This window comes from Phyllostomus discolor, chromosome 3 (genome assembly GCF_004126475.2).
Source record: "Phyllostomus discolor isolate MPI-MPIP mPhyDis1 chromosome 3, mPhyDis1.pri.v3, whole genome shotgun sequence".
Lineage (NCBI taxonomy): Eukaryota > Metazoa > Chordata > Mammalia > Chiroptera > Phyllostomidae > Phyllostomus > Phyllostomus discolor.
The window spans coordinates 41,765,711-41,909,889 of NC_040905.2; the positions used below are offsets into that span (position 1 = coordinate 41,765,711).

Sequence of the window (144,179 nt, forward strand, 5' to 3'; positions counted from 1 at the left end):
ATTACCTTTTGCAGATAACAAAGGAAAGAATGTTGGTAATTACTTCAAAGGAAAGGATGTTTGCAAAGCAAGGGGAAAAGTGGTTGAACTGGTTACGCTCCATACTTGGGAGGTTTAGCACAGACTATAGGAAGTTACTTTAAAGATATCCAGTAAACATTTGCTACTTCAATTCAGGGTGAGGGAGTTTTAGCAAAAAGCAAACCTCAAAGCAGCCTAGGTACAATACAGGCCTGATTCCCCATGGGAAAACCAATCCGTGGGCTCAGTTCCTGTGTGCCGACTTGCTCCACGTTGGTTTTCCAAATCAGGAGTTGGGCTACATTCACCATTGTCATGCAGATAGGTTCCCTATAAGCACTTACTATGTGTCAGATGCTGGCCCTGGTTGTTTAATATCTTATGGAATCTCAACAGAAAACCCTTTGAGTAGTTACTATTACCACTGTAGATGCAGAAGCTGAGACTCAGAGAAGATAACTGACTTGGTCCATGTCATTGTTAAACATCAAGCAAGTTTTCCCTCTGGCTTCAATGCTCCTCCTTCCTTCTCCTCTCCTTTAACAGGTTCAAAGCACCTCTCATATTTTTCTTATCATCACCATCAAGCATAATTAACAGTGAGGATAAGGAAAGGAAGGTAAAAAAAAAACAATTCTGAGCATGGATATCTCTGGAAGGAGGGGACAAGATTTACTCTCAAACTCTACTAGTTGTACAGGCTGTCAAGTCTCATGGCCATATGTGTTCAACGTACAATCACTGAATGTTGGAGCAGTGAGAGAACCCTGTGTCATTTACTCTGATACTTCCCTTTGACATTCGATGGAAATAAAGCCAGAGAGCTGGAATGATCTGCCCTAAAGTCACACAACAAGAGGCATTGCTTGAGCCAGAACCAGAGTGTGTTTGGCTCTCTTCTCTGGCCCAGAGCACAGTGTTGTTTTAAAATTTTTATTTTGGAAACACCCTGCCTAGGTTCAGTAGCTTGGCCCTGCCACTTATTGAGTGGGTTGGGCAAGTTATTTAATGTTTCTTGGCCTCAATTTACTCACCTGTTAAATGGAGCATAATAACAGCACCTGTGTCTTGGACATAAATCACATAAAACGGTGTCGGGAACAAAGTGAGTGCTCTGCATTTCCTACATTGACCAGATCACAGCCCACTGCCTCAATTACACTGACATTTTCCCCATCCTGGCCCCATCTTAACCTCTTCTCAGAAGTCTTGTTAACCCCTGGTCATGTCCAGTGTGAACTAAATTACAATCTATCAATCATCTGCCTAAATCAGCTCTGGAAAAACACTTTTGATTACTACATTGTGAAGCAAGAAAGACAATAGGATAAGAACCCTAATTTTAGTCTTAATCTGACTAACCTTTGTTTTTTCCATTTTTACTTTTCCTAACTGTTGGTGGAAGTAAAAGAGGGAAGGTTCGGTGTTCTCCTTCTACCTTCTCATGATTGAAATCTCCCATCAGGAAAATATCTGATAAGCTCATTAATGGTAACCTACTGATAAGTCTTTTACCTGTGCTTTTAGAGGCATTTAGCAGTTTTACCAAAGATTAAAACCTAAAACAAAGTATCTCTAAGGTTAAGGTTTTGGTATCAGTCAAGAGTGGTGGTACAGGTTTGCATTTTGGCTTTGTTTTGCTAGTGGTGGAGAAAGTGGAGAAGGAAAGGAAGGGAACCCCTGTCTTATTTAGGTTTCACCCTTTGGGATAGGAGTGAACTAACCAGGTGGGAAAGATGTGTTGGATTTTTCCCAGGGTTTCCTGAAGCAGCCAGCTAAGGTGGAAAATCAGAACTGTATCATGGAACTAAGGGGCAGAGGTAGATGGCAGATCCACCAAGAAGCAAGGCCTTTGCTGAGGACCCAAAAAAAGCATACATCATATCTTGAAGCCAAAAAAGGACACAGTGGCTCATGAGTGACCTCAGGAGTGAGTCTAAACCCAGAGCTATACACCTTTTTTATTTGAAGTGGCTTGTTTTGTGGGGCAGGGACAGATTCAAGGCACCAAGACATAAGTACTCCTTAATGCCCATTCTTGCTGCTCTCAGGGATGATACACATTTCAAAGTGGTAGGGGTTAGGGGGAGGCATTGGCCAATGTGACCAAGAGTTGCTTCAACTCTAGAACACCAGAACTCCATCCAGGTCAATGTACCAGCCCACATGGGGTTGCCTCTACAGTTTCTTCTCTTAGAGTTCTCTGAAGATATGAAGAGGAATGGGATCCATAGCAACTGGAAGTCCAAGTAGAAAAGCTCCTCTACTAGAAGAGAAGACCTAGGTCAAGAGCCTAGGTATAGGCATGGGAAGTGAGTGGGGCCAAGGGAGCATAAGAAGTACATGCCTTCCTAATTAGGAGTCGCAAGAGTTATTCAAGACTTTATGCAGCAAGCTCTATCTATAGACTTAACAGATACATATTTTCACACATGGGTGCCACTGGATTTTCAAATGTATATGGAAGCTGTAGTGTGATTATGTGATTAATATCATCCCTAATTTATAATTCTTTATTTTCTCACTGAATAGATAATGAAATTCAACTACTCTCATATGGGGACCAATGAAAATATTTTGACTTTCAAAAGACATTCCCTTTCTTGAAAAGATTGCAAACACTGAGCTACATCATTGCCTATTCCTCACCACTGCCACATGCTTCAATCAGTTTTATGAATATGATCCCTGTGCCCACCATGACCTTCACCACCAGAGAATATCTATTTGGCATCCTCTTCTGAACACTGGATAAAATAAATCAAACAAATATGCCTATTAAAACCTTCCTTTAAAATATCCCTCAGTGTATTTTCATTTGAGCAGTACCCTTGGGACAAATTCACCTAATCCATCTTGCCAACCAGCTCTTTATATAGATTTGGGGATACATTCTTCTGGGGAAAATTGAACTCTGCTTTCTGGATCTTCCCACTCACCAAAATATTAGACAAATATGACTTACAGGCAAGATATACCTAAGTAATCTGGAACCTTGATAACATGTTAAAGAGTGTGCCACTCAGATTGCTAGTCAAATAGCAGTTCAAGGTCAAAGTCACACTGCTAACTTTGTTCAATTTTCTTTCCACTAAAGTAAGTTGACTATCAATCTTTATATTCCTAACATAATTTTAATTGTTTCAAATTTGTTTTAATTTATAAAAAATATATTGTAAAACGTTCACAGGGAATAGAAATGTATAAAGAAAAATTGCCCTCATTAATACATAGATAGAGGTGATTAAAATTTGAAATGTTTAGGAAGTAAGTTGCGCTTACATCTGACATTATTTTAGGGTTATTTTTTCTTTTCTCTTATAAATACTGCAGAGGTCCAAACAAATGCTTGTGTATATAATACTAAAGAAATGATACTGCCTCCATCTCAAACTTCTCTCCTCCTCTATCACCTTTATTTTACTCCTCCCCATCAAAGGATCAGCTGCCTTTGTGTTTTGTTGGGAAATCTGTGTTCATAGCAGATGTCTGTTCCTATCTGCAGCAAGCAGACTTTGTTTCCTTGGGTTGAGACACTACACTTGTAAACTGGAACAACTCACTTCACCTCTCCAACTCTTCTGTAAAAGCTGAGGGGTATTCAGAACTTTGATGCTGAAAACATTATTCCACTCTTTAATATTATTCAAAGTAAAAATAATACCAGCCTCTAAAATAAATGTCAGGACACACAACGAATCTCTATCGCATGATGACTTCTTCCTTGCTTTGGGGAAATATTAAATTTTATATATATATCTATATCTATATAGATATAGATATAGATATATATTTCTGCTTCATCTGGCTATCAGATAATCCAGTTCTAAAACAGCCAGGTGCACTTTACACTCTCTCCAAGCTCTGAAAGGCTATGATTTTATAGTTACAATTTGCAGAGTGGAAGTAGAGCTGAGGAGATTAATAAATATAAATGGTATCAAATCAGGCCAAACACAAAGGAATCACTTTGAGAGAAGGACAGAAATGAGTAAGACTATTTTACAAGTTGGCGAGCCCCCCTCTTAGGTGTGCGCTGTGCATAGTAGTGACTTCCAAAGAGCACAGTGTGGAAAGGGGGAGGGGAAGGGCCTCATAACTTTCCAGGGGAGAAACCTGACAAACACTACCCCAGCAGGTAATGAAGGTCAACATCAACAGTCATAGATCACGTTGCTCGTATATATCCTGGATGTTATGTAATGAAAAAGGCACTTTACATCTGAGATTCTCTACTCAAAAACCCATTACTCTCATCTAATGCATAAAACATCAGACACATTTCAAAAGAGGGGCACCCTCTTACCTCTTACAAAATCACAAGCACATCTCAAAACTGTCAAGCTCAACAAAATTAAGAAACTGTGAGAAACTATCACAGCAAAGAGATATCTAAGTGGAATTGTGTTATCCTAGATGGAATCCTGGAATGGAAAAGGGACATTAGTTAAAGAAAAACAAGGAAATCAGAATAAACTATTGACTTCAGTTTATGATAGATCTATATTAGCTCATTAATGATAACAAATGTGTATTATTAGATGATGATAATAGGAGAAACAAGGTATAGGGTGTATGGGAACTCTGTACTGTCTCCTTAAGTTTTTCTGTAAATCTTAAACTGTTCTAAACAATGAAGTCCATTTTTTAAAATTAAAAATCAATGAGCAATTATTTAAAAATAAAAACAATGTCCTAGTGGCATTCAAAAAATTTGTACAAGCTCACCAAGCCCAGACTGAGGGGTTTTCTTAAAGCACTGAGAAGGAACCCTTCTGCAGTCCTGCCTAATGATTCTACCTCATCTGAATTTTCCTGTAATTCTCTGCAATACAGAGTAGATATTGTTGTGTATACAAATTATTGGCTTACTCTGTACTCTGATGGCCAACTCACCTGTTTTAGGCCACAGCCACCTGGCACCTTGAATTTACAATGTACTGGGTATGAGCTATGTGTTTTCCTAAGAAAAAGTAAAAGTTATTTCATAGTCACACCAAGATTAGATTTCTGGCTATACTATTTATAAGCTGCATAATAACTGAACAAATTACTTAACCTTTCTGAAACTCAATTTTCTCTTTTGCTAGAGAGAGAGAGAGAGAGAGAAACAATAAAACCTTGCAGGTTTCAGGTGAGCGAGAAAATAAACATAAAGTATCTAATTCAGGACCTGACCCAGAAAAGTTCCCAGTAAATGATAGTTAATGACAAACAAGGTCATCAGTCCAAATCAAGAGAAGATAATGTCCTTTGGTAGTACCAAAATACAACTTAGAGCTGTTCCCTTCCCACTCTAATAGGTCACACTACATCAAACACGGAGGGCTCTTTGCCAAGAGCCGCGCTGGTCTGTTATCTCAGTGAGTCTTGGTCATTAAGCAAAGTCAGGGTCTTTGTTATTGTTCTCATCACCACTGGCCCAACAGAGAAAGACCAAACCACAGGGTACATCTCTGGCTGCCAACATCCCTGTTCCTGAAACAAAAACGCAATAAAAAGGGCAGTCAGTGTCTGACACTGGGCCTGGGCTTGGGAGCGGAAGGGGAGGGGCTCCTCCTTCTCCTTGTTCCTCAGCACCTGTCACTGAGCCTGGGGATGGCCCAGGCTGGGGCAGTCCTGCTTCCTCCCCCTCCCCCGCACCAGATCCTGGGCAGCTCCAGACCTTCAGCTCCCAGCAAGGCAGGGCAGCCCACTCTGGGACTAGAAAGCACCCATTGAGGGCTTGCAGCTGCCGGTGCCGCTTGCCCAAATACTAAATAAAGCCTCAACTTCAGTTCCAGGGAAGAAGTCAGTACTGTGTTCTTCCTAAGCCCCAGTCACGGCTATCAAATATTCAAATCAAACTGGCAATGGTTAAACACTGCATGTGTTTGCATCCCGAATCTTGGATCACAATGGGGTGACTTGAGTTGCCAAGGCCTGGCCAGGCTTGGCTTTATCCTGGACACTGGAGTCTGTTCTCGGACCCACCGGACAGGAGTAAAGTTGAGTAAATACCATATCGCTCTGCTTTTGATAGATGTTTGCTCTCAGGGACTTCAATAGGATTCGTTGGGGGGTGGGGTTGAAGGGCACACACTTGCAGAATCAAGATGCTGTCTCACATTGGTGGGTGTTCAGAAGCTTAAGGCTTTGTAAGCTTTCCAAGGAGACAAAAACCAAGCTATGTAAAGTAAACTATATCCAAACAAATTAAAGGACAACTGGGATCCTTTAAAAAAATACTTGTTTGAAGAAGAAGTGGGGAGGGAAAATGAGATGAAAGAATGGTGGCCGCGTGGTTAACGGGTTGAGTGATGGATCCCTGGGACCTTATTATACTATTCTGTACTCCTGAGAATTTAAAAGTTGTATTCATTGGAAAAGCACTACCATAAAAAAAAAACACTGTGTTCTCCCCTTTTCCCAGGCTACAGTATAAAAATTAGATTTTCTTATAAGTATCCAAGTTTATTCTGTCCTTTTAGCTTTTTCAGTTTTTTTTCTTTAAATGAACATGCCAGGATTCTGGGGGGGGGGGGGGTTCTAGTTATAAAAAAAGTACATTACCATCATGGTAAGTGGAGAAAAGCAGAAAAGAAGTATAGTGGAGAAAATGTAAGTCCTATGTCTTTGAATTAGCACTTGTTAATATTTTATGTCTTTCCTTTCAATCTGTATACACTCATACACACAGAGGAAGAAAGAGAAAAAAGAAATTTGTAGTGTACCTAAATGGAATCCAGTTCTACTTAGCTTTATACCATGCTCTGCCCCCGCACCCCCATCTCTGGTGACCATGGCTCATGCCATTCGATGTTATTAAAATGATAACTTGTGATGACTTTGAATATTTTCTTTCACTCTGTGTTTCTCAGTGCCAGAGAAAGTTCAGAATAGGGCTTTACTTATACCATGCATACTTTAAAAAAATAGAACAGGAATTTTACCGCTAGAGATTACAAAGAAATGTATTTTGCACTAGACGCATACCACTTTCTCCAGAATAATGTAAAAATTGCAGCTGGATTCAGCATAGTATTTGGCAAGGACAACCATAGCAGTAAGATGAAGTTTTCTCACCTTCACGTGTACTCCAAAAGGGAAATGAGAAGGAGGAATGAAAGTAGAGCACAAGGGTGGGGTGTGGATGCCAGGAGCAAAGCCAGCTATGGGCGACAGTGACTCAGCTGACTCACACACGCAGAAACTTCTGCAGGCCTGGCATTAGCAGATGTGATCTCTGTCTCTTCATTAAGAACCTCAAATCAAAACTCAAAAGGATGCAGTGGAAATCACAAACAGTAAGAGGAAAAGACATGTTACATATTAAAAGTGCAAAGGAAACAAAGGGATGGCCGACAGATCCCAGGAAAGGCCATCCAGCTTTGGCTGAGTACCTGCTACACACAGAGCTGTTCAGTGGATTTTGAAGATGAATGAATGAGCCACAGTCCTTGGCCCTATGGACCTCACAGTCTAATGGAGGAGACATGATGTAAACAAGCTATTTCAGCGCCACATTGGACTTGCATGTAGAGAGGAATGAATGAAGTCCAGTGGGAGCCCAGCTCAAGAGAAACCAGGATCCGCAGCTCAGCCAGTCTCAGAGAGGAAGCACCCTTGGAAGCAAGTGTAGAAGAATGAGACCCCACAAACACAGGGGGGAAGGAGAAATGATGGGTGAACATTTCATAGCTGGATTAGCAAAGAAAAACAGCTATATTTTAAAATGTCTTTTTCTCATGGCCTTGAGACCCAATGTTATTTGATAGACATTGGGTTATTTGCCCTTTTTTTCTGTAATAGAAATATTCCTGGAAAGTTATGCGTCAGACAAACTTTGATATTTTTTAAGCGTATTCCAAAAAAATAAATAAAGGGACTTGCCATTTAAAAGAACCCTACTGTGAATTTGTTTATCTAGATAATCCCTTATTCACCTGTTCATTTTTCTCACATGGGACTTTATGTACCACTTATAGTTAGTACAATCCTAAAAATAGATGTCTTCCCACTTGTTCCATTCATTAGTTCCAAACTCCAAAGGTTTTGGGTGAGTTTTATGTTTATTTACTGACACCCCTCCCCACCTCCATACACATTCACTACTCTACTTATAAAGCAACTATTAACATTCAGATGACAAAAGACAGGCAGAGATGGCCAGGGCAAACACAAATTAAAAAAAAAAACAAGTGTAGTTGATTTTGAAAACTACCATATTTGCAAAGCTGATGTATATTTTCTCGGGCTCTTTTAAAAAAAAAAAGCAAAAAACTGGTTCGCAGCTTCCCCCAATAGACACGGTGGCCATTAAGGTAGGTCAGGATTACCATCACAACTTTGCAAACAGAGAAACCAAAAGGAAGAGGCCTGGCTAGCTGCTCTTGCAGGTAGGCCCTTCAGCTGTCACCTGTCAGTAAAACGGAGGTATTTTCTGCAGTGACTGGGGGCTGCATCGTCTCACAAGCTCTCAGTCCATCGAGTCAAAAAGCCATCAGTCTTAGGAGATGGATCACACTCCACTCTCTGACTGAATTAGAGTACTTGAATCTTGATGATGTTGAAAATATCTATGAATTTAAGATGAGGAGGATCATGTGCCAGGCAATCCAGCTGAAGGAGTGGGAGGCAGGAGCTTACTCTTGCCTTCCCCTATGTTTCCCCTGATCACCAGGCCAGAATAGGTTTCACTATGGTTAGAGTAAATAAAGGCACAGGATGACTTTTTTTTTTTAAGTCAAAAACAAAAAATTCAGTTGTCCTGAAAGAGCGCTGATAATGGGAAATAGGTAACTGCAGTTGTTACTTAAAGGGTCATCTTGGTTTCATTTTTCTTAAAGTGAATTTTTGCTTTTCAGAATGTAGTATCTCATGGATATGTTTCTAGTTTAAGGAAATCTCAACTTTTCAAGGCCATGCTTTAAAAATCTAAGACATTTGAGAAAACCAACAAGGCTTTTAGGTCACTTATGCCAGTGTCACCTTCCTCTCCTTGAATGTGGACCGTATATTCACTGGAAAGATGCACTGTGATAGAAATGTTTTCATGATTTTGATTCTAGATCAGTTTAAGAATAATCTTGGTGGAGATATTGTTCTGGTTACTATTGCTGCATAACAAATTACCCCCAAACCAGCAGCTTAAAACCACCATTTCATTTTGTTCAGTTTTGTGGGTTGGGCACTCAGGAAGAGCTCAGCCCGGGCAAGTCTCCCTTGGGCTCTCTCACCCCCTACAGTCAGATGGCGGCTGGGGCTCCCCTCGGCAAAGGCTCCACTGTGCTCTCACAGGTCCACAGTTGAGGGGGTCCCCTGGGAGCTCACAGAGGCAGTTGACAGAGCCCCTACACAAGCATGAGGTCTGAGGTTAGTCACACTTCCTGCCTGGTGGATGGCTTCCCCCACACTGAGTGTCCCGAGAGAACCAGGCCCCAGCCTTTCCAGCCTAACCTCGGACATCCCACAGCATTGTTATCAAAGGACTCAGTTACAAGTGCGTGCCTGATATTGGCCTCCTCTTGCAAAGACGTTTAAAAACTGCCATATAAGTGTTTTTGTGTTTTTCTTTTTTTAAATTTTATTTATTTATTTTTAGAGAGGGAAGGGAGGGAGAAAGAGAGAGAGTGCGACATCACACCAGCCAGGTGTGTTTTTCTTTTAAAAGAACAACTTAATATACATTATCTGTGTGTGTGTGTGTGTGTGATCTTAAACTAGCAACCAGGATCCTCTTAAGACCCCACAGGTTTATGAGTTTACTTTGTACTTTGAGATCCTGGCACAGGGTCCAGAGTATAGCAAATGCTCCAAAATGTTTGCTAAAGTAAACAGAGGGCTGAGAAGCCAAGAACCCTGCCATCCAAATGAAGGAGAGGGGACTTACCTTTGGTAAGTTGAAAGGCTTATCATGCTGATAAAACCACTCTCTATAGAGATAACAAACAAGCTTGAGTTTTTTAAGGTAAAGGTATCTCAGAAATCCTGTGGCCCCAACCCCCTTCCCTTTCCATCTGTTCTGACCCCACCCCAGTGTTGCAGCTGAGGCCAAGAAGCTGAGTGACAAGACTGACAGGTAGTTTCTAGTCATGCATTCTTTTCCATTCCATTGTTGTGTCCGTCACTGTTTGGAGTTCTTTATCGAAAAATGCAGTGGCACTGAGTGTTTAGAGAGAGGCTCATTTCAGCTGGAGTCCTCTTCCTCATGGACCTTCTAAGCATTCCACCTGGCAGAAAAAGTTGCAGAAAGATCTCAGCAGGAGGCTACAGGACTCTAAGTTGCTTCTAAGATGTAGGTCAGAAAAACTAACTTCCTGACCCTCTCCTCACACCTTGCAAATAAAACCTTAAGTTTCTACTTCTGGGGCAGTACTGAGTCTGGAGGGCTTCCTGTGAGTTACAAAAAGCCTGTGAGGAAGTGGAGATGTCTCTGAGCCTGCCTAAACCTGTGACAGCGACCTATCCTATTTGCAGGGAGTGACCACACATCTAGTGTGAGACACCCCCCTCGCTGTTTTGGGTCGGAAGACAAAAAGTCAAACCACCTATTTTGCATCACAATAATGCAGTTTTGTCAGGAAGAATAGTGTGTTTAAAGTGACCACCCACTTAATTAACACAAGGAAAGTGATCACACCCTCTCCTTTGAAGTTTCTGCAGCTTTTCCCTCAGCAAGAGGAGGCCTTTGCCTTATATTAGCCCGTACCATGGCTAAATTGGAGGCTTTTTCAATTTAGTACACTCCGTATCAATTGGGAAAAGAAAATGATAGAAACTGGTGTCTGGGACTTGTTCTTAAACTAATTCTTTAGGTCAATATTCCTTTAACTCATTAAACTGATGTTTGTGAAAGTGACTGACTTCCAAGCGGGCACTCACTATACGTTAATCCCTCTTTTTTCCCCCCCCCCCCCCCCACAGCGCTGTCTAGTGAGTGAGTCATGTTCACTCAAGCCCAGTATTTCTCTAAAATCCTCTGAAACTTTGTTAGCAAGGAAAAAAATCAATAACATTTGGCCTCCTGAATTTACTAAGGCAGATAAATAAATCTCCTAAGTTTCCTGTATTAGTCAGTGTTCTCCAGAGAACCAATAGAATATATATGGAAAGAGATTTATTATAACAAATCAGCTCACATGACATGGAGCCTGACAAGTCCCAAGACCTACAGTCAACAAGCTGGAGACTCAGGAGAGGGATGGTTCAGTTCCGATCTGAGTCCACAAGCCCGAGAACCAGGAGAATCAGTGGTGTATTTCCAGTCTGAAAGCCTGTTGGCTTGAGATTTACAAAGAGCCGATGTTCAATTTCAGTCCAAAGGCAGGAGAAACGCTAATTTCCCAGCTCGAGGGGGTCAGACAGGAGGGTCTCCTAGGAGGGTCTGCCTTTTTGTTCTTCTTAGGTCCTCACCTGATTGGATGAGGCCTATAAGCATTGGGAAGTGTAATCTGCTTTATCCATTCTACCAAATGCAAATGTTTATCTCATCTAGAAGCACCCTCACAGACACACCCAGCATAATAGCTGACCAAATGTCTGGGCACCCCATGGCTCAGTCCAATCAGCACAGGAAATGAACCATCACGCTACTCTTCCAATGAGTGCTAGTCAAATTGAAATTTCAGATGGAATGTGCATGCTTGTAAGAGAAAGGACTTTCTGGTTAGAAGGGATATTTTACCAAGGATGTGACATGAATCCAATTCTCTGAGCCTCTAGGTGTTACTATGTGCTTGGAACACTTGGCTTCAGGGCATGTGAATAATTGGGATGCCCTCTTACTGCTGTCCCTGAAAGTGCATTTGCAGTGATAATGCAGGGCTGGAGTTCTCTGCTGCCTGGTTTCCTCTGCGGCCGTCCCAGGAAGGGATGCTGGTGCAAGCAAGCCCCCTCCTCTTTACTCCAGAAAGTGACGGACTTGCCCTTAGAGATGTGACAGGGCACGGAGATTGCAGCACCGCTTCCCAGATACTCTCAGGCAGTGGTGGCATTGTAGTGCACACTGTTAGAAGGGTCACCATCTGCACATTATGATCTATCTAAAATTTAGAAATCCTAAATGGGCTGCACTTTGCTCTTATTCTGAAGCCAGGAGCCTGTTCTCATTTCATGGTCGGAGCTCGGCTTGCTCAGTGGGGACCACATGCCGCCGTGGTTAAGACCATGCAACTACCAGCGCTCCAGCTGCAGTTCCACCAACACAGAAGCAAAAATGGGAAGTGTGTAGAGTTCTTGGAATAGGAATAAAGTAGTAAAAGAGTGGCTGAAGAAGGCTTCTGCCAGCCAGAACTCATTATATTTGTAGCTATTATGCTAAAGAGATTATACCTGTATAATCTTACATACCAGCTATGAAATAAGTACTGTTATCACCCCATGCTACAGTCAGGAAACAGAAGCATGGAGAAAATAAGTCACTTATCCTAAGGTCATAGAGCAAGTAAGTAGCAAGCTCCCTGGCGAGATTTGAAACCAGGGAGTCTAGCTCCACGCCTAACTAGATACCTCTTCTTTGCGTGAGTCTTCTCTCTGCCACCCAGACAAAGCCACAGTCTGCCCCAGTGATTCACAGGACTGCTGCCTTGCCCTGCCAAGTCCCATGGGGTTTACTGGGCAAAGGTTCTCTTTTTCTGCTTTCAGGCCATGCCACTCCAGCCACAGGTGGCAGTCTGGGGGAAGAAATAGAAGAGCAGACCTGCTGGGGTCAGAGACCTCTCCCCCAGATCTTCTTCACCTAGCCTGAGCTTTTTTACACCTGACTCCCCCATCCTACAACCCACCGTCAATCATATGCCTCTTAAAAAGAAGTACTATCCATTCCAATCAAGGTTTAGGTTCCCTTTCAAGTTTTGTTTCTTTTATAACAAGAATCTTGGGCCTAAATTTTAATTTGCACAGCCAGTGACTAGTGTTGCCCTCAGTAAATGTCATCTGTCTTCTCTCTTGGGTCTCATCATAGGTAAGGAGGGCTTCGTCTCCCAGGCGGAGGCTGGGGACGGCAGATGTGCTGCTGAGCAGAGCGGTTAAGGGCCCTGCCCACACGGAGTGTGTACTCTAGTGGGAAGACAAACATTCAAAGAGTCATACATAAAGGTAAAGCTGTCCTATGACAAGTGCTGTAAAGAGAGCAGAGTTCGATGAGCCCAGAATGGACATTTGACCTACTCGGGGAGGTCAAGGGAGCCTCCCCTAAGGAGGAGGTCCACAGTGCAGATCTGGAGAAAAAGGAGAGTGCGTCACAGGAAGAGCCTGCTCAGAGCCCTGCACCCGGGCAGGAAGGAGTGTGGTGTCTTTGAGGAACTGAGAAAGCCCAGTGTGGCTGGAGACCAGAAGATGGGGATGTGGTCGATGATGAGGGAAGAGGCAGCAGCAGGGACAAGAACTGTGTACAGCCCATGTTAAAGACTTTGGCCTACCTACCTACAGTAGTTCTTTCAACTCTGGCTGCTCACCAGAATCACCTGTGGGACATTTGGAAAAGACTGTTAAGAGGATCTCACTCCAGAACAATTATATTTACATTTCTGGAAATGAGACCCAAACACAGTTTTGTTTTGTTGTTAAGCTTCCAGGTGATTTTATTGTGAAACCAGGGGAGAGAATCATTGCCTTCCACCAACAGGAAACCCTGAATGTTTAAAAGATAATGTGTATGCTGTGTGTGTTTAGGGGTAAATGGATGCCATAGTCAGATTTACATTTCAAAAAGCATCCTTTGGAGTGAGGAATGAAGAGTTTTCAGAAAGGAGAAAACTCTGAAGGAGAAACTCTTGTTAATTGGCTGCTGAAGGATGCAAGGATAGATGGGGTAGCAGCCGTGGAGATGAAAGTAGAGGATAAATAGGAGGGAAACCGCTGGGCCTGGTGGGAGGACGAAATGATACGGACTAACTAACTCAGTATGGGGGTGAAAAGAGAGCATGGTTACCAGGGCTCTGCTTGCACAACAGGCTGGATAATTGTGCTATTTGTTGCAATAAGGACAAAGATTAGCCCCAGATATGGTTCGAGTGGCAGTGAGGCTTTACCTTGGACATGTGGAGTATGCTTTTGTTTCATCATGTGCTTTATGTCTCTTTTCTCGAGAACATCTACAGGTCCCTCACGAATCCTTGCTATTTCTTATTCATTAAAACCAACAACAACAACTATAACCACAAATGATTGAGCACTTGCTACATTCAAGAACTTGGCCTAATTAATCTGTCTTCAAATGTAACTTTTAGAAGCTTACTGATGAGTAAATAAAGTTTCCTAGTACATACCCATGTTTTCCTAGGAAAATTGTTACTGTTTCATCTTTTCCATAACTTTATTTATGTCGTATATTTCTTAAGACATTTAGTGCCCAGGGGGAGAAATTTCACTCCAACAAGCATAAACAAAAAAAGAATACTTTATTGTAAAGGTATCTCGTGGAATACAAAGATGAACATGCTGCTAGGTTTCAGGAAAAACTAAAATCATGGACTCATGACTTCACAGTCTCTCTCCTAAGTTCTTCCTCTCCACACATCTGCTTTGTTCTTTACACTCTCCTCACAAACCAACTTCCATCACTTTTCTTGCCATGATGAAAGAAATCATGGCAATTCATGCTTCTGAGGTGTAAACCTTACAGCTACAGTATCAGGGAGGTTATCCTGCCTCAGCACTCATTGGCTTCCTTGAGCCAGGTGTCCCTCTTCAGTGGACCAATCAACAGTGGCCAGGCAGTAAGAAGTGAGTTGATACCTATACCCCACAGAACCGTAGCTAAAATGGATACTTCTGTGACAGTCCACCAGGATTGCGCTGGGACTGGGATTGCAAATCTTGGAAAAACAAGAGTAGGCAAATTGTGCAAGTTTGCCATTCCATTTCAACTGAGCAAACCACTATCATCAGATCTAACTGAAACCAATTCCAAGAAGGTTGAGAATTTTACGAAATATTTCATTTCTCTGGACTGGTGCTATTATGGCATCTGAAGTTTTCAAAATTTCTAAAATTTCCTTTTAGACAGTGATGGATGCAAATAGATTTGCACTTGTCTATGATTTGGACTACGAAGTTTTGAATTGATTCGACAACACACGGTGCCAGTTCTGAAATGCTACTGATTCAAAATGTCATTTGCATTTGTGTAGATGGAAAATTATATAACAGAGTCTAGCTCTTTTGATCCTCACTAGTATTTGATTAACACTAAGACTTCCCAAAGCCCTAAAAGAAGTAGCAGAGGTTGAGATCTCTGTTACATTTGGGGAAATATGTACTTTGTTCCCTTAGAAATAAAGGCCCTGTTGGATGACAAGTCATGAAGGAGCTGGTTTTGACAGTGTATTCTTTTGAAACTCTAAGATAAAAGGAGGTCTTTGCGAATTACTGGCGATGAAAATGATCATAAATACAGATCTCTTTGAACTTTCTTATGAAAATACTGAGAAATATAATCAGGTCAATATTTCCACTCTGACTTCCCAGGGTGTGGCACCATCACAGACTCTATACCTCACGTATTTGTGACCTTTGGAATTTCCCTCAAGGAATTTACAATCCAGTTATGATTAAACAAATATGTAGTTAATAATATTTATAAAATAACTTATTCTTGAGTGTCCAGTCGACAATCTGCAGGAGTTTAAAGAGAAGTGAGGGGCTGGGAGTCCAAGTGGGTGCGAGTGGCCCAGCCGGGCTGGCCTTCGACAAAGCTGCGAAGCAGGTGCGGTTGGTCTCAGGGGCCTTGAACCTGTGTGAGCACAGACTGTGTTTGCTCCCTGTCATCCGCTCTGTACTTCCCCTCACCTCTCTTTTCCATCTGTTGGGTAGTACCTATAATTTGTTCCAGTCTTGTCCTCAACTCATTTCAACTAATCCTTGCTAAGTTGCTAATTGAAAATGGAGGTGTTAATTGCAAACACAGCAGAACTATGGGTTTAGGGCAAAGGTGTCAAACTCGTTTTCACTGGGGGCCACATCAGTCTCCTGGTTGTTTTCAAAGGGCTGAATGCCACTTTAGAACTGTATAAATGTAACTACTCCTTAACAGTTCAGCAAGAGCCCGGCACTGCCACCGGCTAGAAACAAGGTCCCAGGCCAGATAAAACAAGGTGGAGGGTTCAGTTTGGCCTGCGGGCCTTGTGTTTGCCACCTGTGGTTTAGGGATTTGGATTCTAGACCTGGCTTTGCTGTTATCTCTCAGGATGATTTAGGGGTAATTTTTTGTGTCCCCAGATCTCAGTTTCCTCATCTTTAAAATTACTGGAGGGCCATACAGTCCCTGTTGTGACTGCAGATGAGCTGTGGTAGCATGGAAACAGCCCCAGCCAACAAGAGTGATTTACAGAAACAGGGGGTGGGCCAGAGTGGGCCTGCAGGGAATCGTTTGCAGACTCCCTGGTTTAGAATGTGCTGTGTGGAACCAAGTTGCCTGGGTTCAAAGCTGAGTGCTAGCAGCTACCTACCCACTTTGTCTCACAGTTTTCTTTTCTGTAAAATAGGAGAAATTGTATTCTGCCTGCCTCACAGGGTGGCTGAGGGGACTAAACGAATTCACGTGTGGAAAGCACTTGGCTCATTGCTTGAATCATAGTAAGTGCTATTAATTACTGTTACTCTCCCTCTCTTCAGCTTCCTTTTGTGTTTTTGCACACTTTTTTTCTGTCAATGAGCTTGGCCCAACAACCTCCTCTGCAGCGAGGGGAATACTAGGGCAAGAGCCTGCCGATGAAGAGACACCTCCCCTGTAAGGTGAGCTTTCTCCTTGTGAGTGATCTTAGATACATTCAGAGCTTCACTCTAGAGCAAAAGCACATTCACTGGCACTGCCTCAAACTAATAATAGCTCTAACGTTCGTCTGTATGGCATTATTTTGAATCTAAACACAAATGGTCATGTAGCCTTCTGCAAGGTAGCCTGTTGATAAGCCAAGAAGTTTCTGAACTCCTTTCCCAGAAAGAATGAAGGAGGAAAAGCTTAGCAAAGCCACCTCTCCTGAGGAAGAATGCCAGGCTTTCAGTATCACTGAGGTATTGGTGAGAGAAGGCTCCCCAAAGGAGGGAGCTATTAGGGTATGGTTTTTGTGGGGTCCAATGTGGACTGTGGAAAAGAGACGGTGACTGTGGACTGGGGCCGTGCCAACCTTTGTGGTCAGGCAAATGGCTTGGGCACAAATGTGTATTCTTTTTTCCTCTTTGAATTCAGTGACTAAAAATTATAGAGGAATTGCCAACTACTTAGCCATGGGATTGTATGGTAGAATATTTTATGGCATTTCAGGTTTAGAGGAGTTGTGCCTTAGATTGCATCATCAGCCTGCATAGTTCCTCCTGTTTTTCATGTGGCACAGTGCCTATATTATGTACACGATTATTAATCTTTTACAAGGGTATTGTTGACAGACCTGTAATCATGTATGGGAGTCATAAATCTTTTCTTTAATAAGTCAACGGTGCCTGTTATATTTGGCAAGTATTTGCCAGGCACTAGCTAAACCGGAATGATAGCAGTGAGACTGCAGCCTAGAACAGGGAGCCCTGTGCCTGGATTTAGGAGACTTGGCTTCTTGTTATGATTCTGTCACTAATTAGCTATGTGACTTGAGCATCAACTGACTTTGTAACGTGAGGACAGTTACCTGACTTCTTTGGGACTCAGTTTCCTTATCTGAAAAACTAGAGCGTTAAGCTCTGAGCCTGAGGCACTTGCCAACTCTAATTCAAGATTCCCCCAAGAGAGAGATAAGGTGATCCCAGAGGCCTGAAATTCTGTGTTGATCAGCCCAGGTCCCTTTGGGCCCTTTCAGAGTTTCTCCTCGATGTACAGTGGTGGGAGACCAGTTCATAATCAGTGGTTAGACTGCAAGTTGCCCAGAAGTGGCTCGTTTTTATTGGTGCAAAATGAACAGCTCCTTCACCCCAAGGCAGGCGTCCCTGAACAGTGAGGCGGTATGTGCTGTAGTCTTACAGTCAAAGGCCCAAGTGGAGATTCGGTTCTGCTGCTTACCACCTGTGCCACCCAGGCCAAAGCACACAGCCTGACTGAGTCCACAACTTCCTCTGTAAGATGACAATCCCAATATGTGTTCCGCCAGCCACCCAGGGTGGGCACCTTAAGACAATTCATACAAGAGCCCTCTTCAAACATTAACACTCAGTACAAAAACCACCATAAGCATGGCTTCCTTCTTAGAAAAGAAAACATAAGATATGCTTTCCCAACATATTAGTGGTTAAAGAAACTAATAACCTACCAAACACCTTAAATTATTAGTAGCCATGCATTCCAAATGCATTTTATTCAAACCTGGAGAAAGGAAATCCTTGTGAATATTGTGATACAGCCACCCAACAAGGGTTTTTTGAGTGTTAAAATGAAAGGAAGATTCTAACCAATTTTAGAAAAATGGTTACTGTCACAACACAGCCTCACCTGATCTAAAGTGTTTTCTTTGCACGCATAGCTTGGCAAGACCCAGAGAAAAGGCTGTGTGATAGGGGCTCGATTGGAGAGGCTGATGGTAATGTGTTCCTTTATTCTGCAAAGCTGGCTGAATACTTGGGGTTAGGTTCTGTCAGAAGCACTGACAGTTCTGGATCCCCTCCAGTGGCGGAAACAAAGGCTGGTGTTTCTTTTGAAAAATTCTTTCTGAGCAGCGAGATTGTCCAACACAGTTTCCTTGATAAAGGGCTCATTATCTGTCGGTGTGACTTTGCCCTTAATTTTTATGCCGGCAGTGCCAACACGGGCATATTTGAGCCAATCCTTTTACCCAGACAGCTGTAACAGCACCCTAACAATTGGGCCAGTGCGCCAAGCTTGGGTGAGGTTTATAATCCCCTACCAGTGATTTCCAATTAGTTGAATCAGTGACAAATAGAGTTTATCAGTTTCCTTTTCATTGTATTTACAGTTTTTGTCATGTTTCAAATGCAAGCTCATTTTCAAATTAAAAAAAAAGATAGAATGTTTCAGAACCACTTCTTTAGTTCAAATGACAGATGCTCATGGACCTACAATCTGTGGCTGCTTTGTTAGAGTAAAGTGGCTTCACAACTTTGGGGACGGGTGACCCTCCAAGAAAGAAATCAATATAGCAACAACACACGATGAGTCCATGTAAGAGAGAGACTCTGTAAGTAGTGATGGAAAAAAGTCTTGCATGACTCCATCTAAACAAGGTGATTACGTTTTAGTCTCTAAGGCAGGATGGGAATGTGATGTTAACTCAGGAAGCTGAAAGCTAACTAAGTTTACTGCAAAACCTTTTTAATCAAAGCAAGGTAGCTTCATGGAGCCCACCAAAAGAGATGTTATAGATTAGGAGTGATTCCACGTTTATCAGACAGTACCAGGGAGAAAGTTCCTGAGATGCAGGATACAAGCAATCCGTGCACTAGGGAGATGTGCTCCTTTGGTGCCTAGGACACTGCACAAAGGTTTTCCAAAACCAGAATGAAACATCCCTTGAGCCACACCATCATTTACTCTGAAAGTTTTCAGAGTTCATCCATGTTGTAGTATGGATCATAGACATACATTTAAGAGTTGAAACTGTAAAACTTCTAAAAGAAAACAGGTTTGGAGAATATTTCTTAAATATTAGCACACAAAAAGCATGAACTATAAAAAGGAAAAAAGCAACTAATTGGACTTCATCAAAATTGAAAAGTTTTGTTCCTCAAAAAACACTAGCATGTTCGTTTAGGGAGGGGAGAGGGTGGGGCTGCTTGGAGGTCAGGAAAGGAGGGGAAATGGGAATAACAGTAATCATATAAATAATAAAAATAAACAAATATTAAAAAATAGTCATGGGGATACAAAATATAGCATAAGGAATATAGTCATAACATTGTAATATCTAATTATGGTATCAGATAGTTAATAGATTTATCAGGTTGATCTCTTTTAAAGTTACATAAATGTCTAATAACTATCTTATACACTTGAAATTAATACACTATTGTATGTCAACTGTAATTAAAACATAAAAATTATTTTTAAAAAGACAGTTATGAAAATAAAAAGCCACAGAAAATAGTTGCAAAATATATGTCTAACAAAATCTCACAACACAATAATAAAAAGCAAACAATACAGTTTTTAAAAAATGTACAAAAGGTTAGAATGCTTTACTAAAGATATATGGATGGCAAATAAGCTCATGTATAGAAGCTCAACATATTTATTAGGGAAATGCAAATGAAAATCACAGTGAGAAGGGATTTAAATAGATACTTATATGTCAATGTTCATAGCAACATTATTCACAATAACCAAAAAAGCTGGAAACAACCCAAGTGTTCATCACAGATGAATAAACAAACTGCGGTATATACATACAATGGAATACTATTCGGCTATACTATACTATTTGAAGATTCAAATTTCCAGTCAGTTTCTTATGTGGTGGGATATCAGCATCAAGATTCATTTTTCCTTGCACGTGGCCTTCCCACTGCCCCATGCCCGGTGATTTTTTAGCACCACTTGTAGACTGGCAGCATAGGTGGCCGGGTTGCTCTGTCCCTAAATCTACCTCTGACCCATTCAGACCCTCAGAGGTCCTATCTAAACAGCATTTGCATTCTCTTGCTTTAACAATCACACATACAAGAATTCTGAGTTGCGTTTTCTTTAACCTTCCAGACCTTTCTCCCTTACTGAGTGCCTACTATGTACCAGGAAGTCTATTAGCTGCTGGAGTTATTCAACAATAAAAAGTGGCCCTTGAAATGACTACACAAATACTTGTTTCTATGCTTTATATTTTATCAACTCAGCTGACATTACTGCATTGTAACTTTAAGTCTGGCTTCTGTATTACAAAGGATTTTGAGAGCAGATACCAAGTAAAGTAAAATTCAACTGAAACTGTCACCATGGTGGTTCACCTACCTCCATCTCACACTGGTTGACTTATTTTACTCCCCAAGAAGGAGGACTGAAGAGCTCCAAAAGATAAGGATACCTAGAGCAGAGATTACAATCAGAGAAGCAGTTTGTACAAGTCCAGAAGCAACAAAATGCTAAGCAGTATTCCAGGCAATAATTTTTTTTCATGTTTTTTTAAATGTATGTTTAACTTGGTTAGCTCACAAAAGTAGATTTTAAGCTAAACAACACAAAGGTTGATTTGTCCCCCTCCCAAACACTTCGGCTATCAGAGCAGAGAGGGACAAATAAAAATATCAGGCGAAATTCTGTAGTGTTTTGCCCCAGGGTTGCCAGCACTGGTATTTCACCTATTACCGACTCTCAGTCATTGAATGCCTGCAATGTTGGTGCTGCAGTGAACAGAGGATTCAAAATACACGGTCCGTAGATCAACAGTTTGACACTCTGACATGTCAGTTCTCTTCTTGGCCAAATACACATATATATTTAGGCTCACTTAATTTTATGATGTACAGCATCATAAAACCATAAACTGGTGCTTGTCACACTTATGTGGCCTAATCCAGGTTTCAAGAATTTTTGGATTAATTACCAGCATTTAAAAATTGAGATACTGCCCATACAAATCTGGATTTCTTTCTAGCTTCTCTGAAAATTGAAAGGTCTGGCAAATCTGGGCTCGCATCTCTGTGTGGCAACAATCGCTAAACTCTAGTATCAGCTGCTTCCTGTAAGACCAGCCACTTGGGCTACTGTCTCTCCTTAGCTGACTTCTCTGATGTCACCTTTCCTAACTGGTTCCTCCAAGGCAGTGGTTCTTTTAAACATGGCTTCACATTGGAATCACATGAGGAACCTTAAAAGGCACTGATGCCTGTGTCACACCATCAGAGGTTTTGATATAATCCATCGAGGGGTGCAGGCCAGGCAGTGGGATTTTTTGTAAGCTCCCCAGGCAATTCCAAATGTGTAACCACAGGTGAGGACCCCTGTCTAAGACAGAGCATCTCAAAATTTAATTTGCATATCAATCATATGGGGATCTTGTTAAAAATGCAGATTATGATATACTAGGTCTGAAATAGGGCCTGAAGTTTTGGTTATCTAACAAGCTTCTAGATGGTGCCAATGATGCTGGTCCTCTCTGTGGGAAAGAAGGCCCTAAGGCATTTGTATTTGTTTTACCTGCTTCTTTTGAATCCTAAAATACATATTCAAGTCTAATGGAAGCATATTCTAGCATGCACACATGAAGTAAGCCAGAGTGATAGTGGCAAATGACAATTCCCTACTGGTCCTCTTTGGGGAGGACACTTCTCACTTGTGGTAGCCACTGACAGCCTTTCAAGGTGCCAGGGAGATGGGTGGGGGAAGAAGGCCTTGACTCCCTTAAGTCTGACTTCCAAAACACCTTCACTGTCACCGGGGGAGATATGACAATCTCCCCTAGGTAAATTATACATCCTCTGACATTTTGAGCTCCTTGGTGATGGCACCATCTGTCAACCAACAGTTTGGTCATTACTAATTGAACTGTGGTGTTTGCACACTTATTTGAGTGTTTTATTACAGTCGTTTTCTGTCTGAGTTCCCAGATGCCATGGGCCTAGAGCAATGGTTCTCAAACCCTAGCATGCACCACACCATTTGGAAGGCTTATTTAAACAGATTTCTAGGCTCCACCCCCAGTATTTCTGATTCAGTGAGGACAGAGAATTTGCATTTCCAACAAATTACCAGGAGATATGGACCGTGCTGGCCCAAAGACCTACCAGCATTCTTGGCCTCACCACATGGTTTTTTATAATACTTCTGTTTTAGGAGTCCACAGAAAATTTTATTAAAGAAAAAGTTGTTCTTTTTTAAAAGTTTGAATACTGCTATTTTTGCCTTTGTTTTTATTATTTCATAGAAATCAATGGCAAATGAGAAGAAATAAAAATGTTAATATTAGAAACATGACAGGTACCAATTTAATATAGGTGACACAGACTGAAATTATTCAGTTTATGAAAAAAGGTCTATCGCCCTTCCATAGACACTCTTTGGACTTATGTTATGTGTTCCAGTATGTTGGGGAAAAAAACATTTTTAAAGTAAAACGTACATTAGAAATAAGTCATGAAAGACCATCTAGAAAAGAAGTTCAATTTAGGCTTTCATGGTATTTTTAGGTTGAAGGCAAGAGAACCCCAGTTGTAGCAGTACCAAAGTCCCATTCCAGGAGCTGGTCATCTACAGCAGGAGATTGCAAGGAAGGTTTCTTTGGACTCAAGTCCAAAGGAAATACAGTAAACATCACAGCAGTTACATCTCAGCCTATTGCATTGGATCAAAGCAATTCAACCACAGGGTGAGGAACCTCATCTTATTTACCACGCTCAGACAAACAATATATGAGGTCCTTCATCTTACATAGTGGGTGGAAAGGATGTAGCTTGGTAGACTTCATATTTACAATACTTTTAGATAGAGTGGATTCTTAAACATGTTGGTAGCTGTCTGCTTCTGCATTACCACTTCAGGAGACATACTGGAATAGTAGAGATGCTATTGCCCGAATAACCCAAAGCAGAACTTTTCCATTAGAATGTGAGTCACCTTTAAAAATGATTACTATGTTTTCTAATGACAGTCAATACATTTCAGAATGTTCTTTCTTCTGCTTCCATCGTCCACTGGAATAAACCACCAAACTCAAAGTTTGACAAAAGTCTAAGTGCTTGGTTTAAAAAAAAAAGAAAGTAATATTCTCGCAAGGAAATTGGGAAAGAGCTGTAAAAAGGGCATTGGTGCAAGCAGGCTGGGCGAGGACAGATCTCAAAACTGCAGAAGGAGGAATCTGGAAAGAGCTTGTTAAAAAGCGACTCTTACATGATTTAAAGGAAAAGAGCGGAACATAAGGTGCTGGCATCCCATCTTACTTGTCAGTGGAAGGTCTGAACCAAAATCAGGTTTTTGGGGGGTCAACTTAAGTAATGATTATTAGTTAAAGAATCTGCCTTTGAAAGGTAACAGATTTGTGGGACAATATAATTCACGTGAGCTTCCTCAGCTGACCCTATAAACAACTAAAGGGCTCCAGTCTGCCTGAGCGACCTACATTTGCTCCGTCATCTCAGGACTGGAAGGGATCAGCCAGCGTGCGCCCTTATAAAACTCTCTTTTCGCGGACCCGCCTGGCTCCCGGTGGCGGCGGTGCCAGGCTCTTGGTTTCACAGCAGGCTGCGGGCACTCGTCCCTCCGGTTCACCCTTTCACCCCTCCTTCACCCCCAGGAACCGCGCGGGGTGGCGTGGTTTTTCCGCTCACTCGAGACAGAGGCTGTGCTGGCGAGGCTAGGAATTGCAGGGCCTCCGGGCTTTGGCGAGCTCTGGAATCTGTGTCCTCCCAGCCACTGTGCTGGGGGGCTGGAAGCTCGAAAGAGGCTGGGGTTTGTTTCAAGACACTCAGATTGGAGACGCAACCTCTAAGTCTGAACTTGTTCTCGACCTCCTCCAACCCCACTGTCTCTGGTCTGGGAGACACCCAGCAGGCGACCTGGCTCCACCATAGGTGAACAGCAGCCTGGCCATCCCAGAGGACTCAAACCCAGAGCGATCCACAGTGGAGGTAACGCACGTTCCAGCGGCCAGGGCATCCCCGTGGAGGGGGCGGAAGGCGAACAGGGCCACTGGCTAGCTGGGCTACAGGAAGGGTCCGCAGGGGTGGAGCTCCGCCTCCTGGCTGCCGGGTTGGGAGCCGGGCTCTGAGAATGGCAGCAGTGGAGGGCGCGGCGCCAGGAGAGGGGGGCGGAGACTCGGGCGCTGGTTGGCGCGGGCTCGGGGGCGGGGCGCACGGGGCTGGACCGAAGGCGGGGACAGAGCTGGGCGCCGGAGCTGCGAGCTGACGGAGAGGAGTCGCGAGCAGCTGGAGCGGAGTTAGAGGAAGCGGTGGCTGCAGCGGCTGGCGAGCGGGTTGGAGACCGAGAACTCGGATCGGGAACGTCGGTGGGTCGGAGCCGGGTCAGAGGCGTGTCAGAGCCGTGTGTGCAGGAGGCCGCCACTGCAGCCCCGGCCAGGGAGAGGAAGGAAGCCGGCCAGCGGGGGAGGTAGGCGGTGGCAGCGGGTCCGGGTGTGTGTGCTCGGGAGGGGGAGGCTGTGCGTGCGCGCGCGGCTGTCGCCTCTCTTCCTGTCACCAGCAGCGGCTTCTTCAGCGGAGCTGAGCGGGAGGAAAGCAGTGGGTCGCCCGTCTTCCTCGCCGCCGCCGGCATCTCCCGCCTGCCCTGGGCCCGGCTCGTGGCCAACGTTCTGGCTTCTGTTTGCCGGTCCTTTCGAGCTGGGTCTGCACGCTGCCGGGCGCATCCGTCCTTGGAGTTACAGGAAACCTCCGGCTTTCCCCCACCGTTCAGTCCCCGCACATTTCTGAGGTTCCTCACTGTCGTCTTTATGCAGTTTTCCGGGGTCCTTCACCAGAGGAGAGCTCCCTGACCGCTGCCTTTGCGCTAGCGCGAGGGAGGGAGCGTTGCCTTCCTCCGCGCCCTCAGCTGCAACCAGGGTCGCTACTCCGGCCCTTCCCCTGGCGGGCAGGGCGGTGGTGGTCCCTAGAGCTCACAACCAGCCACCCCCACCTCTCCGAAGTTTGCCTCCCTCCTCTTCCGGGGTGGAGGAAGTGCGCCTCGGGGCGGCTGATCGCTGGGGCCCCAACTCAAGTGTCTAGTGCCGGCCGGGCCTGGGCAGGTTGTTGGAGACACGTTTAATGTGGTCTTGGAACAGCCGGAAATCCAGCTTTTTGTAGCGCGGGGCGAGACTGGAGGGACTTGCTCAGCAATATGGAGCCGGTTAGGGAGAGCAAGAGAGCATGCAAGCCTGAGAGCATGCAAGCCCGAGAGCATGCAAGCCCGAGCTAAAATATCGTGGGGAACAGTTTGGAAACCACAGCTCTAACACTCACTTCCCATGGGCAGAAACTGCCCAGCAGATCACCAGACAAAGAGAACTGAAAAGCTCAGGCCAACCACTCCAGTCCAGAAATGTACTTTGGTAACCAGAATTGGAGCATGAAATGTAAGGGTGTAAATAGAATGGCTGTTACATGTTGAATGCAGAATGTGCGTGAACTGAATTGGGGGACATTCTTATGCTTCTCTGGGCGCTCTTAATATCGAAAAGGTCCCACTTTCAACGTGAATCCTGGTGGAGCTGCAGCGCTCTTGGCACCTGAGTGTGAGTTCACTCTTTTGGGAGGTGGGGTTTAGGACTTTAGAAGCCATAGGATTTTTTTCTTTCCTTTTCCTCTTTGTCAGTACGAAGTACGAATGGATAAAGCAGTTCCGGGTTTTGAATGCAGCATGAGATTGTCATTTCAGTGTGTCATTTCAAGTTTAAGTTGTTAGGCGGGACATTCACAAAGCTTATTGACTCGGGCTTAAGGTGCAGTTGTATTTGAATATTTCATTACCTTGTGTTTCATTTTGACAACTTTTAAGACAGGGAGATATTAGCTAGGAAAAGTTGGAGTAGGTAAACAGGTTCATTTCTGAGGCAGGCTATCAGTAATGCATCTTCAAGGTGTAATATCATTGGGACTTTGGTGACTTTTGCAAACCTACAAACCTACAAACATCTTTTATTGTTGAAAAGAACATTAAAAGCACCCTCTGTCCCCAGCTATAATTTTTTTGACAGATTTCACTGTTCTTGAAATAATCAGTTTAAAAGCAGAAGATGATGGGTGTTTTAGGAACAAAAGTTGCTTAAACTTTGGGAAGCAAATATTTCAATCACTACAAAGAAAATACCCTAAGAGTGATTTTGAGGGGAGGTCCTTTTGAAGTTTGGGAAGGTGTGTTTGGTTCAAAATCAAAGTTCAAACTGGGAAGGCCAGTGGAGGAGGCTGCCTGCCTTGCAGAAGTTGGGTCATGCCAGTGCTGGCTGCCTCTGCTTTTATATGCCAGTTGCTGGTAGGTAGTAAAGAGTCGTACCTTTTCTGTTGAAGTGTATAGGTTTTTATGGTTGGAAGAAAGTTTTAGGTATCTGATACTGGTTTTCAAAGTGTTACGTGCATTTGCTTTTTTAAACTTTCATCTTGATTTGGGGCCTGTTCTTGCCAGTTGCATAACAGAACTCTGCAATGTACATACACACTGTTATCTGCTGTTTTATCTACTTTTGTAAAATGATGAGATCACTGTGTCTTTTCACATCTGTGATGATGACAGCCAATGTGAAAAAAGCATTTCACTTCCCATTGATTTATCGTCTACCATTAGCTATTCCTTGAAATTGAAATTTATTAAGATCAGGAAATCCCCACAGCATAAGGTTGGTTTGGGGAAACAGAAGTGTATACAGTAAATTATAGGTAATACATATTTTGGTTATTGACAGTGGTTGAGGGAGTGTGCATTTAACTGCTGGGATCATCCATTGGACAGCTGATTTTAGAAGAGTTTTGTGTCTCAAGTGCAAACCTACTGCACTTACCCAAATTTTGTGTTAAAAGTGTTGGCCAAACCTCCAATTAAACTTTTCCATGAATGCCATGTAAGTTTTAGGTTAGTATGTTGGTTGAAATTTTTTTCCTTCGGTAGTTGAGGGGAATATTCTAAAAAGCCCTATTCTGTAAGATTGTTCATTGAAATAGGAACAATTCTAGGTTAGCTTTTATTGTGCTTGCATCTTGTAATTTGCAAAGTGTATTTTATTGACTAAAGAGATGGTGCATGAACAGATTGAAAAACATTTTGTGGCCAGGTAGACTGTAGAAAGTTGAGATAATGTTTGCATTTGGGGTTTTGCTTTTAATTCTCACATCTGAGGCATACACAATGCAGACAAAATGGGAAGTACTGTTTTCAGTATACTGTACATTTTAGAGAGGTTCCTCACAGATCTCCCTTTTCTGGAGGGCACAGGGATTGGCCAGTGAAGGCAAGGGAATGGAGCATCTCAGGGAAGCCCTAAGAAGGTGATAAAGTTACTTATTAAGAGAAGGAAGGGGTTATCAATTAGTTTTTACCTTAGAAGGCATAATATAAATTATATAACATTTTTAAACCCAAAACTTAGCCTGTAATTAGTTTTTAAAATATTTATATTATTTACTGCCTTTTTAACCCCTATCTCCTTCACCTATACCCCCTAATGTGATTACTTGCCACAATTCTGCCAATGCTCTTATTGGAATAAGTTGCCAAAAAGTGTGGCAATTAAAAGCCTTTTCATGTATATTATACCAGACGAGCTGAAAAATAGACTGTAATTACGCATAAACTTGTCTGTTTGGCTTATGTTAGTTTTTTTTTTTAAATGGTAAAATGAATGTAGTATAGATTTTGCTTTTAAAATATCCTACTATAAAAACGTCTTTGGAGATTTTTAAAATCTTCCCAGCATTGTTTTTCTTAAGGTAAATCAAATACATACCTACAGGCACCTGTAGTCAAAATAGTTTTCAGGTTAACGAACCCCTCCTCCTCCCCCTATTATTTAAGTCAGAGAAATCTGGCCAAAATGTAAGGAGACTCCACCAGTGGGTGGAGTACTTTATAAAGCCAGGTGCCGGGGCCATTGTGCCTTGCCCTTTGCCCCCTCACTGGACCCCCAGTGGTCTAGACTCAGGGCTCAGCCCCCAGAGGTGGGGCTGTAACATGAGGACTCTGCTGCCTTCAGTCCCTGGAAGATTGCATTTGTGCTCTCATCTTTTCCAGACAGCTAGTGAGTGCAATCAAACCCTGTTGGAGCACAGTGTTGTCCCCTAACTCCACCCACTACCTGACACACATGCCCACACACCCTTGCTGCCTCCTGAGTCTCCTCTGCTCTGACCTTTGCAGAGAGGCAGAGCAGACGGGCAGACGACTAGATGGGCAAAGTCCACATGCAGCCTTTATCTACCTGTGTGTATCTGTTTACTCTGAGGAGTTAAGGGAACAGCAGAGAGCTTTATTGTGGCTAGCTTCAGGACTCCTGTAGAACAGTTTGCAGCATTTAGGGGCAACCCAAAAGAAAATTCCTGGCAAATGTTCCTGTTTTTAAATAGGAATCGTATAAATGGCTCATTCAATACTATTACTAACAGTAATAGCAATAGTAATAATACCATAGCTGCCAGTTACTAGTTATGTAACTTTGGGCAAATTAACTTCCCTGCTTGTTTTCTCATCTGTGAAATGGGGACAATAATTGTACCTATGGTGTCTGTAAGGATTAAATGAGTTGGGTAGGCACAAAACTTGTAAGTACTAAGCCTGGCTCATGGTAAGCACTGTGTCAGTTTTAATTATTAGGCTCTCACTATCAAGCATGAAGCTCAGTGCTTTATATATGCAATTTAATTTAATCTTCATAATAACCCTATGAGCTATAGGCTTGCTTTTTTTGTATCTACCTCAAAGATACTAAAATTATGCCACACAGAGGTTTAAGTAACTTGCTCAAATTTGCAAATCAAGGCACTGACGGGAACAGCTGCTGAGTCTAAAGCTTAGTGCTTTGTTTGTTAACAAGAGGAGGGAATTAGATTGTGTACTTCAGCCCTCTGGTTCCGTGGCGCCTCCTCAGGGCCTCTTTTCGGTTATGGTGCAAAGAGCCGGAATGGTCAGCCTGATGGCCATTCCTGGGTGGTACAATATTCTCAGGCCCTCTCAGGCCTGGGAAGCTGCAGCCTGAGTGCCTGCATCAGCCTTTCTTCTTGCCTCCAGGTGATGACCTCTGAGCTTAAGAGCTGCCTCCAGCTGAGCCTGGGTCTCTCCCTCTGCCCCTGCTGCAGGCTGTGGCGCCAGGCCTTCACTTTGCTTTCTGGATAGTCTTTCCGCCTTAACCTTCCTCGTTGTTTCACCTGGGTTTGTCCTGGGCCCCCACCCCCAAAAAGGCTTGCAGGCAGGAGTCCTGACCTGGACACCCTGCTTCCCCACAGTGCAAACTCAGCCCTGAGCATGGCAGGTGGCAGCACGTTCTGGTTGGTTTGAAAATCGGTGGAGATACTTGATGACTGTGACTTCAGGATTAATCTGATCCCATCTTTTAAATTTTGTCTTAATTAAGGTAAAATTCATATGCCATAAAATTTATCCAGAATGCTTCATTTTAAGTTGAAAGTTATTGTTTACTTGGAAATTTTGACTTTGGTTCAGTTTGATTTTTATGATTTTTAGGACATATCTGAAAAGTGGAAAGATTTCTAAATACTGATTTTTATTTTTTAAAGACTGTGTGAATTTCAGCCCTGGCTGGTGTGGCTCAGTGGATTGAGTGCTGGCCTGTGAACCAAAGGGTCACTGGTTTGATTCCCAGTCATGGCGCATGTCTGTGTTGTGGGCCAGGTCCCCAGTAGGGGTGCATGAGAGGCAACCACACATTGATGTTTCCCTTTCCCCTGCCTTTTCCCCATCCCTAAAAATAAATACATAAAATCTTAAAAAAAAAAAAGACTGTGAACTTAAGTGGGGAGCTTGCCCTGCACTCAGAAGTAGCACGCTGAGGAGGGAGAGATGGGATGCAGGGAGATGAGGCCAGGGCCCAGGAACCCCTCCACAGCCTTTGCATCTGGATTGCAGACCCATTTTGTGCTGAGACCCGGCGCCAAACTGCTAATTTTATCGCAGGATAGGATCATATGATCAGGATATAGTCTTGATTTATTTAAAGTGATTTAAAAATATCCTTTATTCCTGCCTCTCACCAAGTTTGCTACATCCCTGTCCTTTGCAAAAGGGGAATGAGTAAGTTAACAAAATCGAAGGACTTGTCAAGGAATGTGGTTTAGTTCTTTGCCAAAATCCCTGTAGGTTATAGGGTTAAATTGAAATTTTACTTTCAAGCAGTTGTACATTAAGAAGTCATGGTTGCTTCTTGTCAGGCATCAGAAACAACATTGATTTTGAGAAACAGAATGAGAATTGCTCAGTATCTTAGCAGAGCGAGGAAATATACTTCCAATTAACAGTATTGTGTGTAGTCTTTAAAAGAATTAAAAGACTGGAGCAAAATCATTCCCTTAAAGGAAAGTTTGAACTGTTTATGTGATGTAATATAAGAATAAGTTAATTTGTTATTTGTAAGATTCTTTTATACCTTTTGTTATAGCAACATACATATGCATTAGCTTGGAGAGTAGATATCATAACATCACCTTGTTTATTTGAAAACATTAACTTATGGATGGTGGGTATTGTCCACATATAAAAAACCTTTACTTTGTGAATAATTATGCTAGTGCCGGGTGGAGATAGTTCAACAAACAGTTGTGTGTAGCCAAGGAGACTGGAGGTGAAATCTTGTGGATCTGGGCAACACAGAAGCCGCAGATCTGACTGCTTAGGGCTCCACTGATCTCTGGAGGATGACACAGTTGTTGCCAGTGCCTCAGGCTGCTGAGCCTTCTGCATTCCTGCGGAGAACTGGAGGGCGAGAGAACAGGGAACTTGTCAGGCCTCCAGATGTGATCGCCCTTGTGACTGTGGATTGATACTTCACATATCCCCCTAAGGGGAAACTGAGTTTTTAGAAATTGTGCAGTGCGGAGCCTGGGATGGCCACAGGGGTCACAGATGCCGACAGGGATACAGGTGGCAGAAGCTTAAGCTCACAGAGCAGAAATGGGCAGGATTCCAGAAGTGGGCAGCCTTCCAGAAGTGATGTGCCCGTATTCTTTTATTCACTAGTTTATGGACTTCTTTGGCAACCACGCATTTTAATGAAGTCTCTTTGGAAGGAAATTTGCATGGCCCTAAATGCTGGGTCTTGGACTTGACTGAACTGCTGCTGAGTTATAATGGCTTCTTTTTATGCAGGTGTGTTTGCAAAAGAGCCACACACACAAGCAGTAAGGCTGCTGTCACAGAGAGTAAAAAACAAGAGGTCAGAGTGTGTGGGCAAGGAATCTGCATTGTTGACCCCATGAACGTATCTGGGCTGTCCTTGGGCATCGAAGCAAGTTGAGTTTGGGCAGTAGATTCCAGTGGTGGTAAAAGTGGTGGCTCTGGGGCCAGACTGCCCAGATCTGAATCCTGGTTCCCTCTGCCAATTGCTCAGTGTTATCATGGCCAAGACACTAAATTCTTTGCACCTCAGTTCCTCCCATTTAAAGTAAGAGTTATGGATAGTACCTGCCTTGTGATTATCTTGCTGTTGAATGTGTTAATTGTATTGTATTGAATGTGTTAATACACATATGGCTCCCAACAAATATTAGATGATGACTGAACAGCTCCCCAGTATCAGGTGGTGACCACAGCGACAACAACGATTGTTTAAATGGGCCTGGTGGTCAGGAGCAAGTGTGCAGTGTGTAGTAGGACAGCGGTGCCTGCCTCTTCTTAGCCAAGGACACTGTGTACCTCGCCCTAGGACACTATCCAGTCGTCGCCCAAGTGACTAGTCAACTCTCCCTCTTCTTTTATAACATTGCTCTCCAGCCACTTATTTGGCACTGAATCCTGGCCGATCTTGAATTGTTTTGATTGATCTCCCTGGCCTTGATGGTGAAGTCCCAGAAGATAGGAATGGTGTGTTCAGCCTTCAGTCCTAGAGTCACAGGAGATCTGGGGTTCTTTTTATCAGATGAGGACCCAGGGCTCTGAACAGGATTTATCTTACACAGCCTGCTAGGCTTCTTTTTGCAAGTGGTGAGGGAGGGGGAATTTGTAGAGACATTCGGGGGGTCTCTGGCACATATGGCAGAGATTGCTACTCTTAGAGTGTGGCCTCATTAAAGCCAGAAGGTTCCTCAGGGTTATTTTTGTCTTCGAACAAATTTAGCCTCAGGCCAACTTAAGCACAGTTTTCAGGTTTGTAATATCTTCACCAGACACAGAGCCTTTCTTACTACAGTGTCCCCTGGTGAGGAACATGGGTAGCTACATAGGTATGTGGTGAGCAGAGGCTTGGTGATTGCTGAAATTCTGTTAAGAATCTCACCAAACTGGCCCACTGGGTTATTGAAATAGAGGAAGCCATAGACAGCAGTTGGAAGAAAGATCTACCAGCCTACTGGTTGAGGATTTTTTTTTTCTTCCTCCAAAAAGACATACACTGCCTGGAAAAGCTAACAAAAATTTCAAGGCAGATTTAGAGGAATTGCATTATTCTTGGGCATGTTGCCTGGTTTCCAGGCATTTACAGATATGTAAATTTTTATATTCTTTAGAGCTCTGTGTCTCATTTGTACAGAGTACATTTGTACTAAAAATGAGATTTGCTAAGTCTACATTTTTGTGTGAATTTATGCAGTGAATATTTAATTTGATTCTGGATCTAGAAAAAAGAGAGGCTGTCTTCAAACATAATATAGTTTATTTTCTTCATCCACTCTGCTGGTTGCTTTAATTTTTTTCTCTGACAACTGAAATACAAAGTAGAATACTAACCCAAATGAATATTCTTGCTACACAAAGATTTCCAGTGTTTGTTTTGCTTCTTTTAATATGTAACTCTCCTACGAGTGTTATTATATTACAGCTAAGAGGCTTTAGCCATGTAAAGTTGAATACTTTACACTTCTGAATGCCAACATAACAATTACTCTGTGATTAGATTTTGCTTCTTAAGATGCCTACACTGAAGAGTGCCTATAATATTAAATTTCCAAAGTGTTCCACGCTGTAAAACTTATGCAAGCTCTCTTTGATACAGCACACAGAAATTGTGTGGCTATTGATTTTATTGCTTTATTATTCAGCCAGCTTAACTGAAACCTTTAGGTTGCTTTGACTCTTTATAATAAAGATAATGCTGAAAAATGAATGGAGTGCAAAATGTCTACGTGTGCACACTTTTGTATTGGCAGCCCAACGTGAACTTACTAACTCACTAACTTAGAGAATCTTTGACTCTAATTCCTCTGTCTCCACTGTGTTAGAAAAAGAAAAAGAAAAAAAAAACTTTCATTTCCCATTTCTCCCTCCACTAAACTATCTTCATAGAGTAATCTGCAGCCACCGGCTCTACTTCCTCTTCAGTTCCTTAACTCCTTGAGTTCTCGTCACTCTCCTCAACACTAACAGACTGAAGCCTGCTTTCTCAGAAGTCAACGAGGCTCCCTCTTTGCGTCTCGACGTTTAGGTTCCCTGTTCTCGCTCTTTCCCAAATGTGATATTTGCTTAGTCACACCTGTGTCTAAGGTCATGCCACACATTCCATTCTGTCTTCAGGTCCCTGCTGTTAGATGTTGTCTCTCCCTCCTCTGAACTCCGCAGCGTTTCGTCTCTGCTGTTTTCTGGTATTAACCTAATGTTCTTGTGTGCTGTTTCCTTGTGTACCAACCAGTCTTATCTTTGGTGTGACATTGCCACACGCCAGCACTATTTCCACCCCTGCCTAGTGCGCTAGGAAGGCAGGGACCGTCTCACTAATCCTTGTTGTCGATATGCTGTCAAACAGTAGCATGCTGGCCCGTGTACAACTGCCAGACTGATTAAGTACTGGCTGAATGGAAGTAGAAATTCAAATTCACACAGATGGCAAAGTGCGATACTCATTCATAAGTCTTGTTTTCCCTTTGCTAGGTGAAGCTCGCGCATCGAGTGCAACAGTGAAATCAGACGACAGATGGACAGTGTGACAAGTGTGTCAGAAAGGATTGGGCCTCGCCTGGAGAGTCAGCCTGCAGCCCTGGGGTTGGCGAGTTGCTGAAAAGGAAGCGGGTGCGAGAACTGTGGACTGCAGAGGGAGCGGAGCCCTGTCTTCAGTCGCACCATTGATGGAGGACAGATGGACAGCCAATGGCCAGTCACCTCTCTTAAACCTTTGGAGAGTTGTCTTTTGTCCTCTGCTGGACACATACTAGGAATCTTAACACACTCTCTGAGTTCACGTTCCATAGAAGCGTAAACAAGCCTGCAGTGTGGAACAGCCTCACCTGTCGCATGGTCACAGGTTTGCAAGCATGAGTGCCGAGGCGTACCAGTACAGAGCACTGTATGACTATAAAAAGGAACGAGAAGAAGATATTGACTTGCACTTGGGTGATATATTGACGGTGAATAAGGGGTCCTTACTAGCTCTCGGATTCAGTGATGGACAGGAAGCCAGGCCAGAAGAAATTGGCTGGTTAAATGGCTACAATGAAACCACAGGGGAGAGAGGGGACTTTCCAGGAACTTATGTAGAATATATTGGAAGGAAAAAAATCTCACCTCCCACCCCAAAGCCCCGGCCACCTCGACCCCTTCCTGTTGCACCAGGTTCTTCGAAAACTGAAACAGAAAGTGAGCAGCAAGGTCAGTATTGATGAGGGATTGCTTAATGGGTTGCACTGAAATACTCTGGGCAGAAGTTTCGACAACTTTACCTGAACTTCTGTATGGTGCCTAACTAGAAATTGTGTTTGTGAGGTGAGGGTTTAGTTCTAGGCAGATGGTATCTGAGAACCTGTTTAGTGAGTGTCTTTAAACACTGCTCTTGTAGTTGTCATTGAATTAAATACTTACTGCTTTCTTATTCTTATAAATGGTAGTATGTTTCAGTAATCATTTTTAGGAAAATAGAGGGTAAGTCTAATATAAGTATATTTAACATTAATGTGATCTGTATGGAAAAATGTAGAGAGTAATAAAATGACCACAGAACTCAGGGGAGAAGAAACCGTTGTTTTTATAACCTGGTGTCCGCCCTCGGTTTCCTCTCCAGGAACACAGTGCCTGCAGCTGAAACCCAATCCCCCAGTTAGTGTACAAGTGGAGGGACTTCTCTCCGTTCGTGGGCAGTGTCAGATGGAACATCAGTGCCTAGAGTGCGCCTGGCCTTCATGAGAGAAAAGATAACCGAATACTTTTCTTAAATGGAAACCACCTTGATTCGAAAACCACTCCTTATTGTTGGAGATGGTCCACATTTGAGATTTGTGCACAGCTGTTCATTTAAGGATTTCTTTTGTCTGCTCAGTTTCACACAGAGACAAGCCTTGTACTCAGCTTTGCCGTTGTCAGCTTTGTCAGTTCATTTCCCCAAGGGTAAATTTCAAGCATTTTTTTGCCCTTGTGTAATCGTTTTGCCCTCTGAGACTGAGATAGGTATGGAAAGGTATGTTTAAACCAGGTGGACTCAGTGGCAGTGGTTATGTGTTGACTAGAACTGACTGGGGCATCGCAATGTGTTTCTGGAAGAGATTCCGACAGTATTATGTTTTCTTTAATGTTAGCTTATTCTAGCAAAAATTAATGAGGCAGTGAGAATAAGAAGCAGAAAATAAGGGGAAATAGCTGCCTTTTAGTGTAGAGTAATACTGGGATTGGGAATATTTTGTAAAAGTCAAAGAATTTACTAAGGATGCCTGAAGGAAAGTGCATTTCCCTCTGCCACCCGACTGAAAAGAGATACTGGTTTCATGAAAGTCCCTGGCAGTAATGTCCACGTGTGTTTTACTGTACAGTTCAAAAGCAAAATTTAATTTTTTTCAGGTGAGTTAAAATCTTGGTGCATACACACATTTCATCAACTGCTGTGTTTTGCATAATTTCACTTAACAAATCAAAGGTATATACATAGTTTTTTCCCCACCAAAATACATATTTTTAATTTGACCTTTTGTTTTGTAAGTTAGAAACACATCTTCATAAATAAGTAGGTTAATTCAAAAGGAAAAATGATTTAATTTATCCCAGAATACAAGAGATTACAGAACATAAAATATATCTGAATTGGATTAGAGAAGATTGTTTAAAAGGTGGAAAGAGATATTGTCAATATTAGCGACAAAAAGATTTTATAAAAATGACTTTTTTTTAAGATTTTATTTATTTTTTTAGAGAGGGAAGGGAGGGAGAAAAAGAGAGAGAAACATCAATGTGCGGTTGCTGGGGGCCATGGCCTGCAACCCAGGCATGTGCCCTGACTGGGAATCGAACCTGTGACACTTTGGTTCGAAGCCCACGCTCAATCCACTGAGCTACGCCAGCCAGGGCTAAAAATAACTTTTAAACAAAATTACATTTGATAACTGCTTTTGGGTATATTATACAGGAACACAAGTCTTTTTTTTTTTTAACAAGAATCTTATTAGATCTTAAACTCCTTTATAGTACTTTCTTTCTCATTCAATGTGACAATTGAAATTTTTAACAACTTAAAAAATTTTTTAATCACAGAAATGTAGAGTAACATGAAAACTTTTAGCAGATTTTAAGAAAGAGACCCATGATAATGTGCATTAAAGGCTTAGAAAGAACACACCTGGATATAAAGAAGAAAGTAAGAATAACTTAGAGGTTGAAAAGACAGTGTTGGAGGTGTCGGTGGGGGAACGCAGAACTAAACATTGGATTTTCCAGAAATGTTAACCTTGTGTTCTCATTTATGTTTTTTAAAGCAGCGTTTATTTTTTATTTATCTTTTAAAAAAGATTTTATGTATTTATTTTTAAAAGAGAAGGGGAAGGGAGAAAGAGAGGTAGAGAAATATCAATGTGTGGTTGCCTCTCACACGCCCCCTACTGGGGACCTGGCCTGCAACCCAGGTGTGTGTCCTGACTGAAAATCAAACCGGCGACACTTTGGTTCACAGACTGGCCCTCAGTTCACTGAGCCACACCAGCCAAGGCATAATCTTGTATTCTCATTTAAATACAATTCCTAGGAAATGAGAATTTGGTAGCTCCTACTAGTTACATGTCAAATTGATATGGAAAGTAGTTGTAAGGAGAAATTTAGAAGTTAAAACCTATAGGTCTCTGATTTCTTTTTTCTAAGCTTGTATTTATTTGAAAAGCCTTTGTAATGACAACATGTATGAGGGCAAGAAGGGGTAGTTCTTTTCTCCTATTGTAACTGAATTCTTTGGCCTTTTTCTCCTTTTACTCCCCCACATGACTTAGCCTGTTTTTCGTGTTTGCCTGCCTTCGTCTTATTAGGAGCTGACCTCTGAGGTCTGCGGACTACCTGCAGGTCTCTCGTTGAGATAGTGTCCTGTAGACTGTTGGCATCCCCCCACCCATGGGTCTGGGTGAAGCAGTGCTGGGACCTGCCTGCCTACTGATCGTGTGCACCTTGTTCCTTCTGCCTGCTGCCTTCTGTGTTTTTAAAAGGAAGTCATCGTGAGACTCTGGCCAAAAGTAAATTCTGTGTGAAGGATTCCTCCTTATATAACCTACTTTTCCACTTTCCTTGTATGTTCCTGGAAATAACCCTGGGATGCGTAACTTTGGGGGAGCCTGGGAGAGAGCCAGAAAAGCCCATTTGAGAATCTGATACACAGCTCCTCTCAGGAAAATATACTCATATGTTCCACCAGTACATTTTGCGTTCATTTTTCTTACAAAGCCCTAGCCTATAGTTTGGATTCAGTTTGTTCATTCGGTAATCTGGTATTTATTGAAATTTAAGTAATTTAATAAAAATGGACTGCATCCCTGTTTTGTGCTATGTAGCAAGGATGCACAATGAAATTAACCCCAGAGAGACAGCTTGCCATCTGAGGCCCTTACCTGCCCCCTCCCACCTCAAGGCTGTGCTTCATCCCCTCTCCTTGGACACTTCCTCAGACATCCCTTTGCCCAACCCACTCTTCCTACCTTGCCCAAATTTTTCTCGTGGAGGCTGGCTCCACTGTCCTTATTTCATGTGGCACCCTGCCCTGCTTTCGCAGAGCGTTTATTATCTAAACATTCATTTATTCACCATGTCAATCGTGTGTTGCCTGTTCCTATGTAGACTGCAAGCTCCATGAGGGCAGGGATGTCCGTTGTCACTCCGCTATCCCGAGTTTCTAAAACAGTGCAGTAGGTTCTCCACAAGTGGATTAATGCTTGTTATTGAAGCTCAGCATTTAGCTATTTCAGGCCTGTGTTCCTGGAAATGAGCCGCATGCACTGTCTGTCATGAGCAGGCAGGCATGCACACAAGCCCGTGATAGCCTGCTTCTGTTTTTGAAGTCATGGTGTATTTGTTGTTTGCATCATTCACATCTGACGTATCTTTGCAGCCTTGACCTGGACCACTGCCTGCTATGTATGTCTCCAGAACTGTATTTCTACCCCGTGATTAAAAGAGGTAGTTCTGTTGGTGGGAAAGTATGTTAAGACAATGGTGCATTCTGTCCGCTACTTAAGCAGAGTGAGTATAATGTGTGTTAAGGAAGGTCAGAGAGTTTCCTCTGGTGCAGGTTTTTTGCCCTTTTCCTCTCCTTTTATCGACTTCCCTATGCATAGAGCTAAAATTTTCATATGAGGGTCACGTTTCATTTTTCCACAACTAGTAAAGCTCCATTTTACTTTCTTTGGAGAGAACCTCTTCTGTGTTTTGTGCAGATGAAGGGTGTTGGTGGGTGTGTTTTCTTCCCCTTATGAGAAACATCCTATTGAAAGACAGCATCCTAGCTTCTGCATTAGGCTGCTGAGACTCTGGCATTTATTCATATACACATAACCCCATTCATCCCTCCTTCCGAATTTCCTCTTGCACACAAGGAAGTGAGTTAAATGAAGGAGGTAGGGGTGTAGGCATAGGGGAATTAAAGTGTGTTTCTTCCTTTCATTAGTAAGCTGTCCTGTGGGGCTGTTTCTCAGGACAGCATTTTGAGATCCTTGCACCAAAGTGATGCTAATGCAGAGTATTTAGACCAGTGAGATTCTGTGACCATGGTAGTTTGTCTAGAATGTTGAAATCTGCTAACTTCAGAGATCACTTAAGAATCTGAGTTCATAACCATTTCCATCCCCCACCCACACACTCCTCCCAGTGTGCACTTCTGACTCTTGACGAGAGGGACCCAGGTCCTGACTGGTTTCACACATAAAGCATGCATTTGGGGTAGCTAGTTTAAATTTGGATAAAAATTCTTTCTAAACAGAAAAAGAAAAAAGCATGGAATTTGTGTTTGCTTTTCCTGGTTTCCCCAGCCGTGTTAATTTTACGTCTTTCACACCCAGCATTTGAGTGTCCCTCCATGGTTGTTGCTGCCCATCTAGAAAGCAAGGCTGTGATAAGTCACATAAATTGGCAACACTGGACAGAGGTCACAGAAGATAGCAACCTGCTCCCAAATCACACATCTTCACTGGGCCCTATGGTCATAATGTGTCGCTGTTCTTCACAGAAACGGCGTCTGTGAAAGTAATGTGCTTTGCTTCACAAACCCCTGCCTTTATGAATTCTCTTTGGTTCAGAATATGCCTTGTCATAACTCCTCTCACCTTTTCCCCTACTTAAATGAGGCTGTGCTCTGAAGTTGGAGGATTGTGTTGTTATAGCGCCCCCCCCCCCCCCCCCCCGAATGATGGGGTCATGGGGTCACATCGCCAACTCGTGCTGTGGGCCCCCCCCCCACACACACAGACAACTGCTCTGCTTTGTGAGAAAGCAGAGATGTTTTCAGGGTATTTGAAAATAGGGGCCTGGGAGCTCTGTCCCTAACTTCTGTCCAACCAGAAAAATTAATCAGAACACAAGATTTTTTACCCAGGTATAAAAATGTAAGTGTTTGCCCTCTGTATTTTAGTGCACCATGAAGTACATCTCCAGAAGATGTAACAATATGATTGATTAACGACTAAGTACACCTGGAGAAAACAAATGTTATAATTAGTTTTGATAAAGTCAGGTGAGCCTAACCTCTCCTCTTATGCCCACAGAATGCAGTCCTCATGTATTGTTACATGTGATAACAGTTCTCATGAGAACCAGCTTTTTTTTTTACTAAATTTTAATTTTTAAGACATTTTCCTGTTAATTTTAAATTTAGTTATTTTGTTTTCCCAGGAATGTGACAGAGACAGGAAAGTTACCCCTAAGGAACAATTCACACGTACAGGGTTATTTGAAATGGAAACTTACAAGAAGAGAAAGGACCCTCCTCATTTTTGCTGCTTTTTAGCAGGAGGTTTCTGTCCTGAACTGGCCAGGCCACTTAGGATTTACAGGCAGACCCCGAGTGGGTAGGGAGCTCCCCTGGCACTCCCATAGGGCAGAGGGAGACATCCCTCCCTCCTTCCTCCAGGGAGGGACTTGATTTTCTCTTCCCTGGACTTGTGGTGACAGTTAAGTTCGGGGTCACAGATAAGACATTGTTTGATGAAAACCTTTCTGCCAGGCCACCATGACCATATCATTTGGAATCACAGAGCTGGTGGTACGAACGTTATATTTTCTTCCTTAAGACAGACATATCTTCGGATGCTTTTGTTAAGGCTTCTGTGCTCTCTTTCCAAAATGGGTCCGATATCCCTATCTGTGCAGCCCAAATAAAGCCCTCACACCTCTGGTTCAAACAGGAGCCGTGTCAGTGGAGTGAGCCTATTTTGTTACCTGCAACCAAGCTAGTATTGACACTCTAATAAAATTGTCATAAAAGGAGAACTCTATATGCTAGAAGTGTTTCCTTTTTAGCTTAGTTTCAATAGAGTCTTTGGTAACTTTGATGTCAGTCTTTTCTGGTTTCTAGGTGAATGCATCTTTGTTTAAAACAGGAGAAAATCCGATTAATAAGCACTTTTCCAGTAAGTCTGAGTTTAAGAAAATAAACATTCGAAATTCTGAAATTCAACAACAAATGGTGCCTTACATCTGCTAAGTAGCATCCAAAAAGGGGAGAATTTTGTAACTCTGGCAGTAAGAATACCAAGTATATGGTGCCATTTACATATCCACGTTTTTCTTAGTAAAAGGAAACAGATGTCAGCAGTACAGCTGGCCATCCCGTACGTGTGTGTCTCTGTCGCTAACAGATTTCCATGAGGAAAAACAGAAAACTGGTTTGAAGGCTGAAACAGGAGAAAATGACTTGGTGCGATAGCTAGAAATGAGAAGCGTAATTGCCTGGTGGATTATATCTTAATGTTTTGAGGTCGTGATTGGGTTTATAGTATTCCATATCAAAACAGTCCTTAGGCTTTCAATGAAATTAATTTAAATAGATGAGGTCAAAGGGGAACAAGGCATTGGCTTTATTTGAATTACTTGGGTACAATTTCCCTAAAATGTCAAGTTTAACAAAATATCGTCGGAATACTTTACAAATGTGTTATTCCTACTTACTGATTTATGTAAAGGGTGATGGTATTTTGTTTCTACTATGATAATTTCATACAGTGTACCTTGTTAAAATGTTCTGATAGAATATAACTTCCCAGTTAAAACAAACAAACAGCAGCTCTTTTTGTTTAATTATGTATGCAGAACTTTCTCCCCGGTGTTTTTATCACCTACAGTATGGCTGTCGTTTTCGGGAACACCTTCTCTGGGCTGTTTCTCGCTTGGCAGCCTGTGTACTCATCTACTTGCCAGTCCTCAGCTGGTAGCGCGCATCATGCAGTGCCTATAGATTCTTCCGTCTTGTCACAGTCTGATGCATATTGAAGTTCCAACTGTGAATTTATTATACTGTATGGTAGGAGACTCTGTGTACTTTGGTGATCAAATCTGGATTTCAAGAGTGTAAAGATGAAATATAGAATGAAATATAAACCTCTATGATATATAAACCTCTAGTTAGTGAAATACCAACCTCTGTGATACATTATTTGAGTCAGAAATTTCACTCTGCTTTTCTTCCTGCAAATTCCTTGACCATTCTATTCCCAACGTCCTCTTATTGTAAAATAATAGACACTGCCTCTTCTGAGTTGTGGCTCTGTTTTTGTTCTACCCTATTATACCTGATCAGTAAACGTTTCACCATCCCTACTCATAAGAATTGTTGGAGAAACAAAACCCAGATAATTTCAGTTCTCACCAGTAGTGGATCCCCAGTAATGCAACCCTGAAGCCAGAAGAAAGGGCTCTTATATAGAGAAACAGGCTGGGGTGGTTGGGCAGATGCACTCAGTGACCTCATTGCAAGGTCTGATTAGAGATTGGTCCGTGGAATTATTGCTAATAATGGAAGTGCCCAACTGGTACCAAGATTTTGCAGATTTACATACTGTATGATTTTAAGATATATTTCACCAGCATGAGAATTTGTTCTACCTTCTGCTGAGAACTCAGCAGTTTCTCAGTCTCAAACCATCTAAACCATCTTTTAGTGTCACATGTTGCAGTCGTGAGAGAATTAAAAGATATTCATGGAATGTCTTCTTTGTACTGCACCTGTGTGGTATAACTGAATTTGTTGGCGTGATATGCTTTCAGAGTTCCTAAAGATTTGCCTAGTGGGGCTTTTTGTTTGTTTTGGTTGAATTTTCCAAGGCAGGTAGAGGGTGGTGGTTATAACATTTGTCTACTCAGGTTATAAAGTTTTGTTTATTTATACCTCTTCAACTCTATGTGACAGAAGAACTAAAGGTATCTAAGTATTACTTTATTAGCATAGGCATTAGGCAAGGCTGCACTGTAAAGCCCGTAGGACTGGGGAGTGGCCATCGGCATCTTCCGGGCTCTACCCCAAGGAGGCGAGCTGCCCTAGGCCCTCAGACACGCTGCCATGTGCACCGCTGTGGCGGCCAGAAAAGTCGCCATTGTCCCAGCCGGCGACTGGGTTTGAAAAGTGCCATTTTCAGAATTACTTAAGGTTGTTAGTAAGATAATCTATTGTGAATCTGCATTAAACACTTTAACCTATTTCTTAAAATTATTTTTAATGTTTAAGAATGTTTCTTCTTTAATGAATAAACAGTTTACTTGAAATATCTGTCTGTGTGTCCTAACTATGGAAACACAGTTGGATACTTGTGTCATTATTTATAATTTCAAAGTATTTCACATTCTGTGTCTTACCATGCTTTTTTCCAGGTAGCAAAAAGGAAATTATCCATTTTGAAGGATATTCAAAGAGAGTAGAGTAAAATGACTTTATTGCTAAATAAGACTGAATATCTGCTGAGTATCAAAGAATGAGATTTAATGAGTTTGGTTAGAACATAGCAAAGTATATATTATAGTCATTGCTCCACACTTCCCCCTGCACCTATTTAAATGTTGAAAATATCCTTTCCAAAATGTACCTGAAAAATTTGCAGACTTACTGTTTGCCAAGCATTCTGTTAGGGATTTTAGATATTTTTCATTTGCTCCTCAACCACCTTGCAAAGGTGGTGTTATTCATAACAATTGTCCGGATTAAGAAAGGAACACCCAAATGATCATGTAAATGTTTAAAAAGAAGGGGGTTCATTCACAGGGTTCAGGAACCCTTCCACAGGCAGAAGTGTGGGTCTTGTTAAGCAGTCCTTTGTGAAGTTATCAGTATCTGAGGAAACAACATGTTTTCTGCTATGGGGGTGGTCTTTAATTATGTCTGTTGTTTCTGGGTTTCACTGGCTGTTACATTCCTGCAACCACATAACATATTACCTTTGCTTTATATGTGACTCACAGCATTGTCCTGTGTTTGCTAAATATGTTAAAGGGTTGAGTGATAAAAAGACTGATCAGCCATGAAACTAAGAGTTTGGGTGTGTGTTTGCGCAGCTTCTCTTGGGAAGAACTGTGCCACGATAGATACTCCAAAGTTCTGTACCGCTGACAAATGATCTTCCTTCCATTTTTTTGAAGTTCGATATCTGCTTCAGATGTTTCCCTGAGTTTCAAATTTTCTTATTTCTGACTCATAATTATATCATTTTGATTAAAATGCAACACAGGATAGTTATTACCAGCCTAAAAGCCAAGAAGCTAAAGGTGTCCAGCATAAAATGTATGTGTTTTGGCATGCGGATAGCGGCTGCTGAAAGTCCATGAGCACAAGAAATCTCAAGTTGTCTCAGATGAATGTGAAGTCTTATACCCGAGTTCTGTCAAAGTTAGCAGTAAATGCCATTTTAAAAGGCGAGGTAAATTCCTTTGAATGTCAAACTTTATTTCTCAGAAAAGTCAGTCACTGCCAAGTTTATAACATAAACATTGTGTTTCTGTTACCTGAATTTCAAGGACAGGGTGGATGAGGGCAGGTAAAAGGCACAGGTGAATTTTATTTCTAGATGTTTAAAGGCACAGCATGACATTGCACAGATAGAGTCTTTCAAAGGCAAAACTTCTTGGATGCTTTTGTTTTTGCTGATTTTTTTTTTGGCGGGGGGGAGGGTCCAGCTAAAAAAGAAACTTATGTAAACATGTTCCGATTTTAAAAGGTTCCTGCCTGGTAGTCCTGTCTCAGCCTCTTGAGACTTCTCACTGGAGTCCCTAAGAAGATAGAGAAAAGCACAGAGAGCCTAACCAGTTATAAAAACTAGGAACTAGTGAGAGAAATGTCTACCAGGACCTCAACAGAGCTGGGTTTAAAGACACAGGGAGAGTAAATTTTGATCACCTAAAAACAGGTAGGCAGAGCCATCTGCCCCTCAACTCTCTTGCCCATAATTCAGCAAACCCAAGCAGCTGTCCCAGAAAGCTCTTCCCTCCCTCTTTGTCTTCTCCTCCAACAGTGCCTTTTTATAAGTAAAAGTTTGTAACTCAGAAAGCCAGGCAGAGCTGGGAGGGTGGGACAGGGTCTGTTACTCTTGCATCCTGAGAATTTTACTTCGAAAAAGTAAATTGCTGTCAGTGGACTAGAGTTAGAAAGACCTGTGTTTACTGAAGGTTTGGGTATTGTTTGTTTGAGTTCTTCATCACTCACAGCCTCAGAAAGCCAGGCGGTGGAGGCAGAAGGTTTTCTTTCAGGCTAGCAGAACTACATTGAAATGAAAACCATGCTGGGAATTGGCCGGGAACTATTCATCTCCACCTGCTGACCAACTTAAGGTCTAAAGCAAGCACCCATGTGGATCAAGAGTGCTTCAGAGTTGGAAGAGAAATGGTAATGGGAAAATAAAAAACAAAAAATCTAAAACAAAGAGTAGTTCAGAGCAAACACCAGGTCTTGGTAGATCTCTCTCAGTTCAGTGATCAATAAACAGGAAAAATAAATCCAAGCATGCTGTAAATTGTTATTCTATAAAGGAAATGGGAGATTATATTGAAGATTTGAAGGCAGAACAGATCTCCAGCAATGATCCATTACTAAAAAAGATGTGGCCCTAATGAAAGAGGGGCAGAAAGCAGATGGATGATTATGAGTTGAAGTGACAATAATAGCGTGGGATTGAATAGAAATGAACCGTTAAGAAGAATGATTGTAAAGAAATTGAAAGTGCACCAGCACATTAAAATCCATATGAGAGGCAGTCAAGGGTAGAATTAACACAGCTGAAGATAAAATTAGTGTTGTAAAGGAGAAACGCAGGTAAAAACAAGGGAGAAAATGGTAGATATATAGAAAGAAGTTCTAACATGGGACTTAAAAGTGTTGATAAACAGGAAATCGTATCAAGTGAGAAAGAGCAGCAGAAAAATAAGTTTGTGTGCAGGTGTACAGATTAGAAAGCGATCTCCCCATTGCATAAAGTCAATGAAAGGCCAGCTCTAGAGATGTTTTGGCAATTTTTTTTTAAATTACAAGAACACCATTAGAGCATCCAATCAGAATATCTGATTAACTACCAAGGAACAAAATTCAGGCTCTCTTCTCCTTGGTGGTAGTAAATGCAAACGATAGTAGACTGCTGCTTTCCGTAGAGTTTTGAGGAGAAAAGATGGTGACTCAGAAACTTACTGTGCTACTTCCTTATGTTTCATGTGGAAAGTCCATTGAGAGACATTCCCAGAGAGCATTCCATGGAGAGCAAGATCCCAGAAAGGCATATTAAACTTCTTGTGCCATAAGGGAAGGTTTAAAAGTTGCCTTTTCATTCTTCAACTTTCTAATTAGAAAAGCGTAGATTAAAAAAATAATTTATTTTGAATAACTTCCAGTGATTATCAAAAGAATAAGCTATTAAGGAATGTATTTTTTTCAACTACTTAGAAATACAACATATATTGCAAAAAAGAGGCAACAGAGGAAGTGTAAAAATACTAGTGATATGGGGAGAATGCTTACTATGTGTGAACACTTTAAAGAAATACATATATGAACATATGTGTGTACATATGTATACATCCATAAATATAGAACCGGATTTTTATCTACCTATAGTTGTGTGTTCAGCAAATGTTAGTTCTATGTCAGATACTGTGGTAATATTTTACTACATTAACTTGTTACTTTTCAGAAGAATTCTGTGACATTGTCCTCATTATTACACCTGTTGTAAAGCTAAAGAAATTCCGGCTTAATTGAATGATGGCCCAGGCTTACTCAGCTGGTGGGGGCCTCGGGCTCTGTCTCCACCATCTGACTGTTGACCCATGTCCTTCGGCAACAGTGTCATGCTGTGAAGGGGCCCCTGGTGGTCGTGTTCATGCTGTGTGACACGGCTTTATTCCTGGGGAGCTGGTTGACCAGGAGGGCACCCCTGAGCAGGTGATCCCCCTGGCTTGCCAGTTCCTGTAATATGGCCTGATATTTGAAAATGAATTAAACAGCTGGATTTTTCCACTCTCAGGAAATAGACCCAAGAAAAACTAAAGAGAATAATGCAGATGCACAAATTACTCTCCCTTCCATCAAAAGAGCCTTATCAGAACAACAGTCTTGGAAGAGAGTAGTTTAAAGACATGTTGGAACCTACAGAGCTTAAAGAGTTCATATACTAACCTTCAAGTTGGTCCTCACTTGTCTAGTGTATGTCTTCTCTCTCTCTCTCTCTCTCTCTCTCTCTACCTATCTATATATGTATGTATATATATACACACACATAGACACACAAAATATGTAGAGAGAAACATTTACATAAAGCATATATAAGTATATAATAGTATTTATGTATAATGTTTTATATATAAACATATATCTTTCCAGCCAGTAAGTCAGGCTGTATAGGAAAGTCATTGTTGTGTTAATTACCCAACCGAACCTTTATAATTGATTTTGCTATTTCACTAAAATCAGCTTTAAAGAATTGAAAGCTAGTTCTAACTTGCTACTTTACTAGCCATCATTGTTTGTAGTTACATGTACAGTTATATTGTAACTGTCATTTGTGGTCTGATCTTTCCTTTAAGGGAAACTTGAGAAACCTGGCGAGCTTGAACACTTAGAGGAAGTTTAAACATACTGGAGCATAATATTCACAGTTGTTTAGCCTGAACCTCTGGTTTCTTGTCAGACCACATCTCTCCAGCTCTTCTGTGACTGGAATCATCTAACTTGGGCCCACGTCAAGGAAAGGTTTCACAAGACGCACAAAATGTCAACTTTTGTTTTCTTTGCCAGGTTCTGGAGTCCATGCAGCAGACTCCGAGACCTCTGCCTCTCGTCACTTAACCGTCTTTATTTCCATAATTGCTTTTGGTGAATTCCAACCCAGTTGTTACATCCTCTTAATATATTGAGTAATTTATATTCTGTAACTGTAAGAGTGAAAATAGTTTTGCCTTGTTTTGTTGGTGGGGAGAGGGTTAGTTTTAGTGTAGCTGTGTGACTAGTTGCCTTTCATACACTCTTCTTCTGTTTCACAGCGATATTTTCCCAAAATATAAAACCACTGTCCTCTCACCTCTCAGGCAACTCCCACTCAATCCACTTGCTAGAACACATTTAAAATACAGCTGAGGCTTCCACTTAAGAGTCTCTTGATTCACTGCATCCCTAAGGGACCAGCTTATGCCAGTGTCAAATGCTCCATTTAGTTCACTTTTTGAAATGTTTTAAATTTTATATCCTAGCAAATGTAGTTGGCACTCTTCAGATTATGTTGTCTCACATTAATGTATACTTTCCAAAAGACGGTAATTGAGAGGTAGAAGTAGTTATAGTTATTACAGCTTCTTAAAATGAAGGGGAAAAGTCTTTTGTGTGTAGGAGCTGAAAAGAAGAAACCATTACTGATTGGCTTTAGCCACTTCCCAGAAATCCATCTCATGGAGTTTAGGAATGTAGGTTTTGATTAATTTTGTGATCTTACTCTGGACTTCTCGGTTATGGACATGTAGCTGAGTGATGACATGAATTTTTGATTTGCTAAAAAGGTTGTATTTGTAATTTCTTTATATCACTGCTTTTAGTTCATTGTCTCTGGATGCTACCTTTTTCTTTTCTTAAATACGTATAGGGCGAAGTGATTTACCTGTGACATGAAAGTTTTGAAATTTCTTCAACAGGATCCTTTATTAATATGCTGGCTGGCATGCGTAGAGCCTTCGCTTTGTGCCCTGCACGGTGCTGCTTGCTCTGCCTGCATTATCTCACTCGTCCTGTTTGCAGGTAGAGGCTTGGAGAGGAAAAGAAAACTGCCCAGAGGCAAACAGTGGCAGATGGTATACAGCTGGGACTTGCGTGCAGACGTCACGCTGCACCACCCTCAGAGTGAAATGGAGCTAGGGAGATGGGAACCTAGTAGGATCCACTTCTCCAGAGGTCATGTCATGTCATGGTAAAGCAATCACAGATTCTGAAAGCAAATACCAAATAAATATTAGGAAGTAGCGGCCTACAAGTTGTAGACATTTAAATATAGTTTCACATATCTGTCATCTTTGCCAAAACGGCAGTTACGTTCAAACTTATCTAAAACTTAAAGGTACAAATATTTAAAATGCTTGGCCAAGATTTTGTTTCCGTCAAAGATTATGAACTTGAACCATACATCAAACCAAAGACTTATCTGAGACAGTTTGTGTAGACTTTGCATGAAATCATCAACTTCTTTAAACCTTTTATTGCAATACAGAGGAAAGACTATCAAATATCTTAAAGCAAGAGCTCATTCCATTCAGGCAAAAGCATTGTGGTATTAGAACATTATCAGTGTTTGAACCTAGACTGGACTCCTTTATAGCAGTTGAGAAGAAAGTTTTCATTGACTCAATAAAAGTTTAATCTTCACTGAGAGCAGCTGAGATTAGAACATGGATCAGAGTCTGAACTTTTCCATGTGGCCTCAGGTTGAGACTTGCTCGGGGAACATAGCAATCAAACTTTGGTTCATGTTATAGTCATGATGTACAGAGTCAGAAGAAAAGTCCTAGGTGCTAGATGGCTGCCTTAAATCATCAAGATAGATTTAGTGATTTTAGTGAGCCAAGGCCCTTTTTGGGGAGCCTGGAAAGAGAGGTCTTGTCATGGGTAGACTGACCCTCATACGCTTTTCTAGTATGAAGTACTATTTGGTTTGGCTTAACCCTAAGACAGATAATTCTTCCCTTCTTAGGAGTTAGCGTCTCCTCTGTAGCTGGGATTGGGGAAGATCATTCCTGTGAAATATGAGTTATGCTGGGTTGACCAGATGACCTAAGGATAGCCCAAGGCTGAGCTGTAACCAGTGATTTCTCAATTTGGGAAGCCTCCTTCTCGAGCCTCCTTTCGAACTTGAACCTCAGTTTCTGGGTAAGTTGGAGTGTATGTATAGGGAAAGTCCCTGGTTTGGGTTTAGTCAAGTTTGCCAGAGAAGACGGGATCTAAGTGGGAATAAAATTTGCTGACCCTGTCTCAGAGGTTACATTTTCATTTATGTTTTACATGACTCATTTTAAATTACAGTGCTCTACAGATATAGAAAAGAAGCCTTCCTCTTCCCACCCTCCCCCAGACACCACATAATGGAAAAAGCAAGAATTTTCTGCATAAGCAAGGCTTTTTCTTTTTTTTTTTTTTTTTTTAAACAAAAAGCCAGTCTCTGGTGGGACTTTTTTCCTGCCAGAATTCCCACTAGTCGACTGTTGCAATTTTTACAAAAGGCCACGATGAAAGAGGAAGGCCCATTCTGAGGCCTTTGCCTCTGTGTTACGTGAAACATAACATGTCTGTCTTAAGTATTGGAAGAATTCTTTCTGAACCTCTCTGGTAGACATGTAAAACCTACTACGCTCTGTAACTGTTAAAGTAATAATTTTGATTAAGAAACGATTTGTTTTGCTGCTATGACTAGACTCATTAAACATGGAAAGGTTTTGATGATCTGTTTCCTGTTTGTTTGTTTGTTTGTTTTCAGTCTGTCCTCTGTTATGAACTCTGACTAGACAAGAGCCTCTTCCTCAGAAAGTCAGCTCTGGGAAGAACAATGGATGGAGGACATACCCTAGAACATTTCTGAAGGGAATTAAAAGAGGGTGGAATTCAGAAGCTAAAAGTTCCATTCCATTACAGCTGTAGCTGAAGAAACCATTTCACTCTTGGCAGTTCCATAATGTGTAGCAAATATATCCACAGAAGTCACTGATGTCAGTTCATAGTGGAAGAGAGAGGTAGGCTGGGGTCCCATGAGGAATTCGTGCTGATAGTTGGATCTCTCTTTCCTCCCTAAAAAGTTCGCCAGACAACAGACTTGTAAACTGGCGGTAGTAAACCTACATATCCCACTGTTGCAGTCTTCTTTTTACTTTAGAGGCAGTTTAGTTTGCTAACTAAAAAGAAGTGCAGTCAAGTCTAGCTCCAAGGCCAGGGCATGAAGCAAGTACTCAATTAACTTTGGTGTCTGGGGCAGAAGCAAGATAGCTCGGGGATCCAGATTCTCTGAGTAGTCTGCCCTTGAACAGCCACAGGGACCAGAGTGACAGGGAACTTATTTAATTGAAACTTCATGAAATGGTTCCTTGAGCTTAATGGACCATTGAGTAACTTCAGTTTCCTCTCTTTACCCTTGTTTATTTCCCGCTTTTCTAGAATCAAGCATTAGATATTCTGGTCTCTTACAATGAGAAGACTAAACAGCTGTATCTTAAATTGTAGCATTAATTTAGAGTGCTCTATATCTTTACTAAGATTACAGTCCTGTGGATTTGACAGATGCAGTAAGCAACAGTGTGGTTTATCCAGGGCAAACCCAAATTCTGTTAACCACTGATCCTTGTTGATCTTTTATTTGTACATTAAAAACTTGTAAAATTGAAATAATTTGACTTGATTTTTTTTCCTTGTAATGAGGTAGAAGATAAAGGAAATCAGCCTGAAGCCCAGTTGTGAAGAGTGTGTTTGGGATTCTGTTCTTTCATTCAATGGGGCTTAACAGAAAGCATGTACTGAAAGTTTCTTACCTAAAGGGGTCATCATTAAGCTCACTCACTAGTTCTTGTGAAAACTTTTCTTCTAACCACATATTTTATATCTAGTAATAAGTTTAATTTCTGTGGTACAGTGAAGAGTTTTTGCCGGAAGCATAATTGTAGCTCATGCTGAATATATTGATGTTGCTGTTCACTGAATAGTTGAAGGGTCAGATCCATTGTTAATTTTAAGATTTCCCCCTTTGTGTTCTAACAATAGTTTTAAGACAATGTGTGTTTTAGAAAAATGCACTTGCATGAACTTCTCCAATCTAGTACGGCAATCAGACTAGAGGTAAGAAATAATAACTGTAACTGAACATCACCTAAAATTCTGTAGTATTTTATTGCATAATATGTCCCATGGGTTTTATAGACAATTTCTAAGAAATTCAAAGCAGTGTGTAGTTTTATCCACCTCTTTACATCCCTGTGGCACAGGAATTGTTTTTGTTATCGAGGGAACAAAACAGGGGTGAAGTGACTCACAGTTAATTGCCGGATTAAATCAGGCATCCAAGTCACTCTGCTTCGGGTTGATTCTCTGAGACTCAGCTGCTACCCTCAAAAGGAAGAACTATGTTTCAGATCCGAAGAGAACACAGCGTGCAATATGTGATGGGTCTTATTAACTGTCACCTGTTTTCTAATCAAAAGAACTTTCTGGTTGGAGGGAAATTTTGAACTACTTGAGTACATTAGCAAATCCTTATTATAGTCATGATTACTTACTACGTTGTGAATGGATATATTTAACAGTAGTTGTACCTCTTGGGAGGTTTGGAATTCCAATAAATGTGCTTGCTGTCTTTCCTTTTTCATTTTAAGTGCATTGAGTTTCGAATATGCTGACTTGGGGTCCTAGTGAGAGCATGTGGAAGAGGTACTGGTGAATGGGTTTGTGATTGATGGTGTCGCAGCACCAAAGTGCAGCCATTGCGCTTCTGTTCAACGTCTTTTTTCATTGTTCTTGCTTCCCAGGGCATCTCAGGGCTTTGAACAATGCCCTTAGCCAACTGTTAGTCCTAATTACTGGGACGAATTTGTTGTGACCCAAAGATGGTAACATACCTCAGTTTGGTTTTCCTGTCTGTGAAACTGAATAAATGACAGTCTAGCAAGAGGAGGATTTCAGTGAGGCACCACAACCACAACCAAGTCCCTAAAAAACTAGTTGGAGTATTAAAAACCAGGTACTTAGAGAAAACCAAATATTTGTCGATGCCATTCAATGATTTTAAAACCATCTGGCACAGGCACACACACACACAAACTGTTTCTTGGACCTAAGTGATATGTTTAAACCTGAAGGAAAGTAAAGGAATTGGAATTGTTTAGCCACAGGAAATAAAGATGATGGGGTGATTTTAAACATTTAAAAATTACACGAAGCAGTGTTTTTCGGAGAGTAGCAATGAACTCTGTGCCAGCTTCTCTGAGTCTGCCCATAGAAGAAACAAGGCTAAATGGCAGCAGGACTGGGTACTTAGCAGCAGTGGGGGTGGCCCTGACCTGTGCCTTCTAAGACACTGTTCTCTTCAGTTTCTCTGAAAGGGGCAGTGAGCTTGCCAGACAGCTCCTACTTGTTGCCTCAGAAATACCTCTGGAACAGTCACTGTTTCTTGAGATGGTGTTTTCATTTGCATTTGTAAATCTTGTGCCCTGGAAGGTGTTGTCTAAGTCACCTGCTGTATCCTTTCTACATTGTATGTCTTCATCACCTGTACTTTTTAGTGGAGAGCTATTCCAGAGCCTTGAATATGCCATCTGAATATATTCTATACTTAATCTATGCCTTACTTGGAGTAATAAAACTGTCAAAACCATGCTGGGCCCCAAAAGAAGGCTCATTTTGCTTTTGTTTATTTAGTGTGCTTCTTTTTAAGGGGATCTTCAGGTCTTTTTTGTCTCTTTCAAGGCCAAAATAACAGTAACTTAATAAATCAGAGCTATTTTGCTTTTATGATAGGAGAGAGAAAAAACTACTCCTAAACTGGATCTCTTGCCTAAATAGTCTTAGCAATAAAGATTGCCACCTACTGGTTAAAAGTAAGAACTTTTAAATAATTTAAAAATCTTTTGCCAATCTGATCAAAACAGAATTATTTTGATAGTACTCTTGGTTGAGGTATTTGGAAATGTATGGCTGAATGAGAAATCTTTGTTCTGCGCTTTGAATTTCTCAGCCAATCTCATTAAATCATATATATTTAGGGAAAGAAAGTGTGCAGCTCTCAGAGTCCCTTTTTAAAAGCATATTTTAAAATAATTTTATTTTAATGGATATTAGGTGGACAACATGCATTTTTAAGTGGACAGATGTTGGAGGCCTGGTTTTGAAAACACTTTTTAAACTCTGTTGTTAGTTTGGGCTTGCCTTCATTCAGTCCAGGCTTTGAAACCCAGAGTTTCCTGTCCCACTGAAGTGGGATGGGCTTGCCCACATTAGCCTCTCACGCCAACTCGATGCCTGCCAGGATTTGTTTCTCCAGATCGTGAGCTCTGTGCCGAGAATGCTACCCCGAGCAACCAAGTCTCCCCACTCACGGGACAGGGACCTCCATCTGTAAGGAGCATTTGATAATTTTTTTTTAAAAAAGGTTCTTTGTTTTTTTATTGAAAGTCTGAAGTGGTTACAAACTGGGGAAAACAATATTAAATGATTCTTTTCCCAGTATTTGGATAGATACATAAATTCAGTGATTAAGAATACTTGTATTTAGCCCTGGCTGGCGTAGCTCAGTGGATTGAGCGTGGGCTGGGAACCAAAGTGTCCCAGGTTCGATTCCCAGCCAGGGTACATTCTTGGGTTGCAGGCCATAACCCCCAGCAACCGCACATTGATGTTTCTCTCTCTCTCTCTCTCTATCTCCTTCCCTTCCCTCTCTAAAAATAAATAAATAAAAAAAAGAATACTTGTATTTAAATATGCAACACCAGTGTAGCAGTTTCTTACTGCAATATTGTATCATCTTAAATCCACCTCTCCTCTGTGTTCCATATATCTAAACACCCTTCAAATCTTGAAAATTAAAACTCACATAGATAGTGTTTTATCTGTGATTGTGTGTGTGTGTGTGTGTTGGTATGTATCCTAACCATCTTAGGAATAAAGCCACCACTTTTCCTGTATTTGGAATTTTAAGCTTTTTTATGTTAGGTACTTTCCAAATAACCATTTGATACCCTGTGTTGGCATTATATATTTGCTTAATTAATTTGGCAGAGTTTACCCTCCTCCCCCCCATTTGGGAACTAAGTCCTCTAACAGCTAAAGAAAGAGGTAGTACAAGGGAAACTGCAAGAACCATATGTTATTTGCTTTAATTTTTACATAGTACACCTATATATGTGTGAAAATATGTATAAACTGTTATAAAGCAACATATTGATGAATTTTAATGAGTAGGCACAATAAAAGCAAAAGCCAGACAGAAACGTTGTTAGAGTTGAGGTCATAATAAATCAGGGAATGTTTTCTGAGGGAGATAAAACATTTATATTCCAGCAGATTCCTATGGGCGTCAGCAATAGGCTTATATCAGTGTTGCTGTATAATTTGGAATGCTGAGATAGAGAAGAGGTAACTTTGTGAGCGTTGTCAAGGAATTTAAGACACGAGCATTTTATGTAGGAAAGTTGAAATGCATTGTTATAATCAGTCTGTGTAATTTCCTTCTGTAAAAACCTGCGCATTTACCAGTAATGACACCTTCTTTCTCTTCTATTTTTGTCCCTTCCTTTGGGAAAAGGAATATATGCTTACTCATTATTTAAATTTCAGAGTCATTTTCCTGTTCCGGTTGGTTATGTTCCTGCCATTAAAAGAAGAATAGAATTAGGTACATGTGAAACTTTTATCCCTCTTAAATTTCTGCTTTTTCCAGCGATCCAACTTTTATCCCTTTTTTAATTCTACTCTTTCAACCATCAAGTCTGAATAGTGGTACCTCTCCTTGGTCTTTTTTGTAGCATATTTCCATAAAAACAGATGTACAGGGTGTTTTTTTAATGTCACCTGGACAGATTATCTCTCCTGGCATTAGGTGGGCCTGTCCCAAATCTAGTACTTAAACACACGTGACTAAACCATTTAAATGCAAATTCTTTTTTAAAAACAGTGTTTTGGGCATTTGGACTTTGTAACTGAACAACTTCTTTCTCCTAGTGACATAGGTTAAGTTCTAGGAATTCTGATACCCCAGGAACTCCTGTTACTGTAAAAATTATTTAACCCCCCATAAAGCTACTTATTAATGGGTGTTTATAGGCCTCACTTACCAAGCATTTCAAGTGCTCTTTGAATGAAACTGCTGGGGAAAAAAAGGGCTAACACATTTTCATTATCAGTCAGACCACCATTTACACATTGCACACAGAAGGCAGTTGCTAGACTATCTGGTGAGTAAGGAATGAATGGATGATTACCTGCCTCCTAGTGACCTTCAGTTGTTCCCCTGAAGAACTGGAGGTGACTCTCTAGGCACCCCAGTTCACAGTCATTTATTATGTGCTAACTCTGTGTCATGTACTGGGCTGGGTGCTGGGGTCACCATAATAAATAAGGAGGCATCTTCACCACCTTCACGGAAGCTTAGAACCTGGTGGGGGGAGCTGCGAGCACACATGCCACCTGGCTGTGTGAGCAGTGGACCTTGGAAACGGAAGGAGGCACCAGCCTTCATCCTCTCACGCATCACTGCCCTTGCTTCTCTCTGAGGTCCAGGTGGCTGGGGCTACAGTGCCCCTCCCGCAGTACCTCCCACAGGGCCTGGGATCTCAGTGACAAGCCCCCCATTCAAGGCAAGATAAGGCAAGGCAGTGGAAACCCGTGTGATGTTCTCTGCCACTGCCAGACCTTCTTTGTGCCTTGTGCCCCACCCCTTGTAATTTCCCCTGCTCTGTCACCACCCTGGCCTCTGATGTCATTTGCAAAGGGTGGAGGATTGGATTATTCCCATTGGTCTTGACATAGTTAGATATAGAGATTATCATGAGTGAGTTAGGTTCCCACATTTATTTACTAAAATGTGTATCACACATAATGTTACTCAAATACGCCCATTTACAGCCATCACTAGTGAAGTTACACTAAATAACTCCAGTGAAATAGACTTTGGTGGTCTGATGCGGGGACCACCAAACATTGTAATATTTCTGGGGGGAAATGTGTTCCTAGTTTTGCGCAACCAACTTACAAATGAGCTTTGGAAACACAATCCATATGTAAGTCAGCGACTTCCTTATTGCCCTTCAGCCTTCTGTGAGACTCCGGCTTTGCCTGGCCCGAGCCTTCTGTTCTGAAAGCAGTGCTGCGGGGAGACTTCGAATGGACTCTCTCGGAGTTCATAAGAACTCCGGTGAACTTCATTGGGTGATTCCAAAACCTCCCTACCAGTGCCACTGAGCAAAGGGACACCTAATTCATGTCCTAAAAGGTCCTTTTAAGTGACAAGTGTGTGTGTGTACCTTTTATGCAATATTAAAGTTAACCTGGTGCTCCTGAGACTCCCCAAGGGAGAAGAGGAATGATTAACTTTCTGACACAGTAACCAACTTTTAGGTACTCAAGATTCACCTTTTACACCTGTCAGCATACAATGAGTTACTGCTATTGCTTTCAGATAAGGATCCCAATTAAACTGTTCTAGGGTTTTTTAAATTTTTGGCCACATTGATTTGTTAAGGTAGGTGATGCAGTGGTTCTGTTGGCTAACATGGCCTTTGTCATTAGGGAAGTTCAAATTCCTGAATTCCAGATTTGGTTTTAAAATATTCTAGAATTCTAGATTTACTAATGCGTGCTAGAAATGTCCTCTTGCTAAAACCTTTGCAACACATCTCTGGTAGTCTTATCATGTGTGAGATGATTCAGAGGTTGTTGGTTCAGAAGATGAAAGGTGAAAACAGTGTTTTCTCAGTTGGTTTTTCAATGTATCATTTTATGTTAAAGAGAAAGAAGAAAGTTTTTAAAATAAGTATGTCTTTATGAGCCCTAATGATCCTCAAGGTTTTTACTTGCTTGGCAGAACAAAGGAGGCTGATATTCGTGAGCAGTTGACTAACATTCACAGGAAATGCATGAAGGGGTGCTTCAGAGTCAGTCTCCAGGTTGGGGTTGGGGTGTGTGGAAAGTTTGGTTCCTGCAGACCGGGATTAATCAGCCCCTGATTTCTGATGACCGACCCAGCTTCCAACAGTAGGGAGCTTTACTCATGGGCTAGAATTACAAATCTATTCTTTATTTCAAATCTTCCAGCCTTTCCATTACTCCAATTTTCAGACTTTGCAATTTTTTAAACAGCCTTTCTATACCCACAGAGGAAAAGCCCACAGTTGGCAGCACTGTGAGAGGGGAAAGGAGCACACTGCGTATCATCCAGGCAGAGTCTCAGCTCTGAGAGCTGTGCTGGGTCCCGCCCGGGTGGGGGTTGGTGGAGCCTTGGCCCTGTGCACAGTGAAGGGCTGGTCTTGGAGATGTTCTGGTTGGATCATGAGTTTGGGCTTGGAAAGCACTGCCTCCGGTTCACCAGCAGGAATGAGGCAGAATTCACTATTTGGTGTTTTAAGACTTTAATGTTTGCCAAATGTTTCAGCAACTCCTCACATCTCCCCATTGAACCGAGAGCTGTGACTTGTTTCACAGTGAGTCCAGGGGAGATAACAAAGGTCAGACCCTTGTGTCTTTTCCTCTGCTGTTCAGACAAAGACTGAGACCACCCCAGACCCCTGCTGGCACGCTGTCCCAAACCCAAGACCAGCAGAATTACAGGCCCAATTTCAGGCGGACATGAGGAGTTTGTGTCTGATGACGGGCAAGTACATACATGTGTCTTTCATTATTTGGTTGCCTTAGGAGATGCTGTTTAAGTTGGCAGATAGAGTTATTGAAAGTAAAGCTTGTCACTGGTGAGATTACTGATTTCACACACACACACACACACACACACACACACACACAGAAAGAATCAAAAAATGCCAAGGGAGAGAGGGAAGGGAGTGTGTAGCATTTAAGTGTAGTGAAACCCTCAAGTTAACAAGAAAAAGTAGGAAAAAATGTGGCTTTAATTTATTGTACTGGTTTGGGATGATAATGTTTCAGTAGTAAACTGTACGGGTGTGTGTGTGTGTGTGTGTGTGTGTGTGTGTGTTGAATCCTATAAGTTATTTACAAGTTTTAATTTTAGTCCCCAATTTCATATTCTGATAGTAAATCAGTATTTCTCAAGGGACTTGCTGATGATCAGAGCAAAGGATCACAATTCCTAGGCCAGAGGCCCCCAACCTTTGTTGTGGAGAGGAGCTACCTGTCATTTCCTGAAGCCCATCCTATCCTGACTCTGGAAGCAACTCACCTGCATGACAGCCCGCTGCCATCCAGTGGCGGCTGCCTGTACCACTTAGTGGCTGCAAAATCTACCTTGTTCTGCCTTATCTCCCTGAATTTCCTCCTACTTTGGTTGTTGTTGTTTTGTTTGTTTTTGTTTTTGTTTTTCACATAATACCTGACACATTATTTGACGGGAAAAATGACTGTATGTATGACTTAAGTAATGCAGGATAAATGTGAATTTATTTTTACCTGTCTTTTCTTCCTAGCAGTACTATGTGCATTTCCATTTTTCTCCCCAAATTAGTAATAATATGCAGACTTTTTCCTTGAATGTTTTTGTTTCAATTAAAACATTAATGGTTGGTGGTATTTGTGATTGCTACAGTTTTGATTTAAAGTGGGCCTTCACTTATATCTTTGTGTTTATGCATTGAGCTGTGGTTTCCCAGTTTCCAACTCTGTTTCATGACACTTATCCTGCATTGCAGACAAGGATTTATGTCTCATAGGATTCGAACTGGACTTAGAGAAAGAGCCAACTAGCAAATGGAATAACTCTTTCTTGTGAAAGATTCCAGCCCTTTTAAACTAGACTTAGAGAAATAGAAAACAAATATTCTTGGGAAGAAACTGGGTTTGTTAGTACTTGGCTAGAAATTTTAGGAAAGGAAAGAACATTTCCTCTGGCCTCAGGAGCACATTCAATGTGAATTATCACTGTTTTCAGAAGAGCTAAACTTAAATTTATTTTGGGGGTCATTTATTTGACTTGAAAATAAATGGATCTAGTCCTTATAAAAGAAAAGGTTCAGAATCCTATTTTAAATAAAATGATAGTCCAGTAAGTTAGTCAAGATGTTCCCAGCATCAGCTATTAACTAAAAACAGCTGGGACTTACAGAGGTGTTTGCAAATACCTACCATGAGCTGGGGGGATTGGTGAAATGTGGTACAAGTTACTTCCAGCTGCACACATTTGCCTTTAGAGTTCTTTATGACAAATGAAATGCATGCTTCCTATGTATTTTGGTCTAGTCATATTCTCTCAGCACTTGACTAATAAGCAGGTGGAATGTTTATTCAGTCAGAATGACCACAAACAATGAGCTATAAACCCATCTGTTTCATTTCCAAGAAAGGGCTATTAAATGGCTTTCCTTTGAGTTTCCCATGAATCCCATTTTTTGTTTTTGTACTTTTATAACCTTTCCAGAATCTTGAGTGGTTTTTAAATGTTTGCCATTTGGTCATAAATGTGGCACGTAAATGTTGTATGTAAGTCAGCTGACCAAACTTTTTTGTTTGAGCAAACTTTTGACGCTCTTTCTGTGAACTTCCTATTCTTCTCTACTGTCAGCACATATGAAGCTACACCAGGAGAGAGCTGATCTCAGCAAAAGAATAATTGTGTATTATAAATCTAAACATAAATTGTTTAGTTATTTTCTTTTGTATAGTTAATTCCCTTCTCTTATTCTCTCCCAACTTTAATTACCACGGAAAATTGAGAGTTTGCTGAAAAGATTTTGAGTGGAATTTAAGATTTGAAAAGGACCAGAGATTATCCTGTCCAATTTGCAAAAAAAAAAAAAAAAAAAATCCCAAAAGGGTGAATAATGTAGTATTTGGACACTGGAATCTCTATAAAGCAGAAGTCATCTTATGGCATTTTCATCTGAATTTCATCTGAAATCTCTGTCCAAAAGGACATCTTTTAAAGACTTTGTTTTAGTGAAGTCTTCAATTAAAAAAATGACCCTGTGTCAGGAATTCTAAGGATAGCATTATGTGTGTTTCTGGAACATTGGTTGACTGTGTAGGTCATTTTTACGGCAGAGCTGGCCCAAATGGACTGATAAGTGTTGAGTTAGTCACCATTTGTAACTTTTTGCAACTTTAATGTGGTTTAAGTAAAGACACACTTGGAAGTGCTTACCTATGGTTCATACCCATAATCATGTTTCTTTTAGATCTTAAAACTTTATATAATATAGGAGAGTAGATTGCATGTGTGTACGTATGTGTGTGTGTGTGTGTGTGTGTGTGTGTGTATTTTTTAATTTTTAAAGGAAGCAGTATCTTAAGTCAGGGTTTCCTGAGGTTCTGGATCTTATTCCTAAATTTTCCACTGGGTGACTGCCAAATCATTCTCTTGGGTTTCTCCCCAGGTGACAGGAGTCAGGCCATGTAGTGTAGTGTGTGAATGGACGTGACTGCCCGAGGCCGCACTTGCTGGGGAGAGAACTCCCTCCAAGGGAAATGAATCTGGAATGGCCTGGAACTGTAGTCACTGGGCTGCTCCAGGAGCTTTTCAGAGCTTAACTTCTGAGATTGCTAAGTGGATGATGAAATTTAACAGCCTCTAATTTTCTAAAACTCACCAAAGGAGAATTGTTTCAGCCCCTGATTTGCCAAGTACTCACTTTTTAGTCCTCTTGAAATTTTTGTCAGATAAAGGTTTTCCCATACTACTGGTGTGGAAGGAATAGCCCACTCTCCCTTATAAAGGGAGCTTAGTGTTGTATAGGAACAAGTGGTGAATTCAGGGCTCTTCCGAGGTCTTTGGAGGTATTCATCCTCGACCAGACTGTAGGCGAATAGCATCTTTATCTGGGTCAGCCTCCAATTCAGCCTCATCATCTCCTTCAGCAGTGGGTTAAACAAATGTTACTTGTCAGCTACTTCTTTATGACCCTTATGGACCAAGCATTAATTTGAAGTCATGCTCTGTGAAATAGTCTTTGGGGGAAATGAGTTAATGATTTTATAAAGATAATGGGGGTTGGGGAAAACACTTAAGCTTGTTTATAAACAGCTGTATGTTCCTTTTGATTCTCAGCCTCACTCCTCTCCTGGTGCTGTATTCTTTTAGGACCCCACCCTGACTTGTTCCCACTGCTTGTATATCTCAGGAGGGAATCAGAGGGCAAAAGTGAAGCATACTGTCAGTGTGAAGCAGCCACTTCCTCTCCACTATTGGTAACTGTTGTCATTAGTTGCTCCTGTAATGGAGAGATTATAATGTGTGCATTCATGAATGTTTTTATGTTGCTTGGAACATTATTTATGCTTTGCAAAATTCCTAAGAAGTAATGATTAAAGTTTAGGACTTTGGTCTGCAAGACATTTCACATTAAAATGCTGATAACATCTTCAAAACCCACAAAGACGTGGGCTTTGCAGGCTTGGTAAATGAGCGCCTTTGTGGTGTGGTTTTACTCTTTTTTCTGAAGCACCCGGTTGCAAGTTTGGGACACTAAATTCATAGGAGTGTATTCACAGAAATCTGTAAAACGAAGTGCCTGTTTACTTAAAATAGCACATCCTTCAAAGCAACTTTGATTGCCCCAACTAGATGTTTTTCTGTTCTTAATGAAAGCAGCCTGAACTTATTTATTAACTGATTGTCATTCTCATCCTACCCCAACCCCACCACTTTTTTTCTTTAACTAGTTTTTCTTCTCTCTGTTTTTAGGATTTCAAAAAAAGATATAAAAGTCATTTTGTAATATTTAAGTGCTATAGAAATTAAGGTATTACTGTTATACTTCTTAATTTTACTGTTGTGGTCTGAAGCTGATTATTGTTGAAGCCCTAACCCTGAGCATGATTGGGTGTCCTGCTTGGTCATCTGGTCTCAGCTTTGCAACATCGGTCATTGACTGGAGTGTTTTAATGATCATAATTAAACACGTTTTAATGATTCATTCATAGCAAAGTAGTGAAGAGTCATATATATGTGCATGTGTGATTTCAGAGAAGATTATGCTTAGAATTCTACAAGTAGCAACATTTGGCTGGAGACCCTGTTAAAATCTGCCACATTCTTCTGCTATGATGACACCAGAAGCTTCGTTGGTCATTTCCATTTCAGTGTGACTGTTTTGAGCAGGGGACACCAGGGGGCCCACAGGGCGCTGAGCAATCTCACTGATTGGGAAGGGGGATTAGCAAGAAAATGAGGTAATGGAAAAAGAAAGATATTGCCAAGTCAGGAAGAACATTTGGGAAGGCAAGACAGAGATGCTCAGGACAAGCCTCCTACTTTTCAGTTTTGCCAGGCTTTTCCCTATGTGGATGTTCAGTGTATTCACCCAGACTGTTGGAGTGTGACGACCCGCCAAGTGGGGGCCCTGATGCATTAGTACCCCTCCTGGGTACAGAGTGTCCTCCTCAGGGCCTGGCCACACCAGGGGATGGCAGGCATGCTTTGTGGTGTCTCCTTGGCCACCACTGTGATGTGCCACCAGGGATGCAGGATGCTGTGCGGCCCACAGTCTGAGGTGGGAGCACCTGAAAAGGTGAGAGCTGCGTGCCCCAGCCAGACCCAGCTTACCTCCACATCCTATTATCTTCCCACTTCAGCAAGTAAAGGGATTCATAACTCAATGAAACATGGACAGATGGCCAGTAGAAGCTGCCTCTTTTGTTAGGAGGAGCTGCAAAGTTTCCTCTACCCACAAATTTCACCCCCTCCTGTTTACCACAGAGCCTGCTGAAATGTAAACATAACCGAGGGGAAAAAAAACCTTGTTAACAGTGGGTGGGCCTTTAGTAATTTAACCTTGATCTGTTTATGCTTTTCACTTGCTGTCTGTTGAAAGACTCCCCAAAAGGAGTAATATAGTTGACAGCCAGTTCGGGCTGGGAAAATGGGCATACCACACTATGGAGTTAATATGTTCTACACGTACTTTTTCTTGTGTCCTGCAAAATGGTCTTCTCCTTCCTTTGTTCAGACAGCTTTTTCAGAACAGATTGAGTAACATTTTCTAGCACTTGTTGTATATGTCATATGTTATCTGGGGTGTTGTGTTTGGCTGGTTGGATGGGTTTTGTTTTTCCTAACACCACACCATCTTTTTCTTGTTCATCAGTCACCTCGTAATTATTCACATGCTATATCCTCAATTGCTGGCTAAGGAAAGGGCTGTTACTTACAGGCATTAAAACCTCGGTGATAGATTAGTTCACGGTGTATGTTCAATATAATTAGAAATACAAAACACGACTGTTAATTCTTTTCCAGCAACAAGTTCAATTCATAAATTTTTTCCTAGAGCATTTGAAAGAATCTTAGAAATGATAACCCAATCCATATAACTTATATCTAAGAAAACCAAGGTCCGGAAAGATTCCACTTAGAGGAGTCCAGCCAGTGTTCATCAGAATAAAAACTTCCATGTGTCACAGTGCAGGGCACAGTGATTATTGTCCTTGCTCCAGGTCTCTGATCTGGAGACTTCCGCCAAGTGCAGAAGAAACAGACATGTCACTTGAACCCAGGCCAGACAAAATCTGAAGTGATCATTCTGTCATTTACATGAAGTAAATTACCTAAGGCCTCTTAGTTTGGAATTTCACATGCGTCATAGTTCAGCATTAAGTTTCATCTTCAAATTGTCCTCTTTGACCAAGGGTTCTCGAACATGTTGGGAGGAATGGGCCTCTTTATAAATGAGTGTCAGCAGATACTCACTGATCACACCCTCTGTGTCTTGGTACCATGAGTTTGGGACAGATTCCACGAGTGACCTCCCAACGCTTACATTCTTAAGCTTCTTTCTTACAATGTTCATTTACATCTGAAATTAATCTTTTCCAGCTGTTTAATGCAGGCAGAATGGACACAGTTTTACAGACTGTACACTTCCTTCCGAGAGTCAGTTTCCCGGGTATGGTAATAAAGCAGCACGTGATACCAAGGTATGACCTGCATTACCGAGCCCGCAAACCATTAAAATTGACACATCAAAAATCTTGTTGACTCGATAAACTCTCTATGTCAACTGTCTCATAAGGTAGGCTCTTCCCAACCGCTCCTCAGAAGTTCAGGGCCAGCGACCTCCGACTCCAAGCCCTTCCACCAGAATGAGTCCAGAGGTCTGAGGAGCTCGCTCACTGCCACTCTTTGTTCTTCTCTTACTGCCTTTCCTGAATAAAAATGTGTGATTCGGGACCTTTTAGCAATTTATAATGTTATCGTATAATCTGAATTGCGAACTGCTTGACACTTCTGGTTTCTGACACCCATAAACCACTCTAACATTTGGAGAAGACAATAGCTGCTTGACTTTTTAAGAGTTTTCCTTCTGGGCCCGAAGTGGAAGCAGACATTTGAGCTGTGGAACTGATGTTTTCTGTCTCAGAAGTCTCAGTTAGGAGCTGCGCTTAAGCCTCATGCCCCATTCACTCGGAAAGAGGAAAGGTTTGGGACAGAGAGCAAGCAGCACGGGCACCTGCTGCAAGGCAGGCAGCATTGGACAGCACTAGCTATCCCTCAGGTTGCCCCACCCTCGTCCACAGCCCCGCCTCGTGCTGCCTTTTTAGCGGGAGCTTGAAGCCCAGGATACGCTTAATATTGTTACCAACACAGTTGAGAAATAGTTTCCAAGTTTTTATAAGAGTGCATTTATTAAGTTGCTTCTTCTGGAAGGAGGGATTTGTTAGAGACTTTGAATTCGAAGATACCGAGGTATAAAAATATAGGCCCTTGAACCATCTTACCAGGAAGAAAGACAGCTCTCTAAGGCACCTGCCTCTGCCTCCAATACTAGGTACATGTTTCTACCTCCACTCCTTTTATTTTAACTTCTGTTCACTTATTTTGTAGCTAATATCAGACATGTTAATGATCACTAATTTTGTAAATGAAATTATTACAGCTCATGCTGTCACAATGTGAACCTCATCAGCAGACTTTAGATTTTCTGACATAATAGCTAGACAGCGAATGCCTTTCCCTGGTAATGGGAGCTTATGTCAGCTGCAGTCAACAGGCTCTCTCTAGCAGGAGACACACAGACACATTTCATACTCATTTTAAGGGTAGCCAGTATCAGACAGCCATCAGATGAAACAGCTTTACTAATCACAGCGTTTCTGAAGCATCAACTTATAGGTCAGCTTAATGTCCTCACCCCACACCAGGCATTGTGACGGATACCAGGATACCTGCTTCCTGGAATTCTTAGTGTATAATGAGCACTGCTGGTGCCCCAGCTCCCTCCCCGTCCACCTGGACTAAACGCCTCTGCAGTAGCGTGAAGCTGTTTTTACTCATTGCACTCTGAGAGTAAAGAACACAGGACTCTCATTTGACCCTCTCAGGATAGAAGGAATATGGTTCTTCTTTGTATATCTTTTTAGTTTTGCTTTCAAAGCTAACTCATTCTGCAGAGAACCCTACTCACACTGAGAAAAACAGAAGACTGGGTGTGTCTGCTGGAACCGTGCTGCCCAGGGCAGGACCCAGCAGCCAATGTGCCACTGTCACATTGAGCCATTGGAACATGGCCGGTTCACACTGAGATGAGCTATGAGTGTAGAAGAACAAAGAAAGAATATAAGATATCTCATTAATAACTTTTATATTGATTATACAGGTGTGAGCAAAAGTAGGTTTCTAGTTGTGACTATGCAAAACAGAGCTTATTCTGTATTATTTATTGTATTACAACTGTAAACCTACTTTTGCCCACCCCTTTATGCTGAAATGATAATATTTTGGATATGTAGGGTCGAATAAAAGATTTAACCTGTTTATTTTTACTGGTACTGTGGCTACTAGGAAATGTTAAAATTACAAATATGGCTTTTATTGGAACCCATCATTACAGAGTACTGAAAGTCATACTTTCTCTGAATTTCTGGTATAAATTCTACTTAGTGCTAATTTGTATGTTTTGTTGGATTTCGTTCTTTTTTAATCTAATTAATTTCCTAACTTTTTAAATTTATTGGGGTGACATTGGTTAATAAAATTATGTAGCTTTCAAGTGTACAATTCTGTGCTACATCATCTGGATTTCTTTTCATGTATACCTGTGTCCTTTCTTCCAAAGTGATGAATTGGTCGAAGGTGGGACCATGACGATGGTTGGCCTCATACTGGCATTTTCAGGGTGGGAAGTTCTGCTCTCATTCAGTGGGCATAGATCAGATATGCTCAACATCCTGTAGAATGTCGTAGAATTCTAAAAATACAATATGTAAGGAAATGGGCCAACCAAGGAGTGACTACTCTTGAGCTCTCTGCTTTCCAGGTCTGTTCTTTAAATAGAGAACTGATCTTTTTCTAACTCTGTTGTCTGGCTCTTGGCAGCCCCCGTTTCCAGAGGAACTCACTGGGCTGTACCAAGAAACGGTGCAGTCTCTGTGGTGTGGTGGGATAACACTCAATACTACATAAGGATTCCTTGGAGGGAAGATGCCTTTGTGTCCTCTAAGCCAGATAACCTGTGTCACTTAAATCTTGGCTCTGACTGGTCCAGCAGTGTGAGCCTGGAAAAGTCACTTAAACTTTCCGAGCCTCAGTGTTACCCTCTGTAAAGTGGGGATGACAATAGAACCTTCCTCCTCATGAGATCATTTCAGACAGATGTAGGCTATGGTATCTGCTCCGCCACACACCAGTCAAGTGACCTTGGTAGTCACCTAACCTCTCGGTCTTCCCCGTACACCCAGTGGGACTGATGCCCTTCACAGGGCTGTTGGTACCATGACTCAAGGAAATGCCCGAAGTGACTGCAGCAGCATCTGGGCCAGTGACAGTTTTCCTCCCTCCCTCAGCATGACTTGCACGGTGCTCTCAGTTCCATGATCTCCACCCCCTCCACCCTAGTCATGTTAAGTAGAGGCCGAGTTCAAGTTACAGCCTCTGATTTGTAGTAGTCTTGACTTTGGTATACATTTAAGTTGTCTTCTGTTAGATTCACATACAGAAATTGAAGAAATGTTTTAGTCCTTTCTAATTTGTTTATTCTTTCAGACTGAAAATTTGTACACCCCTTAAATATTACTTCAAAAAAGCTTCCCCTCCCTCCATTAGAAATTATAGGTTAAAATAGCCCAATGAAATATAAAATTTTGCCATTTTTAATCTATTTAATGCAATTCATTTAATTTATCCCCCCTACACCCAATATTTGAAGTAATTTTTTGCTTGGTACCAACTCTAGTCATCTCCCAGGTGCCTTCCTGTGATTTTTGCCATATTTGCAACAACTTAGTGCCTAAAGAGAAAAGAAGGTTAATTTGACAGTGATACATTGATGATCAGTTGCTCTCACAAGCCCCCAAACAGGGACCTGGCCTGCACCCCAGGCATGTGCCCAGACTGGGAATTGAACCGGTGGCCTTTTCAGTTTTTGGGCTGGCCATAATCCACTGAACTACAGCAGCCAGGTCTCTCTTAGATCTTTTTAGCTAACACTTACCACTTCACTGATGTGGACGTGAAGGCCCAGAGAGAGTAAATGTTTTCCCCAAAGCTCCCCAACCTGTCATTGACAGGTCTAGAACTCATGCCCTCATTTGTTGTGTAATTTCTTTTTCTGTTACTGCACAGTGGCTTTTCAACAGTTTTTCATACACTGTAGTAACAATCATGCACAGGTAAGGAGTATTTTTTATATAGACGTCACAGAAAGGATTTAGTGTGCTTTGAACCCCATTCTACTTTCTCCAATAGGCTAACATTAAATGGGCCCCCCCAATTTAGATCTTATGGACTAAAATGAATCTGCGCCTTCAAAAGGATAATGCAAAAAATGACCAACAGGGGGAAACCTAATACTGCCTTTTGGATTAATTTGCTTAACTTCTAACTGCTTTTTAAAAATTACCCAAGCTACTATTGAAGCCAGAAAAAAGCATCTGTTGTTTTATTTATAGCCACAATTTCTAAGAAGTATATTCTATAGCAGATGAAAAAGAAGTTGACAGCTCATAATTCATAGTGTTACTGAAGCCTAATCTGATAGAACAAAATGTACAAAACTCCCTCCCGTGGCTCAGGCCCTATCACTTCCCTTTTAACTGAAGAGCAAGTGGCGCAATGGCGAGGCGGAGCCGAGGTGGTTACAGTTGTTAAGACAGAGGGGACTCTGAGATGAGCGTACAGGAAGGAGCACCTTGTGGTGATCAGTGATTGCTTTCACCTCTGGGCTGCCCCCCAGCCCAGCCGGAGCCGCCAGGTCCTTTTCCATTAACGATATCACAGGTATTTGCATTATGGGAAACTAGCATTTTCCTTACCATTCCCACTTTTCAATGGGAAGTTGTAGTCAAGTACCATCTACAAATTGTTACCAATGTATTTTCTCGCCAGAAACGCAAGTGTTGATTAAAATGACTGATTGAGTAGTTTTGTATCTAATTCCAGCTCCGTTTTTGACTTCACTCCTTTTCTTTCACCAGTTAGCTCTAGTTTGACAAAACCACCTTTTCCCAGCTGGCTTTCAAGCAATTACAAAAACACACCCAGTTTTCCACTATCACTTTCTATATTTTTTAGCTTATTTCTGAGACTCTCTGGGAATATGGGCAGTCCTTTTTCTGTAATCAATATATATTTTTTATTTTGCTTCTGTTCTATCTGTGGGGCCTGCTGTCTATTAGACTTTTGTTGAAGGGTAGTTTGGTCTGACACCAGTAAGTGTCTGTAGCATGTGCTATATTTCCCAAAGCTTGTTTGAGAATTTAATGTGATCTGACTGCTGCCCAGGTTGACCCATCCAAAATTGTTATCCTTAAAAAGAAAATCATAACCAGGATAAGTCCATGAATTTATTTAGCTGAGAGGTGAATAGTTTCTTGTTCATTTCACTGACAATCACAGTATATTGCAAGATATGAAAATTTATTAGCCAACCAGAATTAACCACATTTGTCTGAGGTACTGAAAGAATATTGCCTCATTGAAAAAAATAACCTCTGGTTCCTCACACAATTGTTTAAAGTTATGTTTACTATTATCTCAAAAAATTGTACCCTTGATTATATATGGATAGCATAGTTTTTATCAGTGATTTTTAAAAAATGTTTTAATTGAAAAATTCTGACTAAGGACTATATCTTATTTTTACAGGTAATTTTTATGTATTAGCTGTTAGAGAATTTTCTATCTTATACATTTTCTGGCTTCTTGTCTTTTTTGTCTTCATTTTTTTTTCTCCTCAGTTCCACGGAGAGTTAATTTTTTTTCCTCTTCTCTCCCTCTAATCACGAATGCTTTAACTTCCTTCATATATTTATTAAGCATACCATAGTAAGATTTCATTTTGGATCCTTTGAAATATAGGTTACAAAATATATGTATTTATAAATCACTTGCTGGGCCCTTTGTCCACCCAATGATTAACCAGAATAGCCCATTTGTACCTTGCTGAAAGTGATAAGTTAGCCAGCTATATTTAGCTGAATAAAACCCATTACATCCTTGGGGAAGAATGTGCTTAGTTTAGCCTTATGAGAAAATATTTAATAAATGCTGCCTTGAAAATATTTAGCCTGGCTGAGTGGGCTGGCAAGGATTCAATCCTGATAGGGCAGAGGTGGTGGCGAGAATATGGCCCACCAGTCCGGGCTCAAGGGGAACACACACATCTCATCACTAAAGTTTTAATTGTGTGTATCTCCTATTGCCAAGTGTTCTTCCATCCATATCCTGCAAAGACTTTTCACCCTCTCCCCAGCTTTGTAACTACCAGAGTGTTGCCATGTGGTGTGTCTGCTTAATGAGGCAACCGAGATTCAAAGTGGCCATGGCTGGCTTTGAAGTTGATCAGTTCTTTAAAGAGCTACCTTACCACTTACTGCCAGCATGACTGTGGCCAACTTGCTTCATTTTTCTTAGTCTCAGTTTGCTCATCTGTAATATGGGCACAATTGCAGTACCTCCAAGGTTGTAACGGTTAATGGAGACAAAGCGCTGAGCACAGTTGTCAGTACTAAGTGTTGAGTATATGAGAACTACCAGTAGTAGTACTACTACTACTAATTTGTTAGATCAGCCTTTCTAATATTTTCTATTGCTTTCCCTCCTGCCACCTCTACCCCCACCCAGCTACCTCCCCACCAAAGTTCAAACACCTGAGTCCTCTTGAATGTGGTGGGAAGTGGGAAAAGCTCTGGTGTGGGCATCAGGAGAACTGAGTGCTAGTCGTTGGCTTGAATGGGAACTAGGCAAGTTGTGGCCACATGATCCCTTTCCACACGTGGGTACAGAGATGCACAGAGCAGCAGAGCCTCTACCACTAACTAGGTATCATATCAGATCTAATTAGATTTCATAGCTAGACCCTCTGCATCAATCAGCATCATCTGTCCAATACACATGCAAGACTACTGGGACCTGTTATAAGACCAGCCCATAAAGCCCAGGGCATTTAGGCAGCAAGTATGAAGTATGCAGATTAATGGTTAGCATTCCATCTCCCACTGAGATCTAGATTTTCTCCCTGTGATCGATGGACTCCTCCTTAAATCCTTGCCTCTAAAATGTGGTCTGAGGACCAGCAGCATGGGCATCCCCTGGGAGCTTGTTGGAAATGCAAACACTGAACTGCACCCTGACCTGCTGAAGCAGGTTATTACTATGCACATTGAGTTTAGGAAGTATTGCCCTTGGGAATATTCCGGCAAACAAGAGGTGTGTACTAAATACCTGTAGAATTGGTATTTTGACATTGATTTTTTTCTAGACTAAAGGTTTCTTTCCTCTCTTTGGATGTAGTGTATTGATGTATTAGGCAGCTTTGGCTGCCATGATGAAATTTCACAGGCCAGGGGGCTGAAGCAGCAGAAATGTGTTTCTCACAGCTCAGGTGGCTGGAAGACAGGTGTCTTCTCTCTGTGTTCTCACACAGCAAAGAGAGAAAAGGGAATCTGTCTAGCATCTTTTCTTATAAGGGCACCAATCCTATAATAATGGCCCTGCCCTCATGAGCTCATCTCAACTTCATTTCTTTCCAAAGTTCCCATTTCCACATATTATCACATTGGGGGTTGAGGTTTCAACATGTGGAGTGTGTGTGTGTGTGTGTGTGTGTGTGTGTAGGGGTACAGTTCAGTCCATAGCAATCGATTTCTGTAACTTACTTTGAAATGTGTCAAAAAAAGAGACTGATAGATAGATATGTAATAAAACAGAGTAAATGTTACTTTTGGCCTCCAGGATGAAGATATAAGGGCATTCACTGTACAGTTCTTTCAATTTTTGGTAGTATATTTAAACACATCAGAGAGAAAACCCTGCTCTTTCTGTAGTTATTAGAATGGAAGTAGTGGCTCTTTTCTCTGATTTCTATCCAGGCTTTCTGCAAACTGCCTGTTCCATCTAGCTGGACAGATTTTCCACCTTGGCAGTCCACACTCTTTTTGCACTCCTTCCGTGGTCAGCCAACATCCTGCTTCCGCACAGTTAGTGAGCCTCCAACCTAGATCAGAACGCTTTTTTCTGGTCTCCAGTTTCCCCAGTAATACCTTTCTGTCCAGTTCCTCTGCCTTCTCCTGATCAAAGGAGGACCCTTTAATTCTTCGGAGATTGGGCTTCTCAAGTTACATTGGAAGACCCTGTTTAATTATTTGTAAGCATTTCTAACATTATACTTTATACATTTGACTGAAATCTATTGTCAGATATAAATGGGAGAGAAGTGAGCACCTGCACAGGTTCACCCTGAGCCTTGAGGGAGATAGCAAGGCTCACCTGGAGCCCCCATCTCCCTCTTGTTATTAAAGGGGTTCCCACTGCTTTCTCCTTATGGTATTAATTGTCTACATTGGAAAATGTTTTATCATGAGGGAGAATTGTATGAATTGTACTGACTTGCTTATTTGGTGGAATAAAATGGGGTAGCTTTATTTACATGTGGGATCAAGTATCCAATAACCCATGTGTCATGTAACCCCCTTCTCACACTCACCCTTCAGATGAGGGAGACTTGGCAGGAGTCTTTATCAAACTCCTTATAGGTGTCTTTCCTTGAATGGGGCCTACATGTAGACTTTGGTGGAGGGAAAGAGATCCAAGCTGAATTTAAGGTCACTGCCTATGAGCTTTGTTACCTGGAGCGAATGACTTAATTTTCTCTGTCTCAGTTTCCTTACCTTGAAATTGGGGATAATAAGGACTAGATACCTTTAAACAGCTATGGATAAGTAGTGGAAGCATGTCTATAAAATACTATCAGGGTGTGGCTCCTAACTGATGTTCAGTAATATTCACTTATTTATTCAACAAATGATCCAGCATCCATTGTGTGTGTCATGTGACTTTTCCTTCTTTCTTTCCCTTTGGGAGCCTGATAGTCACACTGCCTGTGGAATCTTTCCAAAGCCAACAGACCAAAAAACCAACTTCCCTTACAAATCTTTCACCTCCCGGATCCCACAGACTCTACTATGAATTATTTTCCCGGTAGGGAGAGAGGGGAGTCCCTTTCTTCCCCATTTACCTCTTGTCCAACATTTTAATTTCCTATGCACTGTAAATGGTAATCTTCCAATCAAACTCCAGTTTAGGTGATACGAATCACAGTTAATTAGGCTTGCCCGTCAAAGATTAAGTGTAACCTTGCATTTCAGTTATCTCTAGACTCTTGAGGCTTCAGCGGAGGCCATCGGAAGCAAAGCTATAACTTCTGCTTGTGTTTCATGAGATTTTTGCCTGCTGTTTGTTCTCCATACCAGTCTGTTGTCTAGAAATAAAACTAAATGGGCAGAGGATCTCAGATCCCCTTTATTTGTTTCTAAGCTGTGGAGCAGAAGAGATAAGTGGGAAAAGATAAAGATATTGAAGACTAATTAGTTTAGGGTATCTGAAAAGATTTACCGACTTGTTTAAATCTGTTGGCAACTCCTTTTAATTCCTTTTGACTAGTTATTGCTGGTAATAATGTAGTAATGACTGAAGATTTATTTTACATTAACTCTTTTTATCTGCCCCTCCCAGTAAAAGCTTGTTTCCACCAAGTTCAGTATCATTTCAACTTCATTTTTTTATATTGGAAAAACTGAAGTATAATAACTTAAATAGATTAGCATGATGGTGTTTGTAGGGGAAAAGTGCAATATATTGTGATATATTGTGAAATAATGTGATATTTTAAATATGATTTCTGAAAAAAATATTTAATATATTTATGTATAGAATGAAAATCAAAATGCAGATATCTACCCTCTTATATGCTTCCATTTTGCCATCTTTAAAAAGTATCAAGTCCCGGTTGGGTGACTTGGTTGGAGCATTGTCCTGTACACCAGTTACCGGTTCAATTCCCAGCCAGGGCACATAACCGGGTTGCAGGTTCCATCCCCGCTCGGGGCATGTATGGGAGGCAACCAGTTGATGTTTCTCTCTCATATTGATGTTTCTGTCTTTTTCTCTCCCTTTCTTTCTCCCTAAAATCAATAACCATATCAATGGGTAAGGATGAAAAAGATTGTTAACAAATAAATTTTAATCTTTAAAAAAAGTATTGAGAATTCTCTCTTAGTAATAGTTTCTGGTCTTAAAATGTCTTTGCAGTTGAGTCTTTAAAAATCCATTAACAATAATAATGAAAAAGAATATATGAATGATTCTAAATTAATCATAAATACCCATGTATTTGTGCTTTCTACATACTGGGCACTAAGCCTACCATATTGACTTATCTTATTGATTGAATCAGTATTACACTAATAATTATTCCCATTTTACAAAGGAAGAAATTGGGGTTCAAGTTAATTAACATGCCCAAGATTATGTTCAGTAAGTGACAAAACTACAAGTAAAACCCAGGTCTCTTTGGCCTTAAACCTGTGTTTTTAATAATTTCTCTACTGCTAGTTAAATAAGTGTGCTCCAAAATTAAAGAACCCATAATTGTTTTTTTGCTTTGCTTAATTTTTTTTTAACTGTAGTATCTTAGCATTTGTTATGGCTTTGCCCTTAGATCTTACGAAGTTTAAATATTCAAGGTATTAGCCATTATATGCATATCACCATTATATGCATATAAATGTGCTTATAAGGTTTAAGAAAAGTAATTCTCACCCACCAGAATATACATTTTTACTTGAAATAATGAGAGATTGTTTCAGACAGAAATCAACTTTGGATTCAGCAACAGTGATTAGACAAACATCTTGATTCAATACTGATCCACACTTTGCATGCTCACTTTCTTTTCTGTGTATTTGTATTAGATTTTAAAAGCTAAGTGGCAGTTTTTCATACACTTCCAAGTTGCTTCCATCAGTAATGAAATACTTGGCTTCAGCAGTCTCTGGAGTCCCAGAATTTCAGCTTAAACTTTCCATTCGTCCCTGCCAGGCACTAAGTCTAAAATATCTTTTTTTTTTTTTTTTATAGAGAACGCCTCCAAAAGGTGCGGCTGTGTGCTGGTTTCATCTTGCACTTTGTAGCGGCATTGGCACCACTCGGTGCGAGGAATGCCACTGTCTCCCACACACGGCGGGTGCCCAGGGGCTGTTCAGGCCTGTCCACGTTAGTGGTTTGGGACGGGCCTGAGTTTGGAGAGAAGGCTCCCTTCCGTTCCGTGTGATTGGTTGTCACCAGGGCAAAGAGGGGAAAATAGCACTAGTGGAAAACACAGAATCTGATGTGTCATCAAAAATTCTTTCTACAACCTGGGGCACGTGGTTAAATGTGGAAGACTCTAATTCCTCTTTTCTAAGGAAACAATGCGTCTTGGCTTCACCGCTTTTAGACCCTTCCGCTGTTCTTTTTTGCCGTCTTTCTCCTTGAGTGATACTGATTTCTTCTGATAAAAGAATGATTCAGCCAAGTGAAAAAGTGTCTGCACTCACCAGATTCCTGAGAATGGGCTTGGCTCTCCAGGCTCATACAACGGCTACCCCAGGATTCACAGCTAAAACACATTCCTCGTTAAGGTTTAAAAATCTGTCTGGAAGATGAAATCTAATGAGAATCTATATGCAGACTTTGTGAGGATTGTGCAAGTCTCTATATATGATCCATATACTTTGTATATATATTTTTAGTTCCATTATGTTTTGGTTCATTGAACTGTGTGATGTGGGGCTTTATCATGGACTTTTCAAAGAGCAACTTGCCAAACTTGGTAATTCCTGGCAATTGTCGTTTCCTGTTGGAATTTCTCAAAATGAGATATCATGGAAAAGTAAATACTGACCTTGCGTATGTAGTGTAATTAAAGGAATAGTTGATTTTAGGATTGTTGAAATAATTAATAATAATTAATATTGTGCTTTAGAATATTTTTTTAGACTTTTGGTGTTAATTGATCCTGTTGCCCGAAATAAGAGATGTGAACTTCAAAGGTTTCTGGGTACAGCTGCCACTTTCCCTATAATACTTTAGAGGGGAAATGGATTGAGTCACAGAATAGGAAATCCTTGCATTGTTATTTTAAAAATCACCTCTCCTTGTAAAATTTACCTCTTACAACTTCCATTGCAAAAGCTTGATCAGCCATGATGATTCATACACTTAGGTAATGAAGCTTTTTTCAATATTAAAAATTCAGTGGGAAATTCGGTATTTTCAAAAGGAATACCTGTGCTTCCTACTGTAAACATCCATTTTCTTTCTTCTTGAAGTATCCTGCTGTACACTCTGAGAAAAGTCCCAGATACCTGATGGCTGTCACCTGCTTAAACCTCATGTAACACTTGTCTGAGAGAAACAAATGATACTTTGTAACTCAGGATACTGAAAGTAAACTATCATTTTTCCCCCTTCCAGACTGCAGTGAAGAAGTATAATACAAAGATAGAAACACTTTCACTTGTAGTATTTGCTAGCCCGGTAATACAACAGCTGTTGGGTGTATATTCCAATCGCAATGAGGTGAAATCTTTAATTATCACTTAATTTAACTTTCATATTTGCCTGCAGAAATGATTGTTTTGATAAGATTCTGGAAGGAGATAAACCTTTATTAAGTAATTCCATTTCCAGTTGCCAACTTCAGGGATTTGTTTTTTAATTTAAAAGGCATAATGCTTGTGTAATGTATGAGGGAAGAGAAAATGGAACTGGGCTAGTTAATTGGATGAATGTTGGATGAATATGTGGGTTCATGTATTTACAATTTAATCTTTAACTTTCTGCATCTTGGCGTGTGCTCAGCCCTGTGAGTTTGAGAGGGCTAAGAAAAGACACTAGAGTGAATTCTAAGTAATAACCTTTCTGTACATTGCTCTACCTTTGTGCTTTGCTTCTGTTGCCCATGCTGATCGGATATTTCACCCCGTTTGGTGGAGAAGGCATTGTTGGGGGAGGCCACTTTTGTGAGCTGATACTCATTGAAGGCAAGGGGAAGTAGTTTCTAGTTAGAGGAAATGAAATGGTGTGCCCTTTCATTTTAGAGTGTTTGTTCTTTAATTTTGCAGTGTTTTTCATTAAAAAGTCTATGTGAAACTTTCAAGACATTTGTATTTTAAGTGCTTTTCAGATCCACTCACGTTTTAACATTTAGAGATTTGGGGCTATCATTGCAGGATTTTTTTCAGGCAGTCACCCACATGAACTTGCTTATCATAACAACACATCCTAAGACTTATTACTAACCCCAAACAGATTATTAACTCCATTCCTGGACATTCCAGTTCCAGAGGTTTGTGGCAGTACTTTGATTTCCTGGCAAATTCTCCAGGTAGTCCATGGGCTCAGGCAGACACAGGAAACCCAGGAGAGCTAAAGTTCTCACTCAGCTCTCTGGATGGTGACCGCCCGGAAAGTCAGTGGCATATCTGATCTGCCTTTCTGAAGTCCAAAGTGCGTTCAGTGATGTAGCACAGCGTCTCCCAGGAAACTGCGTGGTAGGTAGCCCAGGGTTCAGATGTCAGTCAGTCCTCTGTCCAGATGCCCGGACCTCAGGGATGGCTTCCTAGTGAGGTCTCTAGCACAAAGCCAACTGAGGAAACTTTCGTCCCTCCTGACAGAATTTGCCCTTGCTCAGGCTTCAGAACCATGCTCTCTGATACTGTGGTCACTAGGCGCATACAGCTATTTCAATTTAAATAAATAAAAATTAAAAATTCAGTTTCTCAGTCCCAGTAGCTACATTTCAGGTGCTCAGTGGCCATATATGCTTTATTGATGAGCACAGTGATTAGAGCATTTCCATCATCACATGAAGTTCTGCTGGATGGTGCTGCTGTACAGTTTCGTTCCATGGTTTACCTTTTCTGCATTTGTCCCAGCTAGTGGCAGTGGCGAATGGAGATCAGTGGCGAGACCACGTGTTGTCTGTCACGGGCATAGTGCAGTCTAAAAGGGCCTTTGACCGTAGAGTACAGGGTTTGCAAAGTGGTACCAGTTTACTGATTCTTTGAGGTCAAAATTTAATAACATGATTTTACTTCTGTATCATAAATCTGTCGTCATCCTGGTGGAGTAGTAGTATTAGAAAGATGGCCCTCATAAGAAATTTTCTTATTAACATGATATATGGCTTGTAATCACACACCTACAATCTCACTGAAACAAAATCACAAATATTTAGTTTTTCTTAGATTATATAAACTGTTTCTAGATAGGAGTACACAGTGATGAATGGTAATGTCTAAAAAGTTCTTAATTGATGCACATGTAGTTATTTTCATAAATATTGTCATTTAACCTGTATTTTGCAATTTGAGAAATTTGAGGTGAACATATTTAGCTCCCTCTTCTGGTTTATTATGAGAAAAAGCTTTTATTTAAAGTGGTTTCATTTTTTTTTTGGACTAAGAATACAGTTATCGATGTAATGTTGACAGACATTTGTGTCATCCAATAAGATTTTTTCTTTTGTATTATTATAATTACTAAACCATGTAAATATAGCATTGGAAAATGGGTTTCTGAAAGCATCACATTTCTAAAGATATTTATTGACCAAAATAATGTAAGCAAATCAAGGCTTCGACAGCAAGCACATGGGGACTTCTCCTGAGGGTCAGGTGGCCTGTGGTCATGTGCACTGGGTTCTGGATCTGCTGCTGGCCCACCCCTGACATTTGTGGGGCTTGGGCCAAGAGTGCAAAAGGAGACCTGCACACCCTGTGTCTGAATATGTTAAAGTTATAAGTCATGCTAACAAACTGTTCCATAAAATCTGTTCTAGTCTCCTGCCTGGACAGTCATTTCTTCATAATGACCAGGAAGCTAGATTTGAATTTAGATTTCTTGGGCCCCAAGTTCTGCCCCAGAGCGTGGCTTTTCAGGGGCCTTGCACATCCAAACGTGTTCCATCCTGACTCCTCAGGCTGGAGGGCACCCCGGTAGGGAGGTCTGCCCTGGGGAGGGTGGACCTGGGGAAGAGGCCCTGAGAAGCCACTGGGGCAAAGCATTTTGGGATCCCTAGTAAGTATTCTGAGAGTGTCCTAGGAGAGAAGGCCATGTCTCCCTGGCCCCCCAAACTCCTGACACTGTGGGAAGAGGCCCAGAGAGGAGCCTTCTAAAGGGCAGGGCTGGGCACAGGGCTGTCTCTAACCGGGGCCTGAGTTCTGCTGTCAGATAGAATTACATTATTTTGTATTTAAATTTTCTTCATTGTTGTTCAATGTACTTGATGGCTGCAAAGTAAACATAGTCACCGGATTTTGTTTATTTGCAGCTTTGGCCCTTCCAGATCTCGCAGAACAGTTTGCCCCTCCTGACATTGCTCCACCTCTTCTTATCAAGCTAGTAGAAGCCATCGAAAAGAAAGGTAATTCGACGAGTAGAGGGAGTGAGTTAACTTGTTATAAACCTTGTCTCATGGGTGCTAAAATTTGTGTTTGTCTTTTGGGCACTCATTAAATACCTGTGCTAGACACACAGCAGTTTGTGCTGTGTACGGGGGACAAAATCTTGGTCTGATTTCTAACTCCATATTAACGTGTAGTTCCTGTATGGGAACTATTAAGTTCTCCATAATTTAAGAAATATAATCAACTGGTTCCTTAGTGGCCAGAAGATTTTGCCAAAATTATTGACATGCCAGATAAGATGAATAGTAGGAGTTGACTTCCAAGAATATTTGGTACACGTCTAGAATAGATACTGGATGGAAGCTGGAATGTCTTTCTGGCAGCCGGCTCGCAGGTTCTCCAGAGAGCTGTGTTTTGCATACTCTCTCTGTTTTGTGTCCTAGGTCTGGAATGTTCAACTCTATACAGAACACAGAGCTCCAGCAACCCAGCAGAATTACGACAGCTTCTTGATTGTGGTGAGTGTCTTGGAACTACAGATACAAATGACAAGGACAGTTCTTACCTTTCTGTGTCGGGTCAAGCACGAAACACTTGAATTTAAAACCATGCAACATTCTAAGTTTGAAGGGAGCCCAGAAATCAAGCCTAGTTCCCTCTGCCCTATTACGGTAGCAGTGCAGACCTTTGATGTCTGTCTCCTGTGCTGGGGCGTGTGTGCATGCCTGCCTGTACACATGCTGGTCGTCATCACAGCCAGGAGCCTCTGGCTCCTGCTGGAGTTGCAGGGGAGAGAAACAGCCTCTTGGGATTTCTCTGACTCTGCATATCTACCATCTTTCTCTGACCCTGCATCTGGCTACATCCAATTCATCTGGATCAGTTTAAAAAATATTTTTAAGTCTGTGTCATTTAACAAATGTCTCTTTTGACCCTTTCCCTTTCTCTCTCTTTTTCCTTTTCATTCTGTTTTGCTTTCTTCCTTTCTCATTTGCTTGTTGTTCATGCCATATTTACATTAGCATCACAATATTGTTGTGTTCCATGGTGTACCGGTAAACCAGCTCTGAGGGAGGAGAAAAAACCCTGGTTTGTTGCATTTGCCCATTTCCATGGTGTAAATATCCTCATCATGATCAATTTCAGCTCTCATGTTACCACTGAACTCCAACTTGGGCAGAATCGGGCACAGTGCCAGTGGCCCTTGTGAGTGGGTGCAGCCCAGCTCCTGCACACCATTGGTTAAATGACATCAATTTATTCAGCCAGGTGGTGATTCTATTATTTGTCCTTTCCCTCCTTTGCCATCAGAATAAAACTGTACGTGTGTGAATGTGAGTACATTCACTTGCCATCATTCTGGCAAGGCATCTTTTTTTATCAGCTTCTAGAATCTCTCAGATCCTTCATTCCTTTCCAACGGTTTTCACTTTAGAAAAATAATTTTATGCCTCACACTATTTTCACTGATGTATGTTTGAATGAAAAAGATTGAAACCCGTTTTTGGAAGAAGCTCTTTGAGACATGTGTAAAGAAGGTCTACCTGGTAGTTAACAAATGAAAATTCAGAGTGTGAGGCAGCTTCAAAATGAGGCAGCTTATGAAAATTTTTAGAAAAGAGGTTTCTGGGGAAAAAGAAGGAGATTAGATCTTTATCAGTGAATAGTTTCACTTGAAATGCTCCACCCCAATGTTTGAAGCTTAAAAATAATTTTTTTAACTTTTATTTTTTTCCTTTGTACATGGAAATCAGGTTACCCTTGTACAGGGTATATCCTCTTTGCTGCTGTGTCTCCTGTCTTACCCACAGAGTAGGTCACTAGAAGTTAACTGGCATAAAATTAGAGGTGAAAGACATGTTTTTCTTTTTTCTTAACAGCTTTACTAGGGTGTTAAGGAAACACTGAATTTTGTTTTTAGCCAATTGAAATAGCGATACTTGTTTTGGTCAGAAAATCGGTCAAGTTGAACATGTCACAGGAAATGTTCAGACATCAGAGACTGATGAAAGGGGAGTTATTTGAGAAATAGTGGTTGAGTTTTTAAATGTGACCAAACACAAATGATGCAGTTTAGCTTTAAAAAAAATCTTTACACCACTTGTGAGATGGAATAAACAACCAAATTCACGTCAACAATATATTTTGACAGACGGATTTCCTTCCCTGTCTGAGACCAAAACACATAGAACACTGGTCTCATTTGGATTCTGTACGATACTATGAAAATGAATTTTGTGGCACAAAAAAAAAGTAAACATTATCTAAATATAGGAGTTGATCCACCAGAGCTCTTTGCAGCTTGAGAATTTTTCAATTCATAAAAATATTGTTGTGTGCTGGAAGAAGCTCACAGATGAGTCACTTACACTAAGCAAAGTGAAGAAACATGATCTTTTAACCAACCCTGTAGATTACCAGCGTCTGGAAAGGACAGGCAGGAAGGCAGCAGCCCACTCTGGCTGCCACCTGCTAAGGTCTTTCCTTTCGTCCACATTTGAACCTTGTGCCACGAGGACTCATTTCTACCGATGGCAAAGCTCTGACTTGCACCCAAATCGTTCTGACTTCAAAAGTCCTTATACTTTTCTCCCCACTATCTTGTCCCAAAATGAATTATTTCTTTCATTTCTCTTTTAAATTTTAAAGGTTGGAATTTTTTCCTGACTGTTTTGGTTTTCCTTAACCTGAATCAGGCTTTATCTTTAAAAGTTTTCATTAAAAAAAATACATTAACAAGGCTTATTGGGACAGTCATTCACAGTATACACAGAAACAAATCCTTTTGTTGTGCATCTGGAACTAATACAGTATTATATGTCAGTTATACATCAGTGCTTAAAAATTTGGCCTTTTCAATCTCAGCACTATTGACATTTTAGGATGGATAATTCTATGTTGTAGGGGTCTGTCGTGTGCAAGATAGGATGGTTAGCAGTGCCCCTGGCCTCTGCCCTCTAGATGCCATTGTCCCCCTGGTTGGGACCAAAAATGTCTCCATAACATTGCCCGCAAAACCGAGAACTACTAACACAGCTAGAGATCAGCTGAGGAGAGGACACCGTTCCAGCTGGAGGAAGGGTGAAGCGCTGGAGAGTTTACTGGCTCCCTGCCATGAGCAGACTCACTGTGAAGTTGGGGAGGAGAGGATGTACACTCCCCCGACCTAGACCTAAAGAGTGTATACCTCTCACCTAGCTAGCTTCAAAAGTCATACATGGCTCTTGGGAGAGGTGTAATGCAAAAAGGGGCACACAGGACAGAAATCAGAAACTCGAAGAAGCTTTGGAAGTTACATTAAAAAGATAATAGAACATCTTATGTCACCAACTCTAGCAGAATTTGACATAAGGTGACCTTATGCAAAGACTTGCCAAAGACTTGAAATAAGGCTATTTCATCCGAAGACGACAAAGGCTCTTTGGGATGCCCCTCGTGTACAATGTTAACGCACCAAAGCCCTACTCTAAGGACTTTTTATAGTTCAGTCCACAGATGTCAAACAGGCACATTCTATGTGCTGGGCTGGGCCTGGGGGAGCCAGCGGGACAGGTAAGAGCCGGAGTCTGTGCCCTTGAGGTGCTGTCAGTGTGGCAGGGAGACACATCATTAGCATACTGTTCACGAAGTGTCGTGGCAGAGATACAACTCATCAGCACTGCTCTTGCGCAGAGAACATAGCAGAAACCCTGTTTCCTGGAGGGACGCATGGAATATTTATTGTCTCAGTGTTTATACCATATCACCTATTCGTGTATCACACTTTAAAGGGTGACAAATTAAGCAATTTTAGTTTGCTAGCAAAGAGACATGGTAAGTGAAGTGTATGGGCGAAGTGTGAGGGGCAGGCAGCGGCGTGCCCACCACCAGGGGCTGTGGAGGAATGTTCCTGTGGTGATGCACGCACGGCTTTGCCTGACAGTCCCCCGTGAGGAGCTGCACTCCTTCCGAGGTGGCTGCTTGATGCACAGACCCGGTGTCACCTTCCCCGGGCTTGTTAGGGACACCATACCTCTCATCAGTCCCCTGTAGGACATTTAAGTGATTTAACCCTTTGATTCTCTCCCTGTTAGGTTTAATAATTCTTTAGTCAAACTAACCTGTCCCCATTTTCTGTGAGATGCACTCTTCTGAGCTATATGGTGTTGTGTGGTTATCTTTTATAAAATCTGCCTGGTGAGTTGGGCAAGTTTGGATTATGATAAGTTTGTGTCCAAGGAACATTTGCAGCTTCAGGCTCAACCTAGCGTGATTTATAATATCACACCTGGGTCTCGGTATCCAGAATACCACCTTCTCCTACTCATGCTCTAACACCCTCGAGTAAACTTTGATTCTTTCTCATTCTCTCCTAGATCCCAACCTCTTCCAATCAGTCACTACAGTATGTTAGTTCTTGCTAATGTCTCACACATTTCTAGCTGTATCAGAATTCAGATTAACAAAAGTGTTATCTTCACTTCCAACAGCTCTGCTTTTCAACTTATTTGTAACACCACAACTCCTAATGTCTTGTTTAAAAATGTGGCATTTTGTCCATCAGCTCACCTTTTCTCCATTGAGTCTCCAGATAGTTTTCAAGTGACCCTTCGTGTCACTAGGGTGCATCCATCAGCAGCAGCCAAATGCCTCTCATTTCTAGATGGCCATTCCTGCCGTCCCCCCCTCCCCCGTTTCCTTGCCTTCTGCTGGGCCCTGTGTCTCTTCCAGCTCAAGCCCTCACAGAGACACTTCGATCCACATCACCGCATTACTGAATGACCTGATCTCTTTTGCAGCGGAAAGGTTTATTGGACAGATACGCTCATCTTCTCATTCTTCTGAGACAGTTAGAACCCACTGGTTAGATTAGTAACACCCGCCCTGGCTGGTGTAGCTCAGTGGATTGAGCGCGGGCTGCGAACCAAAGTGTCGCAGGTTCGATTCCCAGTCAGGGCACATGCCTGGGTTGCAGGCCATGGCCCCCAGCAACCGCACATCAATGTTTCTCTCTCTCTCTTTCTCCCTCCCTTCCCTCTCTGGAAATAAATAAACAAAACCTTTAAAAAAAAAAGATTAGTAACACCCTAATCATAAGGCCCTGTCAGAATTAGGGAGAGATGTTCTAAAGATGCTCAAGTTATTTTCATGGATATCCTTGAGATTGCTAAAATTCTATACCTTACTGTCCAATCAGTCTCTCTGTCAGGTTAAATTTATATTAATTCTGAAATAAAGGATTTAGCAACTCAAATTTTCAGAATTCTGTGGATTTGCATTTCACATTTTCTTGTTGAGGTTTTAGGAAGCATACTATATGATTAGCCAACCCCTGGGCAGAACTCTCAGTGGGGCAAAACTACCCTCTAAAGGGTATTTGGAAATGTTTTTGGGGATTACATTAGTCTGCTAGGGCTGCTATAACAAAATCACACAGACCGAGTGGCTTAAAAAATAGCATCCTATTTTATCCACAGTTCCCGTGGCTAGAAGTCCCAGATCAAGGCAGGTTTGGCTTCTTCTGAGACCTGTCTCCTTGGCTTACAGATGGCTGCCTTCTTGCGGTGTCCTCACATGGCATTTCCTCTGTGTGTGCACCCCTGGTGTCTTTGTGCATCTAAATTTCCTTGTTTCTTATAAGAACACCAGTCAGATTGGGTCAGGGCCCACCATAGTGGTCTCATGTTAACTTAAAGCCTCTTTAAGACCTGCCCCCAAATACAGTCACGTTCTGAGGTAGTGGGAGTGGGGTCTTCAACTTATGGGTTATGGGCACAAAGTCTGGGAATATGCTCCTGACATCCTGGGCAAGGGCCATCCTGCTAAATGCTTACTGTGTTGGGGACAGGCCCATACAAAGAAAAATTGTTCTGTTCGAAATGCAAGGAGCAGCCCCTGTGAGAAACCCATACTGGTCCTCATTGCTTCCTTTCATATGTCATATTGAAGTCAGACATTCAGAAAATTGGCCCAACCAACGTATAAAATGTCTGAACTAATTTTTTTTTAAATGTTTCTATCATAGATGCCGCCTCCATGGACTTGGAAACAGTTGATGTTCAAGTTTTAGCAGATGCTTTCAAACGCTATCTCTTGGACCTGCCGAATCCTGTCATTCCAGTAGCTGTTTACAATGAGATGATTTCTTTAGCCCAAGGTTTGTTTTCTCTTCTGAGAGCCTCATTGAACACATACTAAGATGATGTGCTTGTAACATCTGCATATGAAGAGATAGTTTCTAGAAAATGTTAAGAATCTTTCCTCCCACCCCTGCCTACCCTTGACCCCTCCCCCACGAACCTGCCCCCCTACTCCCACCAGTTCAACTTCTCTCCATTAGCATCCAATAGAACAGGGGTCCCCAGCCTCCCTCCGCCCCCATCCATAGCATGACCACCTGAGCTCCACATCCTGTCTCCCCCTCCCCAACCTTGGTCTGTGGAAAAATTGTCTTCCACGAAACCAGTACCTAGTGCCAAAAATGTTGGGGACTGCTGCAGTAGAACACTCAAAATTCTCATTTGCTCAGGGAGACTGTCCACATGTTCAAATGGCTAATTGTTAACCTTTATCAGCATTAACAAAGCTCATTATGTCAATGGAGGCCACGGTGTTCCAAGTGGCATCCTTGGGTTCAAGGATGGGGGCTAGAACCCAGTGACTGGGGATGTTCTTATCATCTTCAAGTGGCCATTACAGAAGTGTTGAGGGAAAGGACTCTCAGTTTTAAGAGCTAATGCTCAGTTAGAGTGCTTTGGGGACAGGAAATTGTGGTTTGTAACCTTCAAAGTTAAAACCTGTGATACTTATCTGATGTTCCTCCAACTCAGCCAATCACACTTGCAGCTGCTTCATAGAGGGCAGATTTCTACCAGAACACCCTGAACCTCTTGTGTTTTTTTTTTTTTTACACCAAGAGCTTCTTACATTTCCATTTGACTTGAGATTTCTACTTTCTCACAATGCCTTTTCTAATGAGAAGAACGAATGGACTGTCTGCTTCTCCTGATGACTTTGTTCTGAATGACTCCTTTTTCTATAGCTAGGAGAGCAGAAATTTTCTAGGCATTTATTCAGTGATACTTAGAAACAGTCTCTTATTTTTTCCTCATTTCTGTTTTTATTTTAACTTGTAGAAGTTCAAAGCTCAGAAGAATATATCCAGCTGTTGAAGAAGCTCATTAGGTCACCTAACATACCTCATCAGTATTGGCTTACACTTCAGTATTTGCTAAAACATTTCTTCAAGCTCTCCCAAAGCTCCAGCAAAAACCTTCTGACTGCAAGAGTGCTCTCTGAACTTTTCAGCCCTCTGCTTTTCAGATTCCCAGCAGCCAGGTAAGTGAGAGAAGAGAAACGCGTGTCTTTGGGTGGTGAGGGTGGTCCTGGGCCGACGACGGGCTGTTACCCTTGCTCTGAAGACACTGGCTCCCCGATGCATGTGCATGTTAACACTGGGATGTGGGTAAATGAAAATGAGCGTGTCGTTTAGGGAAAACGTTTCTAATAGAACTCTTTTTTTATTTTTTTTAGCTCTGAGAATACTGAACACCTCATAAAAGCTGTAGAAATCTTAATCTCAACAGAATGGAACGAACGACAGCCTGCACCAGGTAATGATGCCCTTGGAACATTCGCGCTTCTCTCATTGCTCGGTTGTGAGAGCCTGAAAAATGGTGGCTTCGGACTTCATCTGAAATAACATAAGTTTCTTGTGGAACTGAGATCCACAATAACATGGGTTCTCGTGATTAAAGAAAAAGTAGCTGCATGGTAGTGTGGCTAGTGTATGTCATCCATATTTCAGTGTCTGCGGATTTTAAACTGTCCTGCTTCTAGATGATGCCTGTTGGGAGAGCACTCTGTTCCCATCACCTTTCATGCTTCTCGCCGTGCATAAATTATGGAGCTCGTTTTAGCTGTTGACATTTTTGTTTATCTTTCTAATATTTAGAAAGCAGGGGATTTATAATTACTATATAATTTAAAGTATTTGGGAATGTGTTTTTTGGAAGCAGGTCTGCTGAGAAATGTCTGTCAAAGTAAACATTTTCAATAATGCAAGCAGTATGGAACCAGGGTGCTCGCTGTGGCAAGTCAGAGCAAGCCAGGCACTTCTTTGAAAGCAGGCTGGCATTCAGTTAGCCATTTAACAAAGCAGGAAACACAGACCGTGTTAGCAGTGGGCTTAATTTAAACTGATGCACTTTTCTTTGACTGTGGAAAGCCTAAACAACCTTCGTTTGCTATATATACTGGTTAAAAGCAGGTCATTTAGAATAGTGATTAAGGTCCTGTACATGAAGTTTCAGGACCAGTAAAAGGTGTTGCTTGTAATTTTAATTTATGCCTGGAATTTAAATAAAGCCTCAAAGGAGGCTGCTGTGAGCTACCACATGTATCTCTGTGTGTGCAGGCGTGGGGACCCAGGTGTCAGTGTCATGCAGTGGAGACCGGAGCTGTGCTCTCTCAGGTGTTCCATGGCCAGGGTTGGTTGTTTGCTTTTGGAAGGTGCAGACTGAGAGAGGCGAGGGCCTGTGCTGAAAACCCACCTGTAGGGTTGAGTTAAAACGCGGCAGGTATTGGGCAGATCTTCTGTGGACAAACCCAAGATGTGGTCTGCAGCAGTAAGAGGAGGGCAGCAGAACCATATGTAAGGCACGTGTGGTATGTTCCACATCACAGCAAGCAGGATGTCCCATAGGTAGACCCCGAATTGTAGGTAAACTGCATCAGAGATGGTTGTCCACAGAGATGGCCTAGGGCTGAAGTCCAGGGCGTGGCCCAAAGATTTCATCTCCTGTGAGCACTTGGGTCATTGTTTATGGGTCCTGGAGCTCAGTGTTGATGCTCAGAGGCTGCCTGTGGGCTCAGCAGGGAAGACCGCAGTGACGTTAGAAGGACCCTGTGATAAGGGGTCGGGGCAGGTGTGGAGCGTGATGCTTTAGGCATTTGTTGGTGGCCTTCCCTAAACTAATCACATGGGTGGGGAGGAAGAGGGCTAACAAGAACCAAGCAAATCTCTGGGCCAAGGGCTGGGCTATGATCTTTCACTTCCCCCTGACTGGTGTGGCAGTCTGACTCAGGCCCTAGGGAGAGCGGGGCCCTGCTGGCAGGGAAGGGCTGAGTGGCGGTCCAGGCCTTAGTGGCTCCCCCTCTGAAGAGAGAAGACGTGGAAGCTGAATGCCAGGCAGGGTGTGACAGATACCCACAAATGAATGTATCACATGGAGTTTTTGAGCATCTCCACTACACAGGGTATAGTAGGATCCATAGTGGAGATGAATGAGTCTGACCAGTGTAAACTGGTTAAATGTCTTTATCAGTTTCTGCCTAATTCTGCCACAGAAAAGATTCATCTGCAACCGTTTTCATAATGCACACTTAAAACTGCTCGATATGTCATGGACCCTGCCCACATGCTTGTATAAGAAATTGGTGTGCCAATTGCAAAGGCAGATTAGTTTCATCAGCTCTGTTGAAGAATGATAAATAAAGCCTTGAACATTTGCTAGACCATCCCAGAATTCATTCAGCCTCATCAAAAAAAAATGAATGCAAGTCATTTTAAACCCTGGTCTGAGCCATTTTCCCCTTTGTGTGATATCTCTTAGTGCTGTTCTGGAAATTATATAGGCCCTTTGGAATTAAACAGATACTTCAGTGTCTCTCACTTGTGAAAATATACTGCCCCGTCCAGGAAAACCGCCTCATCCTGAACACCTTAGTTCGCAGGCATGGCTCCAGTGCAGATGATTGGCAGGAGGCCCTGGGTCAGAGAAATGATTTCTTAGGCCTGGTGGGAAAGTGACATTTTCGTAGAGTCCTCCATCATTGCCCCTGCCTGTGCTGGCACCAGAGGACTTTAGAAGCACAACACCCAGCATCTCCCTAACCAGTCACAAATCATTCACTTGCAATAACTTTATTGTTATGAATAGAAACGAACACATGAATGACATTTGTCAGAGGGGGTAGCAAGACTGTTACGGGGCAGAGAGACATGTTGGCGAGTTTTTCCCAGGTAGAACTTGCAGGGAGAGACAACACTGATGATGACTGAGGCAGAGCGTCAGTTGGGGGAGGACCCATTATTAGCACATGGCGCCTAATTAAATACTAGATGGAAGGGCCTGTACTGCAAGTACAAAATGAATTTTAGGGATGTGATTGGGGCTCTTTTAGAGTAATTGAGTAGACAGAAAAAGCTCATGGAAAAAAATAAGACTTGAAATGGGCTTTGAATAATAGGTACAATTTGAATAGAGGAAGGAGAAATAGGTTTTCAGTCCAAGGAGTTTCAAAGATTTATTCAAGATAAATTGCAAAGTACAAAAATAATGGCTTGAAATTTTTATCAGATTCTAAAGAGCAGGAAATATTTTCAGTGACAGTATCATAAAAAGCATCACGCCAGACTTGAAAGCCGTGTCCAGCTCTCCGCACACGTGAAGAAGGTAAAGCCAGCTGGGGCTAGCTAAGCGTTTCACCTGGCGTCACCCAGCCCACGTGGGCCAGGGCCAGGCCTGGGCAAGGACTCCCGGCGGCCGCCCCGTCCGCTGCCCCCACAGCCTGGGGTTTTGGAACCTTTGTGAGCAACGAACGGTGCTGTTTCTAGTGTCCAGTCACCAGCCCCCGAGTCTCCAGCAAGTCGTGAACTAAGAATAGGTGACATTTGCTCCCCTGGGTCACACATAGTAAAGAGCCACATGCAGTTTTTATACCTTTTGGGAGAAGGCTCCAGATCACTCCCTCTGCCGGTTAATGCCGTGGAAAGAACCTTGTGAGTCAAATAGAACTGGGTTTGAATTTCAACTCTTCCTCCTTACTTGCCAAGTTTGTTATCAAGTAACTCAACCTTTCCAAACTGTTTTCCGGTCTGTGAAATTGGAATAATGCCTCTGTCCTGGGGTTGTTGTGAGAACTAAATGAGGTGCTAGGCACTGAAGCTCATGACCTGAGAGTATGTCTCTACTGTCTGTTGTGGCAACTCCAGTTTTTTAGGGCCCTGCCAGAGCTCACCTCGCCCTGTAGTTCGACTCCACCACTCCTGGTGAGTGCTGTCGGAATCCTGTCGGGCCATTCTCCCCACTGACCCCACATTCCCAGCCAGTAGAGACAGGCCCCTGGGAGCCTGCAGGGGCTTTAATGCAAATGTGAAAAAGATATTCACTGGGTAGGTGCTGCCTCCTGGGTGCACACTTAGAGGCAGGAAGGTGCCCTTGTATGATGCCCTTTCCTCTCTGTGTGGTGTGCTGCATGGAGGGGCCTGGATTTTAGTGCCAGCTCCTCCTGCCACTTTGCCCAGGTGCCTTTACCCAGCGCACAGAGTGTGCATCTGTACACAGCAGCCCCAGACAGTGCCATCCGCTTTGTGGCCAAGTGGGTCCTCCCCCTGCTTGCAGTGCAGGCTGACGACTTGTCAGTGTGTTTCTGCCCCAAAGCCCCTTGTCCTTGTACTCTTAACTGTTCTCAGCTGCTCAACCACATTTCTCATGGAGAAGGGCCACTCCTTTTGAGCTCTTCCCAGCATAGAACAGGGCACAGAATGATAATCATCCAAATGAATTGCTTTTAAATATATAAGTGCCTCAACTTTCAAAGAACTTTGACATGCCATGTCATTTAATGCGTCTAGCAAACCTGCAAAGCAAGGATTCTCCCCTTATGGGGGGAAAGTAAGGTTTGAGGGGTTAAGCACACAGTAAGTGCTATTTCCTTTGTTACTAAAAATCTTAAACATATTTACAGCTGAAGAGCAGGTTTTCTTGAATCATTGTATTATGTCTACGCTATAATACTTAGGTAGCTAAGGTAGATTGCTATAGTGCAGCTAAGGTAAAAACAGGACTGTTTAACATGGGGTGCCTTGAATGGAACCCATTATAAGCATATTTACATATTTCAGATTTCATGGATACATTCAGAAATATTAATGTAGCATAATTGAAGTCTGATATTGCACCCTCAAGCCCAGAGTGGAAAATAAATGCGTCTTTCTCCCCCCTGCTCTCCTACACCTGTCAGAGTTAATTTTTAACCACTGGCGCATTGCAAAACATTCATCCTAAAGAGCCTGATTCATAAATCTTGTTTTAAATGCTCTGGGCTTGCTTTTCACCCAAGACTAAAGCAAGCACTAAGGTAGAGGGAAATGACTTTCAAAGAGTTTTACTCTTCTCTGATTTATTTTTTATTGAGTTTAAAATGTGGTCTGACATTAGAGGATTGTTTCAAAGGTGAGAAATGAAACCTTGAAAAAATGCATGCGTACATTTAGATGGGGAGGAATAAAGAGAGGCGAGCCATATAGGGTTATGCATTGACAAGTAGGAAGTTTTCTCTGTGCTCTGAAAAAGAGACATATTTCAGGGTGCGTGTATTGGTGGAGTGTAGCTGTTTTACTTCTGTTTTCACAGTGCAGCCTGTCTTTCAAGGGACAGTGTCTGAGAAGAAAATAACAGGGCACGCCTTTTCAGATATTTTGTAGGAAGTGTCGTTTTTGTGCGTGTGTAAACCTGAGTTTATTTAGAAAGGCAAATGGACACTGTTCTCAGTGCAGGGTCATTAAGAGAGCTGGATGCGGAGTGATGAATTTGCGTCCTCCTGAAAAGCCCTTCCTCTGTCTTAAGTTGTCTTAAGTCAGAGGTATAAAGGGAGGCATTCATTCACTTAACCCTTAAACAGCGGTTTGGGTTCATTTTTTTTTCACACAGATTTTTTTTTAAGTGGTCTTTTGTTCAGACATGATAGCCCACGAAAACGTGTAAGAAGTACAAGATGAAAGGTGGCTGTGAAACATTCACTGTCTGATGGTGATTTGCACATATGAATACAGTGTTCAGTCTATAACTTTCAAACATATTTTATTGATTAGGGACCTGCTAAGAAGTGAAATATGACCTATTTTTGCCTCTGAAGTGAGTTTTACCAGACTTTGGGGAAAGGAAAAGTAGTAACACATACTGTCTTGAAGAACTCAGAAGGCTAAAATTAGTTTTCAGTTATGTGTGTAAGTTTTCCAGTATGGCTGAGTCTTTGGGTCTTGGATAAATGCTGAAATTTACATACAAGTTTTCTTTCAAGAGCATAGCAGCCACATAAAAAAATATTTCCTAAGTTGTATGACATCTGTGCATTTGATTTATTAGTTATTTGCTAGTGACTCATACAGGTTAAATGACAGTTGAACAATTATTTTGTGTGAAATTTTGGACATAGTGTGAGGTGAATGAAATACACAGAAGCTTACATGTTCCCCCCAACCCCAAGTTAGAGGTCACTGACTCTGTTCTACCAGCAGAGGGCTCCCTTTTTAAGCTAATAAAGAGCATGTGTCCTACAGATCCCTTTTCCAAGATGAAAATTGAATGGGAAAAGACTCAGCTCACACTTTCAGTAATATAATAGAACTTCTATGGTAGATGATTGTACATATTGTGAGAAATCGGAAGCAAAGTTTACAAATCTATTTTAAGACTTTCTCTCTGTAAGTAGAGTGTGTACTGCTTTGCAGTGGATCATTTTTCCCTGAAACAGAAAATATACTGTTGGACTAGAGAGCATATTAATCATAGGTTTTGACTTGAATCATCCTGTGCATCCAGACAGGTATGCTTCAGAGACTGACGTTTCCAAGGTTTCTAGCTTTAGGAAGACCATTTTTTAAATAGACCAAGATTATGTTGCTTCGGATGCAAGGGTATTCTCTGAACTCACCCTGTATCCCTGTAATCAGCCAGCGGGAACTGGAAGGTTCACTTGTACACTGGTTCCCCACCCCACTTGGTAAAGCGGTTTTTCATGTGACATCAATGACACTAAAAGAAAGTTTGTAAAGTCACTTTCGCTGTGAGTTTAGGAGCACTTCGCAGATGTTGCGGGTAATCCCGGAGCTGGCCCCTGGCTGTGCAGACTGTGTGTCAGCACCTTGCTCTTTCTTCATCTCTGCCTGTGGCCACTGGGTCACTTTTCCATACAGAATCTGAGACAGAACCCATATTTCTTCAAAGAGAATGAGAGGGTAGTTTTTTAAAAATTTAAATTAGCTAAAAATAGAAAGCAAAAAGTCAGTTTTGCTGTAGGTGTGAGATTTTTGGCATGAGGCTTAAAAGAAATTAGCTTCAGTTTCACTTGTTAATTTTTACTTTCTCTGGCAGAGGGAAGTGAAGAGCAGGGCCAGTGGGGGGAGAAAAAGAAGTTTAGGACCAAATGTCAGAAGGCTGGGTCCTGGCCCTGGTGCGCAAATCCTGTGCAAACTACGTGCCCCTCAGGGTCGACATTGCATGCCTCTAGCGTGAGGGAATTGCTTGAAGTCATCTCCAAGTTGCACTCTGGTTTTAAAGGTGGTGGTTCTGTGATTTTACACTGGGTTTTGGTTCTTGGAATAATAGTAAAGCTGCTGCAAGTGAAAATTTTCTCAGGTGGAATTTTAATTATTTTGATAGTAGCCCACTAAGTCTGGTTACTGTACCTTTCTCAAATGGAGGACAAACATCCTCCAGAAAGCTGTCCCATATGCCATGCTCCTGCCCTCCCATCCCGCGCTCCATGTGGCCGTCACATGAACTGAAGGCAGAGCCCCTTTTAATTATTACAAAGTCCTATGGCTGTTTAAGCCTGAATTGAAACTGACTTTACAAAAATAGCTGCAGAGAGGGTTTTTTCCTTTCTCCATGTTCACGTGGTGGTGGAGTGCAGTATCCATGCAGAGTTAGAATAGTCTTCCCTAGGACTACTAAATATTTTTTAAATCTGTTCCTTGCCCAGTTGCTGCATAGGGCTTTCCTGTTACACCTGCGGGCTGCCTGTGTTAGTGTGTGGGAGGAGGTGGACCCGAGCAAGGCATGGTGTTCTGGGCCATTCCAAGAGGTTCAGGCCTTTACAAGCAAGGCTTTGATTCTATTTTTTGCTGAACTAGCTCAGCCACTTCCTGTGTTTGGCTGTGCATAGTGCCTCGCTTCACTGTGGCCACTTGAGCCCCGCGAGCCAGCGAGCGCGCTGCCACAGCCAGTCAGACTATTTTAGGTCCCCGCACAATGGCCTTCTCATTTCCTCGGCGAAAATGAGCAAGTTGGGCTGGCATTGGCCACTTGTTAGCAGATGACAACTTTGACTTTGACTTGGGCTCCCCTCCCCGCCCCGAAATCCCTAGCTCAGCAAATATTTGAACCTGCCCAAGTTAATCATGAAGCCGCGATCTTTATCTAAGAGAGCCGTGCAAGCTCCTGGGCCTTTTCCCTCCCCAGTACTGTACCCACATCCAGCGGCTTTCTCCGTGGGGAGCCGGCGGTGAGGGCGCAGCTGCAGCGCTGAGGGCGCTGCTTGGGCTCTGTGCTTGTCCTGTCTGTCCCGGGGTCCTGCGCGTTCTCGGGGGCGCGAGCACCGCCTGCCGGAGCCGAGGGGGGAGACGTGGGGGCTGCTCCTGGTTGCTGGAAGAATAGCTTCTTGGATTTTTTTTTTCATTGTCGGATACAGGCATTCAAAGAGAAACCGTTGAAATGCATAACCTGCAAAGTAAGTTGCTTTTAATTTGTGCACTTCTCTGCTCTTTCGCTATTGCACTAGGGTTTTTTGGGTTTTTGGTTTTTTTTTTTTTTTTTTTGGTTTTTTTTTGCACTTTGAAAGGTTCTTGTGTGCGTGTGTGTCTGTGTGTGTGTCAGAGAAGGGGGGTGGGGGGATTGTAAGCACTCCCTGGAGAGGGCAGATTAGGGGAGATACTCCCCCTTTCCTGGAGGGGCACAGTGTGAGGGAAAGGTGGGGGTTAGGTTGGAAATGGGGAAGGAGGTAATTACAAAGTGCTTTGCTGGAAGTTGGTGCCGGGCCAGGCCTGGGAGAGAGGTGGAAAATCACCTGTCTCCCTGCCCTCCTCCCTGGGTGGCTGTGCCACATGGGCTCTAGGAGCAGGACTGGTTTGCACCAGGTGCTCCCAGGGGCGTGGGGTATTCCTCTGTGGAACACTCCACACCAGCCCAGAAGCTTGCCTCCCTTTCTTTGGGGGGAGGGGAGGCACCAATATTTTTATTAAGGAGAGAGATTTTTTTCTGAATCTTATCTAAAGGTACTCCCCCCACCACCACCGCTTTTCCCATTTTTATTTAAATTTGGGTTTAGGTTTACTTAAACCCTTAGGCAAATAGAAAAGTGAATGGGAGAGGGTGGGAGGGTGTAGGCTAAGTCAGCATTCCTGGTTAATGGGAAAATGAATTAAACTAGAGAGGGGGGTCCAGCGAACAGTGTTCAGAGAACGGGCCTGCCTTTGCTCTGCTGTTTTATATATTTTATGATTCCAAATTTGATAGAAAGTCTAAGAGGAAATGTTTAGGGCTTTTGTGCTCTTTAAATAATCACACAAATATGGATGTAGATTACAAAGCCCTCTTTAGTTTTTTAAGTCGGCCACGTTTACTGGGGCGGGCGGGGGGGGGGGGGGGAGAGCTTTTATCCTCTTCCTCCCCTCTCATCATAATGTAAAGAGAGACCGTTTCACAAGGGGAATGCACGGTAGGCTCCCGTAAGAGCAGCAGGATTAATCATATGCAGGAACAGCTTTAAAGAACAAAGATTAATAACTAGGTTTATAGGGGAATTGATTTCTTTACGTTAAATATTGCCGAGAAGGAATAGTAATATTTGTCGTCAGTGTGAGGCATTTGAGATAGAGGGGATAAAAGCCCTCCCCCCAAATGATTACATCACTCCTCCCTCGAGCAGTATTAGCACAGTAAATCCAAGGATGGGCTCATCGGTGAGAAATACTTTGCCAAGATAACTGTGCATTCTGATACATATGGTCTCTTTCCTTTTGGAAGGCACAGCTTACCTTGACCAGTCTTATTAGGCAGTAGCATTAAAATTCTCATTAATAATGTTGACAGTTATGTCAATTATATCTGCCAACAGACTTCTTCATTCCTGTTACAAATTTTCCATGTTAGTTCATAAAGTCTAGTTCTGACTTTGCAATGCTTGGTAGAGGAGGAGATTTCCTATGTGCTTCCTTTTCATTGTGCTTTCTGATGTGTGGTGCATTTGTGACAGGGTTTAAGTTCTGACTTTTCCGTGAATTATATAGGACTGAAATACCCATAGAGTCCTTTCTGCTTTTAATGTACAGGGGAGGTATTTCAGGATTGTAAAATATGCCTGAAATGTGCCCTCTTGATGCATGTGTGAGGTATGTGAACCCAGGAGTGACCGGGCTATCTAAAAACCCAGATGCACTGGGGGCAGAGAAGCTACGTGCTGCAGCGTATCAGCTTTTGTCAACCTGCCCACGGCGGAGCAGACCGTGCTGCACGGAGCAATAAAAAAGGAATTAGGCGGCTCACTGCTGGAGGAGAACAGTCAGATTAAACACCTTTTTGAAACGATGAGCATGTATACATTGCAGATCTATTAAATGTAGGTTCTCGGCGAGGTTGGGGTTGTGCTCAGGCTGGTACAGAAGAGAAATGATGAAGCAGGAGTGGTCTGGTGACATTTTTCCGACTTGATTGGCTGGGGTGTGTGATGTAATAGGTTACAGTGCAGCCCCTTATAGGTTTTAAAATGAATTCCAAGACACCATTACAAAGAAAGCCGGACTCTTTTCTTATAACTGAGCTCAGCCAAGGGAACTCTCGCACAAATGTACAACACTGTTTGGACTATGGAAGACCTGGATTTAGAATATGCTAAGACAGATATAAATTGTGGCACAGACTTGATGTTTTATATAGAAATGGATCCACCAGGTAATACTGCAGTATTCTTGTGGAACGAACGCTAGTTAATTTTGTGGCATTTTATTTTGTTTCTGATAGCTACTGTAACAGAGCCTCTTTAGATTTCTATTTTTATTAATTTGTTCTAATTTAATAAGAATTAGTTTGATCATAGCTTGAAAATTAAACCAGCTGACTGCCTGTGGAAGCAAGCAGATCAGGCTGTATGTGGTAAATGCTTATTCTTACTTGGATGGATATGAATGGAATGCCAGTTTTCACTGGTGTCTTTTGTTAAGATTTTTTGCTCTCTGGGTTATATTGTTGTGTATGGTTCCTTTAATTAAAATTATGCCTCCTTTGTGCTGCTCTTCTCTGTTGACAGTGGATGAGAACAGTGGTGGACTTTTGCAGCGATAGTCCTTGGTACTTTAGAACGCCTGTAAAATGTAGCAGTGATTGCAACTCAGTTCCAGGTGACCTGAAACTCTTCTAAATCAAATGGGGAGACTTTGCCTGCTCTCTCTTCTATTAAGATACTGTAATGAGAAAAGAAGTTGGCTCTTCATTCCTTAGTGTTAGTCTTTATAAAATATTCTTGGTAGACTCCTGAAGTAATTTTTACATACATTAAAATAGTAACCGTGCTTTAAAACTTATGACTTAGAATTTAACTAAAAATCCTAGATTTATTTTGCTTTCTAAATTATTTCACCCCTCTGTTAGCCCTCCTCCCAATGAAGAAAATTTCAGGAACACTGTAGCCTTTCGTTTGTCACCAGTTGGTATCTGAATACTGATTTGACATTGAGGAAGAGGAATATGGTATCTATCGGCATATAGAGCTCAGCTTATTCAGTAGAATATTAACAGGAACACTGAAGAGGTTCAGGTCACCGATGAGGTTCTTAAAGTGGCTGTTGGCAGCACAGTGCCTGAATTACTAAGATCAGAGAAACCTAATTCTCCCCTTAAGACATACTGCCGTAGATGAGCTGCTTTGCCACAGCAGCATTTGTGGAGGGCAGAGACCGAGTCTGTCTCAGACAATTAAATAAGAGGGGGAAATTAAAGCCAGCCCGTGTGGTTCCTCCTGCTCGTCTGCTCACGGTTCTGTGTGTGAGGTGGACTTGAGCAGGCACGAACCTCTGATATAACTGGAACCTGGAAGTGGCAAAGGGCATGACTCCTGATTTACTCTGAAGTCCATTCACGTGGCCAGCCCAGTTTGTGTGCTGCTCTCCAGACTGTTCTCTTCTTCAGTTTCTTTCCTCTGTGAGCCATACCGTGAAAGGTGTCTGACTTTCTCTTTTCTTTCTTTTTTTTGGAAGAAAATTATCATGTTTCATGGAATGCTGAATGCTGTATTTCACAATTACTCTTCTTTTATCTAAAGAAATTGAGGTGTACTTTAAAATGTTTAATTTTAGTTTGGGGTTGCAAACAACTTTTTCTTTCTCCTTAATCTACAGCACTGCCTCCTAAACCACCAAAACCCACTACTGTAGCCAACAACGGTATGAATAACAATATGTCCTTACAAGATGCCGAATGGTACTGGGGAGATATCTCTCGGTAAGCCTACAGAAACACTTAGTTTTCACCAGAGGCAGAGGGGGTTACATTAAGGGAAAGAAAAGCACCAGCTTGCTAAGTTGCATTTTTAGGATGTCATCCAACATAAGCATGAAGCATAGTTGGTTCTCTTCCAAAGGCGATCAGAGAAGTCCCTGAGCCACTGGGGAACTGTAGGTGCTGGGTGCCACAAGAAATTATTGTAAATACCCGAGAAGTCCCATCATCGACCGAGTCATCAGGGAAGCACCAGGATGAACTGAGGCTGCCTAAAAGCAGTGGGGAAACCCACCGCCTAGCAGGCAAAACTCTGAGAATTAACATTATTGTTATCCTACACATAATGAAATAAAGTGGCATTGTTATTATTAGCTTTTTAAAAGGAGGAGGGGGAGGAAACCTCTTTGGGATCATGGCTTGCTTTGCTGATTTTTTAGTGTGCTTGGTTAAGAAATAAATTAAAACTTTGTACCACAGTTGTACCAATAGTGAAAGTAGGTTTAAAAAAAAAAAAAAACTCCCATGAACTTGTTTATAAATGAGATGGAGCTTGTAACATTTTTTATATAAACAGAGAATAAATTCTTAAGCTTTGAAAATAATAAATGTAAATCTATGGGGACAGGGAATATAGAGACTTTCTCTGTACTTTCTGGTCAATTTTGCTATGAACCTAAAATTGCCCTAAAAATTAAGTCTATTAAAAAAATGCTCCTAGAATCACCACGCCCTCAAGGTGAGCATTGTCTTGCGTTCTTTTCGCCTCAGGGAAGAAGTGAATGAAAAACTTCGAGACACAGCTGACGGGACCTTCTTGGTACGAGACGCATCTACTAAAATGCATGGTGATTATACTCTTACACTAAGGTGAGCCAAAGAGTGTAGGTAAAATTGGGGTGGCTCAGGTTGACATTCAAGCATATTTCTTTAAAGAAAATTGTAATGCCATTATGTTTATGTTGTATTTACAGGAAAGGAGGAAATAACAAATTAATCAAAATATTCCACCGAGATGGGAAATATGGCTTCTCCGACCCATTAACCTTCAACTCTGTGGTTGAATTAATAAACCACTACCGGAATGAATCTCTAGCTCAGTACAATCCCAAGCTGGATGTGAAATTACTTTATCCAGTATCCAAATACCAACAGGTAATCAAATACTCATGTTGTTATGTAATTTAAATAAGATACTTTCAATGCTTAGAAACATTTTGAAGCAGATGAATTACATGTAATGAAATTTGAAAAGCTTTGTACTTGTAATCACAAAATTACATTTGGAGTAGCTGAATACAATACTTCAAGGATTTTTTTCATGTTAGATATCTTGTTAAACAGTTCTTAATTGATTAAATACTTTATCAACTGAATTTCTTTTCCTTATGCTCTCTAATCCTTCTAGGATCAAGTTGTCAAAGAAGATAATATCGAAGCTGTAGGGAAAAAATTACATGAATATAACACTCAATTTCAAGAAAAAAGTCGGGAATATGATAGGTTATATGAGGATTATACCCGTACTTCCCAGGTGAGTTTTCTGTGAAAATCAGATTAAATTTTAGGAGTCTTAGTCATTAAAACGTAACACATATTATAGTCAGCTTCAAAAAAAGAGTAAAGAAGGGAGAGTTTTTGTAAATAAAGTAGGGGGAGAGATCATTTGTTTGTGAATCATTGTGTCTTGAAACCTTGTAAATGAAGCCCGTAAGAATCAGAATAATAAGTTCACAAAATAAATGAAGAGGTTGCTGGTTTTTAAGTTGATTTGAGATCATTCTTGATTGAACAATTCTTTTTAGATTGGGAGCTAATAATAATTGGAAGTTCCACAGAATTGTCTGATCTCAGAAATAGACATTTAACCATTATGTGCTCTGCCCTGACAAACAAGGGCGGCAGGGCGGCACTCACTGTTTTGTTTTCTGGAGATGTGATCTTCTCGGGGCCGTCCTGCATCTGGGACCGGCAGGGGGAGCAGAAGGCCACGGGGATGCCATGAACTGCTGATAAAGTGGGATGGCTTTAACAAAGATGAAAACTTTTGACATTGTCAAGCAGTCATCTTTTGTGGACTGGAATAATTCCCAAAGGAAATGTGTGCTTTTTTTGTGACAGTATTTTAATGGGCTTTATGAATTAGAGTCCCACCTTGCTAACAAAGGACTTACATTCTAGATAACTATACAGATCACATGTCCTGGGAGTGTCTCGCAATAAGAAATTACCTGTTCTACTGAAGGTGTGACATGGTCTTGCTAAAATTGTGTTGCAGGAAATCCAAATGAAAAGAACAGCTATTGAAGCATTTAATGAAACCATAAAAATATTTGAAGAACAGTGCCAAACCCAGGAGCGCTACAGCAAAGAGTACATAGAAAAGTTTAAACGTGAAGGCAATGAGAAGGAAATACAAAGGTTGGTCAACCATGAGTATTCCCTTTGTCCTTGTTAGAGATCACCAAAATCTTCTAAAACTGCTTAAAAATGATCTCACTTTCGCTGCTTTGCACGATTAAAAAGCAGTGGGGAGACAAAGCATTCTTTACCTGAGGGAAACCTTCATGATGAACTTTGGCAGTTACAGATGCATTTGTCTTGCCTGTAGGATTATGCATAATTATGAAAAGTTAAAGTCTCGAATCAGTGAAATTGTGGACAGCAGAAGACGACTGGAGGAAGACTTGAAGAAGCAGGCAGCTGAGTATCGGGAGATTGACAAACGCATGAACAGCATTAAGCCAGACCTTATCCAGCTGAGAAAGACCAGAGACCAATACTTGATGTGAGTTGTCGGGGACGGAGCCCCGTCAGGGGATGCTTGGGAATGGCGAAAGGATACGTTCTGAACACGCTTTCCTCTCGAAACTCTTTTTCAGGTGGTTGACTCAGAAGGGTGTTCGGCAGAAGAAGCTGAACGAGTGGCTGGGCAACGAGAACACCGAAGAGTAAGTCCTTACCACAGATGGGAGGCAGCACAAGATTCTCTTCATTTTAGGAAAACGCGTGGCTTGCTTTATTTAGAGAACAAGTGAGGAATTTTACTGAGTTTGGAACATCTTGTAGGAGGAAACGTGTAAACTCAGTCTCATTATCCAGAATTTTTTAAAGGGAAAGTTTAGGGAGGGCGGATAGAGATGTATGTTTTTCCCATAATGCTGTTCTGTGTCCATAAGGATGTCCCTAAATATCTAAAAAATCCTAATATATGTCTGGAACAATAATGATTTAAAAAAAGGACACAGCTTAGTATATGTTTGACGCTTAAGCCCATGTTTTGTTTGAATTATTTGAACACTGGCAAGCCTCCTCCTCCTCCATCAATTTTCTGATCTAAACTGGACAAACAGGATTATTTAATGCCTTCCCAGGTATCTGGGCTTAGTTGCTGGCTTACCGCTGCTGACTCTTTGTCCAGAGAGGTTGTCTGGAAGGTGCAACTGGGTGAGAGGAAAACTCAGGCCAGAGAGGCTGGTTGGGTCAGACCCAAGGCGTCCGGTCTGAGGTGCTTGCAGGAGGGGCAGAAACAAGGTCGAAGTGACGGGAGGGCCAGTAGGGCAGGCTGGCGGTCCCCATGCCCTTCACCCAGCAGCCTGTTCTCCTGCCCCTCAGCCAATATTCGCTGGTGGAAGACGACGAGGACTTGCCCCACCACGACGAGAAGACGTGGAATGTCGGGAGCAGCAACCGGAACAAAGCTGAGAACCTGCTGCGAGGGAAGCGGGACGGTACTTTCCTTGTCCGGGAAAGCAGTAAGCAGGGCTGCTACGCCTGCTCTGTGGTGTACGTATCTCCAGCACACTGCTGGTCCCCTAACAGCTCCGGGAGAGGTGTTTTGTTCAGCCAGCCAAGGGGGCAAGGATCTGGGCAATTTCCTTACAGTACAACAATATAGAAGGGGAAATGAAACAGGCATAGTACTTTGAAGTCTGTTAAGACAGTCTAGTAGGAAGAAACCTGCGTTTCAGTTGCAACTACTTTAAGTCTTTATTTTTTCTGTCTTTAAAATGGGAATGACAGTGCTGGCCTCCCAAGGCTGGTAGAGTGAGAGCCTGAGGGAACTGACATAAGAGCACCACCCCCAGGGGAAAAGTCCCCATCAGCAACAGGGGCAAACAACAAGCAAAAAGAACCCCCGTCACTGTCCTTGAGATAATTACACCCAAGAGAAGACATTTTTGTCATAGGGCACACTTTCTTGTTGCTAATTAGTAGTCTGGTGAGAACTTGGGATGAAAGTGAGTTTTGGATCACTAGCAGCACCTCAGAGGGCGAGCGCCCCCCAGGAGAGCGAGGCTCCTCAAAGCACGTTGTGTTCCGGGACTCCCTCCCTGGAAGCAGAGACACAGCCCTATAGGAAAGGAGGAGTGAGAAAAACTTAGAGGGAGGGTCAGGGAGTAGAGAGGAAAGGGCAAGGTGGAGAGGCACGCAGACATCTTAAGGCCAGCCTTAGAGAAGGGACCCTGTCAGCCACCAGCAGCACCACGCCTCTGGTTGCACAGCGGCACTGATGCCGGCGCTTGGCAGCTGCCACTTGCTACGTGCTTACTGCATTCCTGGCATTCCATCAAGCACATCATCTCGCTTCTCAAAGCTGCCCTGTGACACATACATTACTATCATCTTCCTTTTCAGCCATTTTTAAAGATAAAAACACAGCAGCTCAGTGAGGCTGCATTCCCTACGCAAGTTCCCCAGCCAGTAGGGGACAGAGGAGTCTAACAGTTAGCTCACCACCAGGCACTGCTCCCCACGTGGAGACTGGCCTGCGTCAAGTGCACTGTCGGATGATGATGATGTTGATAGAAACACCTGCGGTGTCCTGGTTTGTCAAGGTCCCAATGCATTTGCGCTCTCTCCTCCCCAGGGTGGACGGCGAGGTGAAGCACTGCGTCATCAACAAAACGGCGACAGGCTACGGCTTTGCGGAGCCCTACAACCTGTACGGCTCCCTGAAAGAACTGGTGCTCCATTACCAACACACCTCCCTGGTGCAGCACAACGACTCCCTCAACGTCACACTAGCCTACCCGGTGTATGCGCAGCAGAGGCGATGAGGCGCGGGCCCTGCAACCCTCCTCCTGAAGTTCAGCCACCCTGAGGCCTCTGGGAAGCACAGGGCTCCTCTCCAGCCTGCCCTGCGAATTGAGCTGCGGAAACCAAGCCGTCTGTCTCCAAATGGGACTCCAGCTTTCGACGAAAGCAGCAGGGGAAGACGTGCAGCCTAGCACTGTGCGATGGCCAGACGCTTCTCATCTGGAGTGCTTATCCTTCCTTCCTTTCCTTTTTTAAAATTTTTTTGGTTTAATTTAAAGCCACCACAACACACAACACAAAGAGAAAAAGAAATGCAAAAATCTCTGCGTGCAGTGACAAAGAGGCCTTTACCCATGGTGCTCGTTAATGCTTTCTGAAGCTTTACCAGCTCGAAGTTGGGACCTTGTACACCAGAGAGTGGATGGGGCCGACGAGCCCTGGCCTGGGAGCGCTCGGTCCAGCCTGGTTTGGCCTGGTGTTGCTGTGCACGGTGGACCCAGGCACTTCGCACTGTGGATTATTTTCCTTTCTAGCAGATGAACGATGTGTAGCGGAAAGGCACTCGGGCTCACGGGGGACACTTCCGGAGAACGTCGGCCCGCGTCTGTTCAGAGAGATTCTGTGGTAGCGAAGTGCCAGAGGGCGTTTTGTTTAAACTTTTCAACAAAAAAACAAAACCCACCAATGGAAAAATGGAACTTAGAAAAGAGGACTTAAAATGACATTTTCAGTATATAAAATATGTACATAATGATGACTGACTATCAAATAGATGGATTTGTAATCAATACCAAATAGCTTCTGTTTTGTTTTGCTGAAGGCTAAATTCACAGTGCTATGCAATTCTTAATTTTCATTAAGTCGTTCTCTCAATTTTCAATGTACCTTCAGAATAAGCTTCCCCTACCCCACTTTTTGTTGCTTGAAAATACTGTTGTCCTTGGTTTTTGTGTTAATATTCATTTTGTTATTCTTTTACTTTTTTTTTAAAGAAGAAATGTACAGGATGCCAGTTTAAAAAAAGGCTTCAGAATTAAAACTATGAAATATTTTACAGTTTTTCTTGTACAGAGTACTTGGCTGTTAGCCCAAGGTTAAAAAGTTCATAACAGATTTTTTTTTTGAACTAAATGTTTTGTTGGGCAGTGCCTGATAAGCTTCAAAGCTGCTTTATTCAATAAAAAAGAGAAAGATATATGAATATGACAAAGTATCGCTGAGTTCAACAATGTTGTTTCAAGACTCTTAAAATACGGTACCTGGCAAGTGTGTTTCATAAAGAATTGTGAACTTCTTGAATCTAGGGAGGGGATGTAGCTAAGGGATGTACAGGTGGGGTGGGGGGTGGCGTGGTGGAATGCACTTTCTCTTTCTCACGATTGGAGAAAAAAGTACCTAACTGCGAAGTGAAGTTGCTTTATACTCCAGTCTTTCCCACTTGGATCTGCTAGTTATTATCAATTATGACAACTACAAGTCTACTCTAACACAGTGTAGCTGGTCAGATATTTTCAGTTCTTAGGAAGGAAGGAAGGCTCCCAGAACAGCGGCCCACCTTTGTTTGGAACGCTGATTTCAAGGTATAATTGCTACATTTAGAAAATATGTCTCTTTTTAACGTTAGACTACCATTACAACCAACATTCATTTTAGAAAGAGCATGATCTGAAAACAGATTTTTATCTGGCTATTCGTTATTTTCCTCGCTTCCCATTCATGTTACATCATAAAGCAAACAGGCATGATCGTTAACTGTTTCTGCTCTGGGCTGTGTGGAGCTTGTGAAAGTCATGACCATTTCAGGAATCATAGTAACAGTCCTCACTCATCCGGGCGATTGTAGGAGGCGTGCTTCACTGTGGGGAAAGGGAGGGGCTGCCAGAGTGCTAGAGTCACCTCGGGGATTTAGGGCAGGCATGGGGGGAGGTCTCCTGGTTCACGTGTGCAGAAGCCTTTCTGCTCAGTGGAAGTTGTGTACGTATTGGGAGAACAGGAGAATGACAGTCATGGTCACTACGCTGGTAGTTTAAAATGAATCTTACAATTTCAGTCTTTTTTCTCAACATTAGATTCACTCACATTTATTTCTCTTCCCTTCAAATATTGGGGTTGAGGGGCTTTTTTTTTTAATGCTCCTTTTAAAATTCTTTTGAAAGACTCCGTCTAGCAGTTGTAGACTTAGTCAATTGTAGAATGTATTTTTTTCTCTTTACATGAAGCTACTCATACCAAGAGCAATAGTCTTACAGCAGACAGTCAGCCCTCAAACTTGACTGCGGATCTGACATCTCCCTCTCTTCTGTGAACAGCTGAGGATTTTCCTGGTTTGAGTCTGTGAGTGTCTGATTTAAAACCATGCTTCCACATCACACGGAAGTCTAACAACTAGGTAATATTAGTTGATAAACTAGGGTGGGTGTTTTGTTTTTTTGGTAGCATATCCATGTATGCTATTAAGTATAAATATTTTTCATTTAATTTCTAAAATATTAGATCTAAGATGGAATATTTCATTAATCATTACATTTCATAAAGAGTTTTATTAGTGTTTTTGCTTCAACATATTGCCAGATGACATGGTATCAGGCATCTGCCTTATTTTTGCATCTCATGAGCACAAACGGTAGATTCTCTTTGAACTGCAAAGGCAGGACTCCTAACTCCCTGTGACAGTGGGTCACAGCACACCTGTGATGTCACACCTCTGCCAGGTGCCTTGAGTGCATGTAGTGTGCCCACCACCTATGTCCTTCTAGACGTTGGACCCTCAGAGCTCCCTGGGTCCCTTCGGACAGTCGTCTCCAACAAACACTGCCTCGTGGCTCACCAGTGCGAACAGACACCACAGAGGCACAATGGTGCGTGCTCCTGTCTGTGCATTGGTTTTCCCCACCCAAGAGAGATCACCTCCCGAAGGTGAAAGCCAGAGGCTGAGCTGCAGAGGGACTGTGACAGGGCTGTGGAGGTGGGAGCGTTAGGACCCGATATTAGACAGGAGAGAGAGAAATCGCAACCACATGAAAAGGCAAAAAGCATGTATTTGCAACATCTGACAACTTCACGGCCCTTGATATATGTATATATGTATATGTGCATGGACTGTGTTTCCAGTACACCTTTCAGCCAAAACAGATCCACAGTCGTCGAGTTCAAGTGCATAACAAGCAAATGTCTAGTACAGTTCTTGTATATGTGTATGGGTTGTTTCTTTCCTGTGAATTTGCTTTGTTTTGTCTTATAAAGGTGAAAATTGTTTGCAAGTGAAGTGAGAAGTTCATAATTCTTTGGCTTTTCTTTTTCCTGTTTTTAAAAGTTACTCCTTTTGAGAAGCTAGTCCGGATGACTCGCTTACCTTGGAAATCCTTGTTTTCAATGTGTTAAGTCAAAATGTGTTTATGTGAGCTGTCACTGTAGGGAACCAATTGCTTTGTCATATAGCTGGTGATGAAGTAGTAACGTGTTTGGGAAGTCCTACTGATGTTCCTTATTGGGAGAAAATTCTGCTGGTTTTAACAACTGTGCTTTTGCTATGCATGGTATCCAGGTCAGCTGGGAAGGAGACCCTGAAGTCCAAGTTCAGGGTCACTTAGGAAAGGGGCAGTTTAAAGCACAATGCCTCACACAGGACAAAGTTCCAAAATGCCAAATTCTTATTTTTTAAAAAATCTAGTTATATAAAATACTAGTATGAGTGGGGAGGGAGCGGAATTGGGTTCATTGGAAACACTATCCAACTTAACATTAAACTTGTCACCATGAGATAGCATTAGCTACCCAGGATGCTGCTATTAAAAAAAAAAAAACTCATTTATATGTGTGTATTTTTTAAAGCTACAATCTGTTCAATGTTTTTACAAATCTGTTTATATGACATTGTTAAAATAAAATTGGTCTTTTGACGAGAGGGAGGATGTGATGGTCAGTGGTCATTTTGCCTTCACAAGGCACGGGGCGGGGGCGGGGGACCGTGCCTCCTCGACAATTGGTTCAAGCTGTAGATTTAATGGAGCTACGTCTTGTTGTTTTAAGTTGCTTTGATGCATTGTATTAGGTCTTCAAACAGAATAAAGGTTGTTTTGAAACTTAAGTGATGGTTTGAAATTTCAATTACTGCCTAAGAAATATCTCTGAAACCACTCTCTTGCTCTTTTGGTTATCGGAAGTTGCCCTTTCTGTAGTCTCCCACTGACCCCTTTCACCCTGTTACCGCACTTTTGCAATGTGAGGAGGGCCTTAAGAGTGGTCACGGGAATGGTGGGTCAGTGTTGTTTACATAATTACAGCACATGCTTAATGATGAAACACCTTGGGTGATGTCACTTTAAGGCATGTTCTTGCTGTGAGAAAACAGAAGACTGCCCACGGTCCCTCAGTCCCTGTCCCCCACCACCCACCTCCAGACAGTCAGAATCACTCTCTACAAGCTATGGCTGGTTAAGGAATTGGTTTGTCTCCGCCCTGCAGTTTGCATAGTTTGAACGCTCAGTGCAGGGACAGCGCGAGGCTTTGTGCAGCGTGCAGAGTGTGACGTGGGCTTGCAGACTGGGAGCTAAGCACCCTCCAGATTCAGGCCTCACATTGTAGCACCTAGTTAATCTGAAATAACGCTCCCATCTCGTTTTCCTTGCTGAGTGAATTTATGGCAATGCCACTTGGCATGTATATGGTGCTTACTTTATAGGGAGGCACAGTGCGGGCCCGGGGCATGGAGACATGGTCTAGTCACGGAGATGAGAGGAGCACATAAATAACTGCGGTCATGGCAGCAGTGGCATCTCTGCGCTTGGCAATGGCCCTGAGATTCACTTCTCGCTTTTCTCCTGTTCTGTCGTGTACTGCAGAGAACTGTATTCCCAGGCTGTTTGCGCTCTGGGTTCTGGGTAGTCAGTCTCCTGCGCAGCTCCAGCCCCTCAGACACTCCCTCTCTGAGGTCTCGGCAGTCTTGCTTTGCCTTCACTCTCAGTGGAAGCCTCTGGCTTCTGAGCTCTGGCAACCTGGCCTCCTTGCATTTTCACTGTTAGCCTCAGGGGTGGTGGGTGGCTGGCTGCTTTCTGTCCTTGTTAAACCTCTGGTTTTCCTCATTACCCCCTGTCGGTTTCTGAGCCCTTCCATCATCTGAGTAACTATTTCTCTTTATTCAGCTCGGTAAGTACTAAAGTCATTTCTTTTTTTTCCCCTGACTGGTCTCTGATTGATACAGCAATTGATTTTTCTCCATTAAACACTTCATATGCAGCATGTGATATAAACCTTCCACAATTGAGTTAGAAGATAATACCCACCCCCACTACCTTCCACAGGTGAGAAAACTGAAACTTAGATGTTAAATGACTTACGATCATGCAGATCATACAGCAATTAGCGCACAGAGCGGAGTGCCTAGGCGGTCCGACTCAGGCCAGAGCTCTTTGCCCCTGTGCTGAAACAAACCCGCAGTGGAAAACCCACCGGGTACAGTGGGGTCCTGCTTTTGGGCATCTCTTGGCCACACTGAAAGAAGAGTTGTCTTGGGCCACACATTAAATACATTGTAACACATAATCACAAAAAAATCTCAAAATGTTTCAAGTAAATTTATAATTTTTGTTGGGCTGCATTCATAGCTATCCTGGGCTGCATGTGGTCCATGGGCTATGGGTTGGACACCCTGTTAAGATGCTCAAGGAAAAGTTCACTGGTCAACCTTCCCGCTGAGGATCTGACTGTGTGGCTCCCAACTGGAGGACAGTGCACAAGTGGGCAGTGATGAATGGCAGGAAATGGCATGGGCCTGCTTTATCCCAGGGGTTCCCCAAGTGTGTTCCCCAGTGACAGCATTAGTGTTGGCATCACTGCATGGAATCCTGTTGAAAGTGCAAACTCCAGGGCCCCACCCCTGGCCTACAAACTCTCAAATCAGGACCCAGCAAATCTGTTCCAACAAGCTCTCCAGGTGATTTTAATCCACACTAAAGCTTGAGACTACTTAAGGTCACCTGGTTGCTGAAAAATAGTCCTTCTATTCACGTAATTTATGCTCAGAGTAGACAGGAAAGAAATAGACTGATTTCTAGCTTAGGCGGCTCAGGCTGGTCCTAGCTCTGTCTTTAACCAGCTGTGGAAAAGTGATGAATTCAGTTTACCCACCTAGGCCTCCAGCTCCCTGTCTGTGAAATAAGGCTATGAGTGTGAATGTCTCCAGGACTGCCTCTAGTCCAGGGCATGTGTTGTGACAGGTGAACTGAATGAGAGTGCTTGAGCCCAGTTCTGCACTCACAATTTGACCTCAGTTACAACCCGCAACGGGACTGGCACCTGCAGACCACTGTCGTTGACTGAGACTGGCACTTTGTGTTGTCAGTGACAATAGCCAAGAAAGCATTAGCAGAATTAGGGTCTGTTTGTCTTGATGACGTCTTAAAGCCACACTTTAGGTGAATCCAAATGGACAGCCAGCTTCTTGATAATGTGAAGCGGAATATGCTTGGAGATGACACTTTGTGCTTCTGTCTAAAGCACAGGGCACTGAGTCAGAGAGCTTGGCCTACTGAATGCCCTGGAATGTGGCAGGAGGCAGGTAAGACTTCCATAATAAGACCTGATCCTGTGTCAACTCATTAATGAAAACTTTTTACTGAACTTGACCTTTAAAAAGTCCATCTGAAAGTAAGACTCCTATACAGACCTGAAAGTAAAACCTGAAACCATGAAACTCCCAGAGGAAAACAGGAAACAGCAGTTTGGTATGGCTTTTCACAATGATTTTTTGGATATGGCACCTAAAGCACACACACACAAAAATAAACCAGAGTGACTACATCAAACTAAAAAGCTCCTGCATAGCAAAGGAAAAAAAAAAAAGAAAACCACTGACTGGGAGTGAGGCGGAAGCAACCCTGTACCACAGAGACCAAGAGAGGCTGTGTTACAAGGGTGAGAGGAACAGCTACACGCTGACTGCATTGCCCCTTCCCTAGGCCCATGCAGTACTGCGCCAAGAAGTCTCCCTTGAGTCTCCAGTGGGAAAAGAGAGCTCAGAGGGGACATCTAGCCTCTACCCTAGCATTGCAGATCACTCGTGGGAACCCTCACTCTGGTCTTGCCCCACAGGGCAATCTACAGGACTCTAGCACTGGGCATCTGATTATGACAGAGAGGAGAAAAGGGCCTTCTAACAACCAGCACTTGGATCTTGGCAGACCAAGCTTCTACCTGCAGAGCCCAAATAGTAGCCCCAACCAGCAGCTTTGCTCTCTGCAAATCTAAGGCAGTGGTGCAGTCTGACCAAAGTAGTTGGCAGGTGTGCCTGATTTGGGTCCTCAAGTGAGGAGCTTTGCTGGCCTTAGAGCTCGGTCTGCCACACCCAGGCAGAAGAGCTGAGTCACAGCTCCACCCACTCTAGAGTGCAGGCCCCTAGCCTCATCTGACAGGAAGGGCTGGCATGAACACCTGGAAGCTTTGCAACCAAGCAATGCTCCAGCCAAGAGGCAGGCAGACAGAGCTGATTGCCCTCAGAGCAAAGCAGGTGGCCCTGTACAGCCAGGAAATTTGGGGCACAGGTCAGCTGGAATCAAGACTACAAAGAAAGAACCTGAGTAGCCTTGGAGCAGTTTTTCCCACCACACCTGGGCAGGGGAGCTAATTCAAAGCTCTTATTACTGAATACAGCTGTCAGCCTGCCCGACCCAGGAATCTTAACAGAGCACACAGGAAGCTGCATAGCTCATCCAACAGTCCTGTTTACAGTAGAACTCAAATAGAGACTACAGCCCATGGCTCTTCCTGTATTCAGAGCAAAACTGGTGGCCTCACCTGACTAGAATATTCAATGCAAGCTCTTGCCTGATTCAGGTCCCTAAACAATACCTCGTGCAGTCCCTGGATCCCATCCTGCTGCCCTGCCAGAACAGGGAAGCTAACTCATAGCCCCACCCACTGCTGAGTATAGTAATCAGTGCTGACTATCTAATAAGCCTGGCAAGAGAATCCAGGTAACTGTGAAGCCCATTCTACAGCCTCACTTGGTCAGGGAACCAGAGCCAGCTGCCCTACCCAGCAGTTCTCAGAAAGTGGCACATACTCCCCATAACCAACCTCAGACATCAAACAGTTGCCTCACACCAAAATAAGACCTAGTAGCAAGCCCCACCTGCCTGACATTCCCAACAGACATGTCTAGAAACCCAGACTAAGCTGAAGGGTGAAAAACTGTCTCTGCCAAAGGGAACCAGCAGAGTCTAAAGAGGAGATCACTTACTCAAACACAGTTGTCAACGTAAGGAATCAAACATCATGAAAAATCAGGTAAATATGACATCACAAAAGGAAATGAATAAAGCTTTAATAAATTACCCTAGAAATGGAGACCCTATGAAATGTCAAAGATTTCAGAATAATTCTCTTAAAGAAATTTAGTGAACTATAAAAACACACAAACAACTAAATTAAATTAAGAAAACAATGCATTGATAAAATGAGAAGTTCAACAAGGAAATATAAACTATTAAAACAAAAAACAAAAAAACAAGAAAGCCTAGAGCTGAAGATATAACTCAACTGAAGAATTCAATAGAGAGCTTCAAAAACAGATGTAACCCTGCAGAAGAAAGAATAAGCTACCTGGTAGATAAGACATTTGAAAATGACCAGTCAGAGAACCAAAAAGAATGAAAAAGAGTGAAGAAAGCCTATTGGACTTAGGAGGCACAATGAAAAGAAACAGCACTCATATTGTGGTAACTCTAGAAGGGGAAGAGTGAAAGGAACAGGGAGTATATTTAAAGCATTAATGACTGAAAACTTCCCAAATCTGGGGAGAGAAGTAGACATACAGATCCAAGAGGCTCAAAGGCTGAATCCAAACACCAAATAGACTGAATCCAAGTAGAATTATACCAGGATGCATAATTTAATTGTCAAAACTAAAAAACAAAGAAAATTTTAAATGCCCCAAGGGAAAAGAGAGAACTTAAGTTGTTACCAACTTAAAATAGACTGCTATAGATATAAGGTGTTATATGTAATCCTCATAGTAACCACAAAGCAAATACCTACAGTAAGTACACAAAAGAGAAGGAGAAAGAAATATAAGCATACAACTAAAGAAAGTGATTACCACACAAAGAAAGGGCAAGAGCAAAGGAAGTATGAAAACAGCCACAGAGCAATTAACAAATGGGCAATAAGCATGTACCTGTCAATAATTACTTTAAATAGGCTAAAATTTCCAATCAAAAGACACAGAGTGGCCAAATGGATTTTTAAAAAGGATGATCTATGTGTTGCCACAAGAGACTCACTTCAGATATAAGGGCACACACAGACTGAAAGTTAAGGGATGGAAAAAGATATTCCATACAAATGGAAATGAAAAGAAAGCTTGAGGAGCTATAGTTATATAAAAAAAATAGACTTTAAAAACAAAGACTGTAATAAGAGGAAAAGAAGGCATTATACAATGATAAAGGAGCCAATCCAACAAGATATAACATTTGTAATTGTATGCCCAACATATATGAAGCAATATTAACAGACCTAAATGAAGATATAGACAGCAATAAAATAATAGTAATGGGGAACTTTAATACCCCACATAGTTCAATGCCTAGATCATCCAGAAAGAAAAATCATTAAAGAAACATCAGTTATACTAGATAAACTTAAGATATTCCATCAAATAACAACAGAATACATGTTCTATTTCCACACGGAACATTTTCCAAGATAGATTATGTTAAGCCATTAAAAAGTCTTAATAAACTTAAGAGTATTGAAATAATATCAACCATTTTTTCTGACCACAATGGTATAAAATTAGAAATTAATTACATGAAAACTGGAAATTTTACTAATATGTGGAGGTTAAACAACATGCTACTGAGCAATCAGTGGTTTAAAGGAGAAATCAAAAACTATCTTGAGATAAATGAAAATGTAATTGTACCAAAATTTATAGGATGAAGCAAAAGCAGTTATAAGATGGAAGTTCATAATGACAAATGACTACCTCAAGAAACAAGAAAAGTCTCAAACAACTTAACTTCATACCTCAAGGAACTAGCAAAAGAACAAATGAAGCTCAAAATTAGTAGAAGAGAGGAAATAACAAAGCTTAGAACAGAAATACATAAAGTAGAAACTAAAATGACAATAGAAAAAAACAGTGAAACTAAGAGCTAGTTCTCTACAAAGATAAACAAAATTGACAAACCTTTAGTTACTCACCAGATAAATAAATGAAATCAAGAATAAAAGAGATATTACAAGTAATACTACAGAAATACAAAGAATGATGAGACTACTATGAAAAATTATATGCTAATAAATTAGACAACCTAGAATAAATGGATGAATTCCTAGAAACATACAACTTACCAAGACTGAATCATGATGAAATAGAAAAATCTCAACTGACCAAAGACAGGTAAAAGGATTTACTGTATTTTGCCATGTATAATGCTCATTCACAGTTTTTTTTAAGATTTTTTAAAAAATATTGTGCTATTTTTATTTATTTTTTTAGATTTTATTTATTTATTTTTAGAGAGGGAAGGGAGAGAGAAAGAGAGAGAAACATCAATGTGCAGTTGCTGGGGGCTGTGGCCTGCAACCCAGGCATGTACCCTGGCTGGGAATCGAGCCTGCTACACTTTGGTTCGCAGTCCGTACTCAATCCACTGAGCTACGCCAGCCAGGGCTCATTCACGTTTTTGTGTGCATTACACATGGGATTACTATATCCATTATTACACCCATGGTATGTAATCACTATACCCTATGTAATGGGCATCCTAACTTTCCCCTAAAAAATTTGAGCAAAAAAGTGTGTGCTATACCTAGCAAAATACAGTAATCAGTAATCAAAAACCTCTCAACAAACCAGAGTCTAGACCAGACAGTATCATTGGTGATTTCTTGCAAATATCCAAAGAAAAGTTAATATCAATCCTTCCTAAACTCTTTCAAAAATTAAAAGAGGAGGAAACCCTTTCAAACTCTTTTACAAGGTAGCATTACACTAATACCAAAACTGGGCAAGGATACCACAAGAAAATTACAGGCCAATATTCCTAATAAACATAGATATAACAAATCCTCAACAAAATATCAGTACACTGAATTCAGCAATATATTAAAATAATTATACATCACAATTAAATGGTATTCAATCCAGGGAGGCAAGGATAGTTCAATATCCACAGATTAGTATATATATTACAAAAACAAAATAATGATAAAAATCAAATAATCATTTCCATAGATGCAGAAAAAGCATTTGACAAACTTCAACATCCATTTATGATAAAATTCAATAAAGAGGTTATAGAGGGAATGTACCTAAATATAATAAAGGCTATATATGACAAGCCCACAGCTAAATTCATAATCAGTGGTGAAAAGTAAAACAAGGCAAGGATGTGCACTATCAGTACCTTTATTCCACAAGTATGTATTGGAGTCAAAGCAATTAGGCAAGGAAAAGAAAGAGAAGGAGTCCAAATTGGAAAGGAAGAGGCAAAACTGTCACTATTTGCAATGACATGATATTATAAATAGAAAGCCCTAAAGGCTCCACCAAAAAACTGTTAGAACTAATAGACAAATTTTGCAGGATACAAAATCAATACACAAAATATGCTATTTTCTCTATACACTAATAATGAATAACCAGAAAGAGAAATTAAGAAAACAATGACATTTACATTTGCATCAAAAAAGTGCCTAGCAATAATTTTAACCAAAAAAGTTAAAGGCCTGTATATTGAAAACTACAAGACACTAATGCAAGAAATTGAAGAAGACAAAAACAAATGGAAAGCTATTTTTTGCTCAGGGATTAAAAGAATTAGGATGGCTGAAATGTCCATGCTACTCAAAGTATGTATAGAATACTACCTAAGCAGATTCATTGAAGTCTTCATCAAGAATCCAATGGCATTTCTTATAGAAATAAAACAATTCTAAATTTATTTACAACCATAAAAGAACCCAAATAGCCAAGCAATGTTGAGGAAGAATAACAAAGCTATAGGCATCATGATCCCTTGATTTCAAATTATATTAGAAAGCTATAGTAATTAAAATATCTAATTACTATAGTTTTATAGTAATAAAACTTCTTTATATCCTTGGTTGTAGGACTTTTGTTCAGCTACATTTTAGGCATTCTGCATGATGGCTGTTCTGTAACTTAGTTGTAATTCTGGTGTTGGCGTGAGAGGTTCCGAGTGCCACATTTAACTACTCTGCCATCCTCACTGGAACTTAATGTTTTTTATTTTTAAGATAAATACCCATAGTGGAATTGCTGCCTCATATGGTAGTTCTATTTGTATTTTTTTAAACTACATATTGTTTTCCATAGTTGCTGCACTAATTTTATATTCCCTCCAACTGTGTACAAAGGATCCCTTTTTATCTACATCTTGACAAACACTTATTTCTTGTCTTTTTGATAATAACCATTCTAACAGGTATGAGGTGGGTACCTGTTAGAATGGTCTAATCTACTGAGCTCACCTGGTGGGGTAGCTCAGTTGATTAGACCATCATCCCAGTATGCAAAGGTTGCGGGTTCCATCCCTGGCCAGGGCACATACAAGTATCAAGCAATAAATGCATAAATAAGTGGAACAACAAATCAACAATTCCCTCTCTCTCTCTCAAGTCAATAAATTTAAAAAAATTAAATAGTATGGTATTGGCATAAAAACAGATGCATAAATCAATGAAACAGAATAGAGAACCCAGAAATAATCCACACCTATGTGGCAAATTTACAACAACAAAGCCAAGAATATACAATGGGGAAAAGATAGTCTCTTCAATAAATGGTGTTAAGAAAATTGGACATTCACATGCAACAGAATGAAACTAGACCACTATCTTATACCACACCCAAAAATTAACTAAAAATGGGTTAAAGATGTGAAACCATTAAACTTCTAGGACAGGGGTGTCGAACTCATTTCCACTGGGGGCCACATCAGCCTTGCAGTTGCCTTCAAAGGGCTGAATGTAATTCTAGGACTGTGTAAATGTAACTACTCCTTAACAGTTAAGTGAGAGCTTGGTGCTGCCGCCAGGTAGAAAAAAAGTGCCAAGCCAGATAAAACAAGGTGGAGGGCTGGATTTGGCCCATGGGCCCTGTGTTTGCCACCTGTGTTCTAGGAGAAAACATAGGCAGTAAGCTCCTTGATATAGGTCTTAGCAACGGTATTTTAAACCTGACACCAAAAGCAAAACAAGATAAGCAAAATTAAACAGGTGGGAGTACATCGAACTAAACAGCCTCTACACAGAGAACAAAGGAAATCGTTAACAAAATAAAAGTTCACCCTATTTAATGGGAGAAAATCATGTATCTAACAAGGAGCTAATATCCAAAATATATAAAGAACTCACATAACTCAATAGCAGAAAAAAACTGATCAAAATGGGAAGAAGATATGAATAGACATTTTTCCAAAGAAGACAGATGGCCAAGAAGTACATGAAAAGATGCTCTATATCATTTAATCATGAGAGAAATGCAAATTAAAACCACCTCATACCTGTTAGAATGGTTATTATCAAAAAGACAAGAAATAAGTGTTTGTCAAGATGTAGATAAAAAGGGATCCTTTGTACACAGTTGGAGGGAATATAAAATTAGTGCAGCAACTATGGAAAACAATATGTAGTTTAAAAAAATACAAATAGAACTACCATATGAGGCAGCAATTCCACTATGGGTATTTATCTTAAAAATAAAAAACATTAAGTTCCAGTGAGGATGGCAGAGTAGTTAAATGTGGCACTCGGAACCTCTCACGCCAACACCAGAATTACAACTAAGTTACAGAACAGCCATCATGCAGAATGCCTAAAATGTAGCTGAACAAAAGTCCTACAACCAAGGATATAAGGAAGAAACCACACTGAGACCAGTAGAAGTGGCAGAGACATGAAATGGGCTGGTCCCACACCCACATAAGACAATTAAAAAGGGAGGGCTCTTTCAGCTTCAGAGGACCTGCCTAAGGACTGAGGGGTCTCATCTCCACATCAAAACCCCCAGTGCAGGGTTCCAGTGCTGGGAAGAGAAGTCCCCATAATTTCTGGGTGTAAAAACCAGTGGAGATTGTAGCTGAGTGAGACAGAGGGCTTCTGGAGTCCTGGGAAGTTAAAGGGTTCATGCACAGTCTTACTCAGACTCACTCCCTCTGAGCTCTGGCACTGGGGCAGTATAAGGAACTTATCCGCATGGCAGTGGTGAATGTAGCCCAGCCCCTCATTTGGAAAACTGGTGGGGAGCAAGTCAGCACACAGGAATTGAGCCCATGGATCAGTTTTCCCATAGGGAATTGTGCATTGTACTTAAGCTGCTTTGAGGGTTGCTTTTTGCTAAAACTCCTTTACCCTGAATTGAGGCAGCAAATGTTTACTGCATATCTTTAAAGTAACTTCCTAAAATCTGTGCTAAACCTCCCAAGGAGGGAGTATAACCAGTTCAACCACTTTTCCCCTTGATTTGCAAACATCCTTTTCTTTGAAGTAATTAGCAACACTCTTTTCTTTGTTATCTGCAAAAGGTAACCACCTAAAGCAAACCTGTGCATAGTAAATGAGGACCATTCTTGATGTAATATACCCAGAAAAGCAATAAAAGCCTGTTCAGTCAAGGGTGGAGGCCCTCTCTCACTTATAGAGTGGCCATGCCATCCCTTTTTCCCCACAGGACTTTTCTAGCCCATGTGAATTCATTCATCACAGCCACAACACACGGACCCTGCTGGCCAGAGTCCACATCAGGGCAGCAGTTTAATAAGTACCAGGGACCTGTGGGGAGGAACTGAATTGTCCAGCATCAGGGCAAGAATTGGAAGGCCAGCATTCTCCCAGATAGAAGTTCTAGCAGAGGTTGCTGTTTCTTTTATTTTTCTTTCTAATTTAATTTAATTTTTTTTATTGTTGCTCAAATACGGTTGCCTCCATTTTCCCCCAACCATTCCCCCCACCCCAGCCATACCCACCTCCCACCCTTGATCCCACCCTACCCCCCATGGCTCTTAGAACCCTCTTCCCCCCACCCTGCAACACACACACACACACACACAGATAGCAGGCAGTCACCATAACTGTGTGTCAATCAACCTGGCTAACACTGTTTGCCCTGCTCTGGTGATTCCCTGACACCCTGCCCAACCCAAATTTTGGACCCACCCAGGTCTTTTCCAGTGGCTTCTCCATACAAATGGCCCCTCTTGGCTCATATTTGGGACTGTCCTAAAATCTCTCAAACAAGCATCATATGGCCTTGGTGTACTCTATACCTCTTGCTAAGTGACCCAGGCCTTGCACTACTGGCAGCTGGTTACAGTCTGCTGCTTGGTCTCTCCTGGGCACCTCTAAGCCCAGCAAAAATAGCAGCCATCTGAAGATTGTGCCATAGCTCATGCTGGATGGTCCCAGGCAGGGCACATGTGGTAGCTGACTTTACACCTCCCAGGGCATCCCAGAGCCAGTAGACCTAGTGGACAGTTTCAGACCACACTAGATTATAACCCAACCACCTCCACAAGTGATATACTCAATGGGTGGATTCACTGGGGAGAAAAGCCCCAGTGAAGCAAGTCCTGGTCCATGGGGTCAGCTCCTGTACAGCAGGTCCTCCACTGCAGTCACAAACAGTCCTTGTAGCCAATCAGCCTGGGGGTCAATCCCTCCCAGTGATGTGCCCACAGAAATCAAGGTTCAACTACAACAAGACAGTGCACACAGCCCACACAAGGGATGCTCTTGGAGCTCCTAGCTCCAGTGCCCAGGCAGGCTGTGCTCTACAGGACACCTACTACACAAGGCCACTCTACCAAATCTAGGAGACATGGCAGCTCTACCTCTAATACATAGAAACCAAAATAGGGAAGCATCCAAAATAGAGAGACAAAGAAACAGGTCCCACATGAAAGAATAGGAGAAACCTCCAGAAAGAATTAAATGAAATAGAGGCAAGCAAACTACCAGATACAGAATTCAAAACAATGGTTATAAGGGTACCCAAGGAACCTAATGAGAAACTTAACATCATAAAAAGGACATGGAAACCATAAAAAAGAACCAGTCAGAAGTGAAGGCTACACTAAGTGAAATGAAAAGTAAATTACAGGGAATCAACAGTAGAGTAGATGAAGCAGAGAATCAAATCAGGAATTTATAATATAAGAAACTAGAAAACACCCAATCAGAACAGCAAGAAGAAAAAAGAATTTTAAAAAATGAGGATAGTGTAAGGAGCCTCAGGAACAACTTCAAGCACACCAATATTCACATCATAGGAATACCAGAAATAGAAGAGAGCAAGAAACTGAAAACTTAAAAAAAAATAATGACAGAAAAATTTTCTAACCTGGTGAAGGAAATAGACATACAAGTTCAGGAAGTACAGAGAGTCCTGAACAAGATGAACCCACAAAGGCCCACACCAAGACATATTATCATTAAAATGCCAAAAGTTAAAGACAATGAGAGAATCTTAAAAGAAGCAAGAGAAAAGCACATAGTTACCATCAAGAGAGCTTCCATATATCTCTCAGCTGATTCCTCAACAGCAACTTTGCAGGTCCGAAGTGATTGGCAAGAAAGACTCAAAGTGATGAAAAACAAGAAACTACAAACAAGATTTCTCTACCCAGGTAAGTTATCATTTAGAATCAAAGGACATATAAAGAGCTTCCCAGACAAGGAAATGCTAAAGGAGTTCATCACCATCAAACCAGTATTACGAGAAACGTTAAAGGGTCTTCTTTAAGAAGAAGGGGAAAAAAAGATAAAAATGTGAATTAAAAAATGGTGACAAATAGCCCTGGCTGGCATAGCTCAGTGGATTGAGCACAGACTGCGAACCAAAGTGTCGCAGGTTCGATTCCCAGTCAGGGTACATGCCTGGGTTGCAGGCCATGACCCCCAGCAACCACACATTGATGTTTCTTTCTCTCTCTATCTCCCTCCCTTCCCTCTCTAAAAATAAATAAATAAAATCTTTTAAAAATGGTGACAAATACATATCTATCAACAATTACTTTAAATTCAAATAAGTTAAATACTCCAATCAAAAGGCATTTGGTGGCTGAATGGATAACAAAACAAGATCCTCCCACATGCTGCCTACAAGAGTCATTTCAGATTGAAAGACACAGGCTGAAAGTAAAGGGATGGAAAATATATTTCATGAAAATGAAAACAAAATAAAAGTTGGGGTAGCAATACTTATACTAGACAAAATAGACTTTAAAACAAAACTATAACAAGAGACAAAGAATAATCCAGCAACTCCATTTCTGGGTATTTATCCAAAGACCTTAAAACACTAAATCAAAAAGACATACATGTCTGTATGTTTGTTGTGGCATTACTTACCATAGCCAAGATATGGAAGCAACCTAAGTGTCTGTCAGTAAATGAATGGGTAAAGAAAACTGATGCATATATAGAATGAAATATTACTCGGCTATAAAAAAGAATGAAATTTTACCATTTGCAATAGCCTGGATGGACTCAGAGGTTATTATGTCAAGTGAAATTAGAGAAAGACAAATAAATACTATATGATTTATTTATCTATGAAATCTAAAGGGCAAAATAAACAAGCAGAACAGAAACAGATCCATAGATACAGAGAACATTTCGATGGTTGCCAGGTGAGAGAGGTGTTGAGTGTGAAGAAGGTGAAGGGATTTAGAAGTACAAAATGGTATTACAGAAGAGTCATGGAGATGTAAAGTATAGCATGAGGAATACAGTCAATAACATTGTAATAGCTATATAAAGTGTCAGATGGGTATTAGATTCATCAGGGTGATCACTTAAGTTATACAAATGTCTAATGATGAAGTTGTATACCTGAAACTAATATTGTATGTCAATTTCAACTTAAAAAGAAAAAAAACAAACAATATAAATATAAATTCAAAGAGATATATGCCCCCTTATGTTCACTGCAGCATTATTTACAATAGCCAAGATATGGAACAACCTAAATAAGTGTCCATTGATAGATGACTGGATAAAGAAATTATGGTATGTATATAAAATGAAATATCATTCAACCATAAAAAAGAATAAAATTTTGCAATCTGTGACAACACAGATGGACAGAAAATCCTAAAGAACCCACTAAAAAATTGTTGCAGCTAACCAACAAATTCACTAAAATTGCAGGATACAAAATTAACATACAAAAATCAGTAGTTTATCCACACACTGAATACAAATTACCTAAAAAAGAAATAAAGAAAACACTATAGTTTACAATAGCATAATAAAAAATACTTAGGACTAAACCAAGGAGGTGAAAGATCTCTACTCTGAAAACCATAAGACATTGCTGAAAGAAATCAAAGAAGACACAAATAACTGAAAATGTATCACATGTTCATGGATTGGAAGAATTAATACTACCAAAGGCCATTTATAGGTTAAGTGAAATCTCTACCAAGGTTCCAATGGCAACCCTAAAATTTGCATGGAACCACAACACACCCCAAATAGCCACAGCAATCCTGAGAAAGAACAAAGTGGAAGGCATCACATTTCCTAATTTCAAGCTATGCTATATAGCCATAATAATAACAATATGGTACTTGTACAAAAACAGACAAATAGACCAATGATACAGAATTGAGAGTTCAGAAAAAAAACCCAAGCTTAGACAGTCAACTAATATTTGACAAGAGCCATGGATATTCAATGGAGAAAAGAAAGATTTTTATTTTTTTAATTTTATTTTTCAATTATAGTTTACATTCAATATTAGTTTGAGGTGCACAGCACAGTAATCAGACAATCATATACCTCACAGAGCAGTCCCACAATATTTTATGTACCTACATGCACTGTACATAGTATTTCAATATTATCAACTATATTCCTTATGCTGTACTTTACTTTCCTAGGACTATTTTGTGATTACCAATCTGTATTTCTTAATTCATTCACATTTTTCACTCAGCCATCCAACATCCCTGCCCTCTGGCAACCAACAGTCTATTCTCTGTATCTATGAGTCTGTCTCTATATTGTTTGTTTATTTATTTTTCTCTTTACATTCCACATATAAGTGAAATCATATAGTATTTGTTAAAAAACAGTCTTTTCAATAAATGGTGCTGAAAAATTGGGTATTCATATGTAAAAGAATGAAGCTGCACCCTACATTGCACCACTTACAAAAATTACCTCAAAGTGCATTAAAACATAAATGTAAGACCTGAAACACGTAGAAGACACTTGTAGAAGAAAATATAGAATAAAAGCTCTTTGGCATGGATCTTTATAATTATTCTTTTTGGATGTGACACCTAAAGAACAAGCAAAATAATAAAAAATAAACATGGTTTCTGCACAGCAAAAGAAACAATCAACAAACTGAAAAGACAAACTACAAAAACTGGAAAAAATACTTGCTAACTATATGTATACTAAGGAATTAATATTTAAAATGTATAAAAAACTCATACAACTCAAAGCAAAATACAAAATAATCCAGGTTAAAAATGGGGAAAAGACCTGGATAGCTATTTTTTTCAAAGAAGGTATACAAATGGCCAATAAGTACATAAAAAGATGTTCAGCATCACTAATTATCAGGAAAATGCAAATGAAAACCACAGTGATATCACCTCACACCTGAGTGAATGGCCATCAAAACAAACAAAGACTAGTGACAACAAATGCTGATGAGGGTGTGGACAAAAGCAAACCCTTGTGTACTGTTGTTTGGTTGCAAACAGGTACAGCTACTATGGAAAATGGTATGGATGTGCCTCAAAAAATTAAAAAATAGAATTACCATATGATCCAGCAATTCTACTTCCAGAAATAGATCCAAAGGAAATGAGAACACAAATTTGAAAGGTATCTTCACCCTCATATTCACAGCAGAGTTATTAAAATAGCCAAGACATGGGAACAACCCAAGTGTCCATTGACAGACAAATGGATAAAGTTGTGGTATATACACACAATGAAACATTGGATTGGTGGAAAAGTTTGTTTTTTTCCCTAAGATGGCTCTAGTAGCACTTAGTTGTCTTTAATTTCATTTGAAACAATTTTGTTAGATGGTATTATGACAGCTGTCATACTAAAGTGCATTTAAAAAAACCATCAAAATTAGTGAATATCTGTGTAGCCATTTTAATGTTGAGGATGGGAGTAAATATAAAACATTTCAGCATATTATGCTTTATTATTTCAAGAAAGGTAAAAATACAACTGAAATGCACAAAAAGACTTGTGCAGTGTATGGAGAAGGTACTGTGACTGTTCGAACATGTCAAAAGTGGTTTGTGAAGTTCCAGGCTGGAGATTTCTAGCTGGATGGTGCTCCACGGTCAGGTAGGCCAATTGAAGTTGATAGCAATCAAATCAAGACATTAATTGAGAACAATCAACATTATAATACCTGAGAGATAGCCAAAATATTCAAAATATCCAAATCAATAAAGTTATTGGTGAAAATGAAAAGCATGCCTTCTTTTTTAATGGAAAACACACACACAAACCCTTTGGCTAACCCAATATAATTCAGCCATAAAGAAGGAAATCCTGCCCTGGCTGGTGTGGCTCAGTGGACTGAGTGCTGGTCTGCAAACCAAAAGGTCGCTGGTTTGATTCCCAGTCAGGGCACATGCCTGGGTGAGGACTCGGTCCCCAGTAGGGGGTGCACGAGAGACAACCACACACTGATGTTTCTTTCCCTCCCTTCCTCCTCTCCCCTCTCTCTAAAAATAAATAAATAAAATCTTTCTAAAAGTTAATAAAACAAGAGAAGGAAATCTTGCCATTTGCAACAACATGGATAAAACTTGAGGGCATTATGCTAAGTGAAGGAAGTCAGACAGAGAAAGACAAATCCTGTGTGATCTCGTACAAAGAATCTAAAAACAACCTAACAAAACTCATAGAAAAAGATATCAGATTTGTGGTTTCCAGAGGAAGGAGGAGTGTTGTGGGCTAAGGGTTTTTCCCCTCTTCCAGGGCATGGCAGTTCATAAACTGAAGCCCTACTCTACCCCCCAACCCCCAACAGTGTGATGGTATTTGGCAATGGAGCCTTTGAGAGGTAACTAGGGTTAGATAAAGTAACAGGGGTGGGAGTTTCTGTGGGATTCGCGCCCTTATAAGAGAGACACCAGAGTGCTGTCCCTCCATGCATGTGCCATGCATGTGGGAGTGGTACACAGCATCAAGTACCTCCTCCAAGCCACGAGAAGAAGCCTGGCGAGAAGCCCACCCTGACGTCCCTGTGATCCCAGACTTCCCAGCCTCCAGCATGCTGAGAAATACATTTCTGTTTTCCTGGTGTTTATAAGCTACCAGGTCTATGATATTTTGTGATGGCAGCTTGAGCTGACTACAGAGGAGCAAACAGACATAGGGTGGGTTTTTCTAATGTAACATTTTAAGATAGAGCCTTTCTGAGAAGTTAATTGCCTAACTTCTCCCTCTGGCCTTTTGAGGCTTACTGTTCACTCCTCTCTACTCTGTCTTGCGATGGATGGCAATGATTTAAGAGCTTTCCTTCACCAGCATGCTGAGATCTTCGAAGGCAGCCACCTGTCTTCTTTACCGTTGAGCCATGTGGCACAGGGCCTCTCTTAAGACGACAGGAAATATGAAATCGAGTGACCAGCACATTTTCTCCATTATGATGAAGTTATCCATATTTTTTGGTTCGTGAAGGCTTGGACTATAAATCATTGAGCTCTGAAATGAGAGCTCCATAAATAAATTCATTCCAGTAGGTTAGTCATAGAACGCATGGTGTATTTTCCAGTCGAAACCATAATTCTAATGAGCAGTCGTGGTGATGAATGGCGTTCTTCTGGAACTTTGCTGCTAATATGATGAGTGGCAATTGTGGAAGTGGACTGTCCTGTTCTTGTACTACAGGCCAAAACTTTACATGTGTGAAGAGAGGTATAGCTTTAGAATACTTTATTTAACAACAAGCTAAGCCTGAGGTCATGCTTCAGACAGTTGTGATTGAATGCTACGGAGAGCAGGGAATTTCTAAACTTCCTTCTGGAAAGCAAAAGCAGATAAGCACGTTGGTGGTTACTCATTTTTCTTCTTCTTTTTTTCAAAAGCATCGGAGCAGTTTTCTGTTGAGCTGATTTATGATATAATACCAAGCTGGAGATAACCTAGTGCTGTCTTTTAAAAACATTATCTGAAGTTCATATTGCAAACAATTATAACATCTATTTACACAAGATAACACTAGAGGATTTTAAATTTTTTTATGTTGTGTTGAGGAATAATTGCCATATAGCTCTGTATAAGTTTAAGTCTATAGCATAATGAATTGACTTGCATGTATTTTGAAATGATTAGACCCTTCAGATTGACTCTCTTAACTTTTGAACATACCATACAGTGTTAACTACAGCCATTGTATTGTAAATTACATTCCTAATACTTATTTTTATAATTGGATTAGAAATTCTCAGCCCTGGCTATACATCAGAATCACCGGGATAGCAATTTAGTAGCAAAACTGATCTGTTGAATTGGAGTCCTGAGGGTGAGGATTAGGTAAGAAAATGTATAGAATGCCCCCGGAACGTGGCTGGCAAGTAATAAATAGAAGCCAATAATTATGGTTGTTGCTATGGCTTTCCTATCCAATAAAATTAGCATCTCAAGAAACTACAACTTTTGATTTATTATACTTCTTAGCATAGGACTGGACATATGGTAGACCCACTTGAAATGTACCTGCTTCTAAAATATTTATTTATACCTTTATCAACATCCAGAAAATTTTTATTATTTTTACCTTTATTGGCAGTTAGGTAATGCAACATTGGATTACTCAATCTGACATGCTAGAATCACTGGTTCCCGACTGTTTGGCTGTTCTATTTGTGTAGTTATTCTGAAAAACAATACTGTATAACATTTTGTTAAACACAAATATAACAAGACTTTTTTTTTAAGATCAACATAAATGGAAAACAAGTAGTGGAAGAAGGGAAGGGAAGGGTGAAGTTATTGAAGGTAAAAATCAAATCATGTCTAAGGAAAGTTCCAATAATTGAAGGAAAACAGAGCTTCCTATCAGACAGGCGAAAAAAGGACCACACAATGGTTTCATGGTCCTAACGCTCCAACAGGAGGAACTTGTTAGCTCACTGTGAGATAAACACTTCCCTCGTCCTGACACTTGAGAGGAACCTGTCAAAGGAGTCTTTGTAAATGACAGTGCCTCTCACACAATGTTCTTGATTTTTAAAAATTATTTTAGAAATATTCCCCACATTGTGCATTCTTATTCAAGCCCTGTCAGAAGCTGAATATAGTTCTAGAAAGGAGATTCTGTGGCTCAGCTCTGAAACCCTGCTCCTGGTGCAACACGTCCACTTCCTGGCCCTCTATGGGCTGCCCTTCACCATCCCTGACAACGCTGACCTGCAAGATCTTCAGAAGGATAGACTGCAGCCTATAGGCCAGACGGTCCCAGGCCAGAAGCTCATTGCTAACTCCCTCTTGCCACTTGCTGTTAGTTTGGGTGTGCGGATAATAAAAGTTAAGGCCAGAAGTCAGTTAATGCAACTTTTCAAGCAGTGCTGGTGCTTGTGACGTCTCCGGCAGCACCAGGTCTCAAGCTCTGGAGGCTCGGATGCTGCACTCCCTCACCCAGACATCAGCTAGGTCTGGTCTGCAGCCCAGCCTCGGGGGTACCACATTCTGTCATCATTCTTCCACGGGACAGACATTTTTCTGAAAAACAAAGTTACTCAAAAAATCCCCGGCCAAAAGCAAAGTAAATCAAGAGAAAGAACACAAATATGGGAAAATTGTTTTTTAAAAAAATGGCGGAGAACAGTGACAACAGTAAAAACAGTTAACATTCAAACTGTTGTTATTAACATATACATGTCTATGAAAAAGAATGAAGGTAACAAAACAATTATTGGATGAGAATATATGTAATATTAACTAAATTGTGATGAAAAAGAAAATATAGAATAAAGGTGAAGATGTTCCAATAATTTGGAGGGCTGGGGGCAGTAATGGATAATTGGACATATGTGAAAGAATGGACATACTGATACATTCTTTTTAATAATAAATATTGGAATTCATTTAAATAAACAATCTGTTGAATAAATAACAATATAATTATTCTGTGTTTTACCTATTAATTTCTCCTTCCCTGCTAACCCCTGGCCACCACTGATCTTTTTATTGTCTCTGCAGTTTTGCCTTTTCCAGGATATCACATAGTTGGAATCACATAGTATGCCAGAGCTTTTTCAGATTGGCCTCTTTCACTAAGCAATATGCATATAAGGTCCCTCCATATCTTTTCATGGCTTGCTAGCTCATTTCCTTGCACCACTGAATAAATTGCATTGTCAGGATGTATCACAGTGTATTTACCCAATCATCTACTCAAGAACATCTTGGCTGCTTCCAGTTTTGGCAATTAAGAATAAAGCTGCTATACACATCTATATGAAGGTTTTTGTGTGGACATAAGTTTCAACAACTTTGTGTAAATACCAAGGACAGCAATTGCTAAATGGTGTGGTAAGAGTATGTTTAATTTACTAAGAAATTGCCAAACTGTCTTCCAAAGAAAATGCACCATTTCACATTCCCACCAGGTATGAACGAGTTCCTGTTACTCCATACCTCTGACCAGAATTCGGTGTTGTCACCGTTCTAGATTTTGGCTGTTCTAACAGGTGTGTAGTGGAGTCTCATTGTTCTTTTAATTTGCATTTTCCTAATGACTTATAATGTGGAATGTCTTTTCATATGCTTATTTGTCGATCTGTATGTCCTCTTGGTGGGATGTCTGTTAAAATTTTTGGCCTAATTTTTAATTAACCCCCCCCCACCACCACCTACTACTGAGTTACAAAAGTTCTTTGTATATTTTGGATAACAGTCATCTATCAGATGTGTCTTCTGAAAATATTTCCACCCAGTCTGTGGCTTGTCTTTTATTCTCTTGATATTGTCTTTCGCAGAGCAGGAGTCCTCCCTATCAAGCCTTTCCTTCATGGGTCATGCCTTCAGTGCTGTTTCTCTCTCTCTCTCTCTCTCCCCACCCCAACCTCTCTCTTTCTCCCCTTACTATCTCTGCTCCCCTCCTTCCTTTCCTCCCCTCACTGAGAGCATGTAAAGCCTACAAAATTTTTAAAAGTTAAAAGTAAATATCTAAGGAAACACAGGAATGGTAAATTTTGATCAGGAGTGTCCGAAAGCCTTTCAAGAGATAACGAATAAGGAGGGGGACACTTGGAAAGGCATCCAAACTGAAGCAAGAAGAAATGCGTGGAAGCAAGTGCACATGTGTGTACACATGAGTTGGTGTCTGTGCCTGCTCAGAGGGTCCACTTAATTGAAGAGCCACCAGCTGGATAACAGGAGGGGAATTTTCAAGAATTCCAAAGCACATTTAAATGGCAGCTTCCAGATTTCTTTTTGACATTTTATCTCTGTCCTACCCTTATTGGGAACTGCCCTGCCTGGTATCAGAAGCTGTAACCCCCGCCAAGGCTAAGGCTGAGGGAGTGGCCTTGGACCGTAAGCCAGCAAGGAGACAAAAGCTTATCTCCCTGGCAGGAGTGCTGCTTCTGCTGCTTCATTCATAACTGAACCCCAAAGCTTGGTCAGTTAGCCAATGACAGGTAAGATTCCCCAAGGGGGGAACGATCTAAGTCAGGCACGATCACGTGGGAGGCCCCCAAGAAAGGACTTTGGGGACTACAGCAAAAGGGGGTGATGGACCCTCACTCCTTCGCTGTGATATAGCCTGAGTCCTCATCGTCTGGGAGAAAATCTCCTTATCTCTTGGTTGCCTTAGTTCCCTTGCTCCACCTAAGCCTGAAACAATGACAGGGTGGTGCAGCTCTGTGCTGAAAAGGGTGGGTTCCCGGGGTGATCAGGCCTAAGAAAGAATATGTAAAATCCTGTGAAACCTGCTTTGTTTAGAATGCTCTCAGTTGAATGATAAGGGTCCAAAGAAGAAGTAAGTTTGTTCTTTAAAGTTTTACAGCTCTTTGATCCTGACTCAAAATAGGCCCTCAGACTTCCTTACTACCTATTGTTTGATCCTTGCTTCCCTGCAATGTTTAATGAGCTTTTACCTGAATGCCTATGCAAATGAAACCAATAAAAAGCCTCTCCAGAGGGGGAATGAGGTGCTCTCCCCACCAGAGAGAGTGGCCATGGCGCCCTCTAGGAGAGAGGGGGGCCAAGGCACTCCCCACGTGAGGCCATGCTGTTCCTATTGCCCCACAGGACCTGGTAGTCTCTATGTATGTTTTTTAGCATGTTTCGATGAACATCCGCAGCCGAGATAGATACTGCTGGCCAGTAATCCTTCACATACCCTCAATCTTCCCATTGATCCCTCATCTTTTATTGACAGTGAAGACTGTGTATAACACAGGAAAGTTACTAAAAGAGACAGCTTCATGCCCTTGAACTTCCCAGGCCATGCCCGAGGTCCAAACTTCTTTAGAGATTGTCAGAGTCTAAGCCAGTTTACTCCAGGTTATGGCCACTCTGAAGCCTTCACTGAGTCTAAGGGTCATTGTTAAAATTTTGATATCCTTGCCTTACATCTTTCTTGTATACTTTATTGGGGAAAAAATCACATAGTGATTTAGAGCTCAAAGTATATTTAAAGGGCTTAAAGATAACAAAATGCTATGTGTTATTTACACAGTCCAGGCAAATTTGCTTCAAAGAAAAACAATGTCACAAGGATCCTCATTAACATTTAGTACAGATTTGAGAGATGCCATTCCCATCTGATAGATGGGACAATTAGGTTCTAGAGGGTTAAGAAGGCATCCCTGTGGTGGCATGTAAAAATAATTAATACCTGATGACAGCAAAAATGATAACTATACTTGTGTTATTGAACGCCATGTAATGAGGAATGTTTTTGTGCTTTACACATTATCTTAAATTATTTTTTGTTGCCCTGGTTTAGGGATGAGGAAGGTGGAGCTTTAAGGAGACTATGCAAAGAGCTCAAATTCGTGCAGCTCATTTGTGGTAGAGTTGGGACCCTAGCCCAGGTCCATCTAATGCCAGGGCCCTTGTTCACACACAAACTGTACATTGCCTCCAGTTACACCGGATGTCTGCAGCCATGTGTTACATTTCAGGGAACAGGACCTACCAAGTTATCTTTAGAAATGCAGATTCAGCGGCAGCGATTCACAGAGATTCTTGGTGCATCCCATCTAGAATGTCATTTTGCATCCCATCTACTACATTTCCATCTAGCCATGGCTCCTGACTTCTCTAACCAACCCTTCCTGACCTCTCCACTCTCACTGAATCCACTTCCCCCTCATCTTTCAGGCCATTTACTCTCTAACACACTCATTCGGTCTTAAGTTGTATCTTCCACATCAGTTAGGACTAATCTGCAAATAAAAGAAAAAATACTTGAAAGGGCAGAATGCATATTACTGGAAATCTAGAGGTAGGCAGCTGCTGGAATTGCTGTGCTCTGCATATGGACATTTGGCTCTCACAGCTATTGCTTCATGGTCACAAGGTAACTGCCTTACTCCAGCCATCACATTCATATTCAAGGCAGGAGGTGGGGGGGGGCAGGTAGTGCCAGTGAGCTCTCTTCTCACATCTGTCCCTTTTAGAAGGAAAAGGAAACCTACCCAATGCCTTCAGCAGACTTGGGCCAAGCCTAGGTTGTGTGGCTACCCTGGGTCCCAGTGAGGCCAAGGAGGAAGGCACCTCACTGCTGTGTCTGTAGTGGAAGGCAGGCGAGGAAAGGTACTGAAACGGCTGCCAGGTCTGCCAGTCAATAGTGTTGGCCTTTGTGGTGCTGTAGTCTCTCCCTCTCTTTTTAAAAACCCTTTGTCACTCCACATAGATCACAACATTCTTGAGAGCCGAGACTTTTTAATTCTGTCTTGTAAAAAATATTTTAATTAAAGATTTTATTTATTTACTTTTAGAGACAGGGAAAGAAACATCAATGCACAAGAGAAACATCGATGGATTGCCTCTTGCACACACCCCAACCAGGGAGGGACCTGGCCCTCAATCCAGGCACGTGCCCAGACCAGGAATTAAACTGGTGGTAAGCTTTTGGTTTACAGATGACACTCAACCCACCAAGCCACACCAGTCAGGGCTAATTCCTTCTTTATTGTGCTCCCTCCCCGCTCTCATCATTATCTTGCCAAGTTCTGAGGCACATTGTTGGTAGTGTATAAATACCTGCACAATTGAATTTATTAGGTATAAAATACCTAGAAACACAAGAAATGTTTTTTGACATTTTATTTCATAAAATTTTTTCTGATGACATTTCCCTGAAAGTGAAAGAAAACCTTTGAGAAGTTCTGTCAAGATTTGACTGTATTTCACTATTGTGGAAAAAAAAATTGCAAAGCTCAGAGCATAAGGGAGGCTGCTGAGCTTACCACTTTTGGACTGGGCCACCTTGCCTGACCTTTTCTGTGACAGCTGACACCCATACGGAGGCTGAGCAGGAAGCAGCACCAGAAGTGAAACTTACATCTGCTTTTTGTTGGTGAGACTAACCAAAGGTAGGCTGGGTGGAAACTTGAAACTATTGGTTACAGGGGACTCTGTTGCTACTTCCATCTCCAAACAGGCTCAGTGAGGGCTGACTGAGACACTCTCAGCTTGGCTTTCCTGAGACTCTTCTGAACTTCTTAACCGATCTTTACTCATCGCTCTTGTTAAGTATCCATGCCACTTCCCTTCTCTTTCCTATCATCTGCACTACCTCCCTGCCCACCCCTGCTCTCCCAGGTGTCCTTTAAAAAATTGCCTTTTGCAGTCAGAAGCTCAGAGAACAGAAAGAGCTATTGGCTGAGAGCCCGAATTTGAGCCTAAATCACCCCTTAAGCTAGAAGGAATTCCAATTTACAGCAACATTCTGAGATAGCGCAATAAGTCCAATGACACCACAGTAGCCAATTTACAAAATGGCCTCTGAGATGCTTCCATCTTGACCCAGTTCCCGGGCAGGACAACTACGTAGTCCCTTTAGTGTGGAATAGGGCTGGTCTATACAGCCAAGGTAAGACCCACACCAAGGGAAGCCTGTGAGATATCATGAGAACATTCAAGCAGTCCCACCTAGAGGTCCCCACGCTGAAGACCTAAGACCTCCTTCCAAAAGCCAGCACCAGCTTGCCAGCCAGGTGAGTGCAGCATCTGAGAAGCAGGTGCCCCAGCCCCAGTCAGACCTTCGGATGACATAGCCCTGGCAGCTATCTTGACTGCAACCTCCTAAGAGTCCTCAGACCTGAGCCACTCGGCCCGCGGCCCCCAGAGTCCTGCCCTACTGCAATAGTGTGAGGTAACACATGTTTATTGTTTGGGGAAGCCATTAATTTAAATACATTAATGTGCTCATTCTCTCAATTTATTGTCTCAGATGCTCCTCACAACCAGCCTATGTGAGGTAGGAAAAACAGGTGTAACAATCTATGCTTCGCAGTCGAGAGCGCACGGGCTCAGAGGTATGAGGAAATCTGGCAAGGCCCACACGGCGGGACCCCTGATCATCTCATTTCTAGTTTGGGCTGTTTTCTACCCCGGCCCTCTGCTGTCCCACTGGGGCCTCAGGGCAGGGACGCCAGGGTCCTCCACTCATTCCCTGCCCCAGGGGCAGGAATCACTGGCCTAACCACAAGGCTGAGTTGTATTCAAGCAGATGCCAGCTTAGGTCTGTAGCCTCTCACTGGGAGCAAAGATAAGCGCCTTATTGCCATGGGCATCCTGAGCTCCCAAGCCTCGCAAGCCGAGCTGGGGGGAGGAAAACGCACATGATCTTCCCGAACCAAACTTCCTTGCCTTCTCCCTCTTTAGGCCTCAGTCTTCTTCTGGTCATCTTTGTTTCTCTCTCAAGAGCGTTTTGAAGTAATAATGGGAAGGTGATGACTCTAGATGCTTGGTTTTCACTCACAATTATATTAGTGACCTGTCATTCTCACGTGGTCCAAGATCTTCCCAGCTGCTTGGAGGAAGGTTTTGGTGCACCAAGAGAAGGAAGCCCATGGTGCCCATGACTTCTCTTTCCATATTGCCTTTACCACAACTTTCTTGTAATGCCACCTCCATTTGCAGAAGATCCTTGGTTTCATGAATGAGGAAATACCATGTGGCCACTGGATCATCCCACACTTGATAAATCCCTGGTTTGAGGGCAGCTTTCAAGGCTTTGGATGCAGAACATGTTTTCCCAGCGCAGACCACAGCAAAGAGAGGAGAAGCAGATGTCAGAGCTGTAAGCAACCCCTATCAGCAGGACAATAAACTAGGGGTTTAGTTGGAATATGATTCTTAGCAAACCACTTCTGTCAGAATGCTCCTTCCTGCAGTTGAGTTTTCCCATCATGGCAGGAATGGTCCGGCCGAAGCCTCCGGGCTCCCTCAGGCCATATCCCCCATCGGTCTGCCCGTCCAGTGCTAAGCCTTGGCTCCATGTTTACAAACACGGAAAGGGCACAGGTGTCAGGGGCAAGTGGGGCCTTAGCTTTTCCAAAACATTACTTTGGTATGATCATAGGCTTCCACAGTAGACAGTATTCTTGGAAGTAATATAGCTCAATGACTGCATTTTCCAGATGAGGAGACCAAGGACTGAAGGATGAGGAGGAGGACCCTATAGTCTCATGACAGGCAGACTGCGGCTCTGTGTTTTGTGCTGTTCCCACACGCATCACATAACCTACTCACCCTGCCAACAGACCACTTAGAATAGTTTCTCTTCTGTCATCCTTGTGCCTGAAGTTTAGTTTGGGGACTGACCACACTGGGGGTTTGAGACTAACCTGCCATCGGGACCTTCTCCACAGGAATCAGCTAGAGCATTCTGAAATGTAATACATTTGCTACAAACTCTCACTTAACCTCCCTGAGACTCAGTTTCTTTATCTATACAATGGGTATAATAATAATACTTGTTTCTTAGGGTGTTAGGAGGAGTAAATGAGGAGCAAAAACTATGTAAAGAACTTAGCATGGTGCCTGACATGAAGAAAACTGGTAAATACCAGCCATTGATAATAACAATCACAAAGCAAAGCATCTCTGCAGAGTAGCAGAGACCTGTGGTGGAGAAGGACTCACCCCGTGCCCATCACTCAGAAGTGGAGTGTTTATTAAAAGCTCCTCTGGCCCGTGCAATATTACAAGAGTGCTAGATGAGGCCAAGGGGAGAATAGGGGCCACGGTATGGTCCTAAGGAAGCAGCCAGCAGGTGGGGGAAGGAATGCAGACAAAATGAACAAGAAGGGGAAACAAAAAGGAGAACCAGACCAGCACATCACATGTGACTCCCAGTGCAGCTAGGGGAAAAAAGCCTTTATCCTCCTAACCATCCTGAGAGGGTGCTGTAGGTCAGCTCTTCGAGGAACAAGGAAGGGATGAAGAAAATACACAAGACTGATGGCAGTGGCATCTTTGGGCTACCCACCAATACCAAGCTCTCTGGAAAGTGGGCACAGGGCTGGGCACACCCTCGGGCCCTCAGGCCCTGGGGTTTCCCCACTCGGTTGCTCTGGGTCTCAGCGTTCTCCACACCCTCTTCCACAGGACTGCTGGATGGCTTCCAGGGGCAGCTGTGGGCTCTGGCCTGGAAGGATGCAGAAACTCATTCTTCCCTGCCCACTCCTGTGAGTCACACTCCAGGCTTGTGCATTTCTACCTACCTCAGCAGCATTTTCTCCCAGGAGGATGGTGGGAGCAAGCAAGCCTGAATGAATGGCTTATGTTGAAAAGCCCTAGAGGCGTTTGTGGGTAGTGACCAGGTCTTAACACCAACTTGCTAAGTAACTTTGGGCACCTGAACTTAGCCTTAGATGCCACATCCATAAAAGAGAGTTAATAAGACTTATCCCGGCTGTTACCCCAGAGAAGGGATATGGATCAGTGAATTGTTAAAAGACATTTCCTCAGGACAACAGGAGTCAGTTAATTGCAAGCCATCCTGATTCATCTCAGACTATTATAGACAAAAAAAGAAAAAGAAAAAAGAAAGAGAGGAGATGGAGAAAGAAAGGGAGAGGAAGGGGCCAGAGAGAGCAAGGGAGGGAGGAAAAGAAGGAAGGAAGGAAGGAAGGGAGGAAGGAAGGAAGGGAGGGAGGGAGGGAGGAAGAGAGGGAAGGAAGCTAAGGAAGGGAGGGAAGGAAGCTAAGGAAGGGAGGGAAGGAAGCTAAGGAAGTAATCTGGGCTTCCTTCTCACTCTCCAGCCTCAGGAGAAAGAAGACATTGGTTTTCCCCCAAAGAAAACCTTCCAAAAAGCGAGAGATCATGGGGGACACTAGAAGGGGAGGCAAGTTGATTCTGCCCAAGATGTATTCTGTGTACTCTTGCTCACAAGACAATCTCCCTGCCTGGCTTTGTGACTCTTTTTAGGGTGGCCCTGAAGAGTTGTGGGTACATGAGCCTATTTGTTTGCTAACAGGGCCAACCAGCTCAATGGAATAGATATACCAGTAGTATGGTGTGGTTTGCCTGAAAGAGCAAATGCTTCTGCAGAAGTCTTTCCTGCTCTCTGATGTTCTACAGAAGAGGCTAGCAGTGTGTGGTTCCCTGGGAACTTGCATGAAAGTCAAATTCTTAGATTCTACTGAGACTTAGAGTCTACTGAGACTTATCAGAAATTCTGGGGTGGGACCCAGCAATCTATGTATGTTGCAATAAGCCAACTGGGTGATTCTGAGACTTGGCCAAATTTGGCAAACCACTACTCCACACCAGTGCCCCTTAAACTTGAACATGGATACAAAGCACCCAAGATCGTGTTTATCTTCAGTATTTGATTCAGAAAGTCTAGGTGGGGCCTGAGACTCTACACATCTATTGAACTCCCAGGTATTGCTTATACTCCAGTCATTGGACCACACTTTGAGTAGCATAGCTCCACATCAGTGGTTCACATAAGAATTCAAATAAGCCCTTGCTGGTGTGGCTCAGTGGATGGAGTGCTGGCCTGCAAACCAAAGGACTGCTGGTTCAGTTCCCAGTCAGAGCACATGCCTGGGCTGTGGGCCAGGTCCCCAGTAGGGGGTACATGAAAGGCAACCACACGTTGACGTTTCTTTCCCTTTCTTTCTCTCTCCCTTCCCCTCTATCTAAATATAAATAAATAAAATCTTTTTTAAAAAGAATTCAAATGAGAATACCTGGGGAGATTTTTAGACTCAATGCTTGAATCCCCCCCTTAGAAGTGCTAATTCAACTGGTCTAGGGTTGCACTGGGAATTTTTGAAAAGCTCCCTGCTTAGTCCTAACCAGGGTGAATACTGCTGCCTACACTATTGCATTCTATTTACAATGTTAGGTTCCTGTTTGTTTTACATTCACTCAGAAATATATGCATTTTAAGCACTTGATCGTTGTGAATGCATGCCAGTGAAGTAGCTAGCCTCGTGATGTAAGGGTGCAGGGACCTGGGGGCACTTCAGAAGGGTGGAAAGCCTGTAGAAGGGCTACACAGTCTGGAGGCTGGAGGTGCTGATGCCAGACTGTTTCAAGTCTTATCTCAGGGTTGCCTAGTGTTTCTTTGAAGATCAAAAAGAATTTTTCAGTTGTAGGAGGTGTGAGGAAACATTGCAAAAGATTGAAATGGGCAAAAAAGATTACTGGGTGTCTGGGATAGCACACTGGGTTATCTTTGTCTTGCAGGGAAACCACAACTCTATAAATTAAGGAATTCCGATAGTAATGCAAATCATTTTTCACAGAAATGTAAAATACGTGGAGACGTATGCAATTACTGCCCTATACATATTGGCCAATTTTATATCCATTCATATCCATCATTTCAGCATTCTTTATGGCCTAGGTATGTGTGTGGGTTTTTAATTCATCTCTGAAACAGTTGTGCCATTTTGTAAGTTCCTTAATTAATTTGTGAGTTAAATAACATTTCTGACATGTTCATTTTACATTTGTAAACAGTCATAGCTTTACCAATGAAAAATATTAGCTTTAAGAAAAGGAATGAACGTCACTGCGTAGTTGTGGTCAGCTGAATAATGGCCCCCAGAGACATCCTCTCCCTAACACCCAGAACCTCTAAAAAATGTTACTTTCCTTGCTAAAAGGGGCCACACAGATATAATTAAATTAGGAGATGGAATGATTACCTTGGATTATTTGGGGGCAGGGAGGGCAAAATAGTCACAAGAATCCTTATAAAAGGAAGATAGAAGGAAGAGAGTCAGAGAGAAGATAGGAAGGCAGAAGCCGAGGTCAGAGTAATAAGTGGCAGGAACTCTGAGCTGAAGAAGCAGGGGATCTCTAGAGACAGGCAAAGGCCAGGAAAGAGATTCTCCCCAGAGCTTCCTAAAGGCATGCTGCTCCACTTTGATGATAGCCCTTATGACTGTTTCAGACTTCTGCTCTCTGGAACTGTAAAATAATACATTTTCACTGTAATTTGTTATAGCAGCAATGGGAAGCCAATACAATAGTGATCAGAGAGCTGCTTCCTCTTCCCTCTACAGGTGATGAGTGACATGGGAGTGTTTGCTGTTGGATTTGACATGAGACGCTGCCTCCAGCCCTGCTCCTGCCTCTGGCTTTCTGTGGCTGCAACAAGAAGCCTTGACTTCCTGTACTCCCTCTAACCTTCCCTCCAACCTTCCCTCCAACCTTCCCTCTGGCTGTGGGTTCCAGCTTCCCTAGATGAACCAGGACGTGTCACCTGCCTTGTCACAACCTCTGAGTTAATCACATCTTCTTTCCCCTCTCAATCATACTTACCAAAAAAGATAGTGCTGAAGTTCAAACCCTCAATTCTTGGAGGCTCTCAGAAGCATTCCTCAGCTTTATCTTATCCTTCTACACTTTATTATTCTTTTTGTACTTTTACAATGAGGATCCCGCACCATGGCACATGTGACTCTCTGAAGGTCAACAAGTGAGTGTTAAGTCTCACTCATGCTCCCAAGGAGGTCAGCAGCTCTGGCCTGACTCCTCATTTAACAGGATGCTCTCCACGCAAACTCCTCACTGCAAAGGAGTGAACTCCAAAATGCTGCTTGGTCCCTGAACTTGAGCTTCTAGTTCTCTTATCCATAATTCAGGTATTTCTTTTACTCTTCTAAACAGTCTATGAGCTTTAAACTTCTTCACTTCTTTCTCATTTACAAGCTATGGAAGCACTCATGTGCTCTGTGAATTGCTGAAATCAGAGAACTGCAAAGAAACACAGTCCTTGACCCTTGGGCGTTCACGATTTAAGACATGGACAAGACAGGCCACTTAACCTAAACATTAAGTGGTGAATAGACAAGAAAGAATAGACCCATTTGAGTCAAGGGTAAGTGCATAAAGGGTAGCTGGCTGGGTAGCTAGGGTGGGGAATGTGGCAGGGAGGCAGTGAGGACCCACAAGTTCCAAGGCCAGGTGGGAAGAAGGGAAAAACCATCTGTGTTCCCGTGCTCAGTGCTGGGAAAACTTTGAGAGGGGCATGGCCACCAATGAACCTCGTGGCAGGGTGTAGTAAGGAAGCTGTACTCCAGACACACGCAGTTCAATGGGTCCCCTTGAATACAGCTTTTTTGGGGGGATGGGGTTGCTGGCCTGAAAAGCTTCAGAGCCGGGTGAGTCAGCAGACACTATTTGCTCCTAATAAGAAACCTGCAGACAAACCTCTCTAGGAGAAACAAAATCAAGTTCCAGCTGTATCAGCTATTATGGTTGATTTCCAGCCAATTGCACCTAGAGTGAGCTGGAAAAAGGTACCAATTAGCTGTTTTGATTTAGCAGCAGTCAGGGAAAGCACCCAGGCTCAGCCTACTTCCAATCTTAACTTGTCATTTCCTCCGGCTAGACAAGTGGAGAGACAGGGCTGCGTGACACCCCACTGACCCTGGCCTGTGAATTATGCACCCCAACCAAAAGGAAACAGCAGGACTCTGCCAGCACCTGAGCTAATTCATCCGGAGAAATACCCACACTGTTCTACCTACTTTCAAAAAAATAGGCCTAGGAAGGGAACTATTTCCATACCATATGAAGACTTAGAGAGGAAAGCTAATGACAACATGTTTGTGAAATAAACTTGTTTTTATTTTTATTTCTTTATTGTTTTAAGGTTTTATTTATTTACTTTTAGAGAGAGTGGAAGGGAGGGAGAAAGAGAGGGGGAGAAACATCAATTGGTTGCCTCTCACACACCCCCAACTGGGAACCTAGCCCCAAACCCAGGCGTGTGCCCTGACTGGGAACGGATCGGCGACCTTTCAGTTCACAGGCTGGTGCTCCATCCACTGAACCACACTAGCCAGGGCTAAACTTATTTTTTAAATAGATACATTAATCAAGACACTTTATTCTCTCTCTCAGTTTCCTTTGCAGGGTCTGCTAAGCCAGGATGCAGTTTTTGGATTGGTTTGGCTAGAAAGCCTCTCAAAAGCTTCCTCATTAGAGATTTCTGGTTGTCCTATCAGCTTTTTAAAAAACTTATTATTTTGTAAAATAGAACCAGAGGCATGAAAACAAGGAACAGACAGTGACCAGAGAGGGGGGTGGGGGATAACAGGGGGAATGAAGGGGAAAGGTCCAGTTAAGAAACATGTATAAAGGACCCAGGGGCACAGACAATGGGGGGTGAGTGTCTGTGGGAGTGGGGGGGGCATGGGGCAGGGGAGAGCAATGGGACAACTGAACAATTAAAAAATAAATTCCACTCTTTAACAGAAATTATATTTCTTTTTCATGCATATATCTACAATTTTAAAAATAGGTGAAATGGTAGAGGTTTAACTTTCTTTTAAATCACAGTATTCTAATCATTCAATAAAAATTCTTTATTAAACTTAAAAAGGTTAGTATTTTGATCTTACCAAAGGCATACATGAGTACAAGTTTAAAAGTCAAATGCTACCCGACAGGGTCTGCGCAAGGCTCCCCGCGTGCCAGCCACCACCACACCAGGTGTTTTGCGAGCACAACCTGACTGAATTCTTGGCACAGCCCGTAAGTCACGTCGGCCGCACTGTGCTTATGGAACAACCGAGGCTCGTGGCTCATCGTAACCTTCTCAAGGCCACACCGCTGCTAAGTGGTGACAGTAGAGTGTGAGCCCCAACAATCTTTCTCCAAAGTCAACACATTTAATATGATTCTACCGCAAGAAAGTGCATAATAAAAGTTGAGTTTAGAATCTTTAAGATAAAAAGAGCAGCAGATTCCTAACGCACACAGATTCTCTCTCCCTGCGCCGCCTCCTCACTGTCCCACTCCTGTGTCCTTGGGAGTTTATCGCTGTACTGCTAAAGACTACTCACATACTTATATCTCTTGGTGTATAATTTTGGCACAATCTACCTAATTTTTATGATGGATGAGAGCATTTTAGCTCTCATATGCCTTCAATATAATTATAAACATAATTTTTGGTTAAATGTATAGTCAGTGTTTTCATTATTTTTGACTACTAATCACTTCTAAACCAAATAATGCATATACTATTTATATTCCTATATTGTATAACTTTTTTGTTTTCCTTAGTTATTTCCTAGTTTTTTTATTTACTTAGGTTTTTCTTTAATCAATGGCAAAATCTTTGCATGTCTTCCTATAGCTGGTACCATGCTTTCAGTACAATGTGTCCTGTCTGCAAGTCCATCAAATAAGTGTAAGTTTCCATTTCTCTCCCTGGAGACATTCCTCCCAGAGCCCTTTGCTCCCCACGCCCCTGTGGGGTGGCTGTCCTCTATTCTTGCTGCACAGCTGTTGTTTGGGGACTTCCCTTTGTCATCATCCAGGGAATTCCCTTCACTTCCTTCCTGTGTGAATCTCCTGTTTCCTAAAATCCTGTCTTCCTCTCTCTTAGTTTACTCCCTATTTTGGTAAGTACACCCTTCAATGGTTTCCTAAAAAAGTGGATATGATAGTTATTTGAAATTTAGGGCTTCACCCCATTGATTCTTTTCAGCCTTCCCCTTTCAGTCTCTTCCCATATTTTACTACACTTGATGTCTCCAATTTTGATGCCTTTCTAGAGTTTTGTAGGCAAATTGGCTTAATTTACTTCTTCCTCTGCAGACCTTCAGTTCTGACATTTTACCAGTCTGCCCTCTGCCCTTTGTCTCCATACCTTGTGTTTTAAAGCTTCATTTGGCTTCTAGTATCATGGAAGGCAGTGTTGCTGAGCCCTGTACTTCTTGTTAGTCAGAGGATGAGTTTTGAGAGGAGAGTTGGCGGGGCGGGGGTGGGGGCGGGGGGCAAGCAGTTTTACTCTGCTGTTGTTAAGCTCCACAGCCCTTGATCACTGGGTGTCCTACAGAGCTGGTATCAGACAAGATTGTGATTAATGCTCTTTACTCAATAAATGCCCCACGAGGCCAGTTTGTAATTATCTCTCTGGTCAATTGATGTCCCAAAGTCCTGGGCATTAGGATCATTTTGTCAAATCTCAAGGTTCAAATTTGCTTTTGTCCAGCTAGAAGCCCACTTTGATCCTGGCGGGACACTCTCAATCCTCGGATGAATGGCAACCAAATGCTCAAGTGCCTGACAATCACCTAGGATACTTGTTTTTAAAAAGAGAGAGAAAGAGAGAAGAGGTCCCCCGCCACCCCCTGCTGAGAAATTCCCAGGGCTCCTGAACCTGTAGGATCCACAGGTTTGCTCGGCAAGAGGTCCTCAGATTTCACTTTGATCAACACACACACAACCACTCTCAGCAGGTGCCAACCAAGGGTGCTGGGCTCTCTTCTGGCGATGCTGCCCCCCTCCCTCTGCTCTACTTCCTAACTGATAAAGAAACTTAAGTTACAGCCTAATGTACTTTACTTGTAAAATAGTTACTTGTCAGTCTTGCTCTGTAATCATGTTACAACTTGCTCTCATATATAATTACAATTCCTACCTCTCGATTTGATTCTAGTGCCTGAGCCCACCCAATATCCCCAATGAACACTGGAGCAGCTCTGGAAACAATAATACACAACTATTGATTGAGCTCTTACTACATACCAAGAGTTATTATAAATGTTTTACAGTTACTCATTTAAACACCAACCCCAAGAGGTAGGTACTATATTTATTCCAATGTTATAGGTGAGGAAACTGATGGTTAGAGGATTTGAACATCTTACCCAGGTCACACAGCTAAGTTGAGGAGCTGCCATGCCTTCTAATAACAATCAAAGTGGCAAGAAGGCAGAAGGCCCAGGCAGACCCCAGGTGCCCCATCAACTTCCAACCCTCGGCTTCCAACCCCCACACAGGTGTCCGACGCCAAGCCAGTGGCCAAGAGTGGATGCAATGCCCGGAGGTGCTGGCAGCAGTTAGAAGTGCCCACACAGCATGTGTAGACTTGAATCTGGGGCAGGTGTGATGGGGTGACACTACCAGTACTGAGTCCACAAATCTGCCTCAGCTACAGCTTCAGTGTCCCTGCAATGGGAACTACCTAAGCATAAGGTTATCAGTCTCAGAAGACTGGTGAAAATGGTGACAAACAAAAAGAAATTGCAGGTCAAATCTAACCATGGGCTATTTATGCTTATGGCCAAGCAAAGCTTTTGGGGGAATGAGATTGACTCTTTCCACAAGTCCCTTTCCCCATTCATAAAATCAACATAGTAAGTCTGCCTATTTAACGAAGTCCACGAGGGTCAAATGAGCTGATATGCGCAGAGAGTAACATAGTACCTGACACACAGTAAGTGTTCAATAATTGTCAGCTATTATTATTAAAGCTCTTGGCTCATTCAAGTCTATGACCCGAAGGAATTTTACATAAAAGCAAAAAGATAAATAACATGGTCAAATTTCACTTTATTTTCTTTTCTTTGTTTTTTTAGTTCTTTCTCTTTTCTATTTTTCGCTCAATCCCTTCATCCTCCAAGTCCCCCTCCCCCACAACCCCCCTCCCCCAGCTGTCAGCCTGCTCTCTATCTATGAATCACTTTGTTTTTCTAATTTGGTCTTCACTTTAACCAAAACAAGATTGTCTTTTCCTCTCTAAAATTATAAATATCCTAGTTTATGATAAAATAAATAATTGGGTCAGCGTTCTATAACTACTGTGGCCTGTTAGGAATCTCTTTGGCCTCCAGTAGCGCACTTTACCCACATTACTCACAATACTTATCAAACAACCACAGGCCACATATTTTCCTTCTTCTGAACAAATGCCTCTCTCCAAACATCTCCTCTCCCTCCCCCTGTCCTGGTTGTGAGATCCTTCGGGACCTTAGAGCATTGGTTTTTACTTCTTCTTAATGTCTCTAGCACAAGTGCATACCCAATATTGTTTTATGGTTAATAAGAATTGTTCACTCCTACTGGACATTCTTGTCCAACACATAAAAAGGAAATTAAAGCACCAGTTATTTTATTAAGACCTTGCCTTTCACCCCGGCTGGGTGGCTTAGTT

At 41.8% G+C, this 144,179-nt stretch overlaps 1 protein-coding gene across 3 annotated transcripts; it reads left to right on the forward strand.

Annotated features, from left to right (window-relative positions):
- Positions 1-24,746: 24,746 nt before the first annotated feature.
- On the forward strand, positions 24,747-107,577 carry PIK3R1 (phosphoinositide-3-kinase regulatory subunit 1). 3 transcript variants are annotated; one of them, XM_028517776.1, is made up of 16 exons: positions 24,747-24,973; positions 34,370-35,083; positions 79,403-79,495; positions 79,922-79,996; positions 85,483-85,614; positions 86,594-86,795; positions 86,991-87,070; positions 98,635-98,737; positions 99,506-99,604; positions 99,709-99,889; positions 100,143-100,268; positions 101,013-101,155; positions 101,346-101,522; positions 101,617-101,685; positions 102,350-102,520; positions 103,605-107,577. In XM_028517776.1, the coding sequence occupies exons 2-16, from the start codon at positions 34,750-34,752 to the stop codon at positions 103,792-103,794; spliced, it is 2,175 nt and encodes a 724-aa protein (XP_028373577.1). In that variant the 5' UTR covers positions 24,747-24,973; positions 34,370-34,749; the 3' UTR covers positions 103,795-107,577. The 3 variants fall into 3 exon arrangements, with proteins under 3 accessions (XP_028373577.1, XP_028373579.1, XP_028373578.1); XM_028517778.2 differs by lacking the exons at positions 24,747-24,973; positions 34,370-35,083; positions 79,403-79,495; ... (2 more) ...; positions 86,594-86,795; positions 86,991-87,070 and adding an exon at positions 94,041-94,973; XM_028517777.2 differs by lacking the exons at positions 24,747-24,973; positions 34,370-35,083; positions 79,403-79,495; ... (2 more) ...; positions 86,594-86,795; positions 86,991-87,070 and adding an exon at positions 96,139-97,192.
- Positions 107,578-144,179: the final 36,602 nt, after the last annotated feature.

Excerpts from the sequence above, each read along its gene's own strand:
- PIK3R1 (XM_028517776.1), top strand. The coding sequence starts at position 34,750 with ATGAGTGCCGAGGCGTACCAGTACAGAGCACTGTATGACTATAAAAAG. Across the intron at positions 85,615-86,593 it reads GATGATTTCTTTAGCCCAAG|AAGTTCAAAGCTCAGAAGAA; the intron begins GTTTGTTTTCTC and ends TTTAACTTGTAG. Across the intron at positions 99,605-99,708 it reads GATTATACTCTTACACTAAG|GAAAGGAGGAAATAACAAAT; the intron begins GTGAGCCAAAGA and ends TTGTATTTACAG.